Genomic DNA, 144,179 nt, shown 5'->3' on the forward strand with positions numbered 1-144,179 from the left:
ATCGTTATTTCCTGACCTTCACAGATGATTTGAGCAGATATGGGTATATCTACTTGATGAAACATAAGTCTAAAACATTTGAAAAGTTCAAAGAATTTCAGAGTGAAGTGGAAAATCATCATAACAAGAAAAATAAAGTTTCTACGATCTGGTCGCGAAGACGAATATTTGAGTTACGAGTTTGGTCTTCAATTAAAACGATGCGAATAGTTTCGCAACTCACGCCACCTGGAACACCATAATGTAATGGTGTGTCCGAACATCGTAACCGTACTTTATTGGATATGGTGCAATCTATGATGTCGCCCCCCGATTTACCACTATCGTTTTGGGGTTATGCATTAGAGACAGCTACATTCATGTTAAATGGCGCTCGTTCTAATCCGTTGGGACGACACAGTATGAACTATGGTTTCGCTAGAAACCTAAGTTGTCATTTCTTAAAGTTTGGGGTTGTGATGCTTATGTGAAAAAGTTTCAGCCTGATAAGCACAAACCTAAATCGGAAAAGCGCGTCTTCGTAGGATACACAAAAGAAACTGTTGGTTACCCCTTCTATCACAGATCCGAAAGGCAATATCTTTGTTGCTAGGAGTGAATCCTTTATAGAGAATAAGTTTCTCTCGAAAGAAGTGAGTGGGAGGAATGTAGAACTTGATGAGGTAATTTTACCTACTCCCGAATTGGAAAGTAGTTCATCACAGAAATCAGTTCTAGTGATCTCTACACCAATTAGTGAGGAAGCTAATGATGATGATCATGAAACTTCAGATCAAGTTACTACCGAACCTCGTAGGTCAACCAGAGTAAGATCCGCACCAGAGTGGTATGGTAATCATGTTCTAGAAGTCATGTTACTTGACCATGATGAACCTACGAACTATGAAGAAGCGATGGTGAGCCCAGATTCCGCAAAATGGCTTAAGGCCATGAAATCTGAGAAGGGATCCATGTATGAGAACAAAGTGTGGACTTTGGTTGACTTGCCCGATGATCGGCAAGCCATAGAGAATAAATGGATCTTCAAAAGGAGACTGACGCTGACGGTAATGTTAGTGTCTAAAAAGCTCGACTTGTTGCATAAGGTTTTCGACAAGTTCAAGGGGTTGACTATGATGCTTAAGTCTGTCCGAATCATGTTAGCAATTGTTGCATTTTATGATTATGAAATTTGGCAAATGGATGTCAAAACTGCATTCCTGAATGGATTTCTGGAAGAGAGTTGTATATGATGCAACCAGAAAGTTTTGTCGATCCAAAGGGTGTTAACAAAGTGTCAAGCTCCAGTGATCCATTTATGGACAACTGCAAGCCTCTTGGAGTTGGAATAAATGTTTTGATAGAGTGATCAAAGCATATGGTTTTATACAGACTTGCGGTGAAGCCTGTCTTTACAAGAAAGTGAGTGGGAGCACTACAACATTTCTGATAAGTATATGTGAATATTGTTGATCAGAAATAATGTAGAATTTTCTGGAAAGCATAAAGGAGTGTTTGAAAATAGTTTTTCAAAGAAAAGCCTTGATGAAGCTGCTTACACATTGAGCATCAAGATCTATAGAGATAGATCAAGACGCTTGATAAGTTTTTTCAATGAGTACATACCTTGACAATATTTTGAAGTAGTTCAAAATGGAACAGTCAAAAAAGGAGTTCTTTCCTGTGTGGCAAGGTGTGAAGTTGAGTAAAGATTCAAAACCCGACCACAGCAGAAAATAAAAAGAGAATGAAAAGTCATTCCCTATGCCTCTGTCATAGATTCTATAAAGTTTGCTATGCTAATTACCAGTCCTATTGAACACCTTAGCATGATTCTCACAAGGGAGTGCAATAACGATCTAGGAGTAGATCACTTGATAGCGGTCAAAATTTATCCTTAGAGGACTAAGGAAATATTTCTCGGTTATGGAGGTGATAAAAGAGTTTGTCGTAAAGAGTTAAGTCGATGCAAGCTTTTTACATCGATCTAGATAAATCTAAGTCTCGATCTCGATACATATTGAAAGTGGGAGCAATTAGCTAGAGTAGCTCCGTGCAGAGCATTGTAGACATAGAAATTTGCGAAATACATATGGATCTGAATGTTGCAGACCCATAGACTAAACTTCTCTCACAAGCAAAACATGATCACTCTTTGGGTGCTGATCACATAGCGATGTGAACTAGATTATTGACTCTAGTAAACCCTTTGGGTATTAGTCACATGGAGATGTGAACTAATCACATAAAGATGTGAACTAGATTATTGACTCTAGTGCAAGTGGGAGACTGAAGGAAATATGCACTAGAGGCAATAATAAAGTTATTATTTATTTCCTTATATCATGATAAATGTTTATTATGCATGCTAGAATTGTATTAACCGGAAACTTAGTACATGTGTGAATACATAGACAAACAAAGTGTCACTAGTATGCCTCTACTTGACTAGCTCGTTGAATCGAAGATGGTTAAGTTTCCTAGCCATAGACATGAGTTGTCATTTGATTAACGGGATCACATCATTAGAGAATGATGTGATTGACTTGACCCATTCCGTTAGCTTAGCACTTGATTGTTTAAGTTTACTGCTATTGCTTTCTTCATGACTTATACATGTTCCTATAACTATGAGATTGTGCAACTCCCGATTACCGGAGGAACACTTTGTGTGCTACCAAACATCACAACGTAACTGGGTGATTATAAAGGTGCTCTACAGGTGTCTCCGATGTTACTTGTTGATTTGGCATAGATCGAGATTAGGATTTGTTACTCTGATTGTCGGAGAGGTATCTCTGGGCCCTCTCGGTAATGCACATCACTATAAGCCTTGCAAGCATTGTGACTAATGAGTTAGTTGTGGGATGATGCATTACGGAATGAGTAAAGAGACTTGCCGATAACGAGATTGAACTAGGTATTGAGATACCGACGATCAATTCTCGGGCAAGTAACATACCGATGACAAAGGGAACAACGTATGTTGTTATGCAGTTTGACCGATAAAGATCTTTGTAGAATATGTAGGAACCAATATGAGCATCCAGGTCCCGCTTTTGGTTATTGACCGGAGAGGTGTCTCGGTCATGTCTACATAGTTCTCAAACCCGTAGTGTCCGCACGGTTAAAGTTCTGTGACGATAGGTATTATGAGTTTATGTGTTTTGATATACCGAAGGTAGTTCGGAGTCCCGGATGAGATTGGGGACATGACTAGGAGTCTCTAAATGGTCGAGACATAAAGATCGATATATTGGACGACTATATTCGGACATCGGAAAGGTTCCGAGTGATTCGGGTATTTTTCGGAGTACTAGGAGTACGGGAATACGAGGAAGAATTAATGGGCCTCATGGGCCAAGTGGTGGAAGTGAGGAGGCATGGCGCGCAGCTCCCCTTGCCCAAACCGAATTGGACTAGGGGGTGGCCCCCCTTTCCCACTTTCCTCCCTCTCCTTCCTTCTCCTCTTTCCCCTTCCTTTCCTCCTCCTAGTAGGAGTAGGAAAGGAGAGTCCTACTCCTACTAGGAGGAGGACTCCTCCTTGGGCGCCCTATAGGGGCCGGCCGGCCTCCCCCTTCCTCCTTTATATACGGGGGCAGGGGGGCACCCTAGAACACACAAGTTGATCATTGATCCCTTAGCCGTGTGCGGTGGCCCCCTCCACCATAATCCACCTCGGTCATATCGTAGCGGTGCTTAGGCGAAGCCCTGCATCGGTAGCTTCATCAACACCGTCACCATGCCGTCGTGCTGACGAAGCTCTTCCCCGAAGCTCTACTAGATCGTGAGTTCGTGGGACGTCACCGAGCTGAACGTGTGCTGAATGCGGACATGTCGTACGTTTGGTACTGAGGATCGGTTGATCGTGAAGTCATACGACTACATCAACCGCGTTGTCATAACACTTCCTCTTACGGTCTACGAGGGTACGTAGACGACACTATCCCCTCTCATTGCTATGCATCACAATGTTCTTGTGTCTGCGTAGGAATTTTTTTTGAAATTACTACATTCCCCAACAGGTGGCCTATGCCAATCATCACAACATCCTTCTGTACCCAATGGATGTGAAAATTGCCTTCCTGAACGAAAAAAAAATCAAAGAACAAGTGTATGTTGCACAACCACCTGGTTTTGAAGACCCAAAGCGTCCTGACATGGTATAGAAGCTCAACAAGGCACTGTATGGCCTCAAACAAGCCCCTCGCGCTTGGTATGACACACTCAAAGACTTTGTAAAGAGCAAAGGCTTCAAACCTGGTTCCCTGGATCCCACACTCTTCACGAAGACATATGGTGGCGAATTGTTTGTATGCCAAATATATGTGGCTGACATTATCTTCGGCTGCACAGACAAGAAATACAGTGATGAGTTTGGACACATGATGCAAGATCAATACTAGATGTCCATGATGGGTGAGCTGAAATTCTTCCTCGGTCTTTAAATTCTTCAGCAAAGCAATGACATCTTCATATCACAAGAAAAATACCTCAAAGATTGCCTGAAGAAGTTTGGAATGCAAGACTGCAAAGGATACACGACGCCAATGCTAACCAAAAGAATACACGATTGCCTCAAGAATTTCGATCAAAAGGTATACCACTCCATGATTGGTTCTTTACTCTATTTATGTGCATGTAGGCCAGATATAATGCTTAGTATTTGCATGTGTGCCCAATTCCAAGTGTCACCAAAGGAATCGCATCACTTAGCTATGAAGCAAATTCTTTGATATTTGGCTTACACCCCAACACTAGGATTATGGTATCCAAAGGGCTCAAAGTTTGATCTAGTTGGATTCTCAGATGCTGATTATGCTGGTGACAAGGTTGGTCGCAAGTCCATATCAGGCACATGTCACTTTCTTGGACAATCTCTTGTTTGTTGGTCTTCAAAGAAGCAGAACTATGTATCCCTCTCCACTGTTGAATCTGAATACATTGCTGCTAGATCTTGTTGTGCTCAGCTTCTATGGATGAAGAAAACTCTCAAGGACTATGGCATCCATCTGAAGCATGTGCCACTGTACTGTGACAATGAAAGCACCATCAAGATTGCCAACAACCCAGTCCAACACTTGAAGACAAAGCACATTCAGATCTGTCATCACTTTCTCAGAGATCATGTCATGAAGGAGGATATTGATATTATTCACGTCAACACTAAAGACCAATTGGTAGATATCTTCACAAAGCCCTTGGATGAGAAAAGGTTTTACAAGTTGCGGTGTGAGCTAAATATCTTAGAATCCTCAAATGTCCTGTAATTGGACATACATCCCAATGCTTATGCAAGTTGATGACTTAGATGTGCAACACACAAAGTAACATATATCTTCAATCAATGAAGACATACACTCTAAGTGTGAATACATTAACGCGGAATTTGACTTCGGAGCGCCACGATAATTGTGCATCGTGTCTGGGTCTAATATATATATAAGATAAATATAAGACCAACTCAACATTGCGAAGATAAACCTCTATAGCATTCACTTATAGCTATGTCTTCATGATTGAATCTTTTCTTGATCTAAGTGAATGTGATCAGACCCTAACCTCTTCTATGCTTTGCTACCTCTTAAGCATGCATTGGTTTTCCCTTAAAGAGGAAAGGGTGATGCAGCAAAGTAGCTTAAGTATTTCCCTCCGTTTTTGAGAACGAAGGTATCAATCCAGTAGGAGGTAACACGCAAGTCGCCTAGTACCTGCAAAAACAAACAAGAACCTCGCAACCAACGCGATAAAGGGGTTGTCAATCCCTTCACGGTCACTTATGAGAGTGAGATCTGATAGAGATAATAAGATAAATATTTTTTGGTATTTTTATGGTATAGACTGGAAAATAAAGATTGCAAAATAAACAACGAGAGAAATAGCAAGTTGATAGGAAAATAATATGATGGAAGGTAGACCCGGGGGCCATAGGTTTCACTAGTGGCTCCTCTTAAGATAACAAATTCTACGGTGGGTGAAAAAATTACTGTCGAGCAATTGATAGAAAAGCGAATAATTATGATAATAGCTAGGCATGATCATGTATATAGGCATCACGTCCGCGACAAGTAGACCGAAATGATTCTGCATCTACTACTATTACTCCACACATCGACCACTATCCAGCATGCATCTAGAGTATTAAGTTCATAAGAACAGAGTAACGCATTAGGCAAGATGACATGATGTAGAGGGATAAACTCAAGCAATATGATATAAACCCCATATTTTTATCCTCGATGGCAACAATACAATACGTGCCTTGCTGCCCCTGCTGTCACCGGGAAAGGACACCGCAAGATTGAACCCAAAGCTAAGCACTTCTCCCATTGCAAGAAAGATCAATCTAGTAGGCCAAACCAAACTGATAATTCCGTCGGGACCCCGATTCTACGCCACACCGATCTAGCATGTAACACCTCATATCACTTTGCGGCCTCACGCACGGTATTCCCATGGGTGTCGCCTTGCCATGGCCCGGGACCGTTTGCGCCTTTTGGCTCACGTATATGATAGTGTCGCTAGCGTCCATATGACAGAGAACCCGTGCCGACATGACTAGTCGTGAACCTGAACTGGCACTAACTTACAGGGACATGCATACATGAAGCAACATCGAGCTTGTCGGTCAGCAGTGTGTGAATCCGGGCTGTAGCAACTAGGCTAACAGGACTCCGGGAACCCGGGCTGTAGCAGGCTAGGCAGGACTCCGGATGTCACCGCGTGACATTTCCCCGAAGGGACAGACACGGGAACGAAGTGGATCACATGCCGGCCAGTCTAAGTGTTCCATAGCAGTAGTACTGGGCTAGCAGGACTCCGGTGAACCGGGCTGTAGCAGACTACCATGGCTCAGTGGAAGCACTAGACTACATTTCCCCATAAGAGAGGCTATCAAGGATAAACAACTAGGTTGTTGGATCCCACACATAGCAATACACGTCACACGGACGCATAACATGCAAGTATGTGTTGTACAACATGGCATCACAACATAACGCATACTCATATAGATAAAGGCCCAAAAGAGCCACATAGCATTAATACAAGCAGAGGTCTCATGACCCATCATTCAAAGCATACAAGCACCGGAAGCATTACATGTCTGAGTACAGATAACTACAAAAGAAAAAGGCTAAGAAGCCTGACTATCTACAAGTCCCTCCCAAGGGTACAAGATCGTAGCTGAGGTAACACGCTACTCGTCGAAGTCCAAGTGGTACTACAAGTGAGACAGATGTCTCACCTGCAAAACATAAATAAAGCAAACGTGAGTACAAAGGTACTCAGCAAGACTTACATTAGATCCTATCATACATGCATTTGTATCAAGAAGGTAATGTGGGGTTTAGTTGCAGCAAGCCAGCTTTGACTCAGTGGCTATCCTGTTCTATGATAACGAGAAACTTCTTTGAGGTGAGGCAGCGCACATGAGTCCACTAATCACCACATCAATACAGTACTATGGATTCATCCCCGTCTCTCTACGAGAAGGCCATCCATAGCACTCACACTTGTCTTGAGCATTTTAGAGTATCCACTTTAAGTTGTCTATGTACCACGTAAGCATCCAAGAAGTCCATAACCGAGGACACGGCTATTCGAATAGATCATGATAACCCTGCAGGGGTGTACTTCTTCACACACGCTCTCACCACTTATCACCATGTACACGTCATGTATCTCAGCAACCTTCAAGCGGAAGCCTGGCAAGGTGTCGGCCACGACCTCACTAACCACACAAGACTCTAGTCCAGGTTTGTCGCCTATTTAGGTTCCATCCGCAAGGAGATCCGGCCGGGGTTTCGCTCATGTCTCCAAATGATGTGTACAGGGTTCCCGAGCCCACCATCCGGGTGCCACTCGGTACACCAGGCCACGTGTGCCTAGTCTGTCCCAAGTCCACCCTGCCGGGTGTCACTCAGTAGAAAAATAGCACTACCTACAAACACCAGATACTAGTTTCAACTCCTGGACAGAGATCAAGTTGGCCAATAAGTCGAGAGGGGTCGAGTTACCGGAACCCAATGTGTGGTAGTATCTAGTCATTGGACAACATACACAGAACTCAGTTCTTAGGGACGGTTCCAGTGAGACAACCCACCATGTACTCCTACATGGCCTCTCACCGCTACCTTTACCAAATTGTCTTCACACACTTAACTCTCAACATCAGAACATAGCATTGTACTCCAATTCATTCTGAATGAATCAGACCTAACATACTCTAAGCAATAGCAGGCATTGCATGGTAGGAACACAACATGGCTCAATCAACTCCTACACATGCTAGTGGGTTTTAACTATTTACTGTGGCAATGACAGGTCATGCAGAGGAATGGGTTGAACTACCGTAGCATATAGTAGCAGTTGAATCGTTGTTGTCCTAATGCAATAAATGAGGGGAGGAGCGAGAGAGTAGGGATGTATCGGAATGAACAAGGGGGTTTGCTTGCCTGGTAGATCAACAGGGGGCACTGCTCCTCAGGCAGGTACTCTGGAGCACTCTCCGAAGCGGGACCTATCGAGAGGGAACGGTGTTGGAAATCAATACACAAGCATATGCAACAATATGATGCATGAACATGGCATGAAGATGTGATGTTGTTTGAGTTAATGCAACTAGCGTTTAACTAGGAAGAGGTCCATTTGAACCAAAGGTTCAAATGCAACTCTAAATAAATTCCCTTTAAATGCTATAAGTGTGTTTTCATATATACAGCATGTATAGGTTGGTTTGTCATGCATGCAAATGGTACATATGGATAGATTGAATTTTTCTAATCATTTTTCATATATAAATTATTTCAATCTGAGCTATGGTTGAATTTCTATGAATTTTTGAAGTTTATATCATTTTCTGGAATTTCCTGATTTATTTTAAATCCAGAAAACCATTACTGCGTCAGCATGACAGTAGCATTGCGTCAGCAAGTCAAAGGCGGCTGACCAGGTCAAACCTGACGTGTGGGGTCCACACGTCAGTGTCACAGGTTAAACAGGGGGTTATTTCTGATTTAGTTAAAAGATTAAGGCGCCAGGGCCCACTGTCAGTGTCAGCAGGCTAATTAGGTTTAACTAACACTTAACTAAAATAAGCAGGGGGCTGGCCCACTTGTCAGCGAGCCAGGGCAGGTCAAACACCTGGTTAGCGGGGTCAAACCCGTCGGTGACTCGAGGCCAGCGAGGCCAGACGCGGCGGAGGGCCTCGGATTTGGTCCTCCGGTGACCAAATGGGCCGCGGAGACCACGGGCGAGGAGCCAGGGCTCGTCCGCGTCTTCTGGGGAAAGTGGGAGAGGCGGGGACGGCCGGAGCTCGCCGGAGCGAAGCTCAAGGCGGCGGCCGGCGCGCGGGTTCGGGCGGAAATGAGCCACGGGGCATGCCAGGGGCTACGGAGTGCCTCGACGGCCTCCTGGTGTTGCACTGAGCATGGTGGTGTGCTCGGGTGCTTGCTAGAGTGGCCCTGGCCACGGCGGCGACATGGACGGTGGCGAGGCGCTCGCTGTTGCGACAGGTAGCAGGGCTACGGCACAAAATCGAGCACGGGGAAGGAGGGGAGACGGAGGAGAGCTCACAGCGGTCTCGATGGCGTCAAGCGCGATCTTAGGGGAGGCCTGGACGAGGTGAATCGATGGCGAGGACCTCCGGGTACCGAGGTCGAAGAAAACGTTGGGGATGGCATTGTGGTTCTTCTCGGGTTGCTTGGCTCGACGTGGATGAAGAAGACGACGATGCGGAGCTCGGGGACTCATCGGAAAGGAGTGGAGTGGCCGGTGGCCATGGCTACAGCGAGCGGAGGCGACGAAGCCGTTCGAGGGTGGTGAGAGAGAGGTACAGGGGTGGGGATGAGCATGTGGGATAGTGGGAGAGGGTCAAGGGGAGTTTGTGGCGTCGCCTAGACGTATCTGGGATGAAGCAGGCAGGGAGGAGGTGGCTCGCGCGTGGTGACCACGCGCCTTTCGTCCTCCTGGCAAGAGGAGGAAGACGACAGGGGAGGTGGGGATGGGCCGGGCTGGCTTAAGCAGCAGGCCGCTCAGGTAAGCACCAGGTAGATTCTCTCTCTCTCTGGTTTTCTATTTATTAATGTTTTCTATTTTCTGCAATTTTTTTTGACTTAGTAATAGTACTAAATCATTTTATTTTCTTCTGACAATTTTTGCAGGGACCTAAGGGGTTATTCCAAAGCCCCTCAGCAAAAATCAGAATTTTTGGACATATATAAAATATATCACATATATATATCCAAGGCAAATAATTATTGCATTAATTCCAAATGGCCAAAATAAATATTTATGGGCACCTAAAATTATTGGTTTGAATTTTACCTCTGACCAATATGTTCAGAGAGCAACATGAACATTTTCTTGGTCCTTTTTGGAGCACTTTTTATCTGGGTCATTTCCAGAAATGAATTCTGAGGGTTTCACAAATCCCCAATTCAAAATTAAATGGAATTTAAACATGATGCACAAAGAAGGCTAGCCTAGGTCATACCAGAACTAGGGATGTGACAACTCGCCCCCACTCGAAAGAATCTCGTCCCGAGATTCAGGGGTCGGTGGAAAGAAAGTGGGGTACTCAAGTCGAAGACGATCTTCACGCTCCCAGGTAGCTTTTCTCTCGAAATGATGAGACCACTGAACCTTGAGAAACTTGATGTTATGACGTCGAGTGACACGCTCTGCTTGATCAAGAATGCGAACAGGGTACTCTCGATAAGTGAGGTTATCTTGGAGATCAAGCGTTTCGTGGTCCACTCCACGGATGGGATCCGAGAAGCAACGCCTGAGTTGAGAGACGTGGAAGACATCATGTACTCGGACAAGATGTGGTGGTAGTTCGAACTGGTAGGCAACCTCTCCTCGTTTAGGGAGAATGCAAAAAGGACCAATGTAACGAGGATCCAACTTTCCCTTGATACCGAATCGATGGGTACCCTTCAAAGGGGTAACCCGAAGGTAAGCTTTGTCGCCAACTTCATAAGCCACTTCCTTATGACTACGGTCATACTGGCTCTTTTGACGAGATAGGGCTGTTTTCAAATTCTCATGAATGATGCGAACTTGTTCTTCTGCCTCCTGGATCATATCCGGTCCAAAGAATTGTCTTTCACCGGTTTCTAACCAGTTCAAAGGTGTTCGACATCTTCGTCCATACAGAACCTCAAAAGGAGCTTTCTTGAGGCTGAATTGGTAGCTATTGTTATAAGAAAACTCGGCGAAGGGAAGACACTTCTCCCAATCCATACCGAATGAGATAACACAAGCTCTAAGCATGTATTCGAGAATTTGGTTGACCCGTTCCACCTGACCACTTGATTGAGGGTGGAAAGAGGTACTGAAGGAAAGATGGGTGCCCATGGCAGTTTGGAAACTCTCCCAGAAATGAGAAGTGAAAATACTACCACGGTTTGAATTTATCTCTAGTGGAACACCATGAAGTGACACTATTCGAGAAATATATAAGTCAGCGAGCTGACTAGCAGTGATACTCTCTCGAACAGGTAGGAAGTGAGCCACTTTGGAAAGACGATCAATGACTACGAAGATAGCATTATTCCCTCTCTTGGTCCTGGGAAAGCCGGTGATGAAGTCCATACCAACTTTATCCCATTTCCACTCAGGAATAGCTAAAGGCTGAAGGGTGCCAGCAGGCCTTTGATGCTCTGCCTTAACGCGATGACATACGTCACAGTTAGAAATGAACTGAGCAATTTCTCTCTTCATCCTAGTCCACCAGAACCTCTGGCGTAGGTCCTGATACATCTTAGTACTACCAGGATGAATCGTGAGAGGGGATTCATGCGCCTTCTTAAGGATTAGTTGCCGAAGATGCTGCTTCTTGGGGACCACCAGGCGATTCCCGAAGAAAACAACACCTCGATCATCTATAGAGAAACTACCAGCAATGCCCTTGGCAATGTTTCTCTTGATCCGGGTAATCCCCGTATCATGCTTCTGGGATTCTATGATATGATCCACAAGAGTAGGTTTCGCCACCAGGGTAGAAAGGAATCCACGAGGAGCAATGTGAAGGTTAAGCTGATAGAATTCCTCACGGAGAAGTGGTTGGCCCTGCTGCAACATGAGATTGTTGCAATAGGACTTACGACTTAGCGCATCAGCCATGACATATCCCTTGCCTGGGGTGTAGGTAATCCCTAAGTCGTAATCTGAGATCAACTCCAACCAACGCCTTTGTCTAAGGTTCAAATCTGGTTGGATGAATATATACTTGAGACTCTGGTGATCGGTGTAAATCTCGCAACGTTTACCAAGAAGGTAATGTCGCCATGTCTTAAGTGCATAGACTACGGTTGCAAGCTCTAGATCAAGTGTAGGATAATTATCCTCATGTGGATGCAACTGTCGAGATGCATAGGCAATCACATGGCGATCTTGCATAAGAATGCAACCTAGTCCCTGTCGTGAGGCGTCACAATAGATAACAAAGTCTTTAGTGAAATCCGGTGGCACAAGTATGGGAGCAGAAGTCAGGCGTATTTTCAGTTCCTGGAAACTGTGCTCACACTGTGGGGACCACTCAAACTCTTTATCTTTCTTGAGAAGTTCCATGAGAGGTTTGGCCACTTTGGAGAAGTTTTCAACAAAGCGGCGACAATAACTGGCTAGGCCAAGGAAACTCCTAACTTGCTTAACCGTTTCAGGCGGAGTCCAATCAAGAACGGCCTGAACTCTCTCGGGATTGACGACAATGCCCTAGCCAGAGATCACGTGGCCGAGATAGGTCACTTATGGCAACCAAAATTCGCACTTGGAGAACTTGGCATAAAGGCGGTGCTCTCTGAGTTTTTCTAACACAAGTCTAAGATGTTCGGCATGCTCTTCCTCGTTCTTCGAGTAGATAAGAATATCATCAAGGTAAACCACGACGAACTTATCTAAGTACTCCATGAAGATCGAGTTCATCAAGCGAGAGAATCTAGCTGGAGCATTGGTTAGACCAAAGGACATGACGTTGTACTCGTACTGGCCATAACGAGTGACAAAAGCCGTCTTAGGAATGTCCCCATTTCTGATCTTGATTTGGTGGTAGCCTAACCTCAAATCCATCTTGGAAAAGACTGAGGATCCAGCGAGCTGATCATATAGATCGTTGATCCTGGGGAGCGGATACTTGTTCTTTATCGTGACCAAATTAACGGGACGATAATCTACAACCATCAGGTCTGTACCATCCTTTTTCTTGACGAAGAGGACGGGGCAAGCCCAGGGAGAAGACCTAGGATGGATGAAACCCTTTTGCAAGGATTCATCGAGTTGTTTCTTAAGCTCAGCTAGTTCTAAGGGTGCCATCTTGTAAGGTCTCCTAGAGATTGGGGCAGTTCCTGGGATAAGATCTATGACAAACTCTATATCTCTGTCAGGTGGAATACCTGGCAGTTCCTTTGGAAAGACATCCGGAAAGTCACGGACTACCGGGATATCTTCAAGGTCAGGAAGAGGGTTGGCATTAAGAGAATAGAGTTGGCGCTTTGCAACTCTAGTGGAGACAATGACTATCTTGCCAGATGGGTGTGTAAGCTGAATAGACCTAGTGAAACAATCAATCTTGGCATGATGAGCTGTCATCCAGTCCATACCCAAGATGATGTTAATATGTGAAGACTTGAGGGCTACAAGTGATGCAAGGAATACAAGTTTGTCAACAAGGATTTCATTACCATGGCTTATTCTGGTCGTTTTCCATCTAGACCCTGGAGTTTGGATTTCAAGTGGAGTTGGCATATCACAAAATGACATGTCGTGCAAACGAGCATAGCCTTCAGAGATGAAGGAGTGAGATGCTCCGATATCGAACAAAACCGAAGCTGGATGACAGTTGACAAGGAGTGTACCAAGAACGACATCCGGATCATCATGAGCGTCTTTGGCTGAGATGTGATGCACACATCCACGTTCAGTGGGAGCTGACTTGACACTGATCATCTTGCATGGTGGCTTACCACGGCCAACAAACTTCTCAGACGGGGGTGGAGCATAGTTGGGTTGAGAGCAGTCACGTGCACAGTGTCTTATCTCTCCGCATGTGAAACAAGTCCCTGAAGTAGGACGTGGACCTGCTTTGACAAGTGGTCTACCAATAGGCCTGGGTGGAGCATGTAACTGAATTGGATGAGGTGCCACACAAGAAGGCCTCGGTGTATAACCGGGTGGAAGAGCGGAGTTCGGAACCCAAATCCGGCGCTTCTGCGAAGTAGAACCGGAGGAAGAAACCAAATCACAGTGGTGCTTACGAGACTCCTCGTAAGTGAGCTGAGCTGTCTCTGCGTTAATGGCCTTGTTCAGAAGATCCTGGAATGTATCGCAATGATGCAAGTGGAGATCACGACGCAACTTGGGGTTGAGACCCTTCCAGAACCTAGCCTGCTTCTTGGCGTCTGTTGACACCTCCTCTGTAGCATAGCGGGCGAGGTTCTCAAACTCTCTACTATAAGCATCAACAACCATCTTACTCTGGGTGAAACTACAGAACTCTTCTCTCTTGCGGTCAATGAGAGCCAGAGGGATGTGATGCTCGCGAAAAGCCTCAGTGAAATCTCTCCAGGTAGGTATCTGGCCAGCTGGAAGCATAGCCTCATAGTCCTGCCACCAAAGACTAGCAGGACCTTCCAGATGATAAGCAGTGTAGGTGACCTTGTCACCTCCAGCTACGTTCGCAGAACATAGCTTGTGAGTGATACTACGAAGCCAGTCATCTGCATCGAGTGCTTTAATGGAATGATTGAAGGTAGGTGGTTTCAGACCAATGAAATCATAGATGGTCGCTGACTCTTTGCGCTGAGGTGTGGTGTTCTCTTCTATACGTGCTAACAAGCGGTTAGACTCACGCTTGTTCCTCTCCATATCTAACATGAACTCTACCAACGAAGACTAGTTGGGAGGATCCTCATCCCTACCATCTCCGTGGTTCGGACTACGAGCAACAAAACTTCGGTTAGCTGATGACATCCTGAGAAATGAAACCAAGGACGAGGTCAACATCAACTATAGGATGCAGAAGGTAGCACAAGAAATTAATATCTCTCGAACTCCTAGGATAATTCTGGCTGCATAACAGCAGTAAAATGCTCAAAATGAGACATTCTGCAAAAGACGGGGTAGCACCAAACTCAACATCATCACTCAAGGTTCTGAGATATTACTAAACAGACTACACCGGAAGTACTCGAAAACTGGAATATGACTCAGATTAACCAATCCTAAGAGACTAGGAGTAGTGACACGTGATCCTGATAGACAGAATAGGAAGCCTAGTTCCTTAACCCTGTAGAAAAGATAGGATGACTCAGATCAGAAGGCACGAGGTATAAGGAGTAAAAAGAGCCTTACGTTCCCTTCCACAATCAACTCCCCTATATAGCTAAAGAATTTCTAGACCCAAATTCGACCAGGTTGGCTTGGTAATCCTATAGGCAGTCAGGCTCTGATACCAAAGCTGTCGGGACCCCGATTCTACGTCACACAGATCTAGCATGTAACACCTCATATCACTTTGAGGCCTCACGCACGGTATTCCCACGGGTGTCACCTTACCATGGCCCGGGACTGTTTGGGCCTTTTGGCTCACGTATATGATAGTGTCGCTAGCATCCATATGACAGAGAACCCGGGCCGACATGACTAGTCGTGAACCGAAAGTGGCACTAACTTACAGGGACATGCATACATGAAGCAACATCGAGCGTGTCGGTCAGCAGCGTGTGAATCCGAGCTGTAGCAACTAGGCTAACAGGACTACGGGAACCCGGGCTGTAGCAAGCTAGGCAGGACTCCGGATGTCACCGCGTGACATTTCCCTGAAGGGACAGACACAGGAACGAAGTGGATCACATGCCGGCCAGTCTAAGTGTTCCAGAGCAGTAGTAATGGGCTAGCAGGACTCCGGTGAACCGGGCTGTAGCAGACTACCATGGCTCAGTGGAAGCACTAGACTACATTTCCCCATAAGAGAGGCTACCAAGGATAAACAACTAGGTTATCGGATCCCACACATAGCAATACACATCACACGTACGCATAACATGCAAGTATGTGTTGTACAACATGGCATCACAACATAACGCAAACTCATATAGATAAAGGCCCAGAAGAGCCACATAGCATTAATACAAGCAGAGGTCTCATGACCCATCATTCAGAGCATACAAGCAACGAAAGCATTACATGTCTGAGTACAGACAACTACAAAAGAAAAAGGCTAAGAAGCCTGACTATTTACAAGTCCCTCCCAAGGGTACAAGATCGTAGCTGAGGTAACAAGCTACTCGTCGAAGTCCAAGTGGTACTACTAGTGAGACAGATGTCCCACCTACAAAACATAAATAAAGCAAACGTGAGTACAAAGGTACTCAGCAAGACTTACATCAGATCCTATCATACATGCATTTGTATCAAGAAGGTAATGTGGGGTTTAGTTTCAACAAGCTAGCTTTGACTCAGTGGCTATCCTGTTCTACGACAACGAGAAACTTCTTTGAGGTGAGGTAGCGCACACGAGTCCACTAATCACCACATCAATACACTACTATGGATTCATCCCCATCTCTCTACGAGAAGGCCATCCATAGCACTCACACTTGTGTTGAGCATTTTAGAGTATCCACTTTAAGTTGTCTATGTATCATGTAAGCATCCAAGAAGTCCATAACCGAGGACACGGCTATTCGAATAGATCATGATAACCCTGCAGGGGTGTACTTCTTCACACACTCTCTCACCACTTATCACCATATACACGACATGTATCTCGTCAACCTTGAAGCGGAAGCCTGGCGAGGGTGTCGGCCATGACCTGACTAACCACACAAGACTCTAGTCCAGGTTTGTCACCTATTCGGGTTCCATCCGCAAGGAGATCCGGCCAGGGTTTTGCTCACGGCCCTAAACGATGTGTACAGGGTTCCCGAGCCCACCATTCGGGTGCCACTCGGTACACCGGGCCATGTGTGCCTAGTCTGTCCCAAGTCCACCTTGTCGGGTGTCACTCGGTAGAAAAATAGCACTACCTACAAACACCTGAAACTAGTTGCAACTCCTGGACAGAGATCAAGTTGGCTAATAAGTCGAGAGGGGTCGAGTTACCGGAACCCAATGTGTGGTAGTATCTAGTCATTGGACAACATACACGAAACTCAGTTCTTAGGGACGGTTCCAGTGAGACAACCCACCATGTACTCCTACATGGCCTCTCACCGCTACCTTTACCAAATCGTGTTCACACACTTAACTCTCAACACCAGAACATAGCACTGTACTCCAATTCATTCCCAATGAATCAAACCTAACATACTCTAAGCAATAGCAGGCAATGCATGGTAGGAACACAACATGGCTCAATCAATTCCTACACATGCTAGTGGGTTTTAACTATTTACTGTGGCAATGATAGGTCATGTAGAGGAATGGGTTCAACTACCGCAGCATAAAGTAGCAGCTGAATCGTTGTTGTCCTAATGCAATAAATGAGAGCAGGAGCGAGAGAGTAGGGTTGTATCAGAATGAACAAGGGGGTTTTCTTGCCTGGTAGATCAACAGGGGGCACTGCTCCTCAGACAGGTACTCTGGAGCACTCTCCGGAGTGGGACCTATCGAGAGGGAATGGTGTCGGAAATCAATACACAAGCATATGCAACAATATGATGCGTGAACATGGCATGAAGATGTGATGTTGTTTGAGTTAATGCAACTAGCATTTAACTTGGAAGAGGTCCATTTGAACCAAAGGGTCAAAAGCAACTCTAATTAAAATTCCTTTAAATGCCATAAGTGTGTTTTCATATATACAACATGTATAGGTTGGTTTTTCATGCATGAAAATGGTACAGATGGATAGATTGAATTTTTCTGATCATTTTTCATATATAAATTATTTCAATATGAGCTACGTTGAATTTCTATGAATTTTTGAAGTTTATATCATTTTCTGGAATTTTCTGATTTATTTTAAATCCAGAAAACCATTACTGCGTCAGCATGACAGCAGCATTGCGTCAGCAAGTCAAAGGCGGCTGACCAGGTCAAACCTGGCGTGTGGGGTCCACACGTCAGTGTCACAGGTTAAACAGGGGGTTATTTCTGATTTAACTAAAAGATTAAGGCGCTAGGGCCCACTGTCAGTGTCAGCAGGCTAATTAGGTTTAACTAACACTTAACTAAAATTAGCAGGAGCCTGGCCCACTTGTCAGTGATCCAGGGGAGGTCAAACCCCTGGTCAGTGGGGTCAAACCCGCCGGCGAGGCCAGACGCGGCCAAGGGCCTCGGATTTGGTCCTCCGGTGACCAAATGGGCCACGGAGACCATGGGCGAGGAGCCAGGGCTCGTCCGCCTCTTCTGGGGCAAGTGGGAGAGGCAGGGACGGCCGGAGCTCGCCGGAGCGAAGCTCAAGGCAGCGGCCGGCGCGCGGGCTTGGGCGGAAATGAGCCACGGGGCACAGCAGGGGCTATAGAGTTCCTCGACGGCCTCCTGGCGTTGCACTGAGCATGGTGGTGTGCTCGGGTGCTAGCTACGGTGGCCCTGGCCACGGCGGCGAGGCGCTCGCAGTTGCGACGGGTAGCAGGGCTATGGCACGAAATTGAGCACGGGGAAGGAGGGGAGACGGAGGAGAGCTCACAGCGGTCTCGATGGTGTCAAGCGCGAGCTCGGGGGAGGCTTGGACGAGGTGAATCGACGGTGAGGACCTCCGGGTACCGAGGTCGAAGAAAACGTTGGGGACGGCGTTGTGGTTCTTCTCAAGTTGCCTGGCTCGACGTGGATGAAGAAGACGACGATGCAGAGCTCGGGGACTCATCGGCAGGGAGTGGAGTGGCCGGTGGCCATGGCTACGGCGAGCGGCGGCGACGAAGCCGTTCGGGGGGGGTGAGAGAGAGAGGTCCAGGGGAGGGGATGGGCATGGGGGAGAGTGGGAGAGGGTCGAGGGGAGTGCGTGGCATCGCCTAGACGCATCTGGGATGAAGCAGGCAGGGAGGAGGTGGCTCGCGCGCGGCGACCACGCGCCCTTCGTCCTCCTGGCAAGAGGAGGAAGACGACAGGGGAGGTGGGGATGGGCCGGGCATGCTTCAGCAGCAGGCCGCACAGGTAAGCACCAGGTAGATTCTCTCTCTCTGGTTTTCTATTTATTAATGTTTTCTATTTTCTGCAATTTGTTTTGACTTAGTAATAATACTAAATCATTTTATTTTCTTCTGACAATTTTTGCAGGGACCTAAGGGGTTATTCCAAAGCCCCTCAGCAAAAATCAGAATTTTTGGACATATATATCCAAGGAAAATAATTATTGCATTAGTTCCAAATGGCCAAAATAAATATTTATGGGCTCCTAAAATTATTGGTTTGAATTTTACCTCTGACCAATATTTTCAGAGAGCAACATAAACATTTTCGTGGTCCTTTTTGGAGCACTTTTTATCTGGGTCATTTCCAGAAATGAATTCCGAGGGTTTCACAAATCCCCAATTCAAATCTAAATGGAATTTAAACATGATGCACAAAGAAGGCTAGCCTAGGTCATACCAGAACTAGGGATGTGACAAATTCGAAGAGACTTGCAAAGATATTAAATCATGCATAAAAGATGTCAGAGAAGAATCAAATATTGTTCATAGATAATCTTGATCATAAGCCCATAATTCATCGGATCTCGACAAACGCATCACAAAAAGAATTACATCAGATAGATCACCAAGAGAATCGAGGAGAACTTTGTATTGAGATCCAAAGAGAGAGAAGAAGCCATCTAGCTAATAACTATGGACCCAAAGGTATGTGGTAAACTACTCACACATCATCGGAGAGGCTATGGTTTTGATGTAGAAGCCCTCCATGATCGACTCCCCCTCCGGCGGAGCGTCGGAAAAGGCCCCAAGATGGGATCTCACGGGTACAGAAGGTTGCGGCGGTGGAAATAGGGTTTTGTGGTGCTCTCGGATGTTTTCGGGGTATATGAGTATATATAGGAGGAAGAAGTAGGTCGGTGGAGCTGCGAGGGGCCCACGAGGGTGGGGGTGCGCCTACCCCCCTGGGGCGCGCCCTCCTACCTCGTGGCCTCCTCGCTTCTTTCTTGACGTCCACTCCAAGTCCCCTGGATCACGTTTGTTCCAAAAATAACTCTCCCAAAGGTTTCATTCCATTTGGATTCCATTTGGTATTCCTGTTCTGCGAAACACTGAAATAGGCAAAAAAACAACAACAATTTGCACTGGGCCTTTGGTTAGTAGGTTAGTCCCAAAAATAATATAAAAACATATATTAAAGCCCATTAAACATCCAAAACAGATAATATAATAGCATGGAATAATAAAAAATTATAGATACATTGGAGACGTATCATGCTTCTTCCTCAAATTCTATATGTCCAAATCATATGCATTCTATTGAAACCTGTCGATTGTCTTCTCTGACTCCTTGTCAGCAGAAGACACAGACACAAACATTTAAATCTATTTTTAATGTTATGCCATTATTGCCTGAATACCGGAGAAGCCGGAATGACCACCCAACAATCCAGGCGTGCGTGGGAACATGGAACAACATCCAATAAGTTGCATGCAGGCCACGTGTCATTCAGATGTGAACTGCCAGGGGCACCTGCTTAATTACGTTGTGTCATCCCTATCCTTATAAATACACACACGCACCACAATCATTATCTCTTCTTCCACCTCGCCACCTCGCACAAACCCTAGCGCCTCCGCTAGCTCGCGTCGATGTTGGAGACGAAGCACTTAGCTGCCATGACATCTTCGATGTCGTCCACACGCTGGCCTCGGACCTCGTCCTCTCCGCCGCCGCCGTAGGTGTCTTCCGCCACCCAAGTTAGGGCGCGGGAGATTGAGCTGCTCGGCTTCAAAACTCTGCCTCGTCTAGTAGTTCATCAGCGGTAAGTAAATCTCACTTTTTACTGCCTTTTAGATCTGTCAAATCCATCCACTTCAACCAAAAGTGGTTTCTTCACATCCAAATATGGATCCGTCCTTATCTGCATCTCATATCATCCTAAGAATATTCAATTATGCTTCATAACTAGTTAGATTCCTCACTTGTACTTATTCATGGATTCGTACAAATCTGTAACCAACTCTCTACAAATAAGTGAATGTCTTCGCTCTATGAGGTCAATGTCTTCAGACCGATTTATCTTCAAAATCTTATGATAATGCATATGACCTCTTCCCCTTCCCTCGCACCTTAATGATTTCACAGGTACATGTTAGTGGGAGAATCCCTTGGTTCTCATAGTCTGCATTCATTTGCAGAGTTCTTACAGCATCATATACACTCCCCTGAAGCTAGCTGTTGTCTGACCAGTAGAAGGAAGCCATTCACTATTCTGAAGCCATTCAGTCTAAATATAATGGGCACAGATAAATCTGTCAGGAAGGGTGGCAGACAGCACAGAGGCAACACAGCTTTAGATCTTCCTCTGGATCTGTATGAATTATACAATTCAGATCCTGAAGAAAGTTACAATCAGCGCAAGACCCGAATCCAATGGATTCAAAGATATTGGGAAGAAGAATGGTTCAAGTATAACTTTGTGACCCCTAAATATATAGAGAAGAATGCCATCAAGCGCCCATTGGGAAATATCTTGTACAGGAATCTGCAGCAAAAGTTGAAGCTCGAAGCCATTGCTCAAGGCTTCTACCCATGCATGGTCCGAGGACCGAAGCCTGATACTGCCGACCCATCATCCTTGTTATGGTGACATGAAGACAATCTGTTCAAGCGCAACTATCAGTTTGCCAAGGAGTCAGCTACAAAGAACAAGAAGTAGCTGGGACTCAACTTCAACCCTGGTCCATCTGCTCCAAGGGCTGATGGAACGCACGATGCCAATCCAAACGTCATCGGCCCCTTCGACAACTTCGATGGTCTTCTCTCACACATCGCTGCTTAGAGGGCTAAAGTGGAGCAATCTACTGATGACGCAGACTCTGAAGATGCGCCAACACCACCAAAGCAGAAGACGAAGAAGAAAAAAGCTTCGAAGCCCTCTACCACACCAAAAGCTTCGACTGTGAAGCCATTGGCCACTGCACCTCCTGAAGCCAGTATGCAGTCTGAAGACCTGTCACGTGTCCCCAAGAAGGTCGAGAAAACCAAGAAAACCAAGAAGCCCAGGAAGATTTCTGGGCATGAATTGACTCCTACTGCCATTCTAAGGAACGAGGAAGACACCATTGATCTGTCCAGTGATGAAGTTCTTGGTGATGAAGCACTTGAGCAGCTGATCAAGAGCAAGCAAGAGGCGGAGATCTTCAATGATCTGCCCCTCTTTGATGTTGACATTCTGAACAATTTCACTGATGAGTGGTTCAATGACCAAAGCCTCAGTATTGATGATCTACAGCTGCCAGCGAGCATCGGCATCACATTTCACAGATCCATTGCCAATGAACTAGTCGTGGCTCAGAAAATTGTCGAGCTAAAAAACAAGATTGACTATGAGAAAGCACATTTCAAGAAGAACAGGGCCAAGCTCAGCGTGGGAGATGTTCAAATCTTTAAGAAGATGATGCATGATCTCAAGGAAGAGTTTCACAAGAAAAGGGAAGAAGCCAAAGGCTCACGAGAGTGCACATGAAGTATTTCGCAGAGAAATGTGTTCAAGCCCACAATGAAGCTGAAAAGCACAAAGCTCTTGGGCGCCCGGCCATCGACCCTAGGATGGCTGCAAAGCCAACGAAGAAGTCTACTGTGGCCCGAACTGAAGCATCAACGCAGGAAGAACCTCGCATTGTCTTCCCTGTCAGCATGACGGGCTAGAAGCCTAAGGTCCCCTCAGCAGCTTCAGAACTAAAGAAAACAAGGGCAGCTCAAGCTGATGCCAAGGAAAGCAAGCACAAGAACACCTCTGATGAGGCCCCATCCAAGAAGGAATTGAAGACAAAGTCTTCAAAGAAAGAGCATGCTGCGGTCTCTGAGCCCCTTATTGTTGAGCCCATTTCTGTTGCCCGTCCAGCCTCCACTAACCAAGAACGTTGCCTAGTGATCCACGAGCCTGCTTCCACAGAGGCTCCTGAAGATGAAGAAGTTCCAGCTGTTGACCCCATCACAGCTGAAGACATTGGTTGTGATGAAAATTATAAAGATGATGTAGTCCTTCCTCAACTCGAGCCCCAGTCGGTATCATCGCCTATTCTTACGAACAATGAACTCATCAGCATTGGTTGTCCCTTGACGCCAATTCCTCAGGATGACTCATGGGCCGAGCACCCTCAGCAAGACACCCCCGTCCATGATGAGACACCGAGAACTCCACCACCTCAAGTCACCACTCCGGTGCTTGATGAGGACAACTACATGGTGCAGACCTCTCCATCACCACAGACGTCGCCTGCATTCCGCAGGCTTTGCAAAGTACCCAGGCCATAGGTCACCATGTTGAGCATTTCGGAAGGGGAAGTGCACCAAAGCTCAGTAGCACGTCATGTGTTTCCTGAAGCCACCCCTACTTTGGATGTCTCTGAGTCTGAAGCCAAAGCTGCTGAAGACATTCTGGCTGCATCAGCCGATGAAGATAATCAAGGAGAAAGAGAAAAAGGAAGAGTTGCCACACTGTAACACCCACAATGTGGCTATGTCTCCCATGTGTCTAGGCACGACTTAGAGGCATAAGTGCATGGTGGTTTTGTCGCAAGAGGGGTAATCTTCACACAATCTTGTGTACTGAATAAGAAAGGGATAAAGAGTTGGCTTACAACCGCCACTTCACACAATGAACATATAATTCATACATCATTCAGAGTACACTCAAGGTCCGACTAACCAAAAGAAAATAAGACAACCCCAAATGCTAGATCCCCGATCGTTCCAACTGGGCTCCACTACTGATCATTCGGAAAAGACACATAATAGTGACCAAGATCTTCATCGAGCTCCCACTTGAGCTCGGTTGCATCACCTGCACTGGCATCATCAGCACCTGCAACTATTTTGGTAGTATATGTGAGTCACGAGGACTTAGCAATCTCAAAACCCGCGAGATCAAGACTATCTAAGCTTATGGGTAGGATATGGTAATGAGGTGGAGTTGCAGCAAGCGCTAAGCAAATATGGTGGCTAACATACGCAAATAAGAGTAAGATGAGAAGCTACACAATGGTCGAAAGACTAGAAGCGATCAAGAAGTGATCCTGAAACTACTTACGTTCAATCATAACCCAAACGGTGTTCACTTCCCGGACTCTGCCGAAAAGAGACCATCACGGCTACACACACGGTTGATTCATTTTAATTAAGTCAAGTGTCAAGTTCTCTACAACCGGATATTAACAAATTCCCATCTGCCACATAACCGCGGGCACGGCTCTCGAAAGTTTATACCCTGGAGGGGTGTCCCAATTTAGCCCATCACAAGCTCTCACGATCAATGAAGGATATTCCTTCTCCCAGAACAATCCAATCAGACTCAGAATCCCGGTTACAAGACATTTCGACAATGGTAAAACAAGACCAGCAAGACCGCCCGAATGTGCTGACAAATCCCGATAGGAGCTGCACATATCTCGTTCTCAGCGCACACCGGATGGGCCATACTTCGGGTTGGCATAGACCCTGGTTGCCCAGGGGGCGCCGGACATCGCCCAGGTTGGACCAACACTCGGAGGAGCACTGGCCCGGGGGGTTAAAATAAAGATGACACTCTGGAGCACAACTCCCAAGGGAAAAGTAATAGGTGGTGGTGAGGCAAATGTTAAAACCAAGGTTGGGCCTTGCTGGAGGAGATTTATTCAAAGTGAACTGTCAAGGGGGTCCCATAACCCCAACCGCGTAAGGAACACAAAATCAAGGAACATAACACTGGTATGACGGAAACTAGGGTGGCAAGAGTGGAACAAAACACCAGGCATAAGGTCGAGCCTTCCACCCTTTACCAAGTATATACATGCATTAATTTAAATAAGAGATAAATGATATCCCAGCATATCCATGTTCCAAACATGGAACAACCTACAAGGCACCTGCAACTAGCAACGCTATAATAGGGGCTGAGCAAACGCAGTAACATAGCCAAACAACGGTTTGCTAGGACGGTGGGTTAGAGGCTTGACATGAAAATATGGGAGGCATGATAAACAAGTGGTAGGTAGCGCGACATAGCGATAGAGCGAACATCTAGAAAGCAAAGATAGAAGTGATATCGAGGGTAATGATCATCTTGCCTGCAATCCTGCTATGAAGAAGTCTGAAACCATGAAGTAGACGAACCAACGTAGTCGAACGGATCCTCACAAACGCAACTTTACCGGAACTATCAAGAAGAAGCAACACCAGAATGAAGAAACAACATGGTAAACCAACAAGCATAATCATGGCATGATACATAATCAAGTATGATGCATGTCCGGTTTAATGAGGCATGGCATGGCAAAGTGCAACAAACAATACTACAAGTTAAGTGGAGCTCAATATGCAACGATTTGCATATCGACGAAACACCACATCAATTATTTAGTTCTCTCTCGGTTATGTACTCATCAATATTAAATGTTTTTAAACATGGCAAGAGGTGAACATATATAAACTAACTATCTAGGCAAGTTTAAATGAGGCTGGAAATAACAAACAACAATTCCAGAAAATCCTCATATGCAAATTTTAGATTTGGTACTGTTCTGTCCTAAACCGTATTTTAGAGTTTTTAAACATGCAAAGTAAGTGCACCATGTTAATCTATGCATTTTTCTACCACATTTACATATAAAGTTTATTTAAAATAGAGCTACGGTTAATTAGTTATGAAATAAATCATTTAACAAGGCATTTGAGAAAATTTAAACAAACAGCAATTTAGACATTTTAACATGGATGAAAGTGGCATATTATGAAACTAGTCAAAATTCTAAGCAAGTTACATATATGACATGTTTTATTTGGATGCATGGTTTAAAAGTTATTAGCAATTCAAAATAGGGGCAATTCTGTAAATATGCAATGCTCTCGGAATTTAACAAATCGCTGACAACAGGAAAAAGACGAACGGGCCGGATCTGAGCACTATAGGCTGGGGAAGCTGCTCACCATGGGCCAAGCCCAGATCGGGTGAGCAGGCAGGCCGACTGGTCGGGCTGGGCCGGCAGGCAATGCCGAGGCCCACGCGCAGACCACGTGCGGTCAGCGCCCTTGTCGCCCACCTCGTGCCTGGCTCACGAGCAGGAGGCAAGGGGCGTCCGCGCTAGGAGGCCCCGGCGAGGGCGCGGCTTGGAATGGTGGTGGCAACGCGGATCCGGGCAGCGTCATCCCAGATCTGGCCGGAGCCGCGAGATCCGGCGACAGAGGATCTCGAGGCCGGCGAGCTCCTGCAAAGAAGAGGGAGGGATCTCGGGTGAGAGAGAGGAGGGGAAGGGAAGGCGGGCGGCCTGGGCGAGCTCACCAAGGCGGCGATGGTCGTCGGCGGCGGCAGGTCCGGCGAAGACGACGACTAGCAGTAGGGTTGGGGCGGCGCTGGAATAGGCTGGGCGGTTCGGGAGCTCGGGGAGGAGCCAGCGGAGCGGCGATGGAGCGCTCGGGCCCCGATGGGCTTCCCAAGGCCCGATCCGGATCCTGGCGGGCCCACGGGCTTCACGGCGGCGCGAGGAGACCAGGGGGCGACATGGAGGCGTGGCATTGGCTGAGGAGGTGCTGGGTGGCTGCGCGGCCAGTCAGATGGCACTAAGCGGCGACGTAGGGGGTTAGCCGGCGCCAGAAATTGAGGGGGGAGGCAGCTGCGGCTGCGGGGATCCCAAGGAGGAGGTTAGAGGTAGGTGGAGGGGTCTAGGTTTCCCAAAAATGGCAGGAGGGGTCTATATATAGGGAAGGTTAGGGTTTGAGGGGTTAGGAGGGGTTTCGAACCCTTCGATCTCGATGGACGACACCAGACATGAGGAGGGGTAGGTTGGGCCTTGTGGGCTGTGAAGACAAGGCCTTGGCTGAGAAGCGAGAGACGGAATGCAGCCTGGCAACTGCTTCCGGAGACCGAAAACGTCCGACGATTTGACCGACTATATTGTCGCTATAGGTTTCCGTTGGGGCATCAAAAGAACTCCGAATGCGATGAAATTTTACAGGCGGTCTATCTACACTATAACGCCAACTTTTGTCCCATTCCGAGAACATTTTCGGGCCACTTATAAAATAATATTTCGGAGGTGCCTCGGGCGCGTGCAAGTGTGTCTGGGCTCAGAATGGACAACGGAAAGAACGGGGAGACCGAGACGGATGCAAGTTTTTAAACATGATGATGCAATGCACATGATGACATGGAAAAGATGCAAGATGCAAGCGAATGACATGGCAATGACGGCGAATAACTGGGAGACACCTGGCGCATCGGACTCGGGGCGTTACACACACACCCTACTATGGATCCAGTCATTCTCAAGGAGAATGTGATTGTGCCCGACCCTCCTGTTATTGAATAAACGGAGGTTGAAAACATTGAGGCTGCCACAAACAACAATGTTGAAGCCAATGACACTGTCATGGTTGAAGACAATGTGGATCCTAAAGCTCATGAGGAGCCCGAAGCCAATGTGCAATCTGAAGCCACTGTTCCACCTCCAAGGCCTCACACATTGAACAGGCCTATGAACATTGTCAGCTTTTCAGAGTCAGGTGGCCTATAATGGTTCCGCCCTCTGCTCCCGGACCGCAATATGACTATCATGTGGAGCAAAGACCACAAGTTCAGAAGCCCAAGCCACGACTGCCAAGGCTTCCAGGTGCTGCAACAACGCCAGGTTCTTTCAGTGTGCACAGCTTCAGAGCCCACAACACCTTCTTCGACAGTACCAAGAATCTCTATACAAATCAAAAGATATGTTCTGATCGATTCTGGAGCCATCTGCAGTGTAGCTATTACTCTTGCATTCTATACAATCAAGAGCGAATCTTTCCACACATGCGTCTTGACTGTGAAGCTATTGCTGGGCTGCCCTGTCTTGAAGAAGCTCTTGATTGCTTTAGAGATGTTGGTCTTCTGCCATTTGTGTCAGACAAAGAGCACTGGAATGAAGAGCTTCTGCTGCAGTTCTATGCTACACTTCATATTCGCGGCTACAACAGGGATCCGAAGACATGGATTCTTGAGTGGATGACAGGTGATGTGCATCATGAAGCCAAAGATCAAGACATCATCGAGCTTGCTTCCCTTCCCACTCCAGGCGAGTTCTACGAGCCTAGTTGTCAGCGTCATCGCGATGAACTGTAGAGTATCTTCCAGAGGCCCGAGCCAAATATGAGTGAGATGCTAAGTATGATGAAGCCATTGCCTCATGATGCTGAATACCCCAAAGAGTTCTTCGTAAAGCACCTCGAGTACTTGCCCCGCACTGTTTATCATATTCTGAGGCATACTATATGGCCGATCAAGGGACACTCTTCTGAAAACAAACTAGAAGGAGCCATGAAGACTTTGGTATTCAACATCATCAATGGCATCAGATTCAACTCCCAGGATTTCTTCATCAGACAACTTGCTGCATCTGGGATTGATCTATTTGGCCTGATGTTTTATGCTCCATGGGTGATGTGCCTGATCAAGCTCCATTCTACTGTTGACTATCATCCCTCAGCGCGCAGCCATCTTATCTTTCTGCCTGAGGTTGATCTGTCCATTGAAGCCATCTACCTCGAGCCTGCCAAGCAGCCTATACATCTTCAGAATGCTGAACACCATAGCTTCTCGCAACCCATGGAGGGAATTCTTGTCCCAAATTCTGCAACTCCTACTTACCCACTGGCTTGGCATATGAGAATGCCACATCATGCCAACACTGAAGCCACAACTAGTACGGTTGCCCAACGGCCTCGGAAGCGGTCTCGTGTTCTCAATGACCGAGAGCTTCTTCTGGCCCTGCACCAGAAATAGGATAAGCATCATGACTGGCTTAAGCATCAGATGTAGAGTATCTTGGTGGATGTCAATCACATTCGAAACATGGCCACCAAGAACTCGTTTGTTTCTCATGAAGCTTGTCGGCGGTTGTCGTGGAATTGTCACGGCAGATGTCCTAGTGTGAGGACTTAGTCGTGAGGCCAATGCATCTATGTGGTAGCTTGAGAGGGGTTGATCGGGATGAGAGATGCGAGGCGGATCATCACACAAGACAATGATTTAGATAGCTTCGGTCCCCGGGAAACATCATCTGGAATAGCCCTACATGTTGTTTGTGGCTAGGTCTCATTATGCTCATGAGGGAGTCGCTGCATAAACCGGTTCTCCTCTAGTTGTGTCTAACCTTAGATATTATCTTTCCCCCCCTTTGGGGAGCCCTGCCCCTCCTTATATATGTTGAAGGGGCAGTTTACATGACTAGTCCTAGTTGGATTAGGATTACTCTATTAGAAGTGGAGTCCTAGTCTTGCTTCCTTTGTAGGAGAATATTCCTTATGCCTTTCCTCTTAAAGTGGCCCACCATTAACATGAACCGGCCTTCTGGGTTTTGGGCCTAGTCCTTTATCTGACCCATCATCGGGGTCATTTGTGAGTCGCGAGGCTCGTGAATCGTCAAACCAATGAACCGCCAGACCCATGAATTGCCAGTCCTCTGGCGGGTTATGATGAAGTGCCAAGTCCGGTCGGGTTATACTTCCGGTCGGGTTACGCCGCGGGGTATATCCCCGACATTAGCCCCCAGTTTAATTTGGATTTATCCATGTTAAACTAATCTGCAACATAAACAGAAGAACAAGTTGGGTGGGTTGTGCTCCGATTTAAATATTCTTATAAACCGGCACTTGATCATCCATAAGTCCTTGTCATTTCTTCCTTCTGAAAATCCGGGTCAACAGGCCGGCTTCATAATCAACTTGCTTGTAGAAGAAATATTGTAAATAAAGAATCCATTTGAGTCGGTCTTCAATGCTCTGACTTGAAAAAAATATTGGTCTTTAAATATTCAACTGATATTCAGCCGGCTTGAAGATGTAGAACTTGCCGATTTATGATTGCCAAAATTGTCGGGTTATAAACAAATGATGCCGCCGGGTCAAAAACTTTGCAGATTTCTCCGATAATAATATAATACCTGATTTGCTCAAAACTGAGAATTTGAAGTTATTCCTCCCTTATATGCATATCACATGTAGCCCCCAAGTGTCGGGTTGTCATGCTTGGAGCAACCTGTGACTTGTAATTGCCTTATGCTCATAAAAAAATCAACCAGTGTAGCCCCCAAGGGACGGGTCATTATGCAATAATGAGCCGGGACTTTGTATATGTAGACTTGAGCAGCCACATGTAGCCCCCAAGGGCCGGCTCAGTAAGATATTACTGAGTTGGGACTTTGTATATTCTTCATTGATAATAACATCATATGATGTAATCTCCACCATGGGGCTTTAACCCACGTCCACAAGGTTAAGAGGTTTGTACTCTACCAACTGAGTAGTGGATCTTTCAATATAATGGACTGAGGCTTGTGTACCTTGAATTTTTGACAGGAGCAATTGGTAGCCCCCAAGGGCCGGCTCATTACAATGTGATGAGTCGGGTCTTCAATAAGGCCAGTAAAAATGACTTTGCATTAGCCCCCAAGTGCCATGGTGCATGCTGGCAGTGACATGGTACTTGCATATTTGATGTAATCTCAACTTGAATAATGTTGCCCCCAAGTGCCGGGTCGTAAGCCTGCATCGACTCGGGACTATTCCTTCCATTGTAGAATAAATCATATCCATTGATAAAATAATATCCATTGCACTGAAGCGACTTTGAAAACCTCAATTGTAATATGGTTATTGATAACCATAAAAAATCCAGCCATGTTGGCTATTAAAGATTTGAATAATATAACCCAGTTTGAAAAAAACGGTTCCTGTGATATTGAATCGTACTGCCGGTTTAGGATACCTGTGCAGTAAGGGTGATAACCCAATCTTTAGAATCCAAAACTTCCAAATGTTTATGATTGTCATATATGGCGACTTCTCAGCCAAAGTCAAGCCGGGTTAATCGAAACCACATATATGCTTCAGATATGATCAATTAGTCTCAAGACAAACCCAAAAGACTGTTTTCAGAAAACATAAGAAAAATAGAAAGAAGAATTTCAGGATTCTGATTCGAATACGATCAGTAAACCGGACCAAAGGGGTTAATCTAGGATTCGAATACGATCATGTAGCCCCCAGTGGCTTTGGCGTTGCGCCGATCAAGAGGGTACCGACAGCTATGTTCTCTTTGGTTCGAATACGACCTATGTTTGAACAGGAAGCCCCCAAATGACCTTGAGAGGTTTTTAACGACCCTGATTCCAATATGATCCAAGTCGGACCCAAAAGGGGTTAAGCTATGATTCGAATAATGATCAAGAAGCCCTCTAGTGAGTTTGGCATTGCGCCGATCAAGAGGGTACCGACAGCTATGTTCTCTTTGGTTTGAATACGACCTATGTTTGAACAGGAAGCCCCCAAATGACCTTGAGAGGTTTTTAACGACCCTGATTCGAATACGATCCACGTCGGACCCAAAAGGGGTTAAGCTATGATTCGAATATGATCAAGAAGCCCCCTAGTGAGTTTGGCATTGCGCCGATCAAGAGGGTACTGACAGCTATGTTCTCTTTGGTTCGAATACGACCTATGTTTGAACAGGAAGCCCCCAAATGACCTGTAACTATGGCTATGAGCCGGACCAAAGGGTAATCTTAGCTTAGCTCAATAAGCCGGAAGCCCCCAAGTGATATATTTCTGAGCCGTGCTCGCCAGGTGCCTATGTTTGAGTTGTGCTATGCAACAAACTCTCTTTGGTCCCTGTAATTTTTCTGAAAACTCGAACTTGCGAGAGATGAATTCTTTTAAAACCGGAATTTCAAACCGGATATTGAGAGCTTCAAAGTTTTGTGGGAGATAGGTTTACCTTGAGCCGGATTTTAAACCGGTATTCTTCATTTTGAACTGGAAATTTTCTGACGGCCTTTAAATTCTTATCAATATAGCAGTAGTCTCCGGGGCTGGGTTATCTTCCCTCTAATGACCCGGGGTTTTGGATCTCATGATATTTGCTAAGTCATGTCATCATAGCCCCCGAGTCTTAAGACTACTCGAGGAGTTGTTTTGAGATTCTCCATCTTTGACCGTGATATAAACCAGCATGAGTCATTCAATAGCTCAGTGCTATAATAATCCCTTTTGCAGTAGACAACTTGTCCTGCATTGGAGAACTTGCAAGCCAGAGTAATTGCTCTTTTTTTAAAGAAAGCAATATGTAATATAAAAAATATACATCAAGCTAGTAGCCATCCGCTGCGGAGTTTGATGATCCCGACGGTGAAGCTGAAACCAATCGTGGGCAAGTCGGCCGCGGGAGCACACAGATGAGTCGGCCGCGACATTATAAGTTGATGCAAACAGACGAGTCAATCGCACGCGCAATCCCAGCGAGTTGATGTGGATCAAGCCGCAGGTGCGGACGGATATAAACCGAAAAGCGGGGCGGCGACTTGCACTTGTATCCATTGAGCATCATGGCACGGACAAGCACTGGTGCAAAAGTGATATTGACGCGCCCCCCTTATGCGACACTTTTTTGTAATGAATAATGGCCCTGCATAAACAATACTGCCAGCAAAGTACTTATTCTTTAAAAGAAAAAGTTAGTATGCACTATTTAAAGTAGTCTGGACCGATGTCACCTGATTTGTTCGGACGACGGATAATCCGTTCAACGCGGCGGCTCAGGCAGACCGGCGACTCAATATAGCCCCGGCAGTTCAGGCAGACCGGCAACTCAACGCGGCAGGGGCGGCTTAGGCTCAACGCGGTGTGTCTGTGGCCGGTTTCATTGAGCGGCATGACACAAACAAATATCAGTGTTGTCAGGTGCTCCATATCCATGTTATAACACCATTTTTGGAGTGAATAATTGCCCTGCTTCAAAAAATATCGCAAGGCAAAGTAATTGTTCTTTGACAAAAATAATACATGCTAATAAAATAAACTTAGATGGATATCACCTGGCATTTTTTTGTCGGATGATACCGTACGTTAGACAACTCAATGCGGCTGGACATTTGGTGTGCCCTTCAATTTGTTGATTGAACCGCCTGATAATGATTTTACCCGGCTCCGCCAGGTAATCCGATGTATCCAAGCAGACCGGGTTTAACAATTTTGTACGTCTCCACCAGGGATCCAGTGCGTTGTGTACGTTGGTACAACCTATGCTATTGGAACGTACGGATACCAGACTGGATTTGTGTATTCTCCGGGATACACTGGTAGACGGTAGTTGATGGAGCAGCCTCCAGCATGCTGATGTAGACTGGACTTTTGCAGCGACCAACCTGCGTGCCTGCTCGTTGGATAACTTCACGCGGATTGATACTGACGCGGTGTCTTCTACCTTGATGTAGACCCAGACGGCAAGAGCGACGAGATTAAAGGAACAGCTCACTAGGACCCATGCTCCTCTTTGTGTTTGGCACAATGGTCTTTGAACCAATCATGCGTACATGTAGTTGTCTTCCGCATGAATATTCCAATGGAAAGAAATCATACTTGACTAGCACCCCCTACGTTCCAGTATATAGTGCGCGTAACTTCACTTCCCCATGTTCTCATCAGCAGAGGCAGCTCCGCGTGCTGTTTGAAGTTTTGGCTGTGTTTCCCAGAGTCCAAATAGTCTATTCGCAAATCATCGAGAGCTTGGCCTGCTGCTGCAACAAAGGAACAATCCACCACTTCCAAGCATAAGGTCACGACACTTCAGAAAATTATCCGCGTCACTCCCCAGAGTCCAAATAGTCTGAGCGCAATCATCCTCAAGCGGCTCGACGAGCGACGGGATCGCGGAGCGACTTGGCGATGACGACTCATGGTAGCAGGGTAGGTTCAAACCGGCGGGAGAGACCAGCGGATGCGGCCACTTGGACAGGGTAGTGGCAATGGTGGTTTAGAGGCGAGGCCAGGCGCGACTCAGCGCGGAGACGATCGAGGATTCCGGTGACTCGCCAGAGATGGAAACCAAGGTAGGCGGCGTTTGCTCGGAGAGGCGGGGCGGCTTGAATCGAGGCGGCCGTTCGTCGTAGAGGCGAGGCGGCTTCGTGGCCGGCCCAGCGCCGGTGTATTGGCGATTTAGGCAGGCAGGTCGCAGCGCGGCCGGATGATCAGGCCTGACGGTGACTCGTAAAGACAGCAACTCAGCGACAGAAGGCCAAGATGTAGGAGGCCAGTTCCAGCGGGAGACGGCTTATCCGCGGCCGGGCGCGGTAGAGCCTGACGCGCGGGTTATGGGAGGAGCACACGGGCAGCCCCTGCTGCAAACCGGTGAGCACACCGGCGGCTTGTAGGCGAGGGCGCGAGGCAACTCAGATGAAGCGGACACGACGCACAGCTCGGAGGCGATGACGCGGTTTGAGGCCAGTAACGCGGAGCCACGGCGCCGAGCCTCGGTCGAGACGGAGGGGGCTTGAGAGGTGCTTGTGAGCCGGCGGCGGGTAGAGAGGCGGCGCAGCCAGGGCGGCGACTCGCGGCAGAGGCCAAGCCAGCTCAACGCGCGGACAGGTCAAAACGGCCAGTGGAGATGGTCGACGGCGTCTTAGGAAACGGAGGCGCGAAAAACGAGTCCTTGCTTAATCCCCACTCCAAAACTGTCGCCAGCCGTGCATATGCCTTTCCTTGCATGTACCTACACCAGTTTTTGGTCTTGCCCTCAATGATGTCGACTTGGTTCAGTTTCTTTTTCTCTTCGATAGCTAATTGAGTCGGACAGCCAACCAGCGGAATCAATTGATGCTTATCATGTAGCCTCTGCAAGTTTCACTTTTCTATGATTCAAATCACGGAATAACCCGTCGACTGTCTTCGGTTCATCTGACTTGGAGCACCATGAAAAAATCATATCGGTCTATGCCAACTGCTCCAACTTAGTGGCAACAAAAACTGTTATTGATTTCAGCGCAACACACGACCGGCCGATTTGATTGGATCTTACCCTGTCAGCCTTTTGCGGTTTTCGAGGCAGCTTAACAAAAATCATAATGCGAATCCGGGTCACAACAACAGTCCGGTTTTGAAGCCTGCAGTGTAACCCTCTCAAACCTTAGACCTCATAGGTTATGAATCTGGATCAATTAATTTGAAGTTGATCTTCCAAACCGGCTATTCTTCATCTGGGACAATTGTAAACTTCTCGATCCATAAGAGAAATCCCTTCAAGAACTCAACACCACCGTGCGCGAGCCCATCGTGGAATTATCACGGCAGATGTCCTAGTGTGAGGACTTAGTCATGAGGCCAACGCATCTATGTGGTAGCTTGAGAGGGGTTGATCGGCATGAGGGACGCGAGGCGAATCATCACACAAGACAAGGATTTAGACAGCTTCGGCCCCGGGAAACATCATCCGGAATTGCCCTACATGTTGTTTGTGGTTAGGTCTCATTATACTCATGAGGGAATCGCCGCATAAACCGGCTCTCCTCTAGTTGTGTCTAACCTTAGCTATTATCTTGTTTCTCCCCCCCCCCTTTGGGGAGACCTGCCCCTCCTTATATATGTTGAAGGGGCGGTTTACATGACTAGTCCTAGTTGGATTAGGATTACTCTATTACAAATAGAGTCCTAGTCTTGCTTCCTTTGTAGGAAAATATTCCATATGCCTTTCCTCTTAAACTGGCCCACCATTAGCATGAACCGTCCTTCTAGGTTTTGGGCCTAGTCCTTTATCTGACCCGTCGTCGGGGTCATTTGTGAGTCGCCAGGCTCGTGAATCGTCAGACCAGTGAACCGCCAGACCCATGAATCGCCAGTCCTCTGGCGGTTTATGATGAAGCGCCAAGTCCGGCCGGGTTATACTTCTGGTCGGGTTACGCCGCGGGGGTATATCCTCGACAACGGTCCTGGAAGAGTCTCACACTGCTATGTTCTGAAGACGATCTTCGCGAAGATGGCTTCACTGAGGGCTTCAAGTTTGATTCCAGGCCTCCACAAAATGCAATCTGGCGCCGCACTCCCTCAATTGAAGATTCTAAGTGTTCATCTTCGGCTGCAACTGTTGTTGCGAGAGTCGTCGATGAAAAAGACGACGCCACTTCACCAACCATGGCTACACTGCATCTCGACACTGCATCAGGCCCGTCTGCACCATCGAACTCCAGCGTCAACCCTGTTCCTTCATCTACTCCTGATGGGAACGTGTAGATACTCTATGTCTTCAAACCTCTTTGGTCATTACTGAAAAAGGGGGAGAATCATATGAGTTGATAGTCTCCAAGCGGGTCCTTATGGGTGGTTGCTTTATTTTTCTAATTATTTACAATTCTCATCTTTTGATACATTTGGTTCCTTGAGTTGGAACACTTAAACTGGACGGTCGTTTGCTACTTTTTCTGCTACTTTGTGATTCGATGATAAATCCCGCATGAAGCCATTCCACAGACGTCCATTTTTCATTATGCATGTCATTATCTTCGTTATCTCTTTATATGCATGATGAATTGTCTTCATAAGTTGAAGAGGATCTTCACAAAGTAAAACCTGCCATGTGCATTTGCATTCAAAAGCAAACTACTTATATGCACATCTTCAGGGGGAGTCTTTGCAACTTATGAAGACAATGTCTTAATTCTTAAACTTTCACATACTTTTATCCCTGTTGAAAACTTCAACCGGTTTGTCATCAATCACCAAAAAGGGGGAGATTGTAAGTGCATCTAGTACCACCCTTAGTTGGTTTTGGAGTATTGACGACAAGCTTGGTTGGGAGACTAATGTGTTTGTGAGAATTGCAGGATAACACAGGTAGTAGTCCCTTATTGATTCGGTTTACCTATCAGAGATGACCCCTAAAAATTTGTGAGGACATTGAAGACAATGGTGGTTTGTTAATATATTCACATGAGAAGACATTCACATGAAGACTATGGAGTGTGAAGACATAGTTGTTTCGTAGTTCCTTTTCTTCTTTGTTGAGTCATAGGAGCCACCGTACTGTTAAGTGGGGTCCAAGTGAACAAAGTCAGAGTGACTAAAGTGATGCTCAACCAAATCCTATGTCTTCAAGCAAAGACAACGAGAGCAAATCTTATCCAGAGTTGGATGAGTCAGCTTTACTTGTAGCCCAAGTCAAGTTGTCGCGTGTGTTTGAAATCTGATAGTTGGACACGTGTCAGTTCCTTAGTGACCCAGGGTCATTTGGGACAAATCAGGTCGGGTTGCCTCCTGGCTATAAATAGCCCACCCCCTACACCATAAATTGGTGGCTGCTCAGAGTTAGTGCATGGCTTTTGTCGTTTGAGAGCAACCCACCTCCGAAGCATTTGAAAGAAAGATCCTTGCGAGGACGAAGCCCTATACACCCAGAGCCAAAGAGTGTTAGGCATCACTGAAGTCTTTCTGTCCGCGTGATCTGAAGACTTGTTACACTTGAGGACTGTGAATCCTCCAGCCGGTTAGGCGTCGCGTTCTGAGCATCCAAGAGTCATTGTGGATTGCCGGTGAACGAAGTCTATGAAAGTTTGGAAGTCTGCCTTGAAGACTTACTAGAGTGATTGGGCGAGGACTGTGTGTCCTTAGCTCAATGGGAATAAGGTGAAGACGTGGTCTTCTGAGTTAAATCTCAGCCTCCCTAACCTGACGTACAGTTCTCACAACAACTGGAACTAGTCTACCAAATCCTTGTCTTCACCAAGCTACTGGTTCTATCCTTCACTTCCCTTTACTTTACAGTTTGTCTTCGTGAATTCATTGCTTGCCTATATGATTTGATTGACTTCACTGAGTGAAGAATGTTTACTGTTTGGCATCATACTGTCTTCCATCCTGATCCATACTACCTAGCCGCTGATAGTCTTCGTGCTTTCACTTCATTGCTTACTTGACTATAGCTTGCCTAGTGTGGTCTACCTTCCGCTGCATATCAATAGGATTATTTCTACTGTTTTTCTTCAAAGCCCCATGTTTTGAAGACTTTCCTAAAAACCGCCTATTCACCCCCTCTAGTCGATAACTAGAACTTTCACACATACACATTTCTCGCGGCGACGACCTACATGCCATCAAATATCTCCCCTTGAAACTTAAGGGACCGACACAACACTGGTTAAACAGCTTCCCAAAAAATTCTATTGGCAGCTGGGAAGATTTGGAAGATGCCTTTAGAGACAACTTCCAAGGTACCTATGTACGGACCCCGGACGCCGATGACCTCAGTCACATAGTCCAGAAACCCGGAGAGTCAGTCTGGAAACTCTGGACAAGGTTCTTAATTAAAAAAAACCAAATTGTTGACTGTCCAGACGCCGAAGCCCTCGCGACCTTTAAACACAGCGTCCGCGACGAATGGCTCGCTCGGCACCTCGGCCAAGAAAAGCCGAAGTCCATGGAAGCCTTACCTCATTAATGACCCGCTTTTGTGCGGGACAAGACAGCTGGCTAGCCCGCAGAAGGAATAGCACCAGCGACCCCGGCACCTCTGAAGCCAGGGACGGCAATGGCAAACCACGATTCAACTAGCACAAGCGTCGAATCAATAATGAAAGTACCAAAGACACATCGGTCAACGCTGGATTCAGTGGCTCTAAACCCGGTCAACGGAAGATGCCATTCAAAGGAAATAGAGATGGTCCATCTAGTTTGGACATAATACTTAATCGGCCTTTGCAAATTCACGGCACCGCTGATAAGCCTTCCAATCACACCAACAGGAACTATTGGGTCTTTAAACAGGCCGGCAAGCTTAACGACGAACATAAAGGGAAAGGGCCGCCCAGCGACAACGACGATGAAGAGCCTCGCCCACCGAAGACGGGGGAATAGAAGAAATTCCCCCCCAAGGTAAGAACGCTGAGTATGATATATGTCACACATGTCCCCAATCGGGAGCGCAATCGCGCTTTAAGGGACGTCTATGCCATCGTGCCGGTCGCCCCAAAATTCAACCCATGGTCGGCTTGTCCGATCAACTTCGATCAAAAGGACTACCCAACCTGAGGGCAAGCGAGGTCTAAGCTTGGGGGAGTTGATACGTCTATTTTGCATCATGTTTTCCTACTATCATTTATAGTGTTTTCATTCAATATAACACTTGTGAAGTAATTCTAATGCCTTTTCTCTCATAATATGCAAGATTTACACAAAGAGGAAGATTCCCGACAGATGGAATTCTAGCCCTGAAAAAGCCATGTTAGAGATACCTATTCTGCACATCTCCAAATGAGCTGAAATTTTACGGAGATTTATTTTGAAATATATAAAATATATATTGGAGAAAAGAAATACCGAAGGGGGAACCTAGGTGCCCACTAGGCACCATGACACGCCTACCCCCTGGAGGGCCCTGGTGGGTAGTGGGCCCCTGGCCAGCCTCCGGTGCGCATCTTTTGGTTTATAAGCCTGATAACCCACAAGTATAGGGGATCACAACAGTTTTCGAGGGTAGAGTATTCAAACCAAATTTATTGATTCGACACAAGGGGATCCAAAGGACATTTGCAAGTATTAGCAGTTAGTTGTCAATTCAACCACACCTGAAGACTAAATATCTGCATCAAAGTCAGTAGTAGCATAGTTGTTTGATAGTTTGATAGTTTGATAGTTTGATAGTAGCAATGGTAACAGTAACAGTAGTAGTAGTAGTTTTGTAGGAGTTGTAATAGTAGCAACAACAATAGTAACTTAGCAAGAACAATATTTGAAAATCTCGTAGGCATTGTATGAATGATAACGTTGGATAATATTCATCATATAAGAGTCATAACCTAGAGTGACACAGAACTATCTCCAGTTCGTCAATGTAATGTAGGCATGCATTCTGTAAGTAGTCATATGTGCTTATGGAAAAGAACTTGCATGGCATGTTTTGTCCTACCCTCTCGTGGCAGCCGGGTCCATAAGGAAACTAAGGGATATTAAGGCCTCCTTTTAATAGAGAACCGGAACAAAACATTAACACATAGTGAAAACATGAACTCCTAAAATTACAGTAATCACCAAAGAGAATCCAAATTGTTGTCACCTTGGGGTATGCGGATCATAACACGGAATAGGTGCATATAACTTGAAAGATCGGATCAAGAACATAGATATAATTGTGAAAACATAAACGGTTCATATCTTAGCTCATGGCACTCCGGCCCTAGTGACAAGCATTAAGCATAGCAAAGTCATAGCAACATCAATCTTAGAACATAGTGGATACTCGGGTTCAAGACCTAACAAAACTAACTTGATTATATGATGAATCTCATCCAACCCATCACCGTCCAGCAAGCCTACGAAGTAATTACTCACTTCCGGCGGTGAGCATCATGAAATTGGTGATGGAGGATGGTTGATGATGACAAAGACGGAAAATCCCCCTCTCCGGAGCCTCGAATGGACTCCAGATCTGGCCTCCCAATGAAGAACACGAGGTGGCGTCGGCTCTGTATTGTAAAACATGATGAAACTTCCTCTCCTATTATTTCCTCCAAAAATAGGATTTCATAGAGTTGGAAGTAGGGTCAGCAGAGCCTCGTGGGCCCCACTACCCACCAGGTCGCGCCAGAGAGGGGTGGCGTGCACTGGTGCCTAGTGGGTAGGTGGGGCACACCCTCTAGTGGGTCTTGGTTCCATTATTTTTTATTTATTCCAAAATAATTCTCCAAAAAGTTTCGTCCAATTTCAAGAACTTCTATTTCTCCACAAAAACAACATAATGGTAGTTCTGCTAAAAACACCGTCAGTCCAGGTTAGTTTCACTCAAATCATGCAAATTAGAGTCCAAAACAAGAGCAAAAGCGTTAGGAAAAGTAGATACGACGGAGACGTATCAACTCCCCAAGCTTAACCCATTGCTTGTCCTCAAGCAATTCAGTTGATAAACTAAAAGTGACAAATAAAAAACTTTTACCAACTCTTGTGTTCTTGTGCTTATATTTATGCTTAAATAGTACCCAGGTTTTCTGCAAAGACCATGACTAACAACCATGCATATGATAACAATTAGAAATTATATTCACTAATATCAATGGCATAATCAACTACCGAGCAATAATAAGATATCTCAAATGTCAACACTGAAGGAAATATGCCCTAGAGGCAATAATAAAGTTGTTATTTTATATTTCCTTTTCATGATAAATGTTTATTATTCATGCTAGAATTGTATTGATCGGAAACCCAAATACATGTGTGAATACATAGACAAACATTGTGTCCCTATTGAGCCTCTACTTGACTAGCTCGTTGATCAAAGATGGTTAAGGTTTCCTAACCATGGACATGAGTTGTCATTTGATAACGGGATCACATCATTCACAACATTAGGAGAATGATGTGATGGACAAGACCCATTCGTTAGCTTAGCATATTGATCATTCAGTTTTATTATGTCGCGGGAATCCACGGCCACCTATGGGACCAGGAGGTCCCTTGCTGGTTCGATATGGGCGGCGACACATTGCACAAAGAGCAGACCAGCGTGGGGCAGCGCGGCATAGAGCACACATGCAATTTAACCAGGTTTGGGCCTCCGTGTGGCGTAAAACCCTACTCCTACTTTGGTGGATTGATGGTGGAAAAGATGGTGGTGGTGCGCAGTACACTTGCCCAGCAAGGGTTGCCCCAGGCAGCAACGTCTACGCGTGTAAGGGGGTATGATTTATCCAACCTTCTAACCTCTTCTCTCGGTTGCCATGGTCCTCCTTTTATAGATCAAGGGGCAACCACAGTGGCGAAGTAGTCATTATGCACTGATAAGATAGCAAACAATGCTATCATACCTAACTCTGTGGGCTGACAGGGCGCATTAAATGCACCGCTTAATGTCACATCATTGGTTGCCCGGCAAGGCTTAACGGGCTATCTTGCCGACTCCGCGCATGTTCTCTTGATACATCGCAGGACGGCTGTCATCTGTGGGTTTCTTCTGTAGGAAATGGCTGCCATTTGGCGAATGGCTGCCACTTAATCACTTTGCGGCTTGACACCGCACTGATTGACGATGTGGGTCGTGTTGGAGTGGTTGGTGAGGCGATTTTGCCTTCATGAGCCCTGGCAGGCCCTGCCGGGGTGCCTCGGTTGTCTGCATCTGGGGGTGGCCTCGCCCTTGACGGGCTCGCCTTCCCGGCGAGGGAGGCTTCTTCTCCTGACGATATCCGGCTTCCTTGGCTCGTCCTTGGTCCTTGTGATTTGCATGTTGGTCCTTCAAATCTCTTGTTTTCTCATACATCTTGGCTTCGTCTTGAATTGTCCATGCACGAGTCAGGGGAAAGCACATACCATTGTTTGTTTTCCCTGACATAAGCCCCCGGGCCTGAGCCACACGTGTCGCGGGGCACGTTGGGTTAGGCCCCAAAAGTGCACGGACATGTGGCAGGAAATCGTTGTGCACGCCGGTTCTGTCATGGCGACTAGTCAATCCAACATCCACTTCGCATGATTACTGCGCGTAGTGGGGTCGTGGGACTGTTGCAGTTAAGTTAAAACGGTAACTTTCTAAAGCTTCGTGCCCCCGTTCCGCTTTTCCTCCTTAAGAGCAGGGGAAAAACATAGCAGCATGATTCACCTGTCTCCTGCTCCGCTCCCCCACCTTCTTCCTCTACAAGCCAGGCGATAGTTCCTCCCCTTGTTCCTCCTTCTGTCGCTGTCCTCCCCATCGAATCTTTCTCCCCTCTACGTCGCCGCAGGAATGGGGAAGAAACCCGTGGAGAAGAAGAAGTCAACGGCCGCGGCAAAGGAGGCCACCGCCAAGGGAAGCAAGAGGTTGGCGGAGTTGAACAAGAAACAGAGCGAAGACGTCGTCTTCGTCCCGTCTACCTTGAGCGGCCCCATTCTTCAGGCAAAGTATGGATATCTATGGGGGAGGCCCATTGAAAAAGGGCATGGAGTGCTTGTAGTTTATGCAGTGGGGAAGGAAGATCCGTCAGATTCTTATCGGTTCTTCGTTGCTTACTTCATCTGCAGCCACTGTCCCCCCTTCTCTGAGTTCTTTGAGGCAATCATGAACATCTATGGGTTCCACCTCCTTGACTTCACGCGAAATGCAATGGCGACTATGGCCATCTTCGCGCATTTGTCTAAGAATTTTGTCGGAGTGAAGCCCAATGTGGATTTGTTCTGCCATTATTTCGTCCCGCAGGTGGTGAGAAAAGTCAACTACTCTGGAATCATTAGTTGGATGCCACGCATGGCAAGGAGGATCTGGGATTACCTCCCTGGGAACTAGTGCGAAAGGAGGGACGAATGGAGAGGGGACTGGTGTTGGATCCAGGACAATGAAGCCACCGAGTTCTGCGAACATAGAAGGAGTGCATCATTAGCAGATTAGACCAAATAGAAGTACTGTGCTAAATTTTGGAATTGTTCCGGGTTCGTTTGGCCTTTTTTATACATTAATTGAGTTTCTGCGCATTTAATGTGCATAATTCAAATTTGAACTGCAAGCATAGGCTCCAGTGCACCAAACTTGTTTGACAAATCACATGTGTGTCCTTGGGTGAATTTCTAGGTCCCATGCAAGAGATGGGAGTGAAATTCAAACATCTGGGCGTCGTGGCTCAGCCGGAAAGATTGAGAAACTTAGTTTTTTAATTCTTGTAAATCCAAAACACGCCTGAAAATCATGAAACTTGGCATGGTTTCATGACATGGAACCAACATGATGCGGTAATTTTTTTGGCCGAATTGGGACAAGCTTTCGTTTAAGCTTCTTGCAAACCGGAGCTTCCCTCAAGAAGGCTCGTGGTTCCGAGACGGAACGTGTCACCTCCGTGTGTGAAACGACATACGTACACCGCCTTCTCCCGCCTTAATGTTTTACACTAGCAGATTATACCAAATAGAAGTATCGTGCTAAATTTTGGAATTATTCCAGGTTCGTTTGGCCTTTTTTATACATTAATTGAGTTTATGCACATGGAATGTGCATAATTCAAATTTGAACTACAAGCACATGCTCCAGTGCACCAAAGTTGTTTGAAAAATCACAAGTGTGTCCTTGGGTAAATTTCTAGGTCCCATGCAAGAGATGGGAGTGAAATTCAAACATCTGGGCGTCCTGGCTCGGCCGGAAAGATTGTGAAACTTGGTTTTTTAATTCCTGTAAATCCAAAACACGCCTGAAAATCATGAAACTTGGCATGGTGTCATGACATGGCACCAACATGCTGTGGTAATTTTTCTATCCGATTTGCGAAGGCGCACACATTAACAATCAACAGAGTCATTTTGGAACAAGTGCTATCACGTTACAAATAAAAAACACAAGTATTATTGAAACTGTGGGTGTTCTACTTACCAATTACGTGCGGCCACGCGTCCCCTTTTTTATTGGCTAGGAGGTGCCATGAGGGGTAGCTATTTGAGTACGCGAGGCGTGCAATCAGACCCCTGCGCGTGCTCATCGGGAGGAGAGCCCTTTGACCATTACCAGCCACGCACCTCCCTCCCAACATCTCCATTAATGGCGCCCGAGCACCTGTTCTACGGCATGGCTATATGTCTCACTATACTGAGATTTAAGAGAGAAAAATGAAAATCTGAAAAGAATGTTTCGCACCGATCTTAATGTAAGACTCGATGGACCTATATGGTATCGACTACGACTTATAGCAGATGAATATAAGGACGATGACAGTGGATAATAATTGTCATACATATTTAGAAACATAATTGAAAAACGCCACATGCTGCAACGCTCGAAATACACAAGGGCAAAAGAATAAGGAAGACAACGATTTGGCTCGCTGATCTCTACTTTCTTGATGCGTTGGTGCGGGCCGCGGGAACTAGTCTCCGCGGTGAGCGGCGATGAGCTCTTTCTTGTCCTCTAGATGATGCTTGAGAGCATCCACGGATTCCTCCACCAGCCTTCTGCGCTTGATGCGCAGCATGGCATTCTCGTCCATATGTTTCTCGACGATGACGCCGGTCCTCTTCAACAAGGCAATGGTCTGCTCCTGCTGCTCCGAACATTCGACGATCTTCACCCTCAGCAGGTCGCGCTCAGCCCGGAGCTTCGCATTGCTCTCATTTAGTTGCCGGATGATGTCAGTAGACTATTCAAATGAGGCTTTTAGGTCATCCTACAACCTCTCCCACCTAGAGATCTGATCCATCTGCCTAAGGACAAGGGCACGCATGCGCCTGTAAGAGTCCTCGCCTGCCCGCGAGACATTTTCCCAGGCTGCCGCGGCACGGCTGGACATTTCTGCTGCATTCACGGCGCGACAGGACATCTCTTCTGCTTCCACGGTGCGGCTGGACCAGTCTGCTGCTACGGCCGTGTGGCGGGACATTTTGGCTGCTTTCGTGGCGAGGCGGGACATCTCTCATGTTTCCTCTTCCAGGCTCGCCTCTCCCTGGTGACAATCTCTTGACTTAGAACTCACGCTGGCCATGGCGGATGCAAGGGAACGTGGTGAATGACTTGTTTCTTTTTTACTTTTGGTGGATGAGGAGTTGAGGAGGAATGTGCAGTCATCTTGGAGTAGTAGTATTTATAACCGAGTAGTAATACGCTCCTAAGTGGGAACCATTTATGTTTTGATCAGTGTGAACAGGTTTGCAATTTGGAATGTTACGGGGCGCATGCTGAAAATTTACTAACGGTTATAAGTGCGACACTATTCCCAGAAGGCGTAACGTGGGCATGTACACCTTCTCGGCCGCGTACGTGGCGTTTGCACCATACGGTGCACCGCAATAGGCAATGTCAGCACACGTCTTGTTCCAACAACCGTCTGCCCTCGTTATTACCATCGCGCACGCTTCTTTTAATTTGAATGTGTGTCCCCGTCTAGCGCACACACTTTGATCTATCTAACTTTTCAGTTTGTTGTGGCTAATCGCAAACAATTCATCCATGTGAAGTGTATGCCATCAATCGCAGACACTTTGATCTGGCTGACCCGTTTCTATTCTATTGCCTAATCGCAAACAGTTAATCCTTTTAAAGCGTATGCCCTCAATCACACACACCTTGATCTGGCTGACCGTTTCTTTTGTGTTGCCTAATCACAAACAGTTCATCCGAGTGAACCTTATGCTGTACATCGCACACGTCTTCATCCGGCTGCCCGTTTCTTTTGTTCCTCCTCACCGCAAACAAATAATTGAGCTGAACCGTATGCCCTGCATCACACACACAACTAAAATCTGAACCGTGTTTGATGCATCCTCCATCGCAAACATTTTGCACCTTTTTTGATGGTTTTTACACCATCGTCTGTGATTATGACATCGCACACAATTTCGTCGAAGGTTCTCTGATCGTAGTGTCGCGTTAGCAACATCCTGCAGTAGTGCGCGTTGTGAAATGCTTCCGCTTACGGTCTACGAGGGTACGTAGACACACTCTCCCCCTCATTGCTATGCATCTCCATGGATAGATCATTGCGTGTGCGTATTTTGTTTTGTTTTCCATGCAACGTTTCCCAACAAATGCTTTGTCAAAACAACCATGATATAACATGACAATAATGGTACCTTGCTAGCCCTTTCTAAGACCGCAAAATATAAATGTAGAGCACCTTCAAAGTTCAAGGAGCGACTAACATTGTAATTCATGGTAGAAGAGATCCAGTCATGATGCACACAACATTAACTATACACAATGCATGAGGATGACAATAGTGCTCTCAGGACTGGTGCTTGTTTGAGAAGGTGATGACTCAATAATAAAAGTAAAATAACATAAAAGTAAATAGATAGGCCTTTCGCAGAGGGAAGCAGGGACTTGTAGAGGTGCCGGTGCTCAAGATAAATATATTTTTGGGAGGTATATCTATCATGTCAACGTTATGACCAACAGTTTTCGATATCTTCCATGCCAAACAAATTAGTTGTGGTTCCCAAGCGGTAAAATTAAAGTTTAATCACTCTCCACCAACAAACACAAGCCATGGCTATCCAAATCCACGGGTGCCCTCCATACCAACAATAGTCCCGAGGAGTTTTGTTTAATTATTTGCAATTTATGATCATGGGACCGGGCATCCTCATTATCATCCCCTCTCGTTCAAGGAGGAGTGAATAAACACTCATTATGAGAATAACCCGCTTAGCATGGAAGATACTAACCAATCCACCCCCTGTCACTCCATGAGCGGTACAGACATGCAAAACATGTGTTCATTTGAATAGTTAGAGGTGGCACATGCAAATTTACTTGGAACGGCAGGGAAATACCGCATATAGGTAGATGTGGTGGAATCATCTGGAATAACTTTGGTTTAAGGATTTGGATGTAGAAGCAGTATTCCCGCTTAGTACAGGTGAAGGCTAGCAATTAGGTTGAGAACCCACCAGCTAGAGAGCTAAAACGGTCAAGATCATGCATTATGAATAATTAACATTAAGTACTAGCATGAGTAGGATATAAACACCATGAACATAAATATCATGGAGGGTATGTTGGTTTTGAATCAACTACATGCATAAATATGTGCCTAGTCAAGCAACTTGAAACATTTAGAGGAGGATACCTGATAACCCACAAGTATAGGGGATCACAACAGTTTTCGAGGGTAGAGTATTTAACCCAAATTTATAGATTCGACACAAGGGGAGCCAAAGAATATTTGTAAATATTAGCAGTTGAGTTGTCAATCCAACCACATTTGGAGATTAAATAACTGCAGCAAAGTAATCAGTAGCACAGTAATATGATAGTTTTGATAGCAGTGGTAGAAGTAGCAATAGTAATGGTAACAGCAGTAACAATTTTCTAGCAGTTGTAATAGTAGCAATATCAATAATAACTTAGCAAGAACAATATGTGAAAACTCGTAGGCATTGGATCGGTGAATTCGTTGGATGATATTCATTATATAACAATCATAAGCTAGGGCGACACATAACTAGTTCTAGTTCATAAATATAATGTAGGCATGTATTCCATGAGTAGTCATACGTGCTTATGGAAAAGAACTTGCATGGCATCTTTTGTCCTACCCTACCGTGGCAGCGGGGACCATAAGGAAACTAAGGCATATTAAGGCCTCCTTTTAATAGAGAACCGGAACAAAGCATTAACACATAGTGAATACATGAACTCCTCAAACTACGGCCATCACTAGAAAATATCCCAATTACTGTCACCCTGGGATATACGGATCATAACACGTAGCAGGTGCATATGACTTCCAAGATCGAATCTAGGACATAGATATAATGGTGAAAACATAAATGGTTCGGATCTGAAATCATGGCACTCGGGCCCTAGTGACAAGCATTAAGAATAGCAACATGAGTCTCGGAACCTAGTGGATACTAGGGATCGAGCCCTAACAACACTAACTCAATTACATGATGAATCTCATCCAACTCCTCACCGACCAGTGAGCCTATGAAGGAATTACTCACTCCCAGTGGGGAGCATCATGGAATTGGTGATGGAGGATGGTTGGTGATGACGAAGACTGAAGATCCCCCCTCTCCGGAGCCCCGAACGGGCTCTAGATCTGGCCTCCCGATGAAGAACAAGAGGTCACGGCGGCTCCTTATCGTAAAACACGATGAAACTTCCTCTCCTATTTTTTCTGCAAAAATAGAATTTTGCGAACTTAGGGTCAGCGGAGCCCCGAGGGCCCCACCACCCACCAGGGCACGCCAGACGGGGTGGGAGCACCCTTGTGTCTTGTTGGCAGCCAAGGCACCCCCTCTGATGGGGGTCTTGGTTCGAGTATTTTTATTTATTGGGAAATAATTCTCCAAAAAGTTTTGTCAAAATCCGAGAACTTTTATTTCTGCATAAAAACAACACCATGGTAGTTCTGCTGAAAACAGCGTCAGTCCGGTTTAGCTTCACTCAAATCATGCAAATTAGAGTCCAAAACAAGAGCAAAAGCGTTAGTAAAAGTAGATACGATGGAGACGTATCGACTCCCCCAATCTTAACCCATTGCTAGTGCTTAAGAAATTCAGTTGACAAACTGAAAGTGATAAAGAAAAACTTTTACGAACTCTTTTGTTCTTGTTTACATATATATGCTTAAGTAGCACCCAGGTTTTCAGCAAAGATCAAGACTAACCATGTCAACAATAACTCCTAAAAGTTATATTAACTCATATCAATAGCATAATCAACTAGCGAGCAATAATAAAATATCTCAAATACCAACACTTCGTCAAAACAATCATGATATATTATGACAATAGTGGTACCTCGCCAGCCCTTTTTGAGACCGCAAAACATAATTGCAGAGCACCTCCAAAGTTCAAGTAGCGACTAAACATTGTAATTCATGGTAGAAGAGATCTGGTCATGATACATTCCAAATTAACTATACACAATGCATGAGGATGACAGTAGTGCTCTCAGGACTACTGCTTGTCTGAGAAGGTGATGACTCAACATAAAAGTAAATAGATAGACCCTTCACAGAGGGCAGGAGGGATTTGCAGAGGTGCCAGAGTTCAAAGCTTAAATCAGAGATAAATAAAATTTTGGGGGGTACACCCTTCCTATCAATATTCCGACCAAGAGTTTTCAATATCTTCCATGCTAAACAAATTAGCGGCGGTTCCCAAGCGATAAAAGTAAAGGTTTACTCCCCCTCCACCATCAAACATAAGCCATGGCCAACCGAATGCACGGGTGCCTACCATACCAACAACAGTCCTGAGGGAGTTTTATTTAGTTAATTGCAATTTTTTATTTTGGGATTGGGCGTCCCTATTACCAGCCCTTCTCGTGCAAGGACGAGTGAATAAACACTCATCATGATAATAACCCGCTTAGCATGAAAGATACTAACCAAACCACCCTATGTCGCCCCATGAGCGGTATGGGAACGCAAAACATATGTTCATTTGAATAATTAGAGGTGCCACATGCAAATTTACTTGGAACGATAGGGTAATACCGCATATAGGTAGATATAGTGGACTCATCTGGAATAACTTTGGTTTAGGGAATTTGATGCACAAGCAGTGTTTCTGCTTAGTACAAGCGAAGGCTAGAAAATAGATTGAGAAGCGGCCAGCTAGAGAGCGAAAACGGTCATGAACATGCATTATGAATAATCGACATTGAATACTAGCATGAGTAGGATATAAACATCATTAATATAAATATCATGGAGGCTATGTTGGTTTTGATTCAACTACAAGTGTGAACATGCGCCATGTCAAGCCACTTGAAACATTTAGAGCAGGATACCATATCATCATACTACATCACAATCATTTTAATACATGTTGACACGTAAAATAAAGCATTATCCACTCCAAGATACTTAAGCATGGCATGAGCAACTATAATCTCTAATTGTCATTGCAAACATGTTTGATCATAATATGTTGAGTCATGGATACTAAGTTAAACATATTTACAAAAATATAAACAAGTTGAGTTCATACCCGCTTTCCTCTGCCACAATCACTTCATCAAATATCGTCATTATTTCCTTTCACTTGCACGACCGAATGATATGAAAATAATAATAGTGCAAGAGTGTCGTAGACTAAGCTAGAATCTGCAACATTTTTTCAGAGGGAAAGACAAAATAATATGGGCTCTCTGTTAAATCAACAGTAATGCATATGAAATCCACTCAACATTTTCATCATCGTCTTCCCCTTGGTATGACTAAACAAAAGAAAAGGAAAAGAATTTCATAAAAACACACTGGAATATTTTTTGAGTTTTTAGTTTTTCTTGAAGAAAGAAAAATAAAGAAGGAAAAACAAAAATGATAAAACTATTTACACGGGAAAGCTCCCAACAAGCAAACGAAGAAAAGAAAAATCTATTTGGGTTTTCTTTTTAGTACTACAACTAGATTAAACTAGAAAGGAAAAACGAAAAAAGCAAGCAATATTTTTGGATTTTCTCGAAGTTTTTCAAACACACTAGAAGAAAACGAGAAAATAAATCTAGCATGGATAATACAATGAAAAAGTGTGGATACCGACAATTGGAATGAAAAGTGTGAACATGAATATAATGTCGGTGGAAATACGTACTCCCCAAAGCTTAGGCTTGTGGCCTAGCTTGGTGATCACCATCCGCGGCCAGGATAATAGTCAGAGTGATAGCTCACGGAGGCCCTTGTTGCAGCCTCCTCAGCCCGGCGAGCAGCCTCGACCTCTGTGTTGTATGCGCGAGCCTCGCTCTCAAGAATGTAATATCTTCCTTTACTGTAGTAATCAAAGAGAGCAGGTGCAGGCAAAGTAACAGGTACAATGGGGTCTTTATTGAACCTCAAGTTATAAGTATAGTTACTAGCTATGCCCGTAACAAACTTATGGCGGTTCATGGCCTCAAAGTTTAGGTACTGAGTAGGTAAAATGGGATCATTAGGCCAAGCTGACACACATAGCTCCTTAGCTAAACGAGTGGCATAAATCCCACCATAAAAGTGACCACTATCAGCGTTGCTTTGCAACCTCCATGCAACGATCGCCCCAAGATTATAACATTTAATTATGGTCAGAGCAGTGTGTGTATGAAGCTCAAGTCAGGGGCACATAGTGTGATGAAATCTTGCTTGCCCATGATGCATTTGCCATTAAAGAGGGCAAAGTAATGAATTGATGGAAAATGTATACTTTTTATTCTACCTTGTGACACTCCTCTATCCTCAAAGTAACAAAGACTAGTCAAAAATGACTCATACTCAGATTTTGGCGGTTCATCTATCAAACCCCAATATGGAATTTTGCATGCAACATAGAAGGCTTCTAGAGGCATGGTGTAAGCATTATTATAAAGGTTAAATGAAACTCTAGACTCACAAGGGTGATATTAAAATTTCTTAGTGAACGTCTCTGTGAGCTCTAGGTACTGGATGCACTTATCTGCGACGAAGGGAGCGAGCTCGGTGTTATGAATATGTTGCTCAAATTCTTCCTTGATACCAACACCAACCATGAACTCGTTACACGTCCATAGGCTTGATTTGGTGTCGGCGTCCCGCGTCGAGCTGGCACTTACCTCAACATAGGACTATTGTATCGAGCTACCACTCGATGATGCCTCCGAGGACCTCCTCCTTGAAGAACTCCTTCCAAAAAGGTACATTTTATTCACGTACAAATTTCTGAAATTTTTGGATCACAAATTTTTGTCAACAAAACTTCACAAGATTGATAACAACTACTCATAAAGATGCCTACAGGCCATATTAAGCATTCCAACTACTTATAACTCTAAGAATTCAACACACAAGCTCATTTACAGTAGCACCAAGAGTAGATAATTATTCAAACTATGAACCACTAGAGCAAAAACTAATTGGAGCAATGTAGGAGTCACATACCAACTAGCAATCACCCAAAACAGTTTCGGAAACGGGGTGTGACGCCCCGAGACCGTTGCGCCAGGTGTATTCCATTTATTCGCCGTTGTTGCCTTGTCATTTGTTTGCGTGTTGCATCTTGCCATGTCATCATGTGCATTGCATCATCATGTTTTCAAAACTTGCATCCGTCCCGGTCCCTCGTTCTTTCCGTTGTCCGTTCTAAGCCCAGACACACTTGCACGTGCCCGCGGCACGTCCAAAATATTATTTTATAAGTGGCCGAAAAAATGTTCTTGGAATGGGATGAAAGTTGGCATGCGGTGTTGTTTTGTTGTTAGTAGACCGCCTGCCAAATTTCATTGCATTCGGAGTCCGTTTGACACCCCAACGGATAACTATACGGCATTTTAGCCGGTCATACGTCGGACGTTTCCGGTATCCGGAAACATGTGCCGGGCTTTCCCTCTCTTTCCTCCCTAGACCGTCTACACAATCCATTACCTACCACCAGGCCCAACCTAAGCTCTCTCGTCAGCCCGCAGCCCTCCTCGCGCGCGCGTCCGAAAAGCTGTCCCGGACCCGACCCGGACAGTCATCACCGTTGGGTCTAGATCATCTCCAAACATCTATAAAACATCTCCGTTTTTCTTTTTGGACTCCCTACCTATTTGTTTCTCGACCGTACGATTACGATCGGAGGGACGAGGTAGCCCCTACCCAAAAATCCATATGCCATATATAATGGCCGACCCTAACTTCTAGGGAGTTTGTCCCATCAATCCCCTCTCATGCCGCCAACCCCCCACCTAACTCCACTCGGTTTTCCGTGCGTGGCCAATCAAGGGCGAAGCTCCTCCCTACCTCTATCTGGATCGAGAGGAGCGCCGAGTCGCGTGCCCTGCTCCTCCCCAAGCATGCTCCAACGGCCACTCCTACACCGCCTCGCGCCCGAGCGCCCATGCCCCTCGATCCAGCCATCCAGGAGGACGCTGCCGTGGACACCAGGAACCATCTACCTGACGCCTCCTCCTCCCCATGTCGTTTCCCTCTAGATCCCTCTCTCTTTTCACCCAGTTTTCCTCTCTCTCTCTCTCTCACTCTGGTTCACCGGGACGTCGCCATGGCCGTCGCGTTGACGTGGTCACCACCGAAGCCCCGCCGGCGACCAGCGCCCGACGCCTTCGCTTCCTCTACCGGGTCTGCTTTACCTCGCTGCCCGGACCCACCGTCCTGTGCCTCGCCCATGCGCCGGCGTCGTCGGCTTCGCCCCTACGCCTCAAGTCCCGTGTCGCCTCCGCGCCAAGTCCGCCGCCGCCATCCTGCTTCGCGAGGACAGGCACGAACCCCTGCCTCCTCGCGCGCTTCGTCTAGCCGCCCGTGGCGCGCCCCTGCTTCCATCCACCGCCTACCTCCTTTCCTGCATCACGCCAAGTCCCACGTCGCCAGCAGCGTTCCCGCCGTCCGTCGCCTGAACCTGTTTCTGCCGTTGTTCTTCAGTAACGAGCAGCAGTTCGTTCTGCCAGTGCCTGGCCTCGATCTGATGTTGGCGCAGCGCCGCACCCATCGGCCTCCAGATCCATCGGGTGGGCCACACCACTGTAGGCCCAGCTGGCCTCGCCCGGCTTACCCTCTCAACCGACCGGCCCGCTTCCCCTTCAGTTGGGCCAAAGCCCATGGTGAGGCCAGTAAGCGCCTTTTTCTTCTTCCTTCTGGTGGGCTAGCAGATTCGGCCCTCTTCTGTTTTTTTCCTATCAGCAAATTTCCTATTTATCCAGAGAATGCTGTTTTACCGAAAAGACCCTCATGTTCATACATTTAATATCTCACAAACTATGCATCACATGTAAAAACTTTATATAGCAAATATGCTTAGAATCTTGTATAGTTTCATAATTTGCAACTTTCATCTATGTTAAAAATGTTTAAAATTTTGTTTGTTTAAATTTTGCTTAAATAACTTGTTAAAATGCTTTATTTCATAACTAATTAACCGTAGCTCCATTTTAAATAAACTTTATATCTAAATGGGGTAGAAGAATGCCTAGTTTAACATGGTGGCATTACGTTGCATGTTTAAAAACTCTAAAATTATGTTGAGGGCAGAACAGTACCTAACCTAATATATGCACATGAGGAGTTTCCGGACTTGTTGTTTGTTGTTCCGGCCTCATTTAACCTTGTCTAGATAGGTAGTTTTCATGTGCTTCACCCCTTGCCATGCTAACCAACATTTAATTTTGTTGAGTACTTAAACGGGAGAGAACTAAATAATTGTCGTGGTGTTTCGTCAATATGCAACTCGTTGCATATTGAGGTCCACTTAACTCGTAGTTTTGCTGGTGCACTTTTGCCATGCCATGCCTCATTAAACCGGACATGCATCATACTTGGTTGTGCATCATGCCATGATTATGTGATGGTTGTTTACTATGTTGCTTTCTTCTTTCCGGTGTTGCTTCTTTGGTTAGTTCCGATAACATCGCGTTTGTGAGGATTCGTTCGACTTCGTCCGTTTGACTTCTTCATGGACTCGTTCTTCTTCCTTGCGGGATCTCAGGCAAGATGACCATACCCTCGAAATCACTTCTATCTTTGCTTGCTAGTTGCTCGCTCAATTGCTATGCCGCGATACCTACCACTTGCCATATCATGCCTCCCATATTGCCATGTCAAGCCTCTAACCCACCTTATCCTAGCAAACCGTTGTTTGGCTATGTTACCGCTTTTGCTCAGCCCCTCTTATAAAGTTGCTAGTTGCAGGTGAAGATGAATTTTGTTCCATGTTGGAACATGGATATGTTGGGATATCACAATATCTCTTATTTAATTAATGCACATATATACTTGGTAAAGGGTGGAAGGCCCGGCCTTATGCCTGGTGTTTTGTTCCACTCTTGCCGCCCTAGTTTTCATCATACCGGAGTTATGTTCCTTGATTTTGCGTTCCTTACGCGGTTGGGTTATAATGGGAACCCCTTGACAGTTTGCCTTGAATAAAACTCCTCCAGTAAGGCCCAACCTTGGTTTTACCATTTGCCACCTAAGCCTTTTTCCCTCGGGTTTCCGGAGCCCGAGGGTCATCTTTATTTTAAACCCCTGGGCCAGTGCTCCTCTGAGTGTTGGTCCAAAATAGAGCCACTTGCAGCGCCACCTCGGGGAAACTTGAGGGTTGGTTTTAGTCGTACGTAGTGTTCATCCGGTGTGCCTTGAGAACGAGATATGTGTAGCTTCTATCGGGATTTGTCGGCACATTTGGGCGGCTTTGCTGGTCTTGTTTTACCATTGTCGAAATGTCTTTTAACCGGGATTCCGAGTCTGATCGGGTCTTCCTAGGAGAAGGAATATCCTTCGTTGACCGTGAGAGCTTGTGATGGGCTAAGTTGGGACACCCCTGTAGGGTTTTGAACTTTCGAAAGCCGTGCCCGTGGTTATCGGCAGATGGGAATTTTGCTAATGTCCGGTTGTAGAGAACTTGACACTTAACTTAATTAAAATGCATCAACCGCGTGTGTAGCCGTGATGGTCTCTTCTCAGCGGAGTCTTGGAAGTCAACACGGTTCTTGTGTTATGCTGGAACGTAAGTAGTTTCAGGATAACTTCTTGATCACTTCTAGTTCACGACCGTTGTGTTGCTTCTCTTCTCGCTCTTATTTGCGTAAGTTAGCCACCATATATGCTTAGTGCTTGCTGCAGATCCACCTCACTACCCCTTTCCTACCCATAAGCTTAAATAGTCTTGATCTCGCGGGTGTGAGATTGCTGAGTCCTCGTGGCTCACAGAAACTTCCAAACAGCTGCAAGTGCCGATGATACCAGTGCAGGTGACGCGACCAAACTCAAGTGAGAGTTCGACGAGGATTCGGGACGTTACTATGTTTCGTTTCCGGACGATCAGTAGTGGAGTCCGGTTGGGGTGATCGGGGATCTTTTGCATTAGGGGTTGTCTTTCTTTATTTTGTTCCCTAGACGGACCTTGATTGTACTCTAGATGATGTAATGCTATATTTATGTATTGTGTGAAGTGGCGATTGCAAGCCAACTCTTTATCCCTTTCTTTTTCAGTACATGGGATGTGTAAAGATTACCCCTCTTGCGACATGCCTACTATGCGGTTATGCCTCTAAGTCATGCTCCAACACGTGGGAGATATAGCCGAATCATGGGTGTTACACGGGGCTTCTAGCAAAGAGGTCGAAATCCGCAGGTTTGAGAGCACGAACACGAGAGAGAGAGAGAGAGACAGAGCAAGAGTGATTTTTTCTGGAGGTACGATATGACATGGGCTAAAGAGATAAGTGAGGGGACCCACGTAGGGCCCACCACCCACCAGGGCATGCCTAGGGTGGCTGGCACACCGTGGTGTCTTGTTGGCACTAGGGGCACCCCCTCTGATGTTATTTGTATAAGAAATTCCAAAATATTCAGGAAAAATCATGTTAAAATTTTAGGTCATTCTGAGCACTTTTATTTTGACCACTTTTTTATTGCATGGAAAACTCAGAAAACGGAATAAACATGGCATTTTATTTTATTTAACTAAGAAAAAAACAAAAAGTAGGGACAGACGGTTATGCCTACTAAATTCATCGACCACATGTCTCTAAAAAACAATCCATTAATAAGCTTGATCAAGTCTTATTAACAATGACTTTCGATTAACATGAACCCGAAGAAGTTTCAAATAAAACACTAAGTTACCTCAACGGGGATATTCATATTCCAAACAATAAGTGTTTCATATTTCTTTTTCGCAATAGGTAAAGGGAGTTGAAAACTTCCAATAGTAATTGTTGGAAACTTTTGAATAACATTAATAGCATTCACTTGGAATTGTTTCTTCGGAAAGTGCATCGTATGCTCATTACCACTGATATGAAAAGTGACTTTGCTTTTATTGCAATCAATAACACCCCCTGCAGTGTTCAAAAAGGGTCTACCAAGGATAATCGACATGTTGTCGTCCTTAGGCATCTCAAGTGTAACAATGTCTGTTAAGATAGTAACATTTGCAACAACAATAGGCACATCCTCACAAATACCGATAGGTATGGTAGTTGATTTGTCAGCCATTTGCAATGATATCTTAGTAGGTGTGAGTTTATTCAAATAAGTCTTTTATGTAAAGAGGAAGGCATAACACTAACACCAGCTCCTAAATCACATAAAGCAGTTTTGACATAATTTATTTTAATAGAGCAAGGTATAGCTGGTATTCCTGGATCTCCAAGATTTTTAGGTACTCCATCCTTAAAAGAATAATTAGCAAGCATGGTGAAGATTTCAGTTTTAGGTATTTTTCTTTTATTAGTGAAAATTTCTTTCATGCATTTTGCATAAGGGGCCATCTTTAAAATACCAGTCAAGCGAGTGCGCGAAAAGACTGGCATAAGCATTTTAGCAAAGCATTCAAATTATTCATCATCTTTTTTCTTAGATGATTTAGGTGGAAAGGGCATGGGTTTCTTAACCCACGGTTCTCTTTCTTTACCATGTTTTCTAGCAATAATGTCTCTTTTATCATATCTTTTATTTTTAGGTTGTGGGTTATCAAGATCAATAGTAGGTTCTATCTCAACACCATTATGTGGTTCTTTATCATTTTTAGGTTGAGTATCATCATGACCATCATCATTATCATTTTCATTATCACTAGGTGAATGTTCATTACCAGATTGAGTTTCAGCATCTGAGATAGAGACATCATTATTCTCTTCAGGAGGTTTCTCTTTTTCAGGTTCACTAGAGGTGTGCAAAGTCCTATCATTTTTATTTTTCTTCTTGCTTTTAGAAGGACTAGGTGCATCAGTGTTAATTCTTTGAGAGTCTTGTTCAATTATTTTAGGGTCTCCCTCAGGATAAAGTGGTTCCTGAGTCATTTTACCTCCTCTAGTTGCTACTCTTACAGGACAATCATTCATATTATTCTTCATTTCATTAAGCAATTCCCTTTGAGATTTAGCAACTTGTTCTAGTTGAGTTTGAACCATAGAGGCATGTTTACCTACATCTCTAGCATCATTAGTGATTCTAAATAACAAGTCACACAAGCGAGCAATCAGGTCAGAATTTTGTTTCAATTTTTTCGTAACATTTGCAATGAAGTATTCTTGTTTTCTGATGTAATTGTCAAATTCATACAAGCATTGACTAGCATGTTCATTGTAAAGGATGTCACCTTCATCAAACTTTAATAAAGAATTTACCTCTACCACTAGTGGTGGCGGTGTATCAAGTCCATGTATTTCTTCAATATGTGGTAAATTCTTAACATATTCAGCTTTAATACCTTTTTCCTTCATACATTTCTTTGCCTCTTGCATACCTTCAGGACTGAGAAATAAGATACCCCTCTTCTTCGCAGTGCGCTGAGGTGGTAGTTGAGGAAGAGTCCAATCATCATAATTTCTCAATATATTATTCAACAATTCCTCAGCTTGATCAACAGTTCATTCCCTGAAAAACACAAGTAGGACAACTATCTAGGAAGTCCCTAGATGCTTCGGCTAGTCCATTATAGAAGATATCAAGTATTTCATTTTGCTTAAGAGGATGATCAGACAAAGCATTAAGCTATTGGAGAAGCCTCCCCCAAGATTGTGGGAGACTCTCTTCTTCAATTTGCACAAAGTTAAATATTTCCTGTAAGGTACCTTGTTTCTTATGAGCAGGAACTTTTTCTTCAGAGAAGTAATAAATCATATCCTGCAGACTACGCACTCAAACAGGAGCAAGAGTATTGCACCATATCTTAGCATCACCCTTTAATGAGAACGAAAATAACTTGAGAATATAATAGTAGCAAATTTTCTGATCATGAGCAAAAAGGGTGGGTCTATCATTTAACTTGGTAAGATGTGACACACCACTTTCAATTTCATAGCCATGGAAAGGATCAGATTCAACCAAAGTAATTAACTCTGGGTCGACAAAGAATTCATAATCCTTATCGGTAACAAAAATAGGTGAAGTAGCAAACTTAGGATCACATTTCATTCTAGCATTCAAAGATTTTTCTTTCAACTTGACTAGTAGTTTCTTTAAATCATCTCCATCCTTACAAGCAAGAAAGTCTCTACATATCTCTCCGTCCATAAGACAACCCTTAGGTACCTTAGGCATTTCAAATCTAGGAGACCTAGGTCTAATAGGTGTTCCAAAATTTTCAATTTCAAAGACTTCATCAGTTTCAGTAATTTCATCAGTTTCAGCATTCTCAATATCTTTCGCTCTAGCAAATTATTCATCAAGAAATTCACCTAGTGGCACATTATCATCAAGTAAGTTACTAGCATCAGCATAAGCAGCATTCATAATAGAAGTAGCATCATCAATAACTTGCACCATATCAGGATTAACATGTGGTGGCGTAGCACCTCGATTCAAAACAGAATGTGAACCAAGTGCAGAGTATGATGGTAATTCCCTACCTCCCCTCGTCTTGGAGGGGACGATCTTGGTTCTTGTATGTTTCAGATTATTCATAGTGATAAATAGATATAAATCCCAAGTTACTCAACAAATATATCTATGCTCCTCGACAACGGCGCCAGAAAAAGGTCTTGAGAACCCACAAGTATAGGGGATCACAACAGTTTTCGAGGGTAGAGTATTCAACCCAAATTTATAAATTCGACACAAGGGGAGCCAAAGAATATTTGTAAGTATTAGAAGTTGAATTGTCAATTAAACCACACCTAGAGATTAAATATCTGTAGCAAAGTAATTATTAGCATAGTAATATGATAGTTTTGATAGCAGTGGTAGCAGTAGCAATAGTAACGGTAACAACAGTAACAGTAGCAATAGCAATAGTAACTTAGCAAGAACAATATGTGAAAAATAAAAGGCATTGGATAGGTGAATTCGTTAGATGATATTCATCATATAACAGTCGTAACCTAGGGTGCCACGGAAGTAGCTCCAGTTCATAAATGTAATGTAGGCATGTATTCCGTAAATAGTCATACGTGCTTATGGAAAAGAACTTGCATGACATCTTTTGTCCTACCCTCATGTGGTAGCGGGGTCCATAAGGAAACTAAGGGATATTAAGGCCTCATTTTAATAGAGAACCAGAACAAAGCATTAACACATAGTGAATACATGAACTCCTCAAACTATAGCCATGACCTGAAAGTATCCTAATTACTATCACCCTAGGGTTTACGGATCATAAAATGTAGCAGGCGCATATGACTTGCAAGATCGGATCTAGAACATAGATATAATGGTGAAAGCATAAACGGTTCAGATCTTAAATCATGGCACTAGGGCCCTAGTGGCAAGCATTAAGCATAGCAAAGTCATAGCTACATCAATCTCAGAACATAGTGGATACTAGGGACCAAGCCCTAACAAAACTAACTCGATTATATGATGAATCTCATCCAACTCCTCACCGACCAGCGAGCCTACAAAGGAACTAGTCACTCTCGGTGGGGATCATCATGGAATTGGTGATGGAGCATGGTTGGTGATGACGAAGACCGAAGATCCCCCTCTCCGGGCCCCAAATGGGCTCCAGATCTGGACTCCCGATGAAGAACAGGAGGTGGCGGCGGCTTCGTGTCGTAAAATGTGATGAATCTTCCTCTCCTAATTTTTTCTAGAAAATAGGATTTTATAGCGTCAGAGTTAGGGTCAGCGGAGCCCCGAGGGCCCCACCACCCACCAGGGCGCGCCCTGGTGTCTTGTGGGCAGCCAGGGCAGCCCGTACGATGGGTTTGGGTTCTAGTATTTTTTACTTACTGGGAAATAATTCTCCAAAACATTTCGTTCAAATCCGAGAACTTTTATTTCTGCACAAAAACAACACCATTGTAGTTCTACTGAAAACAGCGTCAGTCCGGGATAGTTGCATTCAAATCATGCAAATTAGAGTCCAAAACAAGAGCAAAAGCATTTGGAAAAGTAGATACGATGGAGACGTATCAATACCATATCATCATACTACATCACAATCATCTTAATCCATGTTGACACCCAAGATAAATCATTGTCCACTCCTAGCTACTTAAGCATGCCACGATTAACTATAATCTCTAATTTTCATCACAAACATGTTTAATATAATATGTTGAATCATGGTTACTGAGTTAAACATATTTAGAAAAACAAAACCAAGTTGAGTTCATTCCCGCCTTTCCTTGCCTCAATCACTTTATCATATATCATCATTATTGCCTTTCACTTGCACGACCGAATGATATGAAAAAAATTAGTGCAAGAATGCCATGGGCCAAGCTGGAATCTGCAAAAAAAATATTTAAAGGAGAAGACAAAATAATTTGGGCTCTTTTTTAGATCAACAATAATGCATATGGGAGCAACTCAACATTTTCATCATGGTCTTCAACTTGGTATGACTCAACAAAAGAAAAGAATTTCAGAGAAACACACTGAAATATTTTTGGAGTTTTTAGTTTTCTTGAAAGAAAGAAAATTAGAGAAAGAAAAACAAAAATGAGAAAAACTATTTACACGGGAAAGCTCCCAACAAGAAAAAGAAGACAGGGGAAATCTTTTTGGGTTTTCTTTTAATACTACAACTAAATTAACTAAGCAAGGAATATTTTTGACTTTTCTCAAAGTTTTTCAAACACACAAGAAGAAAGCGAGAAAATAAATCTAACATGGATTATACAATGGAAAAAGTGTGAACACCGACAACTGGAATGAAATGTGTGAACATGAATGTAATGTCGGTGGTAATATGTACTCCCCCAAGCTTAGGATTTTGGTCTAGCTTGGTAATCACTAGCCATAGTAGTCGTCCGGTCCCATGTGAAAGTGCTGAGGCGGCGGCACCTGAGCGTCCCGCTGTTGGGGCTCCTCCTCTTCCGCTGCCTGTATGTTTTGATAGGGAATAGTGTCCTCTCGTAGGACGGTGTATCCGTTCCTGGCATAAGAATCAAACAAAGCAGGTGCGGGCCATGGGATAACATCGCGAGTATTCTCACTAAATGCCAAGTTATAATGAATGTGGTTAGAAGGTTCGGGAGCATCAACAAAGTGGTGGTCCTACATCGCCTGGTGATCTAGATAAACTCTAGGCAACAGATAATCATGGTGGCATATCTGAACATTAAAGCATCTCGCTACGCGAATGGCATAAATTCCACCATGAATTTTACCCTTAGTCCTATTAGTATGCAGACGACGTGCAATAATAGATCCTGTGTTAGAGGTGTGGTCATTGTGAAGTGCACGGCGTAAAATGGCAAGGTCAGGGGCACTGAGTATATTGCCCTTCTCTCTAGCAGTCAAGCATTTCGTTATGAATAGAGCAAAGTAATGCACAGAAGGAAATTGCAGACTAGTGATTGTGGCTTTCGACAGACCCCTTTCCTCTCCCACAGTTAAAGTACAGAGGAAATCCTCAAACTCCGCCAGTCTGGGCTCTCTTAATTCCCCATCCGAGGGAATTAAACATATCTCACAAAATTCAGTACGCGGTATATGACGGGTTTCAGAGTATAAATTAAACCACACCGCAGGAGGTTCAAGCCTATTCAGGAAATAATGTTTTGCACAAAAGATTTAGTGAGGATGTGATGTTGGTCACACTCTTCTGCGAGGAAGTTGGTAAGTCGAGCATTTGCAACGAATTGCGTGAATTCTTGGTGGAAGCCGGCTTCGTCCATGAAGGCATTGTGCGGCCATTCGCACGGCCGGACCTCCGTCCAACATGGAGTGTTGATGTCACCATCTGAGGACTCACCGGTGACTCCCTTGGCATTTCTTTTAGAGGAACTCCTTTGGAAGAAATTCATCTTCCTAAGAAAAAAATTCTGAAAATATTTGGGCACAAAATGATATCAATAAAACACAAAATTGATAGCAACTACTCATATGGATGTGTAGAGGCTATGCCAAGCATTCAAACTACTTAGAACTCAAAGAATTCAACATGCGAGCTGATTTAGAGCAGCACCAAGAGTAGCTAATTACTCAAAATATAAACCACTAGAATAAAAACTAATTGGAGCAATGAGGAGTCACATACCAAGTAGCAATCCCCCAAAATAGTTTCAGAAATGGAGCTCCAAGCAAAGAGATCGAAATTCGCGGGTTTGAGTGCAAGAACACGAGAGAGAGAGAGAGCTACGGGTATTTTTTTCTGGAGGTAGGTGATGAAGTGAATAAAGGTATAAGTGAGGGGGGCCTTATGGGGCCCACTAACCACCAGGGCGCGGTAGTTGGGTGTGGCGCCCTGGTGCCTAGTGGGCACTAGGGGTTCCCCTTGTGATATATTTTGTATCAAAAATTCTTAAATATTCAGAAGAAAAAATCCTGTCAAAATTTCAGGTCATTTTGAGCACTTTTATTTTTGGGCACTTTTTTATTGCACGGATAATTCAGAAAACAGGATAAACATGGCATTTTATTGTATTTAGCTAAAAATAATAGAAAACAAAACGTGGGTACAGAAGGTTGTGCTTACTAAATTCATCGACCGCATGCCTCTAAAAAATAATCCATTAATAAGGTTGATCAAGTCTTATTAATAACTCCTTTCGATTAGCATGAACCCGAAGAATTTTCGTGAAACACGAAGTTACCTCAACAGGGATATGCATATCCCCAACAATAAGTATTTCATATTTCTTTTTGGCAGTAGGAAGAGGGGGTTGAAAACTTCCAATAGTAATTGTTGGAGACTTTTCAATAACATCAATACCATTCACTTGAAATTGTTTCTTCGGGAAGTGCACCGTATGTTCATTACCATTGATATGAAAAGTGACTTTGCTTTTATTGCAATCAATAACAGCCCCTGCAGTATTCAAAAAAGTTCTACTATGCATATTCTACATGTTGTCATCCTCGGGCATCTCAAGTATAACAAACTCTGTTAAGATAGTAACATTTGCAACAACAACGGGCACATCCTCACAAATACTAATAGGTATGGCAGTTGATTTGTCAGCCATTTGAAATGATATTTCAGTATAGGTAAAGAGAAAGGCATAACACTAACACCGGCTCCCAAATCACATAGAGCAGTTGTGACATAGCTTCTTTTAATGGGGCATGGTATGGCTGGGATTCATGTATATCCTAGTTTCTTAGGTAATCCATCCTTAAAAGAATAATTAGCAAGCATGGTGGAGATTTTAGCTTTAGGTATTTTTCTTTTATTAGTGGCAATATCCTTCATGTATTTAGCATAAGGGGCCATCTTTAAAATATCAGTCAAGCGAGTACACAAAAAGACTCACCTAGGCATTTCAGCAAAGCGTTCAAATTTGTCATCATCCTTTGTCTTAGATGGTTTAGGTGGAAAGGCTTGGGTTTCTAAACCCATGGCTCTCTTTCTTTACCACATTTTCTAGCAACAAAGTCTCTTTTATCATAACGTTTATATTTAGGTTGTGGGTTATCAAGATCAACAGTAGGTTTTATTTAAACATCATTATCTGGTTCTTCATCGTTTTCTTGTTGAGCATCTAAATGAACATCATCATTGTCATTTTCATTATCAGTAGGTGAATGTTCATTGCTAGATTGAGTTTCAGCATCGAACATAGAGAAATCATTGTTATCTTCACAAGGTCTATCTACATCAGGTTCACTAGAAGTATTGAAAGTTCTATCATTTTTTTTATTTTTTTAGTAGGACAAGGTGCATCAGTATTAATTCTTTGAGAGTCTTGTTCAATTATTTTAGGATGACCTTTAGGATAAAGTGGCTCTTGAGTCATTGTGCCTCCTCTAGTCATTACTCTAACAACAAGATCATTCATATTATTCTTCATTTCATTGACCAACTCACTTTGAGATTAAGCAACTTGTTCTAACTGAGTTTGAACCATACAAGCATGTTTTCCTACTCCTTTAACATCATTAGTGATTCCAAATAACAAGTCACTCAAGCGAGCAATCATATCAGCATTTTGTTTTAACTGTTTCATAACATTTGCATTGAAATGATCTTGCCTAATAATGTAATTATCAAATTCATATAAGCATTCACTAGGATGTTCATTATAAGGGATATCACCTTCATCAAACTTTATAAAAGAATTTACCTCTACCACATGTGGTGGTGTGGCAAGACCATGTATTTCTTCAATGGGCGGTAAATTGTTAACATCTTCAGCTTTAATACCTTTTCCCTCATACATTTCTTTGGTTCTTGCATATCTTCAGGACTGAGAAATAAAATACCCCTCTTCTTCGCATTGGGTTTATACGTTGGTTCAGGAAGTGTCCAATCATCATAATTCTTCAATATATTATTCAATAGTTCCTCAGCTTGTTCAATGGTTCATTCCCTAAGAACACACCCAGCACACCTATCTTGGAAGTCCCTAGAAGCATTGCTTAGCCCATTATAGAAGATATCAAGTATTTCATTTTTCTTGAGAGGATGATCACGCAAAGTATTAAGTAATTGGAGAAGCCTCCCCAAAGCTTGTGGGAGACTCTCTTCTTCAAATTGCACAAGTTAAATGTTTCCTGTAAGGCAGCTTGTTTCTTATGAGCAGGAAAATGTTTTTCAGAGAAGTAATAAATCATATCCTGGGGACTACACACACAACCAGGAGCAAGAGTATTGCACCATATCTTAGCATCACCCTTTAATGAGAGCAAAAATAACTTGAGAATATAGTAGTAACGAATTTTTTTCATCATGAGCAAATAGGGTGGCTATATCATTTATTTTAGTAAGATGTGCCACAACAATTGCAGTTTTATAGCCATGGAAAGGATCAGATTCAACCAAAGTAATTAACTATGGGTCGACAGAGAATTCATAATCGCTATCAGTAATAAAGATACATGAAGTAGCAAACTTAGGATCACATTTAATTCTAGTATTCAAAGATTTTTCTTTAAACTTGCATAATAATTTCTTAAGATCATCTCTATCATTACAAGCAAGAAAATCCCTAGCAATCTCTCCATCCATAACATAACCCTCTGGCATCTCAGGAAATTCACATCTAGGAGAGCTAGGCCTAATAGGTTTTTCATAATTCTCAGTTTCAAAGACTTCATCAGTTTAAGTAATTTCATCACTTTCAGCATTCTCGATATCTTTAGCTCTGGCAAGTTGTTCATAAAGAAATTCATCTAGTGGCAAAGTCTTATCGAGCAAGGTACTAGCATCATCATAAGCATCATTCATAGCTGAAGTAGCATCATCAATTACTTGCAACATGTCAAGATTAATGGCATGTGGTGGTGTTGCAAGCTTACTAAAAACATAAGGTGAATCAAGTGCAGAGCTAGATAGCAATTCCTTACCTCCCCTCGTCTTAGAGGGAACGATCTTGGTTCTGGTATCTTTCAGATTATTCATAGTGATCAACAGATATAAATCCCAAGTGACTCAAAAAATATAGCTATGCTCCCCGGCAACGGCGCCAGAAAAAGGTCTTGATAACCCACAAGTGTAGGGGGTCGCTCAGTTTTCGAGGGTAGAGTATTCAGCCCAGATTTATTGATTCGACACATGGGGAGCCAAAAAATATTTGCAAGTATTAGCAGTTGAGTTGTCAATTCAACCACACCTGGAGACTAAAAATTTGTAGCAAAGTCATTAGTAGCACAATAGTTTGATAGTTCAATAGTAGCAATGGTAACAGTAACAGTAGTAGAAGTAGTTTCATAGCAGTTGTAACAATAGCAATAGCAATAGTAACTGAGTAAGAACAATATATGAAAATTTCGTAGGCATTGGATCGGTGATAATGTTGGATTCATCATATAACAGTCATAACCTAGGGTGACACGGAACTTGCTCCAGTTCGTCAATGTAATGTAGGCATGTATTCCGTAAATAGTCATACATGCTTATGGAAAAAACTTGCATGACATCTTTTTTCCTACCCTCCCCGGGCAGCGGGGCCCATAAGGATACAAAGGGATATTAAGGCCTCCTTTAATAGAGAACCGGAACAAGGCATTAACACAAAGTAAATACATGAACTCCTCAAATTACGATAATCACCGGAAAGAATCCGAATTGTTGTCACCTTGGGGTATGCGGATCTTAACACATGATAGGTGCATATAACTTGCAAGATCGGATCAAGAACATAGATATAATGGTGAAAACATAAATGGTTTAGATCTGAAATCATGGCACTCGGGCCCTAGTGACAAGCATTAAGCATAGCAAAGTCATAGCAACATCAATCTCAGAACATAGTGGATACTAGGGATCTAGCCCTAACAAAACTGACTTGATTACATGATGAATCTCATCCAACCCATAACTGTCTAGCAAGCCTACGAAGGAATTACTCACTACCGGCGATGAGCGTCATGAAATTGGTGATGGAGGATGGTTGATGATGACGAAGACGGAAAATCCCCCTCTCCGGAGCCCCGAACGGACTCCAGATCTAGCCTCACGATGAAGAACAGGAGGTGGCGGTGGCTCCGTATCGTAAAACATGATGAAACTTCCTATCCTATTTTTTTCTCCAAAAATAGGATTTTATAGAATTGGAATTAGGGTCAGCGGAGCCTCTTTGGCCCCACTACCCACCAGGGCGCGCTAGAGGGGGTGGCGTGCCCTACTTCCTAGTGGGCAGCTAGGGCACCCCTTCTAGTGGGTCTTGGTTCCAGTATTTTTATTTATTCTGAAATAATTCTCCAAAAAGTTTCGTCCAATTTTGAGAACTTCTATTTTTGCACAAAAAACAACATCATGGTAGTTCTGCTGACAACAACGTCAGTCTGGGTTAGTTCCACTCAAATCATGCAAATCAGAGTCCAAAACAAGAGCAAGATCATTAGGAAAAGTAAATACGACGGAGATGTATCAACACCCATTTTCCCTAGAAAAAAAAATCAAGAGAGGACTTTCGGGATGGAGCGCCACCATCTGGAGACTAAACTTGGGCAGGAGCACTTTTGCTCTCAGGTGGAGCGATTCTGCCGGGGATACTTCCCTCTGGGAGGGGGAAATCGAAGCCATCGTCATCACCAACACCCTCTCATCGTGGGAGGGCCAATGTTCATCAACATCTTCAACGGCACCATCTCATCTCGAAACCCTAGTTCATCTCTTGTGTTCAATCTTTGTATCAAATCCTCAGATTGGTACCTATGGGTGACTAGTAGTGTTGATTACATCTTGTAGTGGATGCTAGTTGCTTTATTTGGTGGAAGATTATATGTTCAGATCTATTATGCTATTCAATATCCCTTTTGATGCAGAGCACCCCTCGACCATCCCCATGGACGTCCACTCAACACCCCAAGCACCAAGGGGACAGATGACAAGAGCTCGTGCATGCGCCATTGAGAATGAGGTACTTCAGAGATCATCGCAAGGAAGCAAGGATGGAGTCTCAAGCACCCGAGGAGAAGAAGGAAAGATAAGGGAATGAAGATGCAGAGGCACTGGACCCCCCGGGTTCCCGGCCTCCTCTGGCCCCGGGTGCCGGCCGGCCGGCTAGGAGCAGCCCCTGAGCACCCCGCATGCCCGGACTAGAAGGCCCTGGATGCCCGGCCCCTTGCTGGCGCTGGTGGTGGCCGCCCGGGTAAACGACCCTTCTGCTGGGTGCAGCCCAGCCCTGCCCGGGTGCCCGGGCCACCAACCCCGGGTGCCCGACCCCCCATCGTCGCCCACCTAGAGCCACCCCGGATGCCCGGGCCTTGGACCGCCGGGTGCCCGGCCTCCTCCCTACAGCCACCAGCGGCCACCCCGTGTGCCCGGGCCTAGGACCCCCGGGTGCCCGACCCTTCTTTAGCTGGTTCCCTGACCGGTCCGGGTGCCCGGACCCCTCCGAGACAGCCTACGTGCAATTGGGGGTTTTACCCTTTTATCCCTCGCCCCCCTTCCATTTCGTCCCTAGGTTATATAAACTCCTTCCCTAGCTCAGTTGAGAGGTTAGCAAAGTATTGGAAACACAAAGAGAGAGCTTTGCTCATCTTCCTCCTCAAGGAGATCTAGACCTCCTCTTGGAGATCAAGCCCTCCTCTTGGAGAAGATCCTCTTGGATAACAAGAGCTCACCTAGTGGGAAGAACTTTTACCCTAGTGCTATTTCCCTTTAATTGTGCATGTATGCTTGTGTATATCTTGTATGCTACTCTAGTGGATGTGTTATTTGGGTTTGTTAGAGTGATTTCCTCCGTCTGATCTTGTGTGTTCTTGCTCTTTCCCCCTCCAAGTGTGAAAAGATCCCCTCTAGGGTTTCACCCTACTTGAGCATGAATATGTTTTGTGAGTAGTTACTTTTGTTCTCGAGTACATGGGAGAAGTCTTGTCATAAGTAGTCATGTGAATTTGGTATTCGTTCGATATTTTGATGATATGTATGTTGTGATTCTCTTAGTGGTGTTATGTGAACGTCGACTACATGACACTTCACCATCTTTGGGCCTAAGGGAATGCATTGTGAAGTAGTTATTAGATGATGGGTTGGTAGAGTGACAGAAGCTTAAACCATAGTTTATGCGCTATTCTGTAAGGGGCTGATTTGGATCCATATGTTTAATGATATGGTTAGATTGTATCTTAATTCTTCTTTCGTAGTTGTGGATGCTTGCGAAAGGGGCTAATAATAAGTGGGAGGTTTGTTCAAGTAAGAGCAGCACCCAAGCACTGGTCCACCAACATATCAAATTATCAAAGTAGCGAACACGAATCAAACAAACATGATGAAAGTGACTAGATGAAATTCCCGTGTGTCCTGAAGAACGCTTTGATTATTATAAGAGACCGTTTCCGGCATGTCCTTTGCTACAAAAAGGATTTGGCTACCTTGCTGCACTTTTGTTACCATTACTATTACTTTCTCATTACTTATCTTGCTATCACCGTACCTGTTACCAACAATTTCAGTGCCTGCAGAAATTACCTTGCTAAAAACTGCTTGTCATTTCCTTCTGCTCCATGTTGGGTTCGACAATCTTACTTATCGAAAGGACTATAATTGATCCCCTATACTTGTGGGTCTTTAGCAGCCATCGTCTGGGAGGACGAAGTGGCGCAAGGAGGTGGGGGAAAGATCTTGGGCGTGTTCAAGGCGTCCGCGGTGGAGTTCTTATCTGAACAAGGGCTACAACGGCGTCGCGGTGGCAAGCATCGCGCGATGCATCGCGACGGACGACAATGGTGTGCTCTACTTCGAGCGGTGGCGAGAGGAGGATGAAAGGCCTCCGCTAGTGGGCTCGGCTGCACTGTGCATCACTTAGGCTCAGTCCAACAGGTAGTTTTTGTTCTTTTCTTTATTCTTTTTATGTCTTCTATTTTGTCTATGTTTTCTATTTCTTTTGCTATTAAATGAATTTAATTTGAAATGCTTAAACATTTGTTTAAATTGAAATGGCTCAATTTAATGTTGCTTGATCGATTTCAATGAAGTTAAGGGCATTTTAATAATTTAAATGATGTTGGTTAATTCATGAAAATTACTTAGTGAATATTTGCAACACAACCAGCATTTTTGTTTTACTGTCTGAAGAAATAATAATTTGACTTGCAATTTAAATTTGAGTTTGGTTTTTATTAAGGGACAATTAAGCATAGTAAAATAAGATGACAAGGCATCATTAGGGTCAGTTCACTATAGCTTAATTATAGGGGTGTTACCACATTGGAGCATGATCAAGCATGGAAATGAAGGCGCCTGCAAAGGGAACTAGAACAAAGTTCCTATTGAGGATTTCCGCACTTTGAAGCTACCATGATGACATACAAGAGGATGGATGAAATATACAGTATGGCAAAATTTCGTCCATAGCTTATTATTGATGTTGCGCCGCCTTATTTTTGGCGAGGCCCATGTAATTTCAAAATACTACTTCATAGGCTATTTTTAGAGTCTGCATTGAATGGAAATGACTCAGGAAGTATTTTGGTCGCACCTTGCAAAGGTTGGACGAAATCCCCTATCTTTCACCTATAAATACAACCCTTAAGGCATCGTTTAGACTTGGGATTTGTTTAGTTAAAAGTTAGCCATTGCAACTTCTTGTACTTCATTTGTGTCCAACGACCAGACCAAGACCGCTTTCTGATCCCCACTTTATCAATACTTCACATATATTCACAATATTCAAATTGCTTTATCATATTCTTTCTCGTTCTTTGATTGCTTGCAGGAATAGACCTTCCTGGTCAGGCTGATCGTGCTTCCAGCATCATCAGTAACCTCTTGGAGATTCATTTAGCGATTACTAAGGTGCAACGTACTTCACATCTGTTGTTGGATCGTGAAAGTCGTTCTCCACCAAATTGATAGTTATCATATTGTCGAAAGATCGGGACAACCCTACCCCTATCACACGTCCTGTTCCTCGACGTATGGTGTTGCTGAGCAACACATATACTTCATCTACTTGCCGGAGTTGTAGAGAGTGCGCGCGAGGCTGCATTTGGGAGAGGGTGAGTTTGATAGATAGGAATTGGGAAGAGAATGTGTTGGTTATTTGCTAGGGGGGTTGCCAAGAACAGTTCGAGGAGGCAGACGGTATGGCAAAAATTGACGAGGAGGCAGACGAAGCAGGGACCATACAACGTCCATCTAGGCATATGATGTTTCGAGACACACAAGGAGGTAGATGATGCAACCGCCGTCTATAAGTGATCCACTGGCGTCTAGTCTTTCGAAGCAAACGAAGAGGTAGAGGGAGCCCACGAAGTAGTGGCCATACATCAACAATCGAATACTCTTGCCTTACTCATTATGATGCTTAAAAATGAAAGCGAAGAGCTCGCACGGGAAGGAAATTGACCTTCCTCCTCCTCGCACCATGCCAGGGCATTAAATCTGTGTGGTCGCTGGTGCACCGCCAACAAACGCCCCCTTCAACCAACTCCAGCCGGCCGCCAGCCGCCTCTGCGGTGGCCTATAAATAGAGCACTCAGTGCGGCACTTCCTCGGTCCACCATCATATGCTCCCCAGTCCACTTCCCACCTCCTTATCAATGGTGCACTCCTTCCAGCACTCCCTTATCTTCAATCTTGGGGCTCACAACGTGGAGGAAATGGACATGCCCATGGAGGAGACTGCGCAGATAGTGAAAACGAATGAACCATATAAATATCATGATATCTATCTTGCGATTATGCAAGATAATATGACAATGACACATAGCAATAGTTATGGGTATGTTTTTGAATCTGGTTATACATATGTTTCTTGGTGTGGTTGTGGTTGTGCTTATTCATAATTATCCAAGAAACAAGGTATTCTTTGCAAATCATTTATAGAACATGACATTCATAGGTTGCTTCAATTTTTTACTACCATTGGTCATTGTGCAAATGGCGTGATGGATCACCTATATATATATATATGGTGGGTCTATTATGGTAACACCCCTTAAGAGTCTTATTCTAATAACACCAGCCTTATTCTGCATATCCCCCACTAGATCGCCGCCTCCCCTCCCCTCCCGACTTTCTACCGCGGCAGTGGCCTGGGAGCGCCTCCGCCCCTCCCCTCCTAGCCTTCTTCCGCGGCAGCGGCCTGGAAGCACCGTCGCCCCTCCCCTCCCGGCCTTCTTCCGCGGCAGCGGCTTGGAAGCGATGTCGCCCCTCCCCTCACGGCTTTCTCCCATGAGGGCGGCCTGGGAGCTCCACCTCCCCTCCCCTCCCTGCCTTCTTCCATGACAGTGTCTGGCAGCGACGCCGCCCCTCCCATCCAGGCCTTCTTCCGCCGCAGCGGCCAAGAAGCGTCGCTGCCCATCGCCGCTCGGCCTTCTTCCATGGCAGAAACCGAGCAGCGCCTCCCCCACCAGCATATCGTCCTTCTTCCACGGCAGTAGGTCAGTAGTGCCACCGTCAAACTCCTCCGGGCTTGCAATTAGCTATACTTCATCAGATGTGGATTGGTGCTGCCTTGACATCAAACCAATTCGAGCAAGGAGGACTGTGCGCAAGGTTCCTTCGTCCACGACAGCTTCTTGGATTAAGTCTGCAACGACCTTCAGAGCAAATCCTCCGTCTCCGTTCACCTTGAGCAACGTCCAGACCGCTCATGAACTTCTAAAGGGCAAGTGGACTGCACAGGCGAACGCGAAAGTTGTGCAGACGGACAAGAAGAGAACTTCCTCCTACAAACGCAAGAAATCACTTCAACACGAGGTAAACAGTACACTTCCTCAACCATATCAGTTTAGTTATTCCACACAAAGTAGTACACGCAGTCCAGTACGCCTACGAAAATGATGCGGTGCGGTTGCTTCGGTTCGTTGTGGGGGAAAATGCAGTGAACTTGCTCGGTTATGCAGTACGCTTGTGTAGGTTTGTAAGTGCATCTAGTGCCACCCCTAGTTGGTTTTGGAGTATTGACGACAAACCTAGTTCAGGGACTAATGTGTTTGTGAGAATTGCAGGATAACACAGGTAGAAGACCCTCATTGATTTGGTTTTCCTACCAGAGATGACCCCTAAAAATGTATGAAGACATTGATGTCAAAGGTGGTATATGAAGATATTCACATTGAAGACTATGACAAGAGAAGACATCGCATGAAGCCTATGGAGCTCAAAGACTTAGATCTTTCGTAGTTCTTTTTCTTCTTCTTTGTTGAGTCATAGGAACCACCGTACTGTTAAGTGGGGTCCAAGAGAACCAGTCAGAATGACTGAAGTGATGCCTAACCAAAACCTATGTCTTCGAGTGAAGAATATGAGAGCGAATCTTGTCCAGAGTCGGATAAGTCAGCTTTGCTTGTAGCCCAAGTAAAGTTGCCGTGTGAGTTTGAAATCTGACTGTTGGAACACGTGTTAGTTCCTTAGTGACCCAGGGTCATTTCGGAAAAATCAGGTCGGGTTGCCTAGTGGCTATCAATAGCCCACCCCCTACAACCAAAAACGGTTGGCTGCTCAGAGTTAGTGTACGGCTTTTGTCGTTTGAGAGCAACCCACCTCGAAGCCCTTGAGAGAGAATTCCTTGCGAGGATAAAGCCCTAACCACCCAGAGCCAAAGAGAATTAGGCATCACTTAAGTCTTCTTGTCTGTGTGATCTGAAGACTTATTACACTTGAGGACTGTGAATCCTCCAGCCGGTTAGGCATCGCGTTCTAAGCATCCAAGAGACATTGTGGATTGCCGGTGAACGAAGTCTGTGAAGGTTTGGGAGTCTACCTTGAAGACTTACCAGAGTGATTGGGCGAAGTCTGTGTGACCTTAGCTGAAGGGGAATACGGTGAGGACTGGGTGTCCTGAGCTGCGTGTTCAGGACTGGGTGTCCGGGACTGTGTGTTCTCAGGTTTAAATACCTAGCCGCCCTAACCAGACGTATAGTTGTCACAACAACTGGAACTGGTCCAACACATCATTGTCTTCAATGAGTCACTGGTTTCATCCTTCCCTTCTCCTTACGTACTGTTACTCCTTGTGAAGTCATTGTATGATTGCACTATCTTTTATCTTCACTGAGTGACTGCGTGTTCTGTTTGGCTTCATAATATCTTCCTACCTAATCCTTACTACATTGCTGCTATTAGTCATTATGCTTTCACTCTATTGAATACTTGACTATGGCTTGCCTAGTGTAGTCTACCTTCCGCTGCAGGGTAATCGGTTTATTTCTATCATTTGTCTTCATAACCTCCACGTTTTGAAGACTTTCATAAAAATCGCCTATTCACCCCCCTCTAGTCGATATAACACACTTTCAATTGGTATCAGAGCAAGGTACTCCCTTGTTCTGTGTGATTCGGTTTAACCACCTGGAGTTTTAGCTATGTTGACTGCAGGGATAATCAAAGTCTCCGCTGCGTGCCCCGTCTTTGATGGAACTGAATATCCCTACTGGAAGAATAAGATGCACATGCATCTTGAAGCCATTGACGTCGACCTATGGTATGTCGTCAAGAATGGCATTCCCAAGGCTGGAGAAGTTGTCACTGCTGCTGACATCAAGAAGTTCGTTCAACTTGACTCTACTGCCAAGAATATCATCTGTGGTCATCTGACCAAAGGACAGTATGGCCGCGTAAGTGCTTTGGAAACATCTAAGCTAGTCTGGGACTGGCTCTCCAAGGTCAACGAAGGCGTCTCAACCCAGAGAGATCAGAGAATCAGTGTCCTTCGCAACCTCTTCAACCGCTTCAAGAGAAATGACAATGAGAATGTCCAGCTCACATTTGATCGACTCACTGACATCACGAATGAGCTTCAAGCCCTTGGCGCTACTGAGATCACCAAGCATGAAGTCGTCAAGACACTACTAAGATCACTTGACAGTTTGTTTGACACCCTAGCCCTGATGATTCAAGAACGTCCTGATTTCAAGACACTCGATCCGTCTGACATACTTGAGAGGCTCAACACACATGAGTTTCAGCTTTCTGAGAAAAGAGATATCTACAGTCCAAACTATGGGCAAAATCGTGCCTTGAAGGCAAAAGCTGTCTCCTCATGTGAAGAAGAATCTGACAGCAGTTCTGATGATCCTGAAGACATTGGAAGGGAACTTGCTATGCTTGTGAAGAAGTTCCAAAAATTCACCAAGAAGAAAGGCCTCAGAAAGTCTTCCCGATCAAGCTCAAGGAATGATGAAGCTTCTGCTCATGACTACAAGAAAAAAACATATCACAACTGCAAGAAACCTGGCCACTTCATCTCTGAGTGTCCACAGTGGGACAATGAGAACAAAAAGAAGAAGAAGAGCAAGGAATATGACTCTGACGAGAAGAAGAAGAAGAAGAAATACTCAAAGTCTTCTCCCAAGTCTTCTTCAAAGTCTTCATCACACAAGAAGAGCTCATCTGGCAAGGCACGTGTGTTTGTTGGCAAGGAAATGGATTCAGAGGAGGAGTCCGCTTCTGAGGAGGCGGAGGTGGAGTCTGAAGAGGAGTCCGATTCTGGCATCGCAAGTCTGGCTACAGCAAAGTCTGGCTACAGCATACGTTGCCAAGTCCATCTTCAACACTGAAGACAATGACCTCATCACCGACACCGATGCAAATGACAAGGACTACTCCGCTCCTACCTACTGCTTCATGGCACGCGGTGCCAAGGTAAACACACACACACTACTCACTATCAAACATCTAGTGATGATGACTCTGATTGTGGTTCAAAACCCAGCTACAAAACACTTGCTAAAATTGCAACTGAACAACAGAAAGCCATGGAACATATTCAAAAACTGTTAGACAAAAGCGATGATCTGTTAGGCGCTGAAATGACTCGATCTGAGTCCTTAATTGAATACATAAAAAATCTTCACGTTAATTATGAGGAACTTGAAAGTCATCATGAAACGCTCTCAACAACTCATGAAAAGCTTTCGTATGATTATCTTCAAAGGAAGCAAGATCTTGAGAAATTGAGAGCGGCTCATGAAGATCTTCAAAAGGAAAATGAGTCACTTCACGCCAAACAGATTAGTTCCGCTCAGGAAGGATTTGAACCACCATGTCTTAAATGCATTGAGCGTGATAATGCTACTACTGTTGCTGAATGTTCTACTGCTGCTACTGTTGCAATATCTTCAACTGTTGATGTGGGAACTAACCCCTCTGCTGAGGATTCCACTGCTATTGCTGATGAGAATGCTAGGTTGAAGACATTGCTTGAAACAGGGATGTACAAAAGTCTTAAAGGGCATTAGACACTATGTGATGTCCTCAAAAAGCAGATCTTGAACCGAAACCCGAGGAAAGAGGGTGTTGGGTTCGTAAGGAAAATGAATGCTGATGGCTCTTACTGGAAACCTGAGCAGTAGGCCAAAACCACATGGGTTGCTGCAAAGGAATCTCCAGCAGATCTATCCAATCTATCTGGCTTCTCTTGTGCAAACCCCATTGTCATTGATGAATCCTTTGATGCAAACTATAAACTGTTTAAGAATCAGAATGGTGAAGTGTTTGCCAGGTACATTGGTACTAACTGCAGGAATGGACCGCCTATGAAGAAGATCTGGGTTCCGAAAAAGTGTCTGGAGAATCTTCTTGTGAATGTCATCATGACACCACACGTGAAGAAGACAAACCTCAGACCACAGGCTTCATACGGACCAAAGGCGTCATATAGGTAGAGGACTCACCTAAGTCGCACTAACGCAAATGTTTTGCAGGGAAACCATACTCAGGCCTATGAATATGAGCGCGGTTCATCAAACCGCCATGTTCATAAGAGCAAGAACTATTCTGCTTATTCTTATGAGTACTACTGTCCGCCTGCAAGACTTTTTGCTAGGGCTCCAAAGCCAAAGTTCTCAGACACTGCACTTAGACTTATTGCTTCTAAGCCACCCTTGAAGATATGGGTGGCTAAGAAAGCTTAACTCTCTTTTGCAGGGAAAGGTCTCCAGCAGAAAACCAAAATCGTCTGATGCTATTGCTGGGGACCTTAAACATCTTGTAGGGCGCAAGATCAAATGCCCGAATGGTCTTATTATGTACTTCGTTCCTGAATCGCTTGCTACTCTCCCTATTAGTCCTAATCTGGATCTAAGCTTTCATAACCCACTGGTTCGTCAAATGTTTTTGCTTCACAATTCTCTTCGTGAAGCCTATCCCCCTAACTGCACTGTAGGGTATGACAGCAGTGTCTTCAGAATGGATTATTGATAGTGGGTGTACCAATCACATGACTGGCAAAAGAAGCCTTCTTATGGACTCAACCTTACGTCTATCCGATAAGAGTCACATCACATTTGCTGGCACTGGTAAAAGTAAGGTACTGGGTCTAGGTAGAGTTGCAATCTCAAAGGATCAACACATGGATAAAGTCATGCTTGTTGAATCCCTTGGCTTCAACTTAATGTCTGTCTCAATGCTTTGTGATTTGAACATGATCGTAATATTTGGAAAATATCGCTGCCTTGTACTAATGGAATCTGACAAGTCTCTAGTGTTTGAAGGGTATCGGAAAGATGATTTGTACGTGGTAGATTTTTCGGCAGGACCACAGCTTGCCGTATGTATTCTAGCAAAGGCTTCAGAATGCTGGCTTTGGCATCGGAGGCTAGGGCATGCTGGCATGAGGAACCTCCACACCCTTGCAAAGAAGAAGCATGTCATAGGCATCGAGGGCGTCAAGTTCAAGAAAGATCACTTATGCGGTGCCTGTGAAGCAGGGAAGATGACGAGGGCCAAACATCCCTCGAAGACAATCATGACAACCACTCGACCCTTCGAACTGCTCCACATGGATCTTTTCGGTCCCACTCATTACTCAACTCTTACTACTACTGCTTGCCTCTATGGCTTTGTTATTGTTGATGATTATTCTAGATATACTTGGGTGCACATAATCCTCTACAAGACTGAAGTGCAGGATGTCTTCAGACGCTTCGCCAATCGAGCAATGAACAACTATGGCGCCAAGATAAAGCACATCAGAAGTGACAATGGCACTGAATTCAAGAATACTGGCCTTGATACATATCTTGATACCTTGGGCATCACACATGAATTCTCAGCCCCATACACGCCACAGTAGAATGGCATCGTCGAACGCAAGAACAGAACACTCATTGAGATGGCCCGAATGATGCTTGATGAATACAAGACTCCAAGAAAATTCTGGCCTGAAGCCATTGATACTGCATGCCATACAATCAATCGTGTTTATCTTCACAAGCTTCTGAACAAGACATCTTATGAGCTCCTTACTGGCAAGAAGCCAAATGTCAGTTACTTCAGAGTATTTGGTGCCAGGTGCTGGATCAAGGATCCACATCACACTTCAAAATTTGCACCAAAAGCACATGAGGGTTTTATGCTTGGATATGGAAATGATTCGCACTCCTACAGAGTCTTCAATCTCTTTCATTATAAAGTGGTTGAAACAGTGGATGTGCGGTTTGATGAGACTAACGGTTCACAAAGAGAGCACCTCCCAAATATGCTAGATGAAGTTCCATCTAGCGAATCAATCAAGCTTATGGGAACCGGAGAAATCATACCCTCTGAAGCTCAACCTGAAGAGGAACTTATCATCTCCGCACCTGATCAACCTGAAGACAATGCTCAGCCTGAAGACAATCCCACTAACAATGACAATGATCAGCAAGAGCAAAACCTTCGCCCTGTACATCCTCGTGTTGCCAATGAAGTGCAGATTGAGAGAATAATTGACAGCATCAATGCACCTGGTCCGCTCACTCGTTCAAGGGCAACTCAGCTAGCAAATTTCTGTGGGCACTTCGCATTCATCTCAATAACAGAACCCAAGAAAGTTGAAGAAGCCTTCATGGAACCTGAATGGATTCAAGCTATGCAAGAAGAGCTTCAACAGTTTGAGCTGAATAATGTATGGGAACTGGTTAAGCGTCCTGATCCTTGGAAGCACAACATAATAGGCACCAAATGGATATACCACAACAAAGCAAGATGAGCATGGTCAAGTTGTCAGAAACAAAGCTCGTCTCGTTGCTCAAGGATATACTCAAGTGGAAGGCATTGACTTCGATGAAACATTTGCTCCTGTGGCTAGACTTGAAGCCATACGCATACTGCTGGCCTATGCCAATCATCACAACATACTTCTATATCAAATGGATGTGAAGAGCGCCTTTCTCAATGGCAAGATTGAAGAAGAAGTGTATGTTGCACAACCGCCTGGCTTTGAAGATCCAAAACATCCTGACATGGTATACAAGCTCAACAAGGCACTGTATGGCCTCAAACAAGCCCCTCGGGCCTGGTATGACACACTCAAATACTTCCTGAAGAGCAAAGGCTTCATACCTGGTTCCCTAGACCTCACTCTCTTCACGAAGACATATGATGGTTAACTGTTTGTGTGCCAAATATATGTGGATGACATTATCTTCGGCTGCACCAATCAGAAGTACAGTGAAGAGTTTGGATATATGATGCAAGAGCAATATCAGATGTCCATGATGGGAGAGCTGAAGTTCTTCTTCGGTCTCCAAATACGACAGCAACGCAATGACATCTTCATATCTCAAGAGAAGTATCTCAAAGATTGCCTGAAGAAGTTCGGTATTCAAGACTGCAAAGGCTTCACGACGCCAATGCCAGCCAAGCATCATCTGGGTCCTGACGACAATGGTAAAGAGTTTGACCAAAAGGTATACCGCTCCATGATTGGTTCTTTGCTTTATCTATGTGCATCTAGGCAAGATATTATGCTTAATGTTTGCATGTGTGCTCGATTCCAAGCGGCACCAAAGGAGTCGCATCACTTAGCTGTGAAGCGAATTCTTCGATATTTGGCTCACACCCCAACTCTAGGATTATGGTATCCAAAGGGCTCAGAGTTTGATCTGGTTGGATTCTTGGATGCTGATTATGCTGGTGACAAGCTGGATCGCAAGTCTACATCAGGCACATGTCATTTTCTGGGATGATCACTTGTATGTTGGTCTTCAAAGAAGCAGAACTGTGTATCTCTCTCCACTGCTGAATCTGAATACATTGCTGCTGGATCTTGCTGCGCTCAGCTTCTGTGGATGAAGCAAACACTCAAGGACTATGGCATTCATCTGAAGCAAGTGCCACTCTACTGCGACAACGAAAGCGCCATCAAGATTGCCAACAACCCAGTTCAGCACTCGAAGACAAAGCACATTGAAATTTGTCATCACTTTCTCAGAGATCATGTTGTGAAGGAATATATTGATATCATACACGTCAACACTGAAGAGCAATTGGCAGATATCTTCACCAAGCCCTTGGATGAGAAGAGATTTTGCAAGTTATGGTGTGAGCTAAATATCCTAGAATCCTCAAATGTCCTGTGATCAGGCACACATCCTAGGTTTATGCATATTGATGACTTAGATGTGCAACACACGAAGTAAAGTATATCTTCAATCAATGAAGACATACATTCTAAGTGTGAATACATTAATGTGGAATTTGACTTTGGAGCGCCACGATAATTGTGCGCCGTGTCTGGGTCTAATATTTCCTATACGGTGGGTAACGCCAGCACCAAATGTTCTATTTGAACTGTTTCACTCATGGCGTTACATTTGCTATGTCTTCACATTTGGTATTGGCTTCAATCTCAACATATCTTCATGATTATCTTCACTATGTTGATTATATATATATATACTAGTGTTCTGTCCTCTACAACATTCACTTATAGATATGTCTTCTTGTTGAATCTTTTGAACTAAGTGAATGTGATCGGACCCTAACCTCTCTATGCTTTCTATCTCAAACTCTATCTCTCCAAATCATATGCATTCTATTGAAACTGTCGAATGTCTTCTCTGCGTCCTTGTCAGCAGAAGATACAGAGACAACCATTAAGTCCGTTTTCAATGCTCATTCCTCCACCTGAAACCCGGAGAAGTGGGAACGACCACCCGACAATCCAGGCGTGCGTGGGACGTGGAACAAACCCAAATATGCTGCATGATGGCCACGTGTTCCTCAGATGCGAATCGCCAGCGGCACCTGTGTAATAACGCAGTGCCGCCCCTATACCTCTAAATACACACCTCACAGCAGTCATTATCTCTTCTTCCACTCTCGCACGAACCCTAGCGCCACCGCTAGCCCTCGACGACGCCGGCGACGAAGCGCTTCGCTGCCGCAACCTCTCCGACGCCGTCTTCACGCCGACCGCGGACATCGCCTTCTCCGCCGTCGCCGTAGGTGTCCTCCGTCGCCAAGTTAGGGCACGGACGACCGAATTGCTCGGCCTCCTCTTCCACTCCATCTAGCAGTTCTTCGTGTGGTAAATAAAAACCCCTTTTTACGGCCTCTTTGATCCTATAGCTTTATCACTTTCTACCACAAGCAGTTTCTATTCACACAAGTTGGATCTCTTTCATACTGCATCTCATAACATGCCTAGTATATTCACTTATGCTTCACAAAGTAGTTAGATTCCTCACTTGTACTGATCCGTGGATTCGTACAAATCTGGAACCAACTCCTTATCTATGAGTGAATGTCTTCGCACGATGAGGTTAATGTCTTCTAAAATGATTTATCTTCAAAATCTTCTGAGAATGCATATGACCTCTTCCCCTTCCCTCGCACCTTAATGCTGTCATAGGTACATGTCCGTGGGAGAATCCCTTGGTTCTCATAGTCTACATTCATTTGCAGAATTCTTACAGCATCACATAAATTCTCCCGAAGCCAGTTCCTGTTTGTCCAGCAAGCGAAAACCTTTGAAGCCTTTGAACGTATTGAAGCCTTTCAGTTTAAAGTTCATGGCTTCAGAGAAATCAGCAAGGAAGGGTGGCAGAAAGCGTCAGGGAGAAACATCAAGAGATCTGCCCGATGACCTCTCAAAGATGTACAAGACAGATCCTGAAGAGGATTACAATCAGCGCAAGACACGAATCCAATGGATTCGACGCTATTAGGCAGAACAGTGGTTCAAGTACAGATTTGTCACAAAGGAATATGCTGAAAAGAATGCCATCAAGCGACCATGGGGAGACATCCTCTACAAAAATCTTCAACCCAGGACCAGAGATGAAGCCATTGAACAAGGCTTCTATCCCTGCATGGTCCGTGGACCACAGCCTGCGGATGCTGACCCATCGTCACTGCTATTGTGTCATGACGACATTCTGTTACAGCGCAACTTCCAGTTTGCCCAGAACTCAGCAATGCAGAACAAGAAGACATTGGGACTAGACTTCAACCCTGGTCCTTCTGCTCCAAGGGCCGACGGCACACGTGATTCAGAACCCAATGTTGTCGGTCCTTTCTACAACCTTGAAGGTCTCATCACCCATATCTTGTTTCAAGGGACCGCCATGAATGAGCCTGCAGATGACGCTGAATCCGATGAAGTGCCTGCAGCGCCGAAGCCAAAGAAGCAGCCTAAAGCTTCAAAGCCTGCCTCTGCTCCAAAAATCTCACGGGCGAAGCCACTGACAACTGCACCTCCTGAAGACAGTGTGCAGTCTAAAGATTTGTCACGCATCTCCAAGCCCCAGAAGGTCAAGATGCCCCTGCCACACACCGGCCAAGAGCTAACAGCTGCTGCCATTCTGCGCAATGATGCCATTGATCTGTCAAGTGATGAAGATCTTGTAGATGACGCTCTTGAGCAACTCATCAAGAGCAAAGAAGAAGCAGAAATCTTCAATGATCTGCCTCTCTTTGATGTAACAATCATCCACAATTTCATTGATGAGTGGTTTGACACGCCAAACATCAGCTTCGAAGATCTGCAACTACCCATTGGCCTCAGTGTCGCCTTCCATGGCGCCATTGCTTCAGAGCTCACTATCGCCCAGCGCATTGTTGAACTGAAGCAGAAGATTGACTTTGAGAAATCTCAGTTCAAGAAGCATATGGCCAAGCTCAGCGTGCAAGAGGTGAAGAACTTCAAGATTATGCTGCACGAGCTCAGGGAAGCCTTTCTCAAGAAACGTGCAGAAGCTCAGGGTTCTTGTGAGCGCATGAAGGTTCTGGCTGACAGATGTGTGCAAGCCTACAATGAGGCTGAGAAGCGCAAGGACCTTGGGCGTCCTGGCATCGACCCAGGATGGCTGCAAAGAAGAAGAAGAAGCCCGCTACGGCTGAACCCGATGCACCAAGGCAGGAAGCAGATCCCATTGTCTTCCCAACTAGCATGACTGGCCCGAAGCCAAAGGCCAGGTCAACCGCTTCAGAACTGAAGAAGACGAGGACTGCTAAGGCTGAAGCCAGAAAAAGGAAACATCCTGCAGCCTCTCTTACTGCCCCCTCCAAGAAGAAGAGGAAGACCAAGAAGGAACGGGCTGCTCACACAGAGCCCTTGATTGTTGAACCCATTTCCATGGTTCGTCCTGACGCTGAACGCCAACTGACAATCCATGAGCCTTCTTTCACAGAGGCTCATGAAGCTGAAGACTTTCCAGCAGCTGATCCCATCGCTGCTGACGACATTGGTCACTATGACCATGTAGAAGATGGTGCAGTCCTTCCTCAGCTCGAGCACAGCGAACTCATTAGCATTGGTCGTCCTCTGACGCCAATCGCTCAGGATGCTTCATGGGATGATCGCCCACAAGAGGAAGAAGACTTTGAGGCCCAGCCAACTCCAACTACACAGGCGTCGCCTGCGTTGCGCAGGCTTCGCAAAGGACCAAGGCCTCCAGTCTCTGCGTCTGAAGCTGAAGCTGCTGAAGACATTCCGGCTGCATCAGCCGATGAAGAAGAAGTCCCACAAGCTGCTACTCCCCTGTCCCACCAAGAAGCGGTTCTCGAGGAGAACGTGGTTGTGACCGACCCTCCAGCTCGTCAAGTGGAGGTTGAAAATCTTGAGGCTGCTACCACCAACACCAATAAAGCCACTGACGTTGTCATGGCTGAAGCTAATGTGGAGCCCTCACCAACAAAAGCACCAGAAGTCAGCGAAGCCACTGATCCCACTGCTTCTGTTCCCGTGCCTGCTGCCGGTCCTCAGTTCAACTATCATATTGAGCACAGGCCTCAGGTACAGAAGCCAATCCCAAGATTACCCAGGTTCCCAGGTCCTGCATCAGCACATGGATCCTTCAATATCAATGGCTTCAGAGCAGACAACACATTCTTCAATAGCTCTAGGAACCCCTACTCAAGGGAAAGAATATCATCTGATCGGTTCTGGAGCTATCCGCAGCGAAGCTATTACTCTTGCATTCTTTACAATCAAGGTCGCATCTTCCCACACAAGTGTCTTGACATTGAAGCAATAGCTGGTCTGCCCTATCTGGAAGAAGCTCTGGATTGCTTCAAAGAGGTTGGATTGCTGCCGTTCGTCACTGACCAAGAGCATTGGAATGAAGAGTTGCTGCTCCAATTCTATGCCACACTTCACATCCGCGGGTATAACAGAGATCCGGAGAATTGGGTCCTGGAGTGGATGACAGGAAACGTTCATCATGAAGCCAAAGCCTTTGACATCATTGAGCTCACTGGTCTACCCACTCCCGACGATCTCTACGAATCTGGCTGTCAACTTCACAGTGAAGCTGTGGAGAGCATCTTTCAGAAGCCTGAACCTAACATGAGTCAGATGCTTAGTATGATGAAGCCATTGCCCCAAGATGCTGCATATCCCAAAGAGTTCTTCGTTGAAGACCTAAAGTATCTGCCAAGGACTATTTATCACATCATAAGGCGAACTCTCTGGCCCATCAAAGGGCACTCTCCACATGCCAAGCTGGAAGGTGCAATGAAGACTTTGGTCTTCTATATTCTTCATGGCAAATGCTTCAATGCACAGGACTTCTTCATTCGCCAACTTGCGGCATCAGGCTCTGATCTGTTTGGCTTGAAGTTCTACGCCCCATGGGTAATGCGGCTGATCAAACTTCACTCCACTATCTCATATCAGCCATCTGCTCGCAATCATCGGATTTTTTGCCTGATGTGGATATATCTATTGAAGCCATCTATCCTGAGCCTGCCAAGGAACCTCTAAGCCTTCAGAATGCAGAGCATCAAAGTTTTTCTCAGAACATTGAAGGAGGTGAAACAGTAACTCATGTGTATCCTTTGGCTGGCACTACACGTGCACCTCATCCTGCTCTCACTGAAGCCACTGATAGCACCATTGCCCAATGACCCAAGAAGCGCACTCGTGTTCTCAATGACCGAGAGCTTCTTGTGGCTCTTCATCAGAAACAGGATAGGCATCATGACTGGCTGAAGCGTCAGATGCTAAGCCTCTTGGTGGATGTTAATCACATTCGAAATTTTGCCACCAAGAATGCCTTTGTTGCCCATGAAACCTCTCGACGCACATGGAAAGGGCTGACGCTGATGTGTTCTGAAGATGATCTTCAAGAGAATGGCTTCTCTGAGCGCTTCAAGTTTGACACCACACCTCCTCGAAGGGCAGTGCTGCGACGAACTCCATCTCTTGAAGAATCTGAGTTCTCTTCCTCTGCTGCAATTGTAAATGCCAGAGTGATCGAGGATGACGATGATGCTACTTCACCGCCGCCTCCTTCAGCACGCTTCGACACTGCTCCAAGCACTTCTGCACTGCCGAACACCACCAACGACCCTGCTGCTTCACCTACTCTTCATGGGAACGAGTAGATGCTCTATGTCTTCGAACCTTTTTGGTCCTTACTGACAAAAGGGGGAGAAGCATACGAGTTTGATAGTCTTCAAGCGGGTCCATATGGGCAGGTGCTTTATATTTTTCTTCGTGTTTACATCTCTCATTTTAATACATTTGGTTCTTTGAGTTGTAACACTTAAAACTCGATGGTCGTCTGCTACTTATTTGCCACCTTGTGATGCGATGATAAATTCCGCATGTGCGACGATAAATTCCGCACTTAGATCATTTTGCAGACGTCCATTTTCCATTATGCATGTCATTATCTTCACATACCTTCACATGCATAGTGGATTGTCATCATAAGTTGAAGAGGATCTCCACAAGCACAACCTTCCATGTGCATTTGCATTCCAAAAGAAAATTACTTATATGCACATCTTCAGGGGGAGCCCTTGCAACTTATGAAGACAATTCCTTATCATTTACAATTTCACATATTATATTCCCCGTTGAAAACTTCAACTAGTTTGTCATCAATCACCAAAAAGGGGGAGATTGTAAGTGCATCTAGTGCCACCCCTAGTTGGTTTTGGAGTATTGAAGACAAACCCAGTTGAGGGACTAATGTGTTTGTGAGAATTGCAGGATAACATAGGTAGATGTCCCTCATTGATTCGGTTTTCCTACCAAAGATGAAACCCTAAAAATGTATGAAGACATTGTGTCAAAGGTGGTATATGAAGATATTCACATTGAAGACTATGACAAGACAAGACTTCGCATGAAGCCTATGGAGCTCGAAGACTTAGATTATTCGTAGTTCTTTTTCTTCTTCTTTGTTGCGTCATAGGAACCACCGTACTGTTAAGTTGGGTCCAAGAGAACCAGTCAGAATGACTAAAGTGATGCCTAACCAAAACCTATGTCTTCGAGTGAAGACTATGAGAGCGAATCTTGTCTAGAGTCGGACAAGTCAGCTTTTCTTGTAGCCCAAGTAAAGTTGCCGTGTGAGTTTGAAATCTCACTGTTGGAACACGTGTTAGTTCCTTAGTGACCCAGGGTCATTTCGGACAAATCAGATCGGGTTGCCTAGTGGCTATAAATAGCCCACCCACTACAACCAAAAACGGTTGGCTGCTCAGAGTTAGTGTACGGCTTTTGTCGTTTGAGAGCAACCCACCTCGAAGCCCTTGAGAGAGAATTCCTTGCGAGGATAAAACCCTAACCACCCAGAGCCAAAGAGAATTAGGCATCACTTAAGTCTTCTTGTGTGTGTGATCTGAAGACTTATTACACTTGAGGATTGTGAATCCTCCAGCCGGTTAGGCATCGCGTTCTGAGCATCCAAGAGACTTTGTGGATTGTCGATGAACGAAGTCTATGAAGGTTTGGGAGTCTACCTTGAAGACTTACCAGAGTGATTGGGCGAGGTCTGTGTGACCTTAGCTCAAGGGGAATATGGTGAGGACTGGGTGTCCTGAGCTGCGTGTTCAGGACTGGGTGTCAGGGACTCTGTGTCCTCAGGTTTAAATACCAAGCCGCCCTAACCAGACGTACAGTTTTCATAGCAACTGGAACTGGTCCAACACATCATTGTCTTCAACGAGTCACTGGTTTCATCCTTCCCTTCTCCTTACGTACTGTTACTCCTTGTGAAGTCATTGTATGATTGCACTATCTTTTATCTTCACTGAGTGACTGCGTGTTCTGTTTGGCTTCATAATATCTTCCTACCTGATCCTTATTACATTGCTGCTATTAGTCATTGTGCTTTCACTCTATTGAATACTTGACTATGGCTTGCCTAGTGTAGTCTACCTTTCGCTGCAGGGTAATCGGTTTATTTCTATCGTTTGTCTTGATAACCTCCACGTTTCGAAGACTTTCATAAAAATCGCTTATTCACCCCCCCCTCTAGTCGATATAATGCACTTTCAAGGTTCATTATGGACAACGATGCAATGCAGTTATTTCAGTTTACATTGCAGGGTGATGCAGTCAGCATGCATTAGTTTCGCAGTACCGTTTGTAACACATTGCAGTTCGCATGATTTAGTTCATTTTGTCTGACAATGCAGCTCGGTCATTTTGTGTGCAGGAAATGACGTTCAGCAGATACAAAATGCTGCGCATAATTGACAACCCAGGGAACAACAACTTTCAGAAGAGTAAAGCTTCTTCTGAAAGAGATACTGGCTGGGTTACCCCTGAAATTTCTCGAGGATTCTTGACGACAACAAACAGGGTGCACTACTCTCCGGAAGAGGATTTTTTCTAGGGAGAAGAGGTAGTCGAGGATGACGACGATGTCACCTTCATCTTGGAGGGCACTCACCGACAGGAGGACGAAGATGACGATGATGAAGATGACCCAATAACAGTTCTCAACCCAGAGTATAAGCACGAGTTCACTATGTTTGGATAGCATGTCCGAATAGACAATGATGATGCAGTTGAACACGATGTTGCAGTAGATGATGATGATGTGCCACCGCTCCAAAATTTTCAAACCAATCCACTGAGACATCGTCACAACACTGGATTACCACCACGTCCACCTGCTGCACCCCAAAACAGAGCTCAGCGTCCACCTGCTGCACCGAAAAACAGAGCTCCAAGTAGAGCTGCTGCATCAACTTCGACAAAGCGACAACCAACGGTGCCTCGGTCAAAAGTCAACAGCAGGTACAAATCCTCCTCCCTATTGCCGCCGCGAGATCATCAACTACATGGATCTGCTATAACCCCGCCATGTCCACTACAACCCGGTGAGCTGCAAACACCATCGGGTCAATGACTCTACACACATGTAAGTTTATGTTCTGAAAAATAATAATAATAGTTGTAGTCCATTCAGATAACATTGCAGTGCGCACTGATATTTCTTGTGAGGTTTGACCTAGCATATTCTTCTGAAAACTTAGGAACACTGCAATGCTTTTTTAAACTCGTATGCACTCCTCGTATTTAAAAAACAGAACAAAACAAATTATCTCATAGAGCATTGCGCTTAATGCAGGATAAAAACATGCTGCCGAACCTCATACCTGCTGCTGGAATGAAGTTCACCACATACGACAAGGCATGGGACTTTTACAACAATTATGCAAGACGTGGAGGGTTTGGCATACGCCAGAGGGCACAACACAAGACAAATACCTACATTGTCTGCTCAAGAGAAGGGACGCACAAGCAGACTGCGTCAGATTATCAAAGGAAACGTCAGAAGACATAAAAAAAGATTGACTGCAAGGCAAAGATTAGAGTCAAAAAGAGGAAGGAGGGAAAATTTGTGATAGAAACAGTTGAACTCAAACACAATCACAAGATGTTGGAAAGCCCCGGGATGCTTTTGCACAAGCGATCGCACAAAAAAGACGATCCCTTGATAGACCAGTTAGTGAAAGACATGCAACTAGACAACCACACACATGCTCAGATGATGTCAATGCTGTCCGGTGGTCTGCAGTACATGGGACATACTAGCCGTGACTGGGTAAACAAGTAAGCACATCACAGAACATATGGCTTGAGCATCCTGTTGGTAGTTATTTCCTGTTTGATGAGATGAGTTTGCACTACGTTTGAAAATGCAGGAAACAAAAGTTTGCCAGAGAAGAGTCCCAAGATGATGTCAAGAAACTTCTGGATTTCTTCGAGAAGATGGAGAAGATAAACCCAGAGTTCTTCTATGATTATGATGTTGATGCAGATAACAGTGTAAGAAATGCCTTTTGGGCCAACCCAAGTTGCAAAGTATCATATGAAGATTTTGGAGACTATGTTACATTTGACACGACATATAAAACTAACAAATTCCACATGCCGCTGGGAGTCTTCGTGGGAGTGAACCATCATCAACAGAGCACCATATTTGCTGTTGCCCTCGTGAGAGATGAGACAATACAATCGTTCAAGTGGGTTTTCAAAACATTTCTGAGGTGTATGAACAACAAGCCGCCAATCTGCATCCTCACAGGTACAAAAAAACCCTGCATACTTACATTTGTTTGGTGCACTTATATTTCTTCCATCTATCTTACACACACACAAACAACTTAATAAAAAACACTATTTGTGCCTTCTCAGACCAGTGTTCTTCGATGAAGGCAGCATTAAAAACTATCCTCCCACATACTCTGCAAAAGTTGTGTCGGTGGCATATCATGAAGAAGTTCAAAGACCACCTCGCCTTGATGTGTAAGGCGCACGAGAGACTCAAGGATGATCTCAATGTGGTGCTCAACCACCCACTAATGCCGTCAAAATTTGAACGAGCATGGAAGGACCTCATTCAGAGATACAATTTGCAAGATGACGAAGTGATGAATTCGGTGTGGGAAGACAGGCACGAGTGGATCTCGGCTTACTACAAGGAAGTTTTCTGTGCTCGGATGACTTCCACGCAGAGAAGCGAGAGCATGAACCACATACTAAAGCAAAACTTTGTCAAAGAGAAGCATGATCTCCATCTGTTTGCTCAGCAGGTGGACAAGTGCATTCAGACCAGGAAGGCCGTCGAGCACACAAAGACAGTAGCAAATGAGGTAAACAAAAAAGGTCCACCAAAAAGTGCTAAAAAATATAACTACAGAAACAAACAATTTTTTCATTTATCTGGTTTGTAACAGTGCACTTCTGATCATGCAGCTAGAAGTAAAGACAACAACCCAGTTTGGGTTCGAAGTTCAGCTATCAAAAGTGTATACAAGGGCAGTGTTTGCAGATTTCAAAGAAACACTCTACCGTAGCACTGCAGTCAGAGCAGAACGGTGCCCTGAGAGCCCGACAAAGTATCTCGTACACCACTACAATAGATCGGATGCATTTGACTAGGCAAGGCATAATTCCAAGTGGTCGCCGATGAACAGAAAGGTGTCTACGAATGTGAATGCAAACTCTGGACACACACAGGTGAGACTCATATCAAAGAAGTTCACTTCTTTAAAATGAACAAATAACGAAAAAAATATGTGTTTATTAATTTCATGTAGTTCCCTTACAAAACAAAGAAATCATGTGTTGTCTGCAGAGCTCTTTTGCGTCCATGTGTTATGCATGCTTTCTCATTTGAGAGTACATTATGAAAAGATACACCCGTAATGCAAGATCAAATGCGACGTTTGACAGAAGAGACCATGAACAAACAGCACCGGATGGAACATCATTTTTTTGCCGTAGAAAATTGCTGACAGAAACAACAATGGACCTTGCAAACAGAGCGACAAGGTCCGATGTTGGGTGCCACAGAGCGTTGTCTGGTATGAGGGCACTGATCGAGGAAGTAGATGTGCTGAATGAAGAAGAAGCAGCAAAACTAAAGCAAGCAAAGAAATCCCAGCATGACAATAATGCCGAGCAAGTAGAAAATACCGAACACGGCGGAACTGGTGCTATCAAAAAAGAAACAATTCTTCCACCTCCTGTTTCAAACACAAGAGGAAGGAAGAAAGGGGGCGACGCAACCCAGAAAAAGGTTGCATGCAAGGACAAAAATGATGACAAAAACAGTAAGCCACAGCCTAAGCTGGACAGTGATGGTCACCCACTAGGAATAAGAAGGTGCAAGACATGTAATGAAATCAGAGGCCACAATTCTAGGACATGTACAAAAAGACATGAACAAGAAAAACAAGGACATGGCGATGCACAACCAAACAGAAATTCCACTCACAACACTAAGAAATGGGCGAAACCGAGAGGTTGTAGCATCTGCAAAAAGAGGAAGAGACATAATTCAAGAACCTGCCCCAAAAGAACAAGATCAGAAAATGAGGAAGACGAGGAAGATGAAATCAAAGAAGAAGATGGCGACACAACTGAAGAAGAAATGGCTTATGAAGAAGCAGATGAAGAAGACGAGGAAGAATAGAGTGAAGAGGACGAAGAACATGAAGAAACTGAAGAAGAAGTGGCTTATGAAGAAACAGATGAGGAAGATGAGGAAGAGCAAGAAGAGGAGGAAGAAGAGAGTGAAGAGGACGAAGAACATGAAGAAACAATGCCAACAAGACCACCACAAGGGAATGCTGCTGTACAGAAACAACCGAGAATGACACCACTTTCAAAAAACAAGGTAGGAGCACGAAAGGATGCAGTTCACAGCACTCAAAAACAAAAGCAGCCATCAACCAGCACGCGGGGAGCAAAGAAGGATGCAGTTCACAACACTGGAAAACAAAAGCAGCCATCAACCAGCACGCGGGGAGCAAAGAAGGATGCAGTTCACATCGCTGGAAAACGAAAGCGGCCATCAACAAGCATGTGGGGAGCAACAAAGGATGCAGTTCACAGCACTCAAAAACAAAAGCCACCATCAACCAGCACGTGAGGGACTACAAACACAGCGGTGCAGAGACCAGAACTAGCAACACCGCCACGGAAAACAAAAGAAAGTGCGACATTGGACACGCTCCAGTCACCGTGGAGAAGCAGCAAGTTAACGACCAAATAGATGAACTTCAATAAATTAATCATATGCATAGCAGTTTTCTTATCTGTATGACTTATGTATCAGTTTAAATTTCACGTAAACACAAATTCCCCACTAACTATGAGTTATTCAACTAAACCATTTAAAGACAAATGGTGTATATAGTATACCATATATATCACTCTAGAGTAAAACTTTGACACATATTAATGTAAAAACAATGTAAAAAATGCAGATAGCTCACTGGCAGCATGAAGTTCGGAATTATAATTGAAGCGGTTCAGATCACAAAAGTGCTTATTACAAAACACATCAAAAAGATGAAGCGTTCTTCACACAAAAGTACTTATTAAAAATCTACCTCATAACCTTAACCAATCACGTCAAACGTGATTCTAACCGTACGATCCTCGAGTTCAAAGAAGTTGAGGACAACAACTTGCTCAGACTTCAGGCCACTATCAATGAAAAATTCCTTCCACCCTTTCTGCAGACACAGCCGCCTGTTAACGCCTACATGGTACTTGGCTGGTTTAAGTGTCCATTACCAAGAACAACTTGGAGAATTCCCTTCTTCTTGAGACGGAGATACCTAACATCTAGTTGGGGAATTTTCTACAAAAAAGCAGTACAAATTAAACTCAATCTAATGTGCAGTGTGGAACTTGCAAACAAGAAGTACGCTTGCAACTATTATGAAGTTCTTGAGACTACCTGCATGTAGTACAAAACCTACAAGCGAGGAAAATTGTGGAAACTATTACTTCTCATCTAGTATCTAAGAAGTTCACATATTGTAACCATGCAAAATAAAACACGAGCTCCATGCACACAAGCAAAGAAATAAAAATAAGATATAAGTACAACGTGAAGTACACTTCAATAAAACAAAATAAGTACATTCCTAAAAAACTAGAAGTTCAGACTAGTATGGAATTATACATAAAAAGGAAAACACAAAGAAAAAATCAGATCGAGCGAAAATTACCATCTTGTAGTGAGTCTCAACATCTATTGGCGTAATCTGATGGACAAAAGGACTTGTGCGGTCAAGGCCACGGTGAAGCAGGGCGGAATAGAACGCAGAAACGTTGATGTGGCCCATATCCAATCCTTCTGTGAATACTGTGCCATATGCAAGCTGCTCTGCTCGCCCAACTCGGCACAATACCTTCCCCCAACGACGAGCACGACAGGCTTGCGAGCAAGCTGAGCAACCGCAGTGCGTCGGCACACCACAACCATGCCCGCAGCAGGAGAGATTCGTGCAGGGGCCTGGAGCCATCGCAACAAAAACCTAGAAAAGGTAAAAAATAAAGAGAGGCTAGAGAAAGGAGAGGAGTTGCAGCTAGAGGAGAAATGAACTGCAAAGGAAGGGTAGAAGTTGGCCTACATTTATAGGAGAGGAATGCAAAAAGGTCAAAACTGAATATTAAAGAGGAGTTAATGAAAATTATGTTACCAATAATGAAGGACAATCAATAAAGGTCTATGTTACCAAAACAAAAAAGTCTTACCAGGAAGTTATACAAAGACTTTGACTGCACAAATTCATGACGAATTTGTACACCTGAAGCACAGGACCATGACGAATGCAGTGCAAAGGGGCAACAAAGCAGTGCACACCCCTGCCAATGCAGTGCACAAAAATGTAGCGCAAAACATGTGTAGTACGTAATGCGTGCACATGCAGTCCAGAAAACTGATCAATGCAGTGCACGGATGATTTGCTAAGCAGTGCACGCCCCTACATTGAAAAAAAGAATTAAGATAGAAAATACAAAGAAAAACAATTGACCACCAAGGTGCATCCGGCCCCAGCCAGTCTCATAGTAGGTCTGCGCCCACCGTAGGCGAGCCGTTCTGATCCACAATGCATGGGGCCGGGCGCACATGGGCCCACGGGTCAGAGAGCATAGAGCTTCGAGCATCGGGTATAAGCGCCCAAATAAGTAACTAGAGGAGTTCAACACGGCCTCCTCGCCAGTGCTTATAAACAGGTCGGGCGCGCCTTCCGCGGGCGAGGTAGGACTAAATATTAGGCCGCACACAACGCACCGGGAACCAGCCGTGGTCACATGCCGACTTGGGCCCAATGTGTCTTCACTCCATGAACACAGGTCCAACAAGGCCCACTAAGAAAAAACATTTACTTAAAAAATGGGCCCCCAACCCCCCTACCCATCCTGTACAGGGACTGCAGTAAGTATGGGCAAAAAAATTGATGCAGTACGCAGCACTAGAAAGATGCAGTGCATTTAGCTACACGAAGCAGTACGGTTTAGCAAATCCAGTTCCGGATTACATACATGAATAAGTACACGGTATAAAACACAGCAAAAAACTCGTAAAATTGTGGAATACATTGTACTTTATTCAGGGGCTCAAGCAAGGATACACAAAAAATACTGTGAAGTAAGCACCTGTACACAACATGCAGTTCTCCGTTGCACACGATGCAGTGCGGAACTCTAACAAATGTAGTTTCGTTATCACGCAGGATACATATAAAACGTCACAAAATGCCCGTTCGCACAGAAAGTGGTGGTTAAAAAAATCTACTGATCAAAAATAAAAAAGAAACCATGTTAAAAAACACCATGTTCACATACAACCACCCAATCGGAGTGGTTCCATTGCAACAAGCCCATGATCACAGACGCGACACCAACCCACGATTTGCACAAACCGCATCGTCAGCGAGATCGTGCAGTTCATCCGATGCGGCCATCCCTCCCCACGCCCTCCCTTAAATTTAGACCCCTGCCATAGGCCTTCTCATCCACAACAACACAAGTATCCATTGCGCTGCCACCAAATCGTTCCATCACATCCATCTCCACGCAAAACACCAAGCCCCTACTATCAGCCATGGCGTTCGCCGATGAGTACAAGGACGTGGAGGCCCACGGCAACACCAACTTGCACGTCATCCACACCAACGACAAGAAGCAGGTGGTTATCACCCTCGCACAGTACGAGCGCCACCTCAGCCTCTAGCACCACAAGATTGTCGGCATTGATCTCGAGTACAACAACGAGCCTGAAGCGACGTAGAAAACAGCCCTCTGCCAACTCTCCATTGGCAAGAAACACCCAGTGTTGCTCCTCCAACTGAGCGCCGCTGAAAGGTGCACCGTCTTTGACAACTTCCTCGCCGACCCCAGGTACACCTTTGAAGGCTTCTCCATCGACGGCGACAAAAAAAGGCTAGAGCGCGTCAATCTGGAGGTTGCCAACTTCGTCGACATCCAGAAGGAGTGGAGGGTGCCCGAGGCAACCAAGGAGTTGGACTCCCTTAGAGACGTCTCCGGCATGCTCATCGACGACTACTACAACAACATTAAGAAGAAGATCACCGACGACGAGCACAAGCGCTGGGCCACCCTTCCTTTGTCCATGAGGCACATCGAGTACGTGGCAAAGTACGCCTACACATCATACGAGATATGGAACTGCATCACCCTCACCGAGGACGGGCTTCGCAATGTACGAGATATGGAGACACTGACTGGTGAAGAAGAAGATGGTGCCGGCCAAAGAGCAACCAATGCCGGCGTCGTTTTAGAATTATCATCAAATTTGCTTTATGTTGTTTGCTTATGTATCGTTAGTTTGCTTGTGATCATTTGCTTTTGGTGAACTTAGTTTGCTTGCCATGTAGCATCGCTTGTAATGATGTGAACTTTGATTATGTTAGATTGCTTTCTGTTGAAATTAGTTTGCTCATGATGAACTTGTCGTACAGAATGCCTGTGATAATTTGTTCTCTGTTGTTTACTTATGAATCATTAGATTCGAGCAGTGTGCAAAACAAAAAATAAGATGCAGTGTGCAAATAAGACGCATGCAGTGCAAGTTGTGTACCAATGCAGTACATACTCTGTCGTATTAAATTTACACATACGCAACGAAGCAGTGAATGCCCCTAAATTTGATAAAAAAAGAATACATAAGAGCAAAAACACAGAAAGAAAAAAATGCAACATGTATATGTAGTGCCGAAATATATGAACGTGCAGTACACAAACATAATCAATGCAGTACGGGTTATGTTTACTAAGCAGTGCACTCCCCTACATTAGAAACAAGATTACATAAGAGCAAAAACATGAAAACAAAATATGAGAAATGTACATGTACTATGGAATGCGTGTTCATGTAGTATAGAACTCTGATCAGTGCAGTGCACAGACGGTTTACAGAGTAGTGCACACCCCTACATTGAAAAAAATGTAGTGCGGAAATATATGAACGTGCAGTACAGGAACACAATCAATGCAGTACAGGTATGTTTACTAAGCAGTGCACTCCTCTACATTGGAAAAAAGATTACGTAAGAGCACAAACATGAAAACAAAAAAAATGAGAACTATGCATGTAGTACGGACTGCGTGCACATGCAGTACAGAACTCTGATCAGTGCAGTGCACAGATGGTTTACAAAGCAGTGCATGCCCCCCTACATTGAAAAAAACAATAGAAAAAAATTGACGACCTAGGTGTAGCCGGCCCCAGCCAGTCTCGTAGTAGGTCTGCGCCCATAGCAGGCGAGTCGTTCTGAGCCACAATGCATGGGGCCGGGCGCACATGGGCCCATAGGTCAGAGCGCATAGAGTAGCGAGCACCGTGTATAAGCGCCCAAATAAGTAACCAGAGGAGTTCGATACGACTGCCTCACCAACGCTTATAAATAGGTTGGGCGCACCTTCCGCGGGCGAGGTGGGACTAGACATTAGGCCGCACACAATGCACCGGGAACCAGCCGTGCTCACAGGCCGACTTGGGCCCAAATGCGTCTTCACTCCCCGAGCACAGCCCAACAAGGCCCACTAAGAAAAAACAATAACTTCAAAAAATAAAACATCAAAGAAAAATTAGAAAACATTTTTTAAACGAAAAACAACAACAAAAGAAAAATGTGTGTGGGCACTGCGAGAAACTACAGTTCATTATTAATAAATAAAACGTAGAAAGCCCGAAGTAAAAGTACAAATGCAATCCGCGACGCCAAACAATGCAGTTATCCACGTGAAAGCATGAAGTATTTTTTTCTGAAATGCAGTTCTCCTTCTACTGCATTGTAGTCTTGCTAAAATAAAGAATGCGGCCCTATTAGTTAAGCAAAGCAGTCCGCTATAAAATAAAGAACTGAATCAAAGAACTCCATCAAGAAATTAAATGTGCGTACATCTGTATCAATCCTAATCCGATATAATTCAGTGCACGAAGAATAATTTCACTTCCATGCAGTACACTACGTGGACAAACGTAGTTATGTTCTGATATAAAAGAAGTGCACTTAAAAGGAAAATTCACCGAAAACACAATCATCACATTTTCTGACAGTTGCGTGCATACCTGAACAAGTCACGAAAAAAGAGGACACGATGTTCCGGATGTCCAACGAATTAACAGAGCCTCCTCATAGCAGAACCTCTTTGTAGTTGCCACGTGACTAAAAACAGAGCCCCACCACGCTACCACCCCGCTCCACCTCTCCCACGTCCTGTCAAGGAGAGCACAGGAGAGCAGAGGGGAAAACACAACTGCTTTGTACCACAAAAAACCCCATTGCATCTTCTTCTCCAAACTTCCTTTCACCAACCTCTTCTCTCCGAAACAAACACGAGATAGCAGAGGAGAGTCATGGCGGATGCACCTCTTTACAAGCAGCACCGCCGGTACACCAGGGAGCTCCACGACGTCGACCTCCACGGCAACAACAAGCTCCACGTCGTTTGCACAAGCAAGGGTGAAGACGTGGACAAGATGTTTTCCACACTTAGGAGGAAGCTCAACGGAATGCCCGTCAAACTAGTCGGTGTTGATGTCGAGTAGACGCATTATGTGAAGCCACAATGGGCAGCAGTGCTCGAGCTATGCATAGAAAAAGAATGCCTTGTCTACCACATCTCTGCAGCTAAAGACATGTCAGAATATAACTATCAATCTGTACTATTGATTGTTAATATTGATTTTAAATTTTCTTCACTTCAATCGCCACTATTTAAACTTTGGTTTTCATTTTTGAAAAGCACGGCATATGAATTCATTGACAGTTTTCATCTAGCTCCATGTATGTCACTCATGTGCTCGATTCTTGAATTATATGATCTAGTAATACACACAGTTTTATTTTGTTTTACCAAATACAAACTATTTGACTGAACAATAGAAAACTGCAACATTACTATACAAAACATGTGTGAAATTCAGTTCAAGAATATAATCATGCACAAAACATGCATTATTTATGCAATATATTATCAGATTTGCTAGTTATGATGAACAAAGTATTAGCAACTACTCAATGTAACAGATTCAGATATTCATATTGCAGTTCAGTTTCAGACAAAACAAAAAGCACTGGTAGTCCTAAGAAAATAAACTATATTCACTCTATACAAACATCTTGCAGGCCAATGGAACTAGACAAATTCCTCATGAATGGTGAGTACACCTTCGTCGGATTCGCCATTGAAGGAGAGAAAAGCAAGCTGAAGCTATCTGGTTTGGAGATCAACTCTGACAACTACATTGATATTCAGTTGGAATGGAGAGACCCATACAATAAAAAGAAGTTTGACTCTTTGGCTGATGTTGCCGGTAGGATGATAGACATTCACTAAAATGACATTAAGAAAAAAATTAACAGCAAGGAGGACCATACTCTGTGGGGATTCTGCCCACTGCCAGAAAAGCTTATCAAGTATGCAGCAATAGATGCATTTGCAACATATGAGTCATGGAGAATCATCTACGATGTCATCATGGGACTAGACAGGGCAAAAAGAGACAAAGAAGCAAAGCAGAAGAAGAACAAGGCTGTAATCCAATACAACAACTAGAAATAATTCAGGGCTATGCTTTAGTTTCACTTTACTTTAGTCGTTGTGTTGTTCTTTGTTTCATGTATGGAAGCTTTTGATTATGTCCATTGCTTCATATCGAACATTTCTTTTGTAAAAACAATGTCGTTTTAGAATTATCATTAAATTTTATTTATGTTGTTTGCTTATGTGTCACAGTTTGCTTCTGATCAATTGCTTTCGCTGAAATTAGTTTGTGTTAGAACAAGTATCCAGAAAATTTTGAAAAAATTAATGTGTGATACCAAAATGTGAATACAGTTCACATAAGAAAAATAACGCAGTTCACAGAGTGTATAATGAAGTGCAGTACATGCACAAATGCAGAACAAAGGGGCTGCAGCAACTTTTGTTCAGTGCAGTACTCAACGTTGGTGCAAGCAGTAGAAATGACATCATTTGTACTCACGTGAAATATATATACTCCAAAAGAAAAAATTCTTCAGATAAGGAAAAAAATTGACCACCCAGCTACAACAAGGCCCCAGCTAGTCCCGTAATAGGTCTCTAAAAAATGCGTGTAGTTCTCCAAAGTCTTACAAGGAAGTTCAATATATGTGTGCATGAAGTGCGGTACATGCTCAAAATAAACCACAAGAGAAGCACTTTCGTGCAGTGCACAACACAGAATCAGTGCACCTAATGCAGTACTTAAATGTAAGTCATCCGTAGCGTTGGCATAACTAGTCACAACTTTGGCACAAAGAAGGATGGACGCAGTGCAAAATGTGTACACGTGCAACATATGACTATGATGAATGCAGTGCATATAGAAGGAACAAAGCAGTGCACACTCGTACACTAGAAAAAATGATACGTAAGAGCGAAAAACAATAAAGAAATATGCTACCCATGCAGTGCAAAAAATGTAGCGCAAACATGTGTAGTACGCAACCCCAGAGCCACACCCCTAAGATAGACAGGGAGGCGACGGGGTGTGACAAACTCGCCTGCGCATGCGGCGCCACAGCACGCCGCGTCGCCGCTTGCTCCGGCTCGTTCCAGGCTCGGCCTCGCAGGGGGGTGGGGAGGGGGGTCACGACCCCCCTCCCACCCCCTCCTCGGACTCGCGCTAACGCACGCAGTGCGCTTGGTTGATAGGCGCAGTGCGGACATTCTGTTTTTCCAGCAATAGGACGCATGCACCCTAGAGCCACATCCCTAAGATAGACAGGGAGGCGACGGGGTGTGACGGGCTCGCCTGCGCATGCGGCGCCGCGGCACGCCGCGTCGCCGCCTGCTCCGGCTCGTTCTAGGCTCGGCCTCGCAGGGGGGTGGGGAGGGGGGTCACGACCTCCCTCCCACCCCCCTGCCCGGCCTCGCGCTAACGCACGCAGTGCGCTTGGTTCACAGGCTCAGTGCAGACATTCTGTTTTTCCAACAATAGGACACACGCAACCCCAGAGCCACACCCCTAAGATAGACAGGGAGGCGACGGGGTGTGACAGACTTGCATGCGCATGCGGCGCCGCGGCACGCCGCGTCGCCGCCTGCTCCGGCTCGTTCTAGGCTTGGCCACGCAGGGGGGTGGGGAGGGGGTCATGACCCCCTCCTACCCCCCCTGCTCGGCCTTGCGCTAACACACGCAGTGCGCTTGGTTGACAGCCGCAGTACGAACATTCTGTTTTTCCAACAATTGGACACACGCAACCTCAGAACCACACCCCTAAGATAGACAGGGAGGCGATGGGGTGTGATGGACTCGCCTACGCATGCGGCGCTGCGGCACGCCGCGTCGCCGCCTACTCCGGCTCGTTCCAAGCTCGGCCTCGTAGGGGGTGGAGAGGCGGGCTCACGACCCCCCTCCCACCCCCCTGCCCGGCCTCGCGCTAACGCACGCAGTGCCGTGAGTACAGGGAATACAAAGAGCAAATACAAATCTATAAACAACCAAAAAAATGGGGGGGGGCACCCCCCATACCTTACAATACAAACAATAAAAAAACCAACTGAAGGACACATCTTTAGGCAAAAGCAGTGCACTTGGTTAGGCAAAAAGCAGTGCAGTATCATAAAGCAACGCAGTTCCAGGATACACACATGAATGCAGGGTCTGCGGCAAAAAAGTGCATCAAAAAAAGAACAGGTGCAACATAAACTTGTAGAAAAATGCACTCCTTTTTGTTGGACGAAGAAGTTCGGCATCACATGCAATTCAGTTTATGCGACACATAAGATACACATAGGCGTGAAAAAAATGCCAGTTCACACAGAACGTGTAAGTTCAACAAAAATAAAAATATACACATGTATATACTGTATGAATTATTTATATAAAATACACATGCAGATACATATTCGTCCATAAAAGCACTGCTCCAAAAAAGCAGATGAAAGATCACAACAACAGAAAAACAAAAGTCTTTTCATACATTATATACCTTAGACACCACACAGTACACAACATGAACCCCTAGTTCTTGTCCATCCACAGGATTTTTTCAAAGTAGATTGTTACTACGTCTGCGATTGCGATAGGGAAGTAATTCTGAGGTCCGCAATCAGTTCTCATAGCTCAAGCACCATCTCTTCATAACACAACATGTTCAAAGGATTGAAGAGCAGCTGGAACATGTACTCTGCCTTCCAATCTTCAACAACAGGCTGAAAAAAGAAAAAAATGCAGACATTGATTAAAATAAAAGGTTGTCATAAAGAACAAAAATTGAAAAAGTAAAATAATAAAAAAAGTAGCAAGAAAACAAAGAAAACACAGAAGGTGTTACGTCGGTTTTGATAACTTTCTCAACTAGACATTGGCCGTCATACAACTGCGTCACCCTCAGAACATAGATTCCGCACTCGTTTGCTCCCTGCGCTGGCACGACCGGGTAAGAGGGCTTCTCTGCCAATTTAACACAGTCAGGGTGGTTCTTAGATTTATACACTTTTTCACCATAAATCGCCTTCAGCAACTGAGTCATCCTCCTCATCTGGCAAAAAAAGGAAGCACAATGTAAAAATAACACACCACAGATCAAATTACTATTCAGACGAACCGAAAAATACAAAAATTGTTCTCAACGTCTAGACAATCCCTCTTTTAAATGCACGTGAGGTCATTTCCTTTTATCTACTTTTTTACAAGGATTATGGGGGGCCTGAGAAAAATGCAGTTCTGTCATGCACATTTTGCAGTGCACTACATAAACAAGTTTGGTTCTATGTGTGCTAACATTACATGCGCAGTTTAAAAAAATGCAGTAGGAGAAACACAAAAAAGCTCTGCACTTGGCAAGAAAAAATGACATACCACTTCAGTGCAATCTGAGTGGTAATCAGTCCTTCGCCACTTTGTCGTGACATCAGGATGGCCAGTGTACTTGCTAGTGTCATGGATATCAAACGTCTGGCGATGCTGGTTCATCGTGTATAAGGAATAATGATCATCCTTGGAGCGTGGCATCATAATCTGTTCACATCACAAAAAACAAAAAAATGAAATGAAAAGTTATTTCGACACGTAGCACTAGGACCACTGTTACAAAAAATAACTATAAAAAGAAATGCAACAAACCAGAAAATTAAATGACAGGAAACATTGAACTTACCAGTTTTGCATCCAACAGGTTTACGTCGTCACTCACAAAAACCTTGAACTGGTTAACTACATCTTGTAAAACAAACGTGCTATGCACAACTGGCAACACAGGGTTTCCTTCATCATCTCTCGTCACAAAGGTTTCCATCTGAAGAACATGCTGCAAAGAAAAAAGAACAAAAAAAGGAAATGAAAAAAGGAATAAACAATGAATTCAGGCATGGACATAAAAAACAAGTACAATAGAAAAAAATGACAGCACACGTTTACCGTGATAAATAAGGGTGAAAGTAGCACACGTTCACCAGAATGATAAACTAAACCCATTTCAGGGTCTTGCTTCCAGTACTTAATGACAAAATTCATGAGATACGAATCCATTAAAGCTCCTTTGCCAAATGTATTATATATATAGTCAACATTGTAAGTATCAAAATCACCAAAAGGACTATGCACCATAAAGAACGCATTCCTGCAGTAAACATACATATATGGGAACAATAAAAATAAAATTAAAAACAAAACACACAAAAAGGATTAAGCACAGACACATAAAACTTACTCATGGTATTTGGTTACAAAATCTTTGCTCAGAACAAGATCCTTTATTTTCCTTGCCTCATCAATATATTTGAACCTCGGAGGATTCAATTTCTCTATGGAGCATCTCAACTTAAAAGCCCTCTCAACTGCCCTCTTGTTCGAAAATATTTCAATGTCATCTTCAAGAGGGCGATTAATTGATGCACTCCTAGCCCTAGTGGAGCGAGGACACGGTGTAACAAAATCATCATCATCAACATCAAATACATCGCGTGGAGAGCTAGGTCGAGAAACACTTCCACCATCAGGTCCAGATGCCACAACTGTGTTCAAACCATCTCCAGCCAAAGAACCAGAATTATCTAGAGAGATTTCAATGACACAATCCTCCATAACCACCTCAGAACCCTGGGACTCAAACAGTGACGTACATCCATCATGAAGCCCCCCATCAAGACCTAAAACCCTGTACAAAAAACGTGGAAACACTCAGCACAAAATACAAAACCTAAAAACATGTAATACAGCTCATTAAAATAAAAAATGTAGTTCACTAAAGAATAGAATGCAGCACAATTGTCGACAACAATGCAGTCCACTTGTCTACAACAATGCAGAACAAAAAATGTATACAACAATGCAGCCCACTTGTATACAACAATGCAGCCCACTTATGAAGAACAATGTACCTCACTTGCCCAAAAAATAAAATGCATCTCACTAACACAACAAAAAATATACACATCAATTCTAAATCACGAACTTAACTAAAAAACTAGTAAAAAAAGCCCATAAGAGCCAGAAGGAAGCAGTACACAAAAAAGTAAAGGAAGGATAAAGAAGTTCACTAAAACAACCTTTATCTGCAAAAATTAAAAGTGATGTTAAATCAAGGGAACACTTTCTCGATGTGAGCCAACTATAGAGCATGGCCTTTCTGATGTAGCCAATGTGCTCCGCCCCAAACTGAGCAACTCGAACACCATCCCAAGTCTGCAAGAATTGAAACATATAGAATCCACAATCATGCCTGCAATAAAAGAATAAAAAACATCAGTTTCACAAAATGAAATAAAAAAAACTTGAGCATTATGGAGAAGAGGGGCTGTATGGAACACACCCATTTGGCTGCATTGTGACAATGACATGTTTCAACACAAATCCATCAAGAGTAGGAGGATTTAGCGGCTCATCAAAACTTGAGCTTCCTTCTTTCCATGCACACTTGATATTTTTAACCATCCTCCTAAAAACCCTGATCGCATCAGCGCTGCCAGGTTTATTGAGCGAGTCAAGAAATTCAAAACGCCTTTCTTTCACATTTAACGCAACTACATAATAATGACCAACGCCATCCCTCATATCTGGAGGATCAAAAGTTGCAAAAAGGACCTGTTAAAAGCACGAAAAAATAAACAAAAGTATTATAAGAAGAAGAAACAGAACACTATAAAAACAAACACGCAAAAATATAGTATTCGACACATAAAAATGTGACTCACCATATCCTTTTTATCAACATGCTCCTCAGATTTTGAAGAGAACATCATTTTAACACTCCTGCCTACAGTACCACCATTCCAAATATTTTTCTGCCAATACAAAACCAAAAATCAAATAGTGCTCAAGAAAACATGTCGTCACACGAAATCAGAAAATAAAATCAAAAAAATAAAACAAAAATTTCTGCATTCTTACACAAATATGGTACCGGACAACCATTGTCGGAGATCCCTTAAACTCGTCTACCAGCAAAGAAACCCCAAGATCTACAAGTCTTGTAGTGAGCATCCCTTTATCCTAAACGGATTGACCAACTTCACCAATGGTAATATCACCCAACTCAGTTTTAAAAGCAATCATGTCCCTAAATTTTTCATGACAAACTGAAACATAAGATACTAAAATAACAACAAAGAAAAAGGGCTAGAAACCAAAATTAGAAAATACATATGAACAAAACAATTTCTAAAAAAACAATACCTCTTCTTCTTGTCCTTCCGAACCCTCGTAACAGAAGCGTACAACTCACTGTATCTTTTTAGGAGAGCTGGATCAATGCTCGACGGTGTCACAACAGGAAGTTCGTCATCTGTAATAAAAAAGATGAAGTTCACTTATCCAAATAATGAAGTTCAAATATTAATCCAAGGAAATTATGCTAGCTATTTTGAAAATCATAAACAAAAGATCAAGTTTCACTTATCATTAAACATCTAATACATATACCATAGTAATTAAACAAAAATGAAATGAGAAAAACTTCAACTATACTGTTCAAAACAAAACTCTTGCCTTCAGTGTCAGAGTCTTCATGCTGTTGTTCTTCAGAGCTAACCAATACATTTTCTTGGATAGGTTGCGATGAATCCAACACAACATCACTGGAGTGCCCTTCTGCAACAACATCAGCATTATCTGGATTTACAACAGTCTGGTCAACCGCAACATCCTTAGTTACTTCAGCTACATGAGGCTCCATTCTCGATACTTCAGGAACATCGTTGGCCGCCAGGAAAACACGGGAAGCAACAACACTAACAGCAAGGATGATATTCTCTAGTGGCTTTTTAATGCCAAAATCAGAATCCTCATGCCGGCTGGGGGAAACAACATCATGGGATTGTTGAGCTACAGAAGGGTCTGCAAGGTCGACGGCAAACGATGCAGAAGCACCAACCCTGCCACCACCATCAACAGCACAATCCCCCTGATTCAGATCAACATGAACTTCCACCTTTTCTTCTCCAGGCTGTGGAAAGATTAAAAAACACACAATAACACAAAACTGAGTGTGGGGATAATTAACACAACAAACAACTGCAACCCATGTGTATCAAAACAACTACCACTTCAAAACACATATACGTAAAAAAAGAACTGCAGTTCACTTTGTCAAACGTTGTAGTTCAGCTATGTTAAATACTGAAGCTCACTTATGTAAAACATTATGGACCACGCATGCAAAATTGAATGCAGTTCACTTCTGTCAAAGACTGAAGCTCACACATGTAAAACTATTGCAGCTAGCATATTTAAATGAAAATGCATATGACTGAGCATAACACCGCACATCAAGTTTATAACAACAACAACAACAAAATTAGATTACAACACACTAAAAAAACAAGTAATACAACTATACCTTATCAGCTACAACATCCGGAGGGGACGATGCATCACCCAAGACCTCATCCTTCCCAGAGCCACCGTAGGACTCTTTGTGCACATCACAAGAAGCAACACCTGTCTACGGGCATAGAACAAACCAAAAACGAAAATAAGATGGTTACGACAAAAAAGAAGAAATTTCAACTATGTATAAGCAGTACACACTTTACAACCGTGAAGTACACAAAAAATACAATAAAAATGGAAAGCAACAAATGCAAGTTTAAGAAGAGGGACACGTGGCAGAATAGACATGGCAGAAGTAATGGTACCTGACCAATTCCATCGTCCCTAGTTCCATGGACACCAGAAGATTCCACTCCAGCCTATCACAGAAAACAAAAAAGTGAGGAGCATTCCACATAATACAAAAAAGAGGTTCAAAGCAACAATAACCTAGAACATACATTATCAGCGCCAATCCCAGCGTCCTGACGGTTCATTTCATCCAAAGAGTTCTCGGCTACGTACACGCCTCAACAAAATGGAGTTGTTGAGAGGAAGAACCGAACTTTTATTGAGATGGAAAGAACGATGCTTGATGAGTACAAGACGCCAAAACACTTTTGGGCAGAAGTGGTTGAGACGGCTTGTCATGCAACAAATCGCTTGTATCTTCACAAGCTACTCGACAAGATGGCATATGAGCTCCACACCGGTAACAAAGCACAAGTTGAATACTTTCGAGTATTTGGCTCAAAGTGTTACATTCTTGTTAAGCATCATTGTTCTAAATTTGCTCCTAAATCTCATGAGGGTTTCCTACTTGGTTATGGCTCAAACTCTCACACTTACCGTGTCTATAACAATTTCACTCGAAAGGTTGAAGAGACGGTAGATGTGAAGTTTGATGAATCTAATGGCTCGCAAGTTGAGCAATTTCCAATTGATGTAGGAGACAAAGACCCTTTGGAAGCAATCCAAGACTTGTCTATTAGCAAGATTCATCCAACGGAGGAAGGAGAGTACCTTGTCCGTCCAAGTGGAAGCTTCTACCTCATGACAAGGTGAACCAAGAGTTGACATGGAAGCATCCACAAGTGGGACTCACCAAGATGAAGAAAACGAGGAAGTACACCAAGATGAACCTCATCAATCTCCTTCTCCACCACGACGAGAGAACGACAACGTCAACAATGAAGAAGCCCAAGAATAAGAACGATAATATGATGAAGAAGATGGTCCATCCCGACCCAAACAAAAGCTCCCACGAGTTCGAGCAAGAGTTTCAAGAGACCATCACGTTGAACAAATCTTCAACGATATTCCAACCTGGACAATCACTCGCTCTAAAACTCGTTTGGCTAAGTTTTGTGAACATTATTCACTCATCTCTAGCATTGAACCTATGAAGGTTGAAGAAGCATTGGAAGATCCGGATTGGATAAACTCTATGCATGAAGAGCTACACAACTTTGAGAGAAATCACGTCTGGATATTGGTCGAGAAGCGCGACAACGACCACAACATCATCGGTACTAAATGGGTGTTTCGGAAAAAGCAAGATGAAGATGGTCAATTCGTCCGCAACAAAGCACGTCTCGTCGCGCAAGGCTACACTCAAGTCGAAGATATGGACTACAGTGAGACATATGCCCCCATTGCTAGACTTGAGTCCATCCGAATCTTACTTGCCTATGCTAATCACCATGATATCATCGTGTACCAAATGGATATTAAAAGTGCTTTTCTAAATGGTGAAATTGAGGAGGAAGTTTATGTTAAACAACATCCTGGCTTTGTTAATCCGAAGAAACCCGACCATGTTTACAAACTTCACAAAGCTCTTTATGGTCTTAAACAAGCTCCTAGACCGTGGTATAAATGCTTGACCAAGTTCCTTATTGAAAAAGGCTCTGAAATTGGAAAAATAGATTCTACTCTTTTTACTAAAAGGGTTAATGGTGAATTATTTCTATGCCAAATTTATGTTGATGATATCATATTTGGTTCGACTAACCCTCATTTTAGTGAAAAGTTTGGAAAGCTAATGTCGTAGAAGTTTGAGATGTCTATCATGAGTGAACTCAAGTTCTTCCTCGGTTTGGAATTCAAGCAAACTAATGAAGGTACCTTTGTTTCTCAAACAAAGTACAACAAGGACTTATTCAAGAAGTTCAACATGCAAGAAAGCAAAGGTACGAAAACTCCCATGCCTACTAGTGGACATCTTGACTTGACCAAGGATGGCAAACCGGTTGACCAAAATGTTTATCGCTCTATGATTGGTTCATTGTTATATCTATGTGCATCACGTCCTGATATCATTCTAAGTGTGTGCATGTGTGCACGGTATCAAGCGGCCCCCAAAGAATGTCATCTTAAGGCTGTGAAAAGGATAGTGATATACCTAATACATACACCAAATTTTGGCTACTCCGATTCAGACTATGCCGGAGACAAGGTTGATAGAAATTCCACTTTGAGTACTTGTCAATTCCTTGGTCCTCCAAGAAACAAAACTCGGTATCCTTATCCACCGATGAAGCGGAATACATTGTTGCTGGTTCATGTTGTGCTCATTTACTTTGGATGACCCAAACTCTTAAGGATTATGTGATCTATGTGAAACATGTTCCATTGCTTTGTGAGAATGAAAGTGCTATTAAGATTGCTCACAATCCCGTGGAACATTCTCGCACTAATCATATTGAAGTTCTTCATCATTTCATTCGAGATCATGTTGCTAAAGGGGACATTGATCTTAAGCATGTTCATACTGATAAGCAATTGGTGGATATATTCACCAAACCGCTTTATGAGAAAGTATTTTGCCGTTTGAGAGATGAATTGAAAATCATTGATGCTTCAAACTTGGAGTAGAAACTCCATTTGGATACATGCATGGCATAAGTCTTTGTCTAATCCTTGATTTCTTCTCTTATGATGATGATTGTCGGTGTCAAAACCGGCGGATCTCGGGTAGGGGGTCCTGAACTATGTGTCTAAGGCAAATGGTAACAGGAGGCAAGGGACACGATGTTTTACCTAGGTTCGGGCCCTCTTGATGGAGGTAAAACCCTACGTCCTGCTTGATTAATATTGATGATATGGGTAATACAAGAGTAGATCTACCACGAGATGAGAGAGGCTAAACCCTAGAAGCTAGCCTATGGTATTATTGTATGTTATTATTCTGTCCTACGGACTAAAACCCTCCGGTTTATATAGACACCGGAGAGGGTTAGGGTTACACAAGGTCGGTTACAAAGGAGGAGATATCCATATCCGTACTCCCTAGCTTGCCTTCCACGCCATGTAGAGTCCCATCCGGACACGAGACGAAGTCTTCAATCTTGTATCTTCATAGTCTAACAGTCCGGCCAAAGGAAATAGTTCGGCTGTCCGGAGACCCCCTAATCCAGGACTCCCTCAGTAGCCCCTGAACCAGGCTTTCAATGACGATGAGTCCGGCGCGCAGTATTGTCTTCGGCATTGCAAGGCGGGTTCCTCCTCCGAACACATCACAAAAGAATTTGAATACAAGGATAGTGTCCGACCCTGCAAAATAAGTTCCACATACCACCGTAGAGAGAATAATATTTCCACAAATCTCAATCTGCTAACATTTTTTGGCAACATGACATCATGCCATAGCTCGGTGGTTATTCGAACCGTTTTTCTTCGACCAGCTCCACACATAACGCGAGGCGGTATCTTGACACGTCTTGTCAAAGCCGAGATCACGTTACCCTAATTACGGGATTCAAATCAATACGTTCATGGGTAACCCAACCGTGTCTAGGACTCCTAGATTATAGGCAAGTCCCAAGCGGCTACGGAGAGGATGCTTGATATTCACCCTCTTTATAAAGGGACAAGGCTTTTACTTTTTCCCCTCCCGTGCTCAATGGAATCCTTCCCCCGCCTCGAGTTCTAACACCCAAAGCCCAGGTCAGATGCTTCGGACCTTCAATCATGTCCGGATCTAGCCTTCAAGGCCGGTGGATGCCCTTCTCCGTTACGGAGTAGGATATCAAGAAGTTGAGGGAGGCCAGATACCTGACCGTCGAGGTTTCACATCGGCTGCCTGCTCGAGGGCAGGTCGTCCCTACTCCCGAACCCAACGAGAACATTGTGTTCATCTCCCACTTCCTCCGAGGCCTAGGCCTCACCCTGGATCCCTTTGTTAGGGGTTTGATGTTCTATTACGGGCTAGATTTCCATGATCTAGCCCCAGACTCCTTTCTCCACATCTCGGCATTTATTGTCGTATGTGAGGCCTTCGTCCGCATTACCCCTCACTTCGGCATGTGGCTCAAGACCTTTGACGTGAAGCCGAAGATGGTCGAGGGGAGCATGTAGCGTGCAGAGGCGCATTAATAAGTAAAATTGCTGGAGCTCCATGGCCAAAGGGTTCCTTTCCAGAGGTGTCCGGATTATGGCAGCGGGAGTGGTTTTACATCACAGCTCCCAGAAATGCCAAGTGGGTGGCCGCCCCTGCTTTTTCCGCTCGGGCCCTCCACCACAACTGGTGTCATGGATTAGCAGAGGGATGAGCTGAGGTCCAGCCAAGGACGTGCCTATACTGCAAAGCCGCATTCAAAATCTCTTCGACAGAGATTTCAGTCTGGTTACGGTGGTGTAAGTCATGCTGGTTCGTTGAGTCCAGCCTTGCAAACGCCGGCCCCTCCGCATATGGGAGTTCAACCAGAAGGGCCGCGCACTATTCAGAATTTCCTCGGCCTGACACACGAGGAGTAGGGATGGCAATGGGTCGGGTTTGGGGCAGGTGGAGCTGGTCCAAATCCAACCCATGACCCATCTTCCTACCCTCTGCCCATCCACCAAATTATCCATGGGCACAACTTGTGCCCATGCCCAAAGCCGCTGGATACCCACATACCCATGGAGCTCCATGGTAATAGAAAAGTCAGCATGAAGCCTTCCCAAATATCAAATCAACCCATCATCATTCACTCACAAATGACAACATAAGCTACATGCATAAGTAGGTAAGAAGTAATACGATGAGTCCTTAAGTGTGACATACCAGAGGTTGATTCTGTAGCATATAGCTCATGGCACAAGTTGCATATTTCATGCCATTTCCCATTGATTCATTCTTTCTACTATCACTGGCATATGACCCCACATGTCATACGGGTATCCATTGGATATCCATGGAGCACAAACTATAACCATGCCCAACCCGGCTGTTCGTGGGTATCCATATCCACGGACCCATGGGCAGAAATGTGCTCCATACCCTTTCCCAACCGGGTCGGGTATCCATGGGTATCCAGATCCATGGATAAAATTGCCATCCCTAACAAGGAGATGTACAAATCATTCTTTAGACCCCAAATAGAGTGTCCGGATACTACCAAGGACGTGGGCCTGAGCAGCAACCGTACCGCCGACCAAGTAAGTAATCCTCTAGCCGAACAAACCGTATTTCATTTACCATGACGTCATTCTGAGAAATCGCTCTTTAACTAGGACTGGCTAACAAAGGGAAGATGATTCGGTGTTCGGCCCCCCTACCTGAGGGTTTGGAGAATCCGGTACTGGAAAAGATGTTCAAGCTAGCACCTTGCCCGGAGCCCTCAAAGGAAGATAAAGGGGGGAATAATGAGGTCGAAAGTGGGCCCCCATCGTTAACAATCCCAACCGAGGGAATGAGCGCCTTCGTGAAGGAGGATAACCAAGGGGAAGAATCTGACCTTCTCTCGCTTCGGGGAAGGAAGAGGACTGCCTCTGAAGATCCGGAAACCAAGGCTTCCAAACGGGAGAAGAAGTCTCCACCAGAGGGTTCTGCCTTGGAGGGTGCTCTTGCCGCACAAAGTCCGCGCGAGGATCAGCCCTCCAACGAGCTGTAAGTAATCAAAAAGTACTTTAATAGTGGAGATATACTACCTTACCTCGGAGGAAAATAACCGAAGCGTTTATCTTGCAGTTCAGATCTTAGCCCTTCTCAGCAGAGCTCGTCCTCGGGGGATCTTCTTCCGGAGATGATGGAGAGCGAAACGCCTCCCCCGGACTCCCTCGCTCAAGAAGCGGGCGACCTTGAAGTGTCGTCAAGGAGGGCCTCTTCGGATCCGGTGAGGCCAGAAGATAATCCTACAGTCACCCGAGTCCCCAGCATCCGGCTCTTGAAGAGAGCAAACAAAAGAGTCCGGCACCGTCTGGTATGGGGTCGGACGTACTGAGGGAGCTTTTGGAGCGAGCGGCCATCTCAGAAGAACACCGTACATTGTTGGGTACAGTGATAGAAAGAATTTCGTCCGCCGAAAGTGGATTGCATGAAGCCTGTATGAGTCTACTATCAGGCTTTCAGGTACGTGAAATGATATACTTTTTGATAGTGCCGCACATTTTTAGGTGTGCCCTATGTACATAGTAGCCCCTGAGACTCTGGTTGTCGTTGAGAACGGCGGCAAACAAAGGATCATAGTCCCAGGTAATAACCATATTGCTTTATGTGCAGGTGATGGGAGCTCCGGTGGTTGGCCGGACTAATTAGTTTGCCGAACTAAAGCGGCAACTGGATGCGGCAGAAGACACCCGCTCTGATATGAGGGCGAAGAAGGAGGAGCTGCATGAAGCCGGGGATATTGCGGCTGGGAAGCCCTTTCTGCTGTAGAGGAAGTTCGGAGATCCGCAGTATGCCCCTCTGGATCGGCTGTGGAGTTCGGCAGACACATATATGGACATGGCGGCGAGCGCTGTCGATGCGGCCGAATACTTCCGAGATCAAACATATCGTGAAGTGGACAAGCTGTTCTGGTCGCAATTTAACGTTCCAGAGCATCCGCTTCCCTTGACTGATAGGCTTGACGAATGGGCCAAACTCAATAGATTGTCCGGGCTTGCCATGTTCCGTCGTAGATCATCTGTGGCCGGAAAAGCCGAAGTCGAACAACTATTTCAGCTTAGTGCAGCAGTTCCTTGGTGCGGTGTCACGCATCAATGCGATGAAGAGGTCGACGTGCATAGAAGGCTCGCAGATGGCCCTTGCCCGTGTCAAAGCATACTGGGCGGAGATGGATGCTACCACTGTTGCGGCGCCGGGTTCTGCCATAGGCCGAGTGGCTGCCGAGCACTATTTTGAAGAAGTTCTTGAGGGTGCTCGTTTGATAGAGGCCTAGTGCTCGAAGAATATTATGTTTGAGTGACATGTATTCCCATTGTAAGAACAATTTTTTTATGAAATTTATTAAGGCTGTATTTATACTTTTGCCCGAAAGTAATATGATGCCTCCTGTGCGGCCGTTTATGTATACATGTGTATAACCTGAAAGATTGCAGTCGTTGGCTTCAGCCCCCACGCATATAATGCAGGGGTTTTAGCAGAAGACGCGTATTCACACTTAATCCAACGTCTTGGTCCTAGTAAGGAGGTGATGGCACAACGAACTAGGCAACCGGACTATAATGCTTTAACACTTTCACTTAGCCATAGGAGTTTGACAGTGGGGCTACTATATAGCCCCTGGTGGCTCCGCACTCAACCAAATTCGGGGTGCGTACATGCCTGGCCAGGAAACGGCCCTTTGTTAAGGTGGAGGAATTCTAACATTCTGATAGGTCATCGAGTGGTTGACCAGTCTCATGCTATATCACGACAGTCAGTTTTCGGCTTTCTCTACTGAGGTGTTCGTCCGGATGAACCAGGGCACAATCGTAGTAGTTCTCCTGGTGCCACCTTAGCCGATAGAGTGGAACGTAAGGCAACTAAACATAGGAGGCGGGCAAACCCAACATTTGACCAAAGACATGATTCGGAGCTGATGCATATAAGGCCAAACTCGAGACGCCGAACACTCCCTAAGGCACTCGGTCTTTATGGTGTAAACCGTGCCTAAATAGTGCCCTTTATAAGAAGCCCCTGGTGTCCAGGTATGTTCATTATTCTGACATGGCCACATGCCAAGACGCCAGCATCCTTCTCAATTGTACTGAGAATCCGAGGGATGTGTATCAACAAGAGACAGTAAAAAAGGTTTACGCAGGGTCTTAATCTAAAAAGAATCCTTCGAATGGGTCCCTGCTGCATGTTTGCGCACGTGTCTCCGTTGTGCCGTATCCTGGACGGGTGTAGCACGATGGTCATCTGTAAAAGAGAGAAACTTAGGTGAAAAGTTGTCGTGCAAAAAGTTAGGTTTAAAGAAACCATGTACAATTCAAGATGAGTAAAAATTGCCACTTGTCTGCGCGCGTTGAGCCCCTTGTATTTGTAATAGAGGTGTGGCCATCAAACCTGTGTGAATTACATGTAGCTGTGCCGGACTCATCTAACCATGTCTGTGGTCTTGACGACCTATCAAATGCTTTATTTGGTGAGGCCGTTTTTAGTGTGCGGCTGCCAAGGCAGTCGCACTCTCTTCGGCACGCAAGGATCACTCAATATCTCCATTCAATGTAATGATGTGATGTGGACCGGGCATCTTAAACGTGAGGGAAGCGTAATGCGCTATTGAATTAAAGCGAGCGAAAGCTTCGCGTCCAAGTAGTGCTTGATAGCCACTTTGGAAAGTAGCAATGTGGAATGTTAAATTTTCACTACGGAAGTTATCGGGGAAACCGAATGTAACCCCTAGTAGCAGGGAGCCCGTACAATGAGCCCCTGGGCCTGGCGTTACTCCTTTAAAGGTAGTATTGTTGTGGCAAATTTTCGTTGGGTCTATCCCCATTTTGCGGATTGTGTCCTGATATATCAGGTTTAGACTGCTGCCACCGTCCATCAGGACTCGTGTGAAATGGTATCCGTCAATTATTGGGTCTAATACCAAGGCAGCCCATCCTGTACGCCGGACACTTGCTGATTAATCCTGATGGTCGAAAGTGATCGGTTGAGACGACCAGTGGCAGGACTCCACGGTGATAGGCCCTTGGGCATATTTCTCTGGGAGTGCCGCTTTGTTTCTCCCCTTGATCACGTGTAACACGTTCACTATTTTGACTTCTGGTGGAAATTTCTTTTGTTCCCAGTGTCTTTCTTGAGAGGCTCATCCTCATCTTCGCTTGGTGTATACTCCCCCTTGTGTACGATGTTGAGCTTTCCGGACTGCTTGAAGACCCAACATTCTGTGTGGGTATGATTTGCAGGTTTATCGGGGGTGCTATGGATCTGACATATTTGGTCCAGAATTTTGTTTAGGCTGGACAATTCATCTCTGGCGCCTTTAGAGGGCAACTTTTGCTGACCTGGCCGAGAACTTCTGAATCCGGCGTTTATCGCCATGCTCTTCGGGTTGTTTTCTTTATTCCAGCGCTTATTATTTTTGTTGTGCCGTGATTTCCTGTTTCCATCTCTATCTTCGGATGTACTGGGGTCGCTGGTGCTGCATCTGGCTAGCCAGCTATCCTCACCCGCGCAAAAGCGGGTCATGAGGCTTGTTAATGCTGCCATTGTTCTCGGATTTTCTTGGCCGAGGTGTCTGGCAAGCCATTCGTCGCGAATGCTATGCTTAAAAGCTGCCAAGGCTTCGGCGTCCGGATAGTCGACTATTTGGTTCTTTTTAGTAAGAAACCTGCTCCAAAGCTTTCGGGCTGACTCTCCGGGATGTTGAGTTATATGACTCAAATCGTCCGCGTCCGGAGGTCGGACATAAGTCCCTTGAAAGTTTGCCCGAAAAGCATCTTCGAGCTCTTCCCAGCTTCCAATGGAGCTTTTGGGGAGGCTTTTAAGCCAGTGCCGAGCTGGCCCTTTGAGTTTGAGGGGTAAATACTTAATGGCGTGGAGATCATCTCCTCGAGCAATATGGATATGGAGGATATAGTCCTCAATCCAGACCCCAGGGTCTGTTGTTCCATCGTATGCCTCTATGTTTACGGGTTTGAATCCCTCTGGAAATTCCTGGTCCAGCACCTCATCGGTGAAACATAGGGGGTGTGCGGCACCCCTGTATCTGGGTGTACCGCGTTGTTTGGATGTTTGTTGTGTTGCATCGTATGCTGGAGCGCGCTTGCGTGGTCCATAGATGGATCTGGTTGCGCCATCCTTTTGATGCGAGCCCTCACGTGGATCGCGCATTGGCTTATGTGCGGCGTTGCTTGCCGCTCTATGTTAGCCGTGAGATCGTCTATCCGGCCAGATGGCCATTTTAATTTTTGGTTGCAGGGGATCTAAGGCCTCCTCATCGAATTCGGGTAGCAACTTCCGCTTCGGGTAGCTCTTGGTGTGGCGATTACCGCCATACTTCGATGCTGAGTTGAGTACTTTATTCCATCTGATTCGGATTGTGTCTTGCGCAGCCTTGAGCCTTTGCTTCTGCTTTTTTAGACTCCTCGCGGTGGAAACAAGCCTTTGACGGGCATTATGTTGCACCGGGTGTCTGTCTGGTGTGATGTCGTCCGGACTATTATCTTTGACAGAGTCGGGTTGTTCGGTTTGATTCTCCGTGTTGCCGTGGTCTGGCGATGGTTCACCCTGCTCTAACGCTGGGTCTATATGATCATTGTTTCTGCCAAGGCGTGATTTGGAGCGGTGCTTACGCCGCCGCTTTGACTACTTCTCGAGGGGACAACCCTTCATTGTGTCCTTCCGTTCCTCATCATCGTCGTCTTTTGGTGTGTCCACCATGTATACCTCATGTGATGAAGTGGGCGTCCAGTGCCCTGTGGGCAGTGGTTCCTATTCGTCTCCTGCATCGTCATCCATACCGTCGATGTCTTCGGAGTCGGAGTCAAGCATGTCGGTTAATTCATCGACAGTGGCTACTAAGTGGGTGGTGGGTGGGCGGCGAATTTCTTTGTTGTCCGCATCCCAATCCTGCCGGACATAGTTCGGCCAAGACTCTCCTAACAAGGAGAGAGACTTTAATGAGTTCAGTATGTCGCCGAAGGGCGAGTGCTGAAAGATATCCGCGGAGGTAAACTCCATGATCGGTGCCCAACCGGATTCGATAGGCACGGGCGCAGGCGGTTCGGAGAAGTATCCAGGAGTTTAACAACACGGCTCTCGTGAAGGGTAAGATTGATATTCGGCTCGATCGCCATTGGGGATGCGACCTCTGTGGCGGGGTCTATCCACCCATCCATGGGAGGCGCAACTGGCTCCGAATTAAGGGTCGGAGCGGCTGCCGATGCGATTTCTTGAACACTGTCCGATGGCAGAGCTAAATCGTACTCGTCGTGACCGCATAGCGCACAAGGAAGAGGCTCGAATCCGTCGAAGATCAAGTCTCCGTGGATATCGGCCGTGTAGTTTAAGTTTCCAAATCTAACCTGGTGGCCAGGGGCGTAACTTTCGATCTGCTCCAGATGGCTAAGCGAGTTGGCCCGCAGTGCGAAGCCACCGAACACAAAGATCTGTCCGGGGAGAAAAGTCTCACCCTGGACTGCATTGCTATCGATGATTGTTGGAGCCATCAAGCCTAACGACGACGACATAGAGGAACTCTCAATGAAAGCACCAATGTCAGTGTCAAAACCGGTGGATCTCGGGTAGGGGGTCCCGAACTGTGCGTCTAAGGCAGATGGTAACAGGAGGCAAGGGACACGATGTTTTACCCAGGTTCGGGCCCTCTTGATGGAGGTAAAACCCTACGTCCTGCTTGATTAATATTGATGATATGGGTAGTACAAGAGTAGATCTACCACGAGATCAGAGAGGCTAAACCCTAGAAGCTAGCCTATGGTATGATTGTATGTTATTGTTCTGTCCTACAGACTAAAACCCTCCGGTTTATATAGACACCGGAGAGGGTTAGGGTTACACAAGGTCGGTTACAAAGGAGGGCATAACCATATCCGTACTGCCTAGCTTGCCTTCCACGCAATTGGAGTCCCATCCGGACACGAGACGGAGTCTTCATTCTTGTATCCTCATAGTCTAATAGTTCGGCCAAAAGATATAGTTCGACTGTCCGGAGACCGCCTAATCCAGGACTCCCTCAATGATCATATGTCTTGGATACATTTGTACCCTTGCATGCTACCTAACCCTTGTAGGTACTTGGATGAGTGTAAATCCATAAGATTGAAACTGACTCACATCTTGAGCAATCTCTACATCACCAAGTCTCTACACAATGGTGGTTGAAGACAACGAAGCATGGAACACCTCAACATATCCTTTGACAAATCCTATATATCAAATTTCATTTGGTATCAAATTTAATGATTGTCATTTTGGATACACAAGTGCTCTTCCTTGCAAGACTAACCCATGTAAGTAGATGAACTCAGCTCCAAGTGGTGCTCCCAACCATTAATGCGCTACATCAACCTTGAGCACCCCATGCAAGTTCAACTACATGATCAAGTTCCACACCACCACCCAAGGTATGCTATTCCATCTTTGAGAAACTTTACCCCGAGTCATGGGTCAAAGCAACTCAACAAGATGCAAAAACTTAAACGATAAATGGTAACCCCATTTTGAGCTTAAACGATTAGTATGACCTACGATCAAGTGTTCTCACTTGACTCCTCGGTCAATATACTCTAACATAGGTGACTTTGTCACCGCTCAATTCTAGATGAAGTTCTCTAGTGTTCCCTTGAGTCTTTGCATTTGTCCCTTGCATATTTATTCCCCTTCTTTTTTCCAAAAAAAACTTCATCTAGATTTTCTCTTCTCTGTTTTGTTCTGCATCTCCTGCATCCAATTCATTGCAAATCCTTCAGTTAATTCCTTGCAAATCTTTGTGAGATCTTTTTTGCCTAGTGAGCTGAGGTGACTATTGCTCTTTTTCTGTGTTGAACTCGGACACGTTGGTTTGCTACTTTTGGTCCAACTGACTCCTTTCGGTGCAACCGAAGAACACAACTCGGTGCCACGGATTTCACTTCAGAAAATACAATTTCCCACTTGTTCCTGCATTTTTTTTCCAGCTCCACTCGATGATTCTTGTCCTCTACCAGCATCACAATCTATATGTTGCTTTGCTCTGTGACTCAAGGACCAAACCTATTTTGACTCACACTCGAGAAGACCCCTTCTTGGAAATTGATGTCAAAGGGGGAGAGAGAGATCATATCAAAGCTTATTCTCTTCAAAGGAGGGAGAGAAAGAAAAAGGGAGAGAGAGTTAATCACATCAAAGGCCCCCAATAAGGCCCCAGATGCTTGGTGTTCAAGAGGAGAGAAGTCACATGTGTTTAAGAGGGGAAAGACATGTCTACGTTATGTTTATGTTTATGATCTATTTTGCTCTGATTTTGTTTCCCTATGTTCTCCCATTATCCAGTATCAGATTCAGGGGGAGAAAGTCTACTAGGGAAGGAAATCTTGAATTCATTGCATTTCTTTTACCTTTGGGGACATGTCTATATCGAATGGGAGTACCTAGTGCTCATTCTCTACATGTCATCCCAATCTTGGTACTCTTGTGGCTTCTTTTGTTTTCTCTGTCTAGTAGATGTATCTGTGCTATCTAACCTTGTTTACTCAAGTTCATCTCTTCCTAAGACAGCTCAAGACCACAAGGTAAGTATATGCATCACAGTCATCTGCATGATGATTTCTTGCTGATGTACATATTTTTTGCAAGAAGAAATCATGAACATGAAGTGACACTTCATATATTCATATCATTTGTCCTGATGCATATAGCCTAGATACATGTAACACTTTGCCTGCTCTGTCATGATTATGCATTCACATGCTCTTACATTTCATATTGACATGATTGCAAACATGTAGGGGGAGCCTATGCATGTTACATGTATTTCCAAAGCTTTACTTGTCATCCTCTGTATCTTTATCTAAAGCTTTGATGTATGTTGTCATCAATTACCAAAAAGGGGGAGATTGAAAGCACAAGTGCTCCCTGGGTGGTTTTGGTAATTAATGTCAACATATCTCTTATTGGACTAATGTTTTCATCTAGTATATTTCAGACAAGTTCAACAGATGGAGTGGAGGGGACAAGAGGATATGGAACTCTTTCAAGATGCTAAGGAAAAAGGATTGGCTCAAGTTCTAAAGCTCAAGACTCTACATTTTACTTTTAGTGATCCAAGATCACATTGAGTCCATAGGAAAGCCAATACAATTAAAAGGGGATGAGGTGTTGCTTAATGGCTTGCTTGCCCAAAATGCTTAGTGATTTGCTCCAAAACCCTCAACCGCTTTCCCATATCCACATATGTCCCAAACCAAAAGTCAAACTCGGCCCCACTAAAATTTTCCATCCGGTGCCACCCAGTTCACTTGACATAGCCACTGCCACAAACCCTAATCAATTCAGTCTCACCGATGGGATATCGGTCTCACCGAGATGGGCTTGCAAACTCTCTGTTACATATTGTAATAATTTCGGTCCCACCAAGATATGCAATCGGTCCCACCGAGTTTGCTTGACCAACTCTCTTGTTTGCTTATTACCAAAATCAGTCTCACCGAGTTTGCGTAATCGGTCAAACCGAGATGAGGTTTTACCCTAACCCTAGCACATCGGTCCCACTGAGTTGATCATGTCGGTCCCATCGAAATACCTAACGGTCACATTATGAACTAAATCGGTTTGACCGAGTTGTCTGATTCGGTCCCACTGAGTTTGGTGATTTGTGTGTAACGTTTAGATTTTTTGTGGAGGCTATAAATACCCCTCCACCCACTCTTCATTTGTGAGGAGAGCCATTAGAACATGCCTACACTTCCATCATACATTTTCTGAGAGAAAACCAGCTACTCATGTGTTGAGGTCAAGATATTCCATTCCAACCATATGAATCTTGATCTATAGCCTTCTCCAACTTTCTTTCCACTCAAATCATCTTTCCACCAAATCCAAATCAGTGAGAGAGATTGAGTGTTGGGGAGACTATCATTTGTAGCACAAGATCAAGGAGTTTGTCATCAACACACCATTTATTACCTTTTGGACAGTGGTGTCTCCCAGATTGGTTAGGTGTCACTTGGGAGCCTCCATCAAGATTGTGTAGTTGAACCAAGAAGTTTGTATGGGCAAGGAGATCGCCCACTTTGTGAAGAGCTACCCTAGTGAGGCAAGTCCTTTGTGGGCGATGGCCATGATGGGATAGACAAGGTTGCTCCTTCATGGACCCTTCATGGGTGGAGCCCTCCGTGGACTCGCGCAACTGTTACCCTTCATGGGCTGAAGTCTCCATCAACGTGGATGTATGATAGCACCACCTATCGGAACCACGCCAAAACCTCCGTGTCTCCAATTGCGTTTGCACACTCCAATAACATCCCTTTAGTTTCTTGCAAATTCCATGCTTTACTTTCCGCTGCTCATATACTCTTGCCATGCTTGCTTGAATGTATTGTGAATGTTCAAACTTGTGCTAAAACTCTACCTTAACTTGAAGAAAATAAAAGCTGCAACTTTTCTTTGTTAGGAGTCTATTCACCCCCCTTTAGAAACTTCTCCTCGATCCTTTCATGAGATCGGGAGAGGGGGTCGGGACCCCCTCCCCCATCCCGGCAAGGCCGAGCCAAGAACGAGTCGTAGCAGGCGTTGCATGCGGAGGCGAGTCTGTAACATGACTTGCCCCCGCACCGCACCGCACCGAGAGGCATAGTTGTACTGACACATCTTCCTTGTATGGACTTGGCCCATTATCTATCTTTAGGTGTGTGTGGGTGCGTGTGTGGGGGGGGACAGAATAACCGCACTACGCTTGTCAAACGAGCCCACTGCCGCGTTAGCGCGAGGCTGAGCCAGGGGGGAGGGGGTAGGGACTGATATGTCTCCAATGTATCTTTAATTTTTATTGTTCCATGCTATTATATTATCTGTTTTGAATGTTTTATGAGCGTTAATATACCTTTTTATATTATTTTTGCGACTAACCTATTAACCGAAAGCTTAGTGCAAATTGCTGTTTTTTTTGCCTATTTGAGTGTTTCGTAGAAACGGAATATCAAACAAAATCCAAACGGAATGAAACCTTCGCGAGGATCTTTTTTGGAACAAACATGATCTAGGATACTTGGAAGGAACGTCAAGGAAGCAGCAAGGTGGCCACGAGGTAGGAGGGCGCGCCCCCCAACCTTGTGTGCCCCTCGCAGCTCCACCGACCTATTTCTTTCGCCTATATATACCCTTATACCATGAAACCTCTGGGAAGAGCCACAAAACACCTTTTCCACCATCGCAACCTTCTGTACCTGTGAGATCCCATCTTGGGGCCTTTTTCGGCAATCTACCAGAGGAGTATTCGATCATGGAGGGCTTCTACATCAACACCATAGTAGTTTACCACAGACCTTCGGGTCCATAGTTATTAGCTAGATGGCTTCTTCTCTCCCTTTGGATCTCAATAAAAAGTTCTCCTCGATCTTCTTGGATATCTATTCGATGTAACTCTTTTTGCGGTGTGTTTGCCGAGATCTAATGACTTGTGGGTTTATGAACTTGATTATCTATGAATATTATTTGAGTCTTGTCTGAATTCTTATATGAATGATTTGATATCTTTGCAAGTCTCTTTGAATTATCAGTTTGGTTTGGCCTACTAGATTGATCTTTCTTGCAATGGGAGAAGTGCTTAGATTTGGCTTCAACCTTGCGGTGCTCGATCCCAGTGACAGAAAGGGAAATGACACGTATTGTATTGTTGCCATCGAGGATAAAAAGATGGGGTTTATATCATATTGCTTGAGTTTATCCCTCTACATCGTGACATCTTGCCTAATGCGTTACTCCATTCTTATGAACTTAATACTCTAGATGCATGTTGGATAGCGGTCAATGTGTGGAGTAATAGTAGTAGATGCAGAATCGTTTCGGTCTATTTTTCATGGACGTGATGCCTATATTCATGATCATTGTCTTAGATATCATCATAACTATGTGCTTTTCTATCAATTGCTCAACAGTAATTTGTTCACTGACTGTAATACTTGCTATCTTGAGAGAAGCCACTAGTGAAACCTATGGCCCTCGGGTCTACTTTACATCATATAAGTTTTCAATCTAAAATTCTAGTTTACTATTTATTTTGCAATCTTTATTTCCCAATCTATATCACAAAAAACCAAAAATATTTATCTTATTATCTCTATCAGATCTCACTTTTGTAAGTGACCGTGAAGGGATTGACAAGACATTTATCGTGTTGGTTGCGAGGTTCTTGTTTGTTTGTGCAGGTACTAGGGGATTTGCGTGTAGTCTCGTACTAGATTGATACCTTGGTTCTCAAAAACTGAGGGAAATACTTACGCTACTTTGCTACATCACCCTTTCCTCTTCAAGGGAAAACCAACACATGCTCAAGAGGTAGCAAGAAGGATTTCAGGCGCCGTTGCCAGGGAGATCTATGCCAAGTCAAGACATACCAAGTACCCATCACAAACTCTTATCCCTCGCATTACATTATTTGCCATTTGCCTCTCGTTTTCCTCTCCCCCACTTCACCTTTGCCATTTCATTCGCCTATTTTCCGTTCGCCCTTTTTCCGTTCGTCTCATTTCGCTCGCCTCTTGTTTGCCTGTGTGTTGGATTGATTGTTTATCACGATGGCTTAAGATAATACTAAATTATGTGACTTTACCAATACCAACAACAATGATTTTATTAGCACTCCGATTGCTCCTCTTACCGATGTTGAATCTTGTTAAATTAATACTGCTTTGCTGAATCTTGTCATGAAAAATCAATTTGCTGGCCTTCCTAGTGAAGATGCCGCTACCCATCTAAACAGCTTTTTTGATTTATGTGATATGCAAAAGAAGAAATGTGTGGATAATGATATTATTAAATTGAAGCTATTTCCGTTTTCGCTTAGAGATCGTGCTAAAACTTGTTTCTCTTCTTTGCCTAAAAATAGTATTGATTCTTGGAATAAGAGCAAAGATGCTTTTATCTCTACATATTTTCCTCCCGCTAAGACCATCTCTCTTACAAACGATATTATAAATTTTAAGCAACTTGATCACGAGCATGTTGCACAAGGTTGGGAGAGGATGAAATTAATGATACGTAATTGCCCTACACATGGTTTGAATTTGTGAATGATCATACAATTTTTTTATGCTGGATTGAATTTTGTTTCTAATAATTATGGATGTGAATTTCGTTGGTATAAACAACATTGGTAACAATGCGTATAGAGGAAACTTTAATTCTAGGCCGTTCCCTAGTATTTCCTCTAATAATTATGGTAATTCCTATAGCAACTCTTATGGAAATTTTAATAAGATTCCCTCTAATTTTGAGACTAGTGTTAAAGAATTTATGAATTCGCAAAAGAATTTCAACGCTTTGCTTGAAGAAAAATTGCTTAAGATTGATGAGTTGGCTAGGAACGTGGATAGAATTTGTCTTGATGTTGATTCTTTGAAACTTAGATCTATTCCACCTAAGCATGATATGAATGAGTCTCTCAAAGCCATGAGAATTTCCATTGGTGAGTGCAAAGACAGAAACGCTAGGATGCGTGCTAAGAAAGATTGCTTTGTGAAACCGTGTTCTTCTAGTTTTCATGATAATAATGACGAAGATCTAAAAGTGATTAATGTGTCTCCTATTAAGTCTTTGTTTTCCAATATGAATCTTGATAAAGATGGGACTGGACAAGAGTCAACTTTAGTTAGAAGGCATCCCAATGATTTAGAGTTTTTAGAGCTTGATGCAAAAATTGGTAAAAGTGGGATTGAAGAGGTCAAAACTTTACATAGCAATGAACCCACTATTTTGGATTTCAAGGAATTTAATTATGATAATTGCTCTTTGATATATTGTATTTCTTTGTTGCTATCCGTGCTAAATTATCCTCATTCTTATGATGAAAACAAAGCTTTCACTAAACATATCGTTGATGCTTTAATGAAATCTTATGAAGAAAAACTTGAATTAGAAGTTTCTATCCCTAGAAAACATTATGATGAGTTGGAACCTAATATTAAAATAATTATTAAAGATCATGAATGCTATGCTTTATGTGATTTAGGTCTATTATTTCCACAATTCCAAAAACATTGTGTGATGTGCTAAGTTTCTGTGAATTTGATGATTATTCTTTAAATTTGCATCTTGCGGATTCCACCATTAAGAAACCTATTGGAAGAATTAATTATGTTCTTATTGTAGCAAATAGGAATTATGTGCCTGTAGATTTTATTGTTCTTGATATAGATTGCAATCGTACTTGTCCTATTATTCTTGGTAGACCTTTCCATAGAATGATTGGTGCATGCATTGATATGAAAGAAGGAAATACTAGAGTCCAATTCCCATTAAGGAAAGGCATGGAACACTTTCCTAGGAAGAAAATTAAATTACCTTATTAATCTATTATGAGAGCCACTTAGGAATTTCATACCAAAGATGGAAATATCTACATCCATTCTTGCTTTTATGCCTAGCTAGGGGCGTTAAACGATAGCGCTTGTTGGGAGGCAACCCAATTTTATTTTGGTTCCTTGCTTTTTGTTCCTGTTTAGTAATCAATAAATCATCTAGCCTCTGATATGATTGTGTTTTTTATGTTTTAATTAGTGTTTGTGCCAAGTAAAGCCTTTATGATCTTCTTGGTTGATTGTTATTTGATCTTGCTGAAAAAATATAGAAAGTATGCGCTCCCGAGAATAATTTTCATTTTTAACCAAGAGCGATAAAATACTGATAACAAGTGAAGTAGATCAATATACAAATTATTTAGGTCTTCCCAATTTGGTAGAATTTTTGGACTTACAGAAGTATTCAAAACCTATAGATTACTACAGACTGTTCTGTTTTTGATAGATTCCGTTTTTTGTGTGTTGTTTGCTTATTTTGATGAATCTATGGCTAGTATCGGGGGTATGAACCATAGAGAAGTTGGAATACAGTAGGTTTAACACCAATACAAATAAAGAACGAGTTCATTACTGTCGGTGGGAACGACACCTATGGGATCACAAGAATCCCTACTGTGGTTGGCGGGGCGCGGGGTCGTGAGAAGAGCGGATCTAACAGTTAGCACACGGTTCGTTTATCCAGGTTCGGGCCGCGAGGATGCGTAAAACCCTACTCCTGCTTTGGTGGATTGTATATCTGTGTTCTTGAGCTAGCTATGGGGCGTGAGGAGCTCCAAAAAGTCGAATCCTTCTTCTGGTCGCCTTGGGCCTCCTTTTATAGAAAAAGGGGTTGCCACAGTGGCACACAGGACGTGGAAAGGGCACAGTGATGCGAGGTTATCCCTCGCATTACATGACAAAGCGCATTAAATGCATCTTGCTTAGGTGTCCTTACTTTATCGGGGACGGGGGAGAGATCTGTCTCGTTCGTCGCCGCTCCTTCTTGTGTCGGCATGCGCCCTGGCCAGCGACGCCTGCGATGCCACGTAGGTAGGCAGGCAGCTGAGGTGGCGTAGTGGTGGGTCTTCACGAATATCTACATGCCGCCACGCAGGTGCCTGCCAGCTGGTTGGGTCGACAGCTGCATGCATGCGGTGGTGGAGGTTTAATCGGCGTGGGCCTGATGGTGGCCCCGCGGATGTCCTCGGGAAGGGCCTTGCCGGGGCCCCGGCAAGGGTCTTGCCGAGGCGCCTGCTGTCATCCCTGGCAAGGCGCTTGCCGGGGGCCTTGTGGTCTTCCTCGGCTGGGATCCCGCCAAGGGTTGTCGTCTCCTTAGGGCGTATCTGATCTTGAATGTCTTCAAAAAGATCTTCATGCCGCCACGGGGATGTCTCCCGAATCCTTGCCCTTTGGGGGCAGTGGACTCAAGGGTGGTTTGCTTCGTAGGCGCGGGACGAGTCGCCTTGGCAAGGATCTTGCCGGGGGAGTCTGCTTCGTCCCCTTTTCTCTTCGTGGTCTTGGCCTTGGCGTTATTCTAGTTCTCTCGAGCTTCGGTCTTACCCTGGCTCACCTCCCTTCCCTTGCTTGGTGTGGTGGCGCCCGTGGCTCAGACTCCCCGTGCACAGTTATAGGGGTACAAAAAGTGTACCCCTCTTTTTGTACACTAACAGGAGCCCCCGGGCCTGGGCGACACATAAGCGCAACGTATTGTTGGGCTAGGCCCAAAAACGGTGCGCGGGCAGCCGGGGCGGTTTTTACCGCGGTAAGGTTCTTTGCGCGCTGCGCTTCCCACGACTCCCGCACGTGGCACGGCGTGGGGAGGCGCGTGTGACGTGGGCAGCATGCGTGGGGTTGGTTCCCGCGGGCATGCGTCACACCACAGTTAATGTGAAAGGAGGCGACCCGTGTTTTCCCCCATAAGAAAGGAATAACCGCGGGCGCGCTGCTCACTTTCTCCTCTTTCCTCGTGCCTTTTCCAATCTCGGAGCCGCCGTTTCCTCTCTTCCTTCCTTCCTAAGCTTCTGCCGTCGCCCGCCGTCGTTGCTTCGCCATCCCCCTTCCTCAGCCCTCTAAACTTCTTGGTCGCCATGGCGCCCAAATCCGTCAAGGGAAGGGGGTGGCTAAGGGCGCTCGGACTATGGAGCCGCCGGAGTGCGCACTGTCGGCGGACCGGATGAAGTCCGCCTTTTTCTTCCCCTCGACGGTTGATGTTCAAGAGCTCCGGGCCTCGTTCAGGCCCCTATGGGGAGCGAATACGGGGGGGAGAGAATTCGGGACACCCGGCGATGCGCATCATTCCTGCTGCTTGCGCAGATCCTGCTCCAAATCGGTTTCCGTTTTTCGTCGATTATCTTTCTTGCGGGTTATGCCCCCCTTTCTCCGATTTCTTCTGCGACATTATGCACACCTTCGGCTTTCGCCTCTTGGATTTTACTCCGAATGCGGTGGCGTTCATGGCTTTCTTGGCGCATCTTTGCGAAGGCTTTGCCGGGGTGCAGCCCAACACGGCGCTCTTCCGCCATTATTTCTTCCCTCGGATCCAGCCGCGAGGTGCCGTCTCTAGTTGCGTCACCAGGATCCCAAGATCCAAGGGTTCGTACCCAGACGGTGCCGTGAAGGAGAGGTGGGAGGAATGGCGTGGCCGGTGGTGCTGGATTGAGGATGAGAACCCACCGGAATTCTGCAAGGTCCGCCGAGTGCCGCCGGTCCGTGGCAGCGATTGGAGCGATGTCGATGCCGCCGACGGGAGGCTCACTATTGCCACTACTAGGATTCTCCGGCTCACCCAGGCCGGACTCACCCTTGAGATGATTGGGGCGGACTTCATTCACCGCCAGATCGCCCCGTTGCACAACAAGGGGAGGCCAGCTTGGCTCTTTACGAATCCGGCTGACATTATGCGTCTCCGCCCCGGCCTCGATCACAACTTCACAGTGCTGGCGCATGCCCTCTTCTACCAGCGGCTTTTCTAGCTTGATGTGGGTCGCGATGGCGAGGTCGAACGGACTGGCAAGGCCGCGAGGGCTACCGCAAAGGTTGGCAAGGCCCTCAAGGGGCCATTTTTCAAGCTGCCAGCGGGGGTGGTCCCGTTGTGCAACAATTCACGTCAGTCCGAGATCATCGCCATGATGCCGGACTGTAATGCGCACAGCCCTGTCCCGAGCTAGAAGGAGCCAAAGGACGCGGATGTGCAGCAATTCTTTGACACACTGATCGAGGTGTATGTCAATGCCGGCGCCGAGCGGTGGCTTGTCATGGACACCACCCAGGCAGAGCTGGACTACATCACCACTAGAGCGAGGGAGGCACAGCTTGCCATGGAGGCTGGCAGCACCGGGGGTGTGGAGGACAGGGCCACAACGGCTGCGGAGGAAGAGGAGCTCACCCGGTGGGCGGCGGCCTCCGGGGAGGTCAGTACCGCCGACACTGGAGCTCTGCTCGTCGAAGACCCGGCCGACGAGTCGTCAGAGGAGGAGGACGTGGAGGCGGGCTCGACGCCAAGCAGGGGAAGAGGGCGAATCCTGCGGCGGGTTGGCTCCGGCGAGCCGTTTCGGCCCGACAGGGCTACGCGGCCTCAATTGACCCTAGAGGGGTCTGGGCGTCACACGAGGGCCACGGCAACCAAGAGGCTGACGAAGGCCGCTGAGAAGAAGAAGACAACAGCCCCTTCCTCATCTGGGCGCGCACAAACCCCGCCGTCTTCGCCTCCTCCGGCAGATGTCGACTCGGATGTTGACGCAGAGGTCACTTTTGATCTCGGGCCTCTCAGCCCGAAGAGGAAAAGGAAAGTGGTGGAAGAGGAGGAGGTGGATGACGAGTAAGTACTCCGTTCCTTACTGCCATTTCCATTCCTCTAAATTAAGTCACTATTTTTGATCCGTTTTTGCTTTTGCAGGGATGCAGAGATGTTGGCCCAGAGGGTGAAGAGGGCGAAGGCCTCGGCGAGCAGTCAGCCCCCAGCTGGGGCTTCAAAGACGCCATTGGTGGTGTTGAGCAGCCCGGACAGCAGCCCCCGGCACAGCCCCCAGCGTAAGTTCGTCACCCTCCTCTTATTTGACATGTGGTAGGTGTTCGATGCTATGGTGTTGACCTTGTCAGGTTTGCAGGAGGGGAGCGGCAGCAGGAGGAGCCGCAAAGGGCTACCCCCAACACACCACCCCCATCGACTACGCCGCCACGAGGGGCGTCCCCGGCAAGGGCATCAAGCACGGAGCCCACACCCATGGAGGAAGAGGGGACCTTGGGCGCTGGTGACTCTGCCACGGCGTCGGATGCTGGCGGGGAGGGGACTTCTGCTTCACAGCCTGGCACTGGTGAGTCGCCTGTCCTCCGTCTCTGTTTTTCCCTTATTCTTTTTCTTGGCTTCAATGCTCCCATTACTACCCAGGCCCTCCTTCAATGGGTATGGAGGACGTGAATACTGTTGTTGGGAACATTGCTGAGGAGGCCGCCAGGGATGCTGACGAGGTCGCCGCTGATGAGGCCGCCATGGATGCTGCCGAGGACATCGCTGCGGGGGCCGCCAAGGCAACCGGCGAGGCTTCTGCCGAGGGTGCCAGGGGTGGGCCTGCCGGGGAAGCCAGCAAGGCCGCCGCCAAGGAAGAGGTGGTTGATGATCAGCCTCCCTCCTCATCAACCTCGGGCCCCGGCAGATACCTGAAGGTGGGCGATGATCTTTTCATCCATCTTCCAGGGGCGTCAAGTTCCCGGGCGCCCGCCGAAGGGGAGGTCTTTGACGGCGAGGTGCTTGCCGCCACCGGGCTCGAGGTTGTCGATGAGCCAGGCATTGGCGGTGATGGTTCTCCAGAAGAGCAGCTTTTCTACGCTATGGGGGCCAACTTCCGAAAACTCCAGGCGCTCTACCGTGTCCGTCTGGACAAGGTTAAGTCTAGGACGGCAACGGTGGACCAGGCGGAGGTGGATTTCAAGGCGCGCGTTGCTGAGACGCAGACCTGGTTCCACCAGACTCGCGAGGAGCAGAGGGCCTTTCAGGAGGAATTGGCCAAGCGCAATGTCGAGCTCACCATGAAGATGGCTAACATCGAGAAGGCCCAGGAAAAGGCGGCGAACTTGGCGGCCGCGGCCGAGGCCGTCCGGAACCAGCATCAAGCCGCACTGGATTCCCAGGAAGAGGACCTCACCATGCATGAGGCGAAGCTCACCGCAGCGCTCCGTGGCAAGGATGAGGAGCTCGAGGCCCTTGTCGCACGGCGGACTCGCGAGCTGGAGCAGAGGCACAAGGAGGCACTCGATGCCCAGGCTCTGGCCCATGCCGACAAAGTAAGGGAGTTGGAGGTGGCGCAGGACGAGCTGAAGGAGCAGGCCCTCAAGCTGTCCAACGAGAAGAGCACGCTCAACAGCGCCTTGGTGGAGGCACAAGGAGCAGTCATCAGCAGGGCGAGGGAGCTCTCCGAAGCGCAAAACTCCGTCAGAGATCTCAAGCTGAAGCTGGAGGATATCGGGAAGATGTTGTCGGAGAGCAGGGCTCGGGAAGAGACCTTGACCAGGAGTCTGGAGGAGGAGAAGCAGTTGCGGGCGAACGAGGCCGCCTCCCACCAGGATTATGTGGCGGGTGAGAACAGATGGATCAGCCGTCTGGAGGACGTCGCCGGCAGGGTCACCTCGCAGTTGGCCACCATGGGGATGCCAAACGTGAGGTACGGCCCTGAGCGCAGCGGGACCATCAACACCAAGCTGACTCTGTTCTTCGAGGGCGTCCTTGGAGCCTTGGCTTATCTTCACTCCAGCAGAGCGGCCACGTTGGCTGGGGAAGCCCGGCGACTTTGCCGGGGGGTCATGACCAAGGTCCTCACCAAGATGGTGTACTGGAACCCCGACCTCGACTTCAGTGCCGCGATGGATAGCTTGCCGGACGGTATTGACCTCATGGTGCTCAAGGAGCGCATCAAGCCCGTCATCAGCAGCATCGATGAAATCAAGAGGATGGAAGGCCAGCGCCGGGATTAGGCATCCCGTTCTTCACTGCCGCTGCAGGTTCACGACCAAGACAAATTTCATCTTTAGTTAGAACCGCAGCAATGATGTGATGTAATATAACTCTGCAGTACTTTTAATTTCATGCACGTTATTTCCCCGTTCAATTCCTCTTTGCATGCGCGCCCTATGTCGATTGGGTAGGCTCGCCGGCGCAGAAGCCCCTAGTGGCGTTTTGGGGACGGATCCCCATGGGCCTGCTAGGTACGCGTGCTGCCGGACGAGCCACCTTTCCGTTCTGAACGCGGCCGCTCAAACTGTCGAGCTTGACTCGAGTCAGAATCGAGAGCGTTGTTGATCGCGGAAGGCTACTCTGCCATTCCCGACGCAGCCGCTTGAGCTGTTGAGGGACACGAAACAGGGCAAGGGCGTTGCCGATCGTGGGAGAGCCCCCTGGCGTGCAGGTTTCTCATACAAAGGCGTGACATCTACGGGGGGGAATAACCTCATATAAAAAGGATAGAACAAATAAGGGTTCAATGAGACTTAGCTTCTGTTTGTAGTCGCTCGAGCGCTGATCTTCCGGCCTCCTTCTCTCTCCAAGAGCCACGAAGACAAAGGAGTGCTGGGCTGATTGCTAGAGCCGATTCTCACAACTGCGCCCCCCTACCTGGCGCACCAGAGATGTCGGTGGGAATGACACCTATGGGATCACAAGAATCCCTACTGTGGTTGGCGGGGCGCGGGGTCGTGAGAAGAGCGGATCTAACAGGTAGCACATGGTTCGTTTATCCAGGTTCGGGTCGTGAGGATGCGTAAAACCATACTCTTGCTTTGGTGGATTGAATATCTGTGTTCATGAGCTAGCTATGGGGTGTGAGGAGCTCCAAAAAGTCAAATCCTTCTCCTGGTCGCCTCGGGCCTCCTTTTATAGAAAAAGTTGTTGCCACAGTGGCACACAAGAGGTGGAAAGGGCACAGTGATGCGAGGTTATCCCTCGCATTAAATGCGTCTTGCTTAGGTGTCCTTACTTTATCGGGGACGGGGGAGAGATCTGTCTCGTCCGTCGCCGCTCCTTCTTGTGTCGACAAGCGCCCTTGTGTCCTTGGGAAGGGCCTTGCCGGGGCCCCGACAAGGGTCTTGCCGAGGCGCCTGTTGTCATCCCCGGCAAGGCGCTTGCTGGGGGCCTTGTGGTCTTCCTCGGCTGGGATCCCGCCAAGGGTTGTCGTCTACTTAGTGCGTATCTCATCTTGAATGTCTTCACAAAGATCTGCATGCCGCCACGGGGATGTCTCCCGAATCCTTGCCCTTTGGGGGCAGTGGACTCAAGGGTGGTTTTCTCCGTAGACGCGGAACGAGTCACCGCGGCAAGGGTCTTGCCGGGGCTGCTAGAACTATCTCCCGGCAAGGATCTTGCCGGGGGAGTCCGCTTCGTCCCCTTTGCTCTTCGTGGTCTTGGCCTTAGCGTTGTTCTAGTTCTCTCCAGCTTTGGTCTTACACTGGCTCACCTCCCTTGCCTTGCTTGGTGTGGTGGTGCCCGTGGCTCAGACTGCCCGTGCACAGTTATATGGGTACAAAAAGTGTACCCCTCTTTTTGTACACCGACAATTACAGTACCTCAAGTGGTGATTTTTTTTCTTATACTAACGGAGCTCATGAGATTTTCTGTTCAGTTTTGTGTTGTGAAGTTTTCAAGTTTTTGGGTAAAGATTATATGGATTTTGGAACAAGGAGTGGCAAGAGCCTACGCTTGGGGATGCCCAAGGCACCCCAATGTAAAATCCAAGGACAACCAAAAGCCTAAGCTTGGGGATGCCCTGGAAGGCATCCCCTCTTTCGTCTTCGTCTATCGGTAACTTTACTTGAGGCTATATTTTTATTAACCACATGATATATGTTTTTCTTGGAGCGTCTTAGTATTTGCTTTTTAGTTTACCACAATCATCCTTTCTGTACACACCTTTTGGGAGAGACACACATGAATCAGAATTTATTTGAATACTCTATGTGCTTCACTTATATCTTTTGAGCTAGATAATTTTGCTCTAGTACTTCACTTATATTTTTTAGAGCATGGTGGTGGTTTTATTTTGTAGAAATTATTGATCTCTCATGCTTCACTTATGTTATTTTGAGATTATTTTAGAACAGCATGGTAATTTGCTTTGGCTATAAACTACTCCTAATATGATAGGCATTCAAGATGGGTATGATAAGAACCTTCATATAGAGTGCATTAAATATTATGATTCTTGATAGATGTTTCGAGATATAAAGCTGGTAATGTTAGAGTCATGTTAGTTGGGTAATTGTGAAATTGAGAAATACTTGTGTTAAAGTTGGCAAGTCCCGTAGCATGCACGTATGGTAAACATTGTGTGACAAACTTGAATCATGGGGTGTTCTTTGCATGCTTTCCTTATGAGTGGCGGTTGGGGACGAGCGATGGTATTTTCCTACCAATCTATCCCCCTAGGGGCATGCGTAGTAGTAATTTGCTTCGAGGGCTAATAAACTTTTGCAATAAGTATATGAGTTCTTTATGACTAATGTGAGTCCATGGATCATACACACTCTTACCTTTCCACAATTTGCTAGCCTCTTCAGTACCGTGCATTGCCCTTTCTCACCTTGAGAGTTGGTGCAAACTTCGCCGATGCATCCAAAGCCCATGCTACGATACGCTCTATCACACATAAGCCACCATACCTACATATTATGGCATTTCCATAGCCATTCCGAGATATTATGCTATGCAACTTTCCACTGTTCCATTTATTATGACACGCTCCATCATTGTCTATTGCTTTGCAAGATCATGTAGTTGACATTGTATTTGTGCCAAAGCCACTTTCATAATTCTTTCAAACATGTCTCTCTTGATTCATCTCGTATCCCGGTACACCGCCGGAGGCATTCACATAGAGTTATATTTTTGTTCTAGAATCGAGTTGTAACATTGAGTTATGAGTAAATAAAAGTGTGATGATCATCATTATTAGAGCATTGTCCCATGTGATGAAACAAATAAAAAAATAGGCTAAAGAAGACCAAATAAAAAAAGAGGCCAATTAAGCCCAAATAAAAAATTGAGAGAAAAAGAGAGAAGGGACATTGTTACTATCCTTTTTCAACACTAGATGGTCTTCATGATAGAGAGTTTCTTATTTTGTCACTTTCATATACTAGTGGGATTTTTCATTATAGAACTTGGCTTGTATATTCCAATGATGGGCTTCCTCAAAATGCCCTAGGTCTTCGTGAGCAAGCAAGTTGGATGCACACCCACTTAGTTTCTTTAGATGAGCTTTCATACACTTATAGCTCTAGTGCATCCGTTGCATGGCAATCCCTACTCCTCGCATTGACATTAATTGATGGGCATCTCCATATCCCATTGATTAGCCGCGTCAATGTGAGACATTCTCCTTTTTTGTCTTCTCACATAACCCCCATTATCATATACTATTCCACCTATAGTGCTATATCCATGGCTTGCGCTCATGTATTGCGTAAGGGTTGAAAAGGCTGAAGCACGTTAAAAAGTATGAACCAATTGCTCGACTTGTCATCGGGGTTATGCATGAGGGGAGCATTTTGTGTGATGAAAATGAAGTATGGCCAAACTATATGATTTTGTAGGGATAAGATTTCTTTGGCTATGTTATTTTGATAAGACATAATTGCTTGATTAATATGCTTGAAGTATTACTATCTTTATGTCAATATTAAACTTTTATCTTGAATCTTTTGGATCTGAACATTCATGCCACAATAAAGAGAATTACATTGAAAATTATGTTACGAAGCATTCCACATCAAAAATTCTGTTTTATCATTAACCTACTCGAGGACGAGCAGGAATTAAGCTTGGGGATGCTTGATACATCTCCAACGTATCTATAATTTTTGATTGTTCCATGCTATTATATTATCTATTTTGGATGTTTTATGGGATTTAATATACCTTTTTATATTATTTTTGGGACTAACCTATTAACCGAAAGCCCAATGCAAATTGCTGTATTTTTGCCTATTTCAGTGTTTCGCAGAAAAGGAATATCAAACAGAATCCAAACAGAATGAAACCTTCGCGAGGATCCTTTTTGGAAAAAACGTGATCGAGGAGACTTGGAGTGGACGTCAAGGAAGCAGTGAGGCGGCCACGAGGTAGGAGGGCATGCCTAGGGGGATAGGCGCGCCCCCACCCTCGTGGGCCCCTCGCAGCTCCACCGACCTATTTCTTTCGCCTATATATACTCATATACCGTGAAACCTTCGGGGAGAGCCATGAAACACCTTTTCGACCGCTGCAACCTTCTATACCCTTGAGATCCCACCTGGGTGCCTTTTCTGGCTATCTGCCGGAGGGGGATTCAATCATGGAGGGCTTCTACATCAACACCATATCCTCTCCGATGATGTTTGACTAGTTTACCACAGACCTTCGGGTCCATAGTTATTAGCTAGATGGCATCTTCTCTCTCTTTGCATCTCAATACAAAGTTGTCCTCGATCTTCATGGAGATCTATTCGATGTAACCCTTTTTACGGTGTGTTTACCGAGATCCGATGAATTGTGTGTTTATGAACTTGATTATCTATGAATATTATTTGATTCTTCTCTGAATTCTTATATGCATGATTTGATATCTTTGCAAGTCTCTTCGAATTATCAGCTTGGTTTGGCCTACTAGATTGATCTTTCTTGTAATGGGAGAAGTGCTTAGCTTTGGGTTCAATCTTGCGGTGCTCGATCCCAGTGACAGAAAGGGAAACGAGACGTATTGTATTGTTGCCATCGAGGATAAAAGATGGGGTTTATATCATATTGCTTGAGTTTATCCCTCTACATCATGTCATCTTGCGTAATGCATTACTCCGTTCTTATGAACTTAATACTCTAGATGCATGCTGGATAGTGGTCGATGTGTGGAGTAATAGTAGTAGATGCAGAATCGTTTCGGTCTACTTGTCACGGACATGATTCCTATATTCATGATCATTGCCTTAGATATCATCATAACTATGTGCTTTTCTATCAATTGCTCGGCAGTAATTTGTTCACCCACCATAATACTTGCTATCTTGAGAGAAGCCACTAGTGAAACCTACGCCCCCCGGTCTACTTTACATCATATCAGTTTCCAATCTACAATTCTAGTTTACTATTTATATTGCAATCTTTATTTTCCAATCTATATCACAAATATACCAAAAATATTTATCTTATGATCTCTATCAGATCTCACTTTCGTAAGTGACCGTGAAGGGATTGACAACCCGTTTATCGTGTTGGTTGCGAGGTTCTTATTTGTTTGTGCAGGTACTAGGGGATTTGCGTGTAGTCTCCTACCGTATTGATACCTTGGTTATCACAAACTGAGGGAAATACTTATGCTACTTTGATGCATCACCCTTTCCTCTTCAAAGGAAAAGCAACACATGCTCAAGAGGTAGCAGGGACAACCCTCCCCCATCCCGACGAGGCCAAGCCAGGAACGAGCCGTTGCAGGCGACAACGCAGCATCGCATGCGGAGGCGAGTCCATAATATGACTTGCCCCCGCATCGAGGGGCATAGTTGTAATGACACATCTTCCTTGTATGGACTTGCGCCCATTATATATCTTTAAGGGTGTGTGGGTGCGTGTGGGGGAACAGAATAACCGCATTGCGCCTGTCAAACGAGCGCACTGCCATGTTAGCGCGAGGCCGAGCCGGGGGGGGACCATCCCCCATCCCGGCAAGGCCGAGCCAGCAACAAGCCGTAGCAGGCGACGATGCGGTGTGCCGCGGCATCGCGTGCGGAGGCAAGTCCGTAACATGACTTGCCCCCGCACCGCACCGAGGGGCATAGTTGTACTGACACATCTTCCTTGTATGGACTTGCCCCCATTATCTATCTTAGGGGTGTGTGGGTGCGTGTGTGTGTGGGGGGAAACAGAATAACCGCACTGCTTCTGTCAAACGAGCGCACTAACGCGTTAGCGCGAGGCCGAGTCGGGGGGGGAGGTGGGGACGGGACCCCCCTCCCCCATCCCGGCGAGGCCGAGCCAGGAACGAGCCATAGCCGGCAATGATGCGGCGTGGCGCAGCGTCGCATGCGGAGGCGAGTCCGTAACATGACTTGCCCCCATTATCTTATCTTTTTAGGGTAAAAACCAGCATGGTTATGAAGTATTATTTCATTTGTACTTTTTTGATAATTTTTATTGTACTGTTGTGAGTTATTATTTGTAATTTAGCCATTTGTTTTCTCCCTCTATATTGATTTTTTATTGTATTTACTTTTTTATTGTACTTAATTTTTCCTATTATCTTTAATAACTGCCCAGAGATAGTGGGCTTTGCCACGGTTGTGGGCTTTAGCCGTCGGTTTTATCCACTCACCTTTTAACCTCCGCTCTTCCCCGTTCCACTCCGATCCCCTCCACAAATCGATTCCTTCTTGGTATCCCTCTTCTTCTCTGCTCGCATAGAAGTTGCTTCTCCTGTTTCGCCGCGGGAGCCTCGGCCGACGGGGTGAACCCCAGGGGTGGAGGTCTGGGTGCTCTGTTTGCTCCTTTTGCTCTGCCATCGACTGCCCTTGTGTCCTCTTATGTATAGATTTTCCCTGTATTTCTAAGCTATTGCCGTCTTGCTGTCTCAGACTGGATTCGCTAGGGTTCCTTTGCTCTTGAACGACCAGTTCGCGACAGTGATACTGGATTCCGTGGCGGATTTTCTGTTTGCTGGTAAGAGTTTTGCTTTGTATGGCATGCTTAATTTCTGAAATAAGTTAGAGCCCTAATTTTGTTCATGTGTCTTGCAGATCTGGTTCGGCAGATCTCAATGGGTAGACCATCCAATCCGGACAAGTTGAATGCAGGTGAATTTCCCTATAATTTGGATGATGTTTTAACAGATCTGGTTTTATGTTGTATAGGTGTTGTCGTATCGACTTCATAAGTTTGTACGTATTTTGATAGCTGTTAATTTTTCCCTAGAATGTGTGGTGTGTACAGTTTTTAGGTTTATGTGACCTGCAGACAGGTTGTAGTACTGATCACCTTGTGTAAATTGAACTGCTGTCCTGGCATTTGAATAGTTTGTAGTAGTCAGTGAAGAACTACTATGATGTTGAAAGAGTTGTCATTTTGACGTTTGTTGTGCCAGTGGTGGGTTAATATTGTTTTATTGGGTGCACTTGTAGTGTTCATATAGTTGAACTGGTTGCTTGTTCATGTATTTTTTTGCTAACTATGATGTTGTTGCAGATGTTGGAGTGCCGGTGCCTCCTGATTCTGACAAATAAGAACGCTTTCAAGATCTTGTGAATGTTATTTTTGAGACACAAAATCCTCTAGAATACTTGCGAGTGTTGCTGGTGTTTCCTTTATATTTGCTCTTTTTTTATCAGCCTTGAATACATAAATATGCTTAGCTACATCGGTTTGTTCCTTCTGTTTGTGTCTGATGCTATGCGCTTTATTTATCTTGTCTCTGCAATGTTAATTGTGTTTTAATTTTATATGTGCGTGCTTATGTTATTGGTTTATGCAGTTAATGACAATCATGGTGCTCCTCAGGACATTGCTGATGTTGTCAAAGATATTAATGATGGAATGTATTCTCTTAACATTGATGATGGTGATGGGAGCTTGCAGTTGTCTGTTACTCAGTCACAGAGTGTTGATGGCACTGAGCCTGTTACTAAGGCTAAGGATGTTCCTATGCAGTTACAGCTCGAGGATAAAGGCTAAGAAAGAAGAAGTGTGATTTCCAGAGGAGATAGGAGTTGGAATGGCATCAAAAGGATGCTTGTGTGCAACAAAATGATGGGGATGTTGCTCAAGCTCCTAAAGGTTTAGGTGCTACCTCCTGAGCTTGTGTTGGTTTTCCCTTGAAGAGGAAAGGGAGATGCAGCACAGTAGCATAAGTATTTCCCTCAGTTTTGGGAACAAAGGTATTAATCTAGTAGGAGATAGCACACAAGTCACCTAGTACCTGCACAAACAAACAAGAACCTCGCAACCACCGCGATAAAGGGGTTGTCAATCCCTTCACGGTCACTTATGAGAGTGATATCTGATAGAGATAATAAGATAAATATTTTTGGTATTTTGATTGTATAGATTGGAAAATAAAGATTGGAAAATAGAAATAACAAATTGATAGGAAAATAATATGATGGAAGATAGAACCGGGGCCATAGGTTTCACTAGTGGCTTCTCTCAAGATAGCAATTTCTATGGTGGGTGAACAAATTACTGTCGAGCAATTGATAGAAAACTGCATAGTTATGAGAATATCTAGGCATGATCATGTATATAGGCATCACGTCCGTGACAAGTAGACCAAAACGATTCTGCATCTACTACTATTACTCCACACATCGACGACTATCCATCATGCATCTAGAGTATTAAATTCATAAGAACATAGTAACACATTAGGCAAGATGACATGATGTAGAGGGATAAACTCAAGCAATATGATATAAGCCCCATCTTTTTATCCTCGATGGCAACAATACAATATGTGCCTTGGTTCCCCTGCTGTCACTGGGAAAGGACACCGCAAGATTGAACCCAAAGCTAAGCACTTTTCCCATTGCAAGAATGATCAATCTAGTAGGCCAAACCAAATTGATAATTCGAAGAGACATGCAAAGATATTTAAATCATGCATAAAATATTTTAGAGAAGAATCAAATATTGTTCATAGATAATCTTGATCATAAACCCACAATTCATCGGATCTCAACAAACACACCGCAAAAAGAATTACATCGAATAGATCTCCAAGAGAATCGAGGAGAACTTTGTATTGAGACCCAAAGAGAGAGAATAAGCCATCTAGCTAATAACTATGGAACCGATGGTCTGTGGTAAACTACTCACACATCATCGGAGAGGCTATAGAGTTGATGTAGAAGCCCTCCGTGATCGATTCCCCCTCCGGTGGAGCACCGAAAAAGGACCCAAGATGAGATCTCACGGGTATAGAAGGTTGCGGCGGTGGAAATAGGGTTTCGTGGTGCTCCTGGATGTTTTCGAGGTATATGAGTATATATAGGAGGAAGAAGTACGTCAGGGGAGCTACGAGGGGCCCACGAGAGTGGGGGGGCGCCTGCCCCCTGGGCGTACCCCCTACCTCGTGGCCTCCTTGCTTCGTTCTTGATGGCCACTCCAAGTCTCCTGGATCACGTTTGTACCAAAAATAACTCTCCCGAAGGTTTCATTCTGTTTGGATTCCGTTTGATATTCCTTTTCTGTGAAACATTGAAATAGGCAAAAAAACAGCAATTTGCATTGGGCCTTTGGTTAGTAGGTTAGTCCGAAAAATAGATACGTTGGAGACGTATCAATAGGTGATGAAGGTGGTGACGCGGGCTTTTCAACTGTTGATGCTGGATCTCATGGAAGTGACATGCCTGTGAAGACAAACCTGATGCAGACTCGTTTGACGCAAGTGTTTACTCGTGATGCGGTTAAGGAGAGGAAAGTTGTTTTGAAGAGGAAGATTTCAGATCGAAATCCTGATGGCACACAGAGGCGTAGACCACGTGTGGAAGCTGGTTCCCAACCTAGTAATAGAAAAGCTGATGGAGATAGTGTTGCTATGAAGATTGATCCAAGCACACTTGGTGGCTCCCCTGTTCATCGGAGTCCATGAGTATTGACAAATAGGAAGCCTTCTTCATCTCCTCTTCCAGAGCGCTCTTTGTTGTAAGAAAATAAAAAGCGTAAAGTTGCTCCTGCGAAGGTGAACAAAGGTGTGAAGAAGCGTGCTCGTGTCGAAGCTGAAGATGCTGTATCTGAAGAAGATGATATCGAAGTTGATTCTGAAGATGAATTTGCAGTGGTACGTGTTTGTACTGTATGTGACTTACTAGTTGTACTTGCAATGATTTAATTGTGTCTAGGATGGTATGTTGGCCAGGTGAGGCTGGTCATTGTTTGCATCAATTGAGTGTGGTACTCATGTTGTTTTAAGAGTTGAACTTGTGCAATCTTTTCTTTTTTCTACTTGCCTTCATATGCTTGTTTTGTTTTCTATATTCATTTATTTAAGTTGTGGCTTCTTTATTTTCATTCACAAACTGTTAGCATTATGAGTCCGGTCAAGCCGGTGAGAGGCAATGCTGGAAAAGTTGCTTTGGATGAAGGTGACCAATGATGATTGAACTTAACTATGCGATGTTCGTTGGGAGAGGTTGATGCTTGTGCTAAATTGCTTGAGAGTCGCCATGTGTCTAGGGTTCATGCAGCTAGTTTTGGTTCTATCTTCAGGTGGAAGGTGAAGTCTAACATTTCCCGCCATCTAATGGGAGCTTTGTACCTGAGGATAGATCCTGATACGATGACTCTTGACATGGGTGAGGCTAATAAGAAGCTTCGCGTCACTAGCGATGGTATACAACAACTATTTGGGTTCCCTCGTGGTGGTCGTTCTGCACCAATGTCGTTAGAGGACGGATATGACGATGCTCTGATGAAGTTAAGATCAGAGCTTGACATTAGCAGGAACAAAGATATCAAGACAAAGGCTCAAGGTGCTTGTCAAGGATCCTAGCAAAGATGACCTTGCTTTGAAAGTGTTCTTCATTATTGTGTTTATGAAGGTTGCATTGACTGGTGCTGCCCCGCGTGTTTCCAGAGAGGAAGCAATGTTTGAGGTTCTCGTCGTTGAGGACATGGCTAATATGAATTATTGCCAGCTGATGGTTGATGAGCTTAGAAGGGCTGTTGTCAGGTACCAATAAGGTGTTACCATGGGGAAGGCAATCACAGGGTGTGCAATAGGGCATGTACTAATGTACCTTGACTGCCTTATCTGTGGCAAGACTACGGAGCCTGACATGCGAGTCCCCCGCATAAGTTTCATGGATCCTATCAAGCTTTCCGATCTGGTTGATGCAGATTTGATAAAAAAGGCAACGCAGATCCAAATACTTGGGTGTTTGGGAAGCTTCCGATGAGTTTTATTTCTTTCATGTCTTGCATACCTTTTTTTATTTAGGTATAGCTATTTTTGTTGGAGTGAACATGTGTACCGCAGAGTTACCTATTTAGATTTTGTTATTTCTTAAGCTTCGTGAGGTTTAGGTACGATTTTTAGTACTGTTGTTTCATGTGTGGTTGAACTGAATACCTTTGTTCAACCGGCCTGTTGGTAAATACTAACCAATTGGCACTAACAGTTAAAGATTGATAGTGCTGTTGATTTAAGTCTGTTAATATGATGTTTATCTTTCCCCATGTGTTGCATTGATTAATTAACTCTTTTCCCCTTGTTTGTAGTGGAAAGCTCAGAGGAGGTTGTTTTTCCGAGTGTATAAACAACCAGTCCTAGAGATGTCGTCGTCTCAGGTTCCCAAGATTTCATCTCTGCACAATGAGTTGAGAGGTGGCCGTGGTGTTGAGGGTGTTGGTTATATTCCCCCTGGCCCTAGTAATGCTAGTACATTACAGAGGCAGGGTTTTGGTATTGATGTTGTTGTTTATGTGTTGGAGCGCGCTGAGCATATTTTTAGTAATGTGTGTTCTGAGCTGCAAAAGGTTCCAACTACAGTTGAGCGCCAGAGCTGTATCAATGGTATCCTTCCTGAAGGTCATCAATTTAATGCTGAGGAAGCAGTGGACTATATTGAGATGGACAGATTTTTAATTGGTGATATGCGTGATGGTGCTGCTGATCTAGTTCGGAGCTCGGTTCGTCTGTTGAACAACATGAAGCATTTCAAAACTATGCAAGACTCTCGCTGCAAGCCGTATGACGAAAGTGCCAACGTTGTTATCAGGCAGATTGAGCAGGATGAGGTTGCTGCCACCGACAGCAGGGCTGGTGATGGTACTGAGGCTAATATTTCTGATCACCATACGTATGATGTTGGCTTGGAGCGCCCTGTTGTTGATGTGAGTCAGTCCTTGATGTTTGCAATTTTTACTATGTTGTTCTACTATCAGTATTGTAGTTAAACTTCCTCATCTTCATCTATTTATTAAATTTTTCTTTCATGCAGGATGAGGCTGCTGCCACCGACAACATGGCTGGTGATGGTACCGAGGCTAATGTTTCTGATCACCATACGAATGATGTTGGCTTGGAGCGCCCTATTGTTGATGTGAGTCAGTCCTCGGTGTTTGCAATTTTTACTATGTTGTTCTGTTGTCAGTATTGTAGTTGAACTTCCTCATCTTCATATGTTTATTAATTTTTCTTTCATGCAGGAGACCAGTCATAATGTTGAGGCTGCTGTTGAGAGTGGTGTTAATGATCCATCTACTAATAAGTGCAAGTTTATTTTTATTTTGATTTTGTTTATACATATTTCTTGAATTTTCATGCGCACCAATGTGCCTTACATGTTCATTTTTCTATCCCACGCTGTTAAAGTTTGCAGGTGATACCTACCTTTTTGTTAATGTGGTTTAATTCCTTGTGTTTATTGTTGCTAATAATAGCATTGTTTTTTTGCTTCATTACATATGAATCAGGGTCCTGTTGTTGGTGACGAGCCTTGTTGGACCATTGATGATGCTCC

General features: G+C 44.9%; 2 protein-coding genes across 2 annotated transcripts; both read left to right on the forward strand.

Annotated features, from left to right (window-relative positions):
* The first annotated feature begins 95,318 nt into the window (after positions 1-95,318).
* On the forward strand, positions 95,319-96,089 carry LOC147965211 (uncharacterized). The gene is made up of 2 exons (XM_087530345.1): positions 95,319-95,422; positions 95,579-96,089. Exons 1-2 carry the CDS (start codon positions 95,319-95,321, stop codon positions 96,087-96,089), a joined length of 615 nt encoding a protein of 204 aa, XP_087386471.1.
* A 2,007-nt stretch (positions 96,090-98,096) lies between these two features.
* Positions 98,097-99,298, forward strand: LOC147965212 (uncharacterized). The gene is made up of 3 exons (XM_087530346.1): positions 98,097-98,284; positions 98,869-99,056; positions 99,147-99,298. The coding sequence occupies exons 1-3, from the start codon at positions 98,097-98,099 to the stop codon at positions 99,296-99,298; spliced, it is 528 nt and encodes a 175-aa protein (XP_087386472.1).
* Positions 99,299-144,179: the final 44,881 nt, after the last annotated feature.

The sequence above is a fragment of the Triticum urartu genome, chromosome 6A (genome assembly GCF_056163025.1).
Source record: "Triticum urartu cultivar PI428250 chromosome 6A, HENAU_Tu73, whole genome shotgun sequence".
Lineage (NCBI taxonomy): Eukaryota > Viridiplantae > Streptophyta > Magnoliopsida > Poales > Poaceae > Triticum > Triticum urartu.

What these genes read in the sequence shown, in the direction of transcription:
- LOC147965211 (XM_087530345.1), top strand. Translation starts at nt 95,319, where the DNA reads ATGGCGTTCGCCGATGAGTACAAGGACGTGGAGGCCCACGGCAACACC. An exon ending in GTGGTTATCACCCTCGCACA is followed by an intron (nt 95,423 to 95,578) that starts GTACGAGCGCCA and finishes CGCCGCTGAAAG; the next exon opens with GTGCACCGTCTTTGACAACT.
- LOC147965212 (XM_087530346.1), top strand. Translation starts at nt 98,097, where the DNA reads ATGGCGGATGCACCTCTTTACAAGCAGCACCGCCGGTACACCAGGGAG. An exon ending in CTAGTCGGTGTTGATGTCGA is followed by an intron (nt 98,285 to 98,868) that starts GTAGACGCATTA and finishes AACATCTTGCAG; the next exon opens with GCCAATGGAACTAGACAAAT. An exon ending in CTCTTTGGCTGATGTTGCCG is followed by an intron (nt 99,057 to 99,146) that starts GTAGGATGATAG and finishes GCCCACTGCCAG; the next exon opens with AAAAGCTTATCAAGTATGCA.